Source organism: Lithobates pipiens, unplaced genomic scaffold (assembly GCF_037356315.1).
Source record: "Lithobates pipiens isolate NorthernLeopardFrog02 unplaced genomic scaffold, aLitPip1_a1.2 Scaffold_25, whole genome shotgun sequence".
Lineage (NCBI taxonomy): Eukaryota > Metazoa > Chordata > Amphibia > Anura > Ranidae > Lithobates > Lithobates pipiens.
This window is the reverse complement of record NW_027507787.1, coordinates 88331828-88476006: the sequence shown is the minus strand read 5'-3', so window position 1 is coordinate 88476006 and position 144179 is coordinate 88331828. Positions and strand designations below refer to the sequence as shown.

Sequence of the window (144179 nt, the reverse complement as noted above, 5' to 3'; positions counted from 1 at the left end):
ACACGTGGTGTGGAGTGGACATCTCTCATCTATGTTCCTATATGGACTGACCTGTATACTGTTCCATTATTGGAATCATATATATTGGACTCTGATCTTTGATAGGTGCACCTTTTCCATCACTGGGCGTATGTAGTACATCAATTAGGTGTTAGCACCACCATTTACATTTATTCTTACTGTGGTCGATATATGACCTTTATTATTATTTTTATGATTGCATGCAGTTAGTTTTCACCCTAAATAGTGGTATATTTTTATATATTCAGAAAGGTGTGTTACACAACACAAAATAATAATTTGCCTTAGGAAATCTGAAAGGATTTTTTTCCTGTCGAAGCAAAGTGGGCTTCTCTTTTAAAGGTTTTTTACATTCCTCTGGATCAGCTGTGGGCTCAGAGTCCTGTGTATTTTAAGAATTTATTTATGCATTTTTTTTATTATTTGCACTTCATTGACTTATATACATTGCAGTTACATAAATAGTCACGTTTTAATCTCAAAGTACACAACTCCAATGGATATATTTATAAAGCAGTAAAATGTGACCTTCACAAAACATTCTCTACAGGTGAATCATCCTGGTGTATGTATTATGTATTTTGCTACAGTTACACAGACCGGATCCTTGATGTCACTCAAAATCATGGATCATACTGTAATTAAATAAAACTTAAAGTAGAACTATAGGCATTTTGGATAGAGTAAGGGGGGTTACAACCTCTATCAGATTTTTTTTTTTGCTATCTGTGTTCCATTGTGGAGATTTCCCTTCACTTCCTGTCCCATAGCCAAACAGGAAGTGAGATAAAGTTCTTGCAAATTAAGAGAATTCCTTTGGGCCCCTAGGTCACTGGAACCAGTACCCCCATTGGATGATTGCCCTCTATTACTTTTCTGGGAACAACCCAAAATGTGTTTTTTGCTTTCACTTTTAATGATAATGGTAAACAGGACTAATAGAGAGGGTGAATCTTCCTAATGGGGGCACATACAGTAACACAAATCCCAATCCACATTTGGGTTGCTCTCTAGAGAGCATTAGGTGGTAAGAATGTATTGTATCGTCTTCTCACCATCTGCTTTAACCCCTTGAACATTGCACTAGCTTGTCTCAACTGTGTGCATTGCATGGGTCGCATTCGCAGCCAGTAGTACCCACCCAAAAGAAGGGGTATAATTTCTTGCACAAAGCAAAATATTGTGGCAGTGGCATGTATACACCCCAGTCCACTGCCTCTGCAACTAAAGGGGGAGTTTTGCTCAAACACAGGGCTTTACGCCCCCCCCCCCCCCCAACTGCTAGTGTAAAAATGCCCTAAAAGGCATTTACAAACCTACACACAGCCTACCTTACAGGAAGACTTCAGAAGTAATGGCATATAAGGTCATAGTCAGGAGTATGATATGTAAACCACAGTTAGCAACATTTATCAAAACTAGGGATGAGCCGAACACCCCCCGGTTCGGTTCGCACCAGAACTTGCGAACGACCCCTGCGTTCGAAACGAACGTTAGAACCCCATTGAAGTCTATGGGACTCGAACGTTCGAAATGGAAAGTGCTAATTTTAATGGCTAATATGCAAGATGGTGTCCTAAAAAGGGTTTGGGGACCTGCCTCCTGCCTCAGGGGACACGGGTCACTGCAAAAAAAAGTTTTAAAAACTGCCGTTTTGGCGGGAGCACTGATTTTAATGACGATTAAAGTGAAAAAAAAGGTGAAATATTCCTTTAAATATGGTGCCTGGGGGGTGTCTGTAGTATGCCTGTGAAGTGCCACGTGTGTTTCCCGTGTTTGGAACAGTCCCTGCACAAAATGACATTAAACGGGAATAACACCATTTAAAACTGCTTGCGGTTTTAATGTTATATCTGGTTCCTGCAATATGGTTGAAAATCATTGAGAAAAATGGCATGGGTAGCCCTCCCTGCCCATTACCAGCCTATTTGGGTCTTGTACGCATATTAAGGGGAACCCCGTACCCATATTAAAAAAAGGAAATGCGTGTGGCCCCCAGGCCCTATATACTCAGAACAGCAGTATACAGGCGGTGCAAACAAGACAGGGACTGTGTAGGTTTGTTGTGTTAAGTTGAATCTGTTTGTAATTTTCAACCGGTACATTTTTAAAGTGTAGCTCCAGTCAAACAAACTATTTTTAAGCTTTTTGGAAAACATAGGGAAGGGTTATCACCCCTGTATAATTTGTTTTGTCGTCCATCTTTTTTCATCTCACTTGCTGCTGTCTCCTTGCGTTTGCAAGTAGGAGATGTTTGTAAGTTGGATGTTTGAAAGTAGGGGCCTGCCCTATATTATAGCGGTATGTACTGGGTACAGAGCACGCAGACTGCACGCACTATCTCCTAACACTACTGACTGCAAGCTCTATTATTAACCACTTGACCACTGGGCACTTAAACACCCTTAATAACCAGACCAATTTTCAGCTTTCGGTGCCCTCATATTTTGAATGACAATTACTCAGTCATGCAACACTGGACCTATAGGAAATGTTTGTCCTTTTTTTCACACAAATAGAGCTTTCTTTTGGTGGTATTTAATCACCTCTCAGTTTTTTATTTTTTGTGCTATAAAAGAAAAAAGACCGAAAATTCTGTGAAAAAATGAATTTCCTGACAGGCTCCATGGCAGCATACGTGTGGGTTAGCCCCGCCTCCATAATTACCCAATAGGACCTCTACTCCCATAAATCTTTGCTCCAAGCTGCTATCCGTGTTCCTTTTTTGTCCTCCTCCATAGGACAGGTGTTTCCTATCTGAAGAGATCTGCACTACGATCAAGTCGGCCGACTATCAAGCGTTTGTTCCTCCGATAGGCCCTGTCTGTTAAGCATGGGTATGGAGTGTATGGCAGAGTAGCGCTGAAGGCTTGGTTTGTCCGAAGATAAAGTGCGCACGGCTTATTACCTGCTATGTAAGGTGGCCATTATCTGCCCGGTGGATCGGTGGTGTGTGCTTGAACCTGTTCGGCCAGACGATCGTTGGTGGAGTGGTGAGCTGTAAAAATTCAGTTTTTCATGGCAGCAGTGTTTATGTGTTTTCTTTTTTCTACCTGTGTCTTTTTCATATGCCAACTGGTTCTTGTGCATAGGCGCTGACGCGTCCGCGTTCCAGCAGCCTTTCTCCCCCTGTTTCCGGGTCCAGCGCTGCGTTCTGCGCACGCGCGGACCCAAATCCAAAGCGAGGCTTGGTTCCCGCGCATGCGCGCGGGCATCTCGCGTCTGACGCCGCTGATGACGTCATGGGCGCCATATTTAAAACACAGTGAGAGATGTCAGAATTTGGGAATGATTGCAGGAAATTCAGCGACTTCCCGGGGCCATTCTCTGGTTGGTGTAAGGTAGGTTATGATCTGCTCTGATGTATTATTGCTCCTGTGTTTTGTATGGCTGCTTATGAGGGTCTATTGTTGTTACAGTCAGCGTTCTTAGTCATGGATGCCTCACTGCCTACTAGTGACCTGCCCGCTTGTAACAGGTATGTGCATGGCTGGATTGCTGTGTATATGTGGAGTATTTGTTAGCATTTGATACCAGCCTGGTCTGTATCTCTCTCTCTTTCTTGTATATTTCCTTATAGCCCTTCTAGGTCTGAACCGCATTACAGTGCGCATAGTCGCAGTGGATCGTCAAAATCGCACCACCGCAAATCATCATCAAAGTCTGGTTACCGCAGGTATTCCAGATCTGGACAACGCAGTGGTCACTCGCACTCAAGCAGAGGACCAGATAATTCATGTTGGGGCTGTAAGATGCCCATTTCATCAGACATATCGCTCTGTGATCATTGCTTCTCTAAAGTCGCAGATGAAAGAGATGGTGCAGATCAACGCTTGGAATCTATGGTGAGAAGAGTGGTAAAGGAATCCCTGCAGCAGAGGGAAGCTCATCACGCTATGGAATCCCCCTCAGACCCATTATGTCCTTCAGGAGGTGAAGGGCTCTTACAAGAGACTGGGGAATCTTCTCAACCAAGCCACCACTCTGTGCTCTTGTCTGACAGCGAATCGGATCCAGAGGATCCAGGAGTAGGATTTGATTATGCTTTAGTACCTGCTCTTGTCAAGGCAGTGAAAGAAGCTTTAAAATGGGAGGAACCCACTACTTCTCCCCTCCCCAAACAAAGAAAGTTTTTCAAACAACTCAAAAAGGAACGGCAACATTTTCCTTTCCTATCTGAATTGGGAGAAATCATTACTGAAGAGTGGAGCAAGATTGATAGGAAGAGCTCCATGCAATCAAAGGTGTCTAAATTGTACCCCTTTAAGGAGGATGATGTGAAGCACCTTGAATCAGCTCCTCTGGTAGACGCAGCACTTATGCGTTTAGTTAAATACGTGACTCACCCTTTGGAAGACACGGTATCTTTCAAAGATCCGTTAGAGAGAAGAATTGACTCAGATCTGAAAAGAATTTATCTAACTTCAGGGATGGCTTGTAAACCAACTTTGGCATTAGCCGCAGTCTCAAAGGCTATTGAAACATGGGCCGACAATGTTGAAGAGTTCTTGAGAGGTATCTCAGTGAATACGGCTAAAGACTCTCCTATTCAGGAGATCAGAATGGCATCAGCTTTTTTGGGGGAGGCATCTATTGACATTACCCGCCTTCTGTCTCGGGCTATGTTGGCAGCAGTCTCAGCACGCCGTGCTTTGTGGCTCCATCCCTGGTTGGCGGATCCAACATCTAAGCAGGCATGGTGTCGTATACCATTTGAGGGTACCTCCTTGTTTGGTAATAAACTAGATAGCGCCATATCCCGGGCCACGGGTGGGAGGTCTGGGTTCCTCCCTCAAGACAGACGTCTTCAAAACCAAAAACGTATTTTCTCAAGAAGGCAGACCTCGGATCGCGCTAGAGAAGCGCGCAGTTATAGGCCCGGCAGGGAGTTCTCTAGATCTTGGAGGTCCAGACAATCCTCCCTTAAGAAAACCTCAAAGGGGGCTTCCGCAGGTAATCAAGATTCTACCAAATCTTTTTGAAATTGGGCCCGCTCAAACATGTCAGGTGGGGGCTCGCCTTCTTCACTACCGACATGTTTGGGCGGCCTCAATTCAAGATTATTGGACCGTCAAGACGGTTTCCTCGGGTCACAAGTGGACTTTCATCAACACTCCGAGGTTAAGGTTCATTCCCACAACAATTCCAGGCTCAGAGGAAAAGAAACAGGTCCTATTGACCTACGTAAGTTGTTTGCTGGATCAAGGTGCAGCCGTGCCCGTGCCAGAAGACGAACGTGGCGAAGGCATGTATTCTCCTCTGTTTATGGTTCAGAAAAGAAATGGCGCATGGAGGCCGGTGATAGATTTGACCCCCCTCAATTCCTTAATTCGCAAGGAAAAGTTCAAGATGGAGTCTCTTCTTACAATCCAACAGTCAGTGCAACTAGGGGACTGGTTAATCTCAATCGATTTGAAGGACGCATACTTTCATGTGCCAGTAGCAAGGGATTTCCAGCAATTTCTCCGTTTTGCAGTTGGCGATCAACACCTCCAGTTTACCTGTCTCCCATTCGGGTTGACGACATCTCCTCGGGTCTTCTCCAAGGTACTCCTAGCGATAGTAGCTCTTTTACGAGTCAAAGGAGTTCGTCTCCATCATTATCGGGACGATTTGCTCCTATTATCTCAGGACAGAGATCAAATTCTGGAACACAAGAATTTAGTCATCTCCACTCTGCAGACCTTTGGTTGGCTCCTGAACCTAGAGAAGAGCCATCTGGTTCCAACTCAAGTGATCGTGTTTCTAGGGGCTCAGTTCGACACATTAAAAGGCACTATCTCCCTGCCGGAGGAAAAAATCAGTGTGATCCGGGACAGGATTCACAAGGCTTGGGAATCATCTCATCTTTCGGCTCTACAATGCTTGAAAGTGATCGGCACAATGACGGCCACCATCCCTATGGTGAAGTGGGCCCAGTGGCACACTCGTCCCTTCCAGAAAGGGTTTCTGCAACAGTGGGACTCGTCCAATCAAACACAGCGCATACGCCTTACACCAGCGATGAGGATGTCTCTCCTCTGGTGGCTTCAAGGGAAGAATCTACGCAACCATCATTCGATAGTCCCCATTTCCTGGATAATAGTAACCTCAGATGCCAGCAACAAAGGTTGGGGCGCCCATTGCCTTACGGAAGTAGCTCAAGGAAGGTGGTCGTTCCCGTCGCGGTATGTGGTCTCCAACATCCTGGAGTTGAGAGCAGCCTTTCGAGCACTCATAGCATTTCGCCATCTGGTGGCAGGGTCGTCAGTAGAACCGATAATGAACTGGGCTCAGAAGAATGTGGTCAACATTTCTGCTGTATACATCCCAGGAGTCCAGAATGTTCAAGCAGATTTTCTGTCAAGGGTCAAAATAGACAACAACGAGTGGTCCCTTCACAGGGATAGATGCTCTCACGGATTGTTGGAAGTTCCAGAGAGCCTATGCCTTCCCTCCAGTTCCTGTAATCCTACAGTTCCTTCGGAGGCTCAGAGGGGAGAAGGTGGAAATCATTGCGATAATACCATTCTGGTCCAACAGGCCTTGGTTTCCTCTGCTGTTGCTCCTCAGCTATCAGGACCCAGTTCCCCTGCCTCTCAGGCCAGATCTACTGTCTCAAGGCACGCTGTTACACCCGTGCCCATCCTGTCTACACCTCAGGGCATGGTTCTTGAGAGGGGAAGGCTAGAAGCTCTAGGTTGCCCAGAAGAAGCGATTCCAACCCTTCTTAGTGCCAGACGGAAGAGTACCAATAAAGTGTACGAACGTATATGGGCCAGGTTTATGGGCCACATGTCTTCAAGGTCAAATTCATATAATTCTCCGGCAGTTCAAGATATCTTGTCTTTCCTTCAGTCAGGGTTAGACTTGTCTCTGGCAGTTAGCTCTCTTAGAGTACAAGTTTCAGCCATTTCAGCCTTTACAGGAGTTTCGTGGGCGAATCACACCTTAATTCAACAATTCTTTAAAGGAGCCATCAGGCTTAGGCCTCAAAAGAGGCCCAGGTTTCCCAAATGGGACCTTCCGTTAGTATTGGACTTTCTTTCTGATCTTGGGAAAGGTTTGGATGCTCCCCTGTCTTTAGGAGATCTCACTATCAAGACGGTGTTTCTGGTGGCAATAACTTCAGCCAAAAGAGTGTCGGAAATTAGGAATCTTGGGTCAGTTGAACCATTTCTAACTTTCTTTCCGGACAGAGTGGTCCTGATCCCTATGCTTGGATCAAATCCAAAAGTCACATCAGTATTTCACGAAAATCAGGAGATCGTGCTACCTACGTTTAAAATGTCAGACAACCAAGAGATTCATCCCCTGGATGTTGGTCGCACCTTGAAAAAATATCTGGACGCTACAGCCTCGTTCAGACGAACAGACTTTCTTTTTGTCCTTCTTCATGGCAAAAATAAAGGGATGCGAGCATCAGTAAGATCAATCTCATCTTGGGTGGTCCAAATGATTCAAAGGGCATACAAGGCAAAGGGCATGGTTCCTCCTGAGGCAGTGACGGCTCATTCAATTCGGGGCATCTCGACCTCTTGGGCAGCAGTTCGACATGTCGCACCAGAAGTTATCTGTAGAGCAGCTTCCTGGTCTTCAATTAATACCTTTGTTTCCCATTATTGTGTAGAGCCAGCTGCGCTTTCTTCTGTTAATTTTGGTTTACAAGTATTGTCAGTGGACAATGAAAAATAAAATTCTAGTTTCTTTGCTCAACATTTTTAGCCCACCCGGGTGTGTTTGGCGAGTTATTTCCCACACGTATGCTGCCATGGAGCCTGTCAGGAAAATGGAAAATTTATATCAAATACTTACCGTAATTTTCCTTTCCTGATGGGCTCCATGGCAGCAGGAGTTCCCTCCCAAATGTTGGAGTAGGCTAGTTACGGAACACGGATAGCAGCTTGGAGCAAAGATTTATGGGAGTAAAGGTCCTATTGGGTAATTATGGAGGCGGGGCTAACCCACACGTATGCTGCCATGGAGCCCATCAGGAAAGGAAAATTACGGTAAGTATTTGATATAAATTTTCCATTTTTTCTTCGTTTCTGTTATAAAATTTAGCAGATTAGTAATTTTTTCTTCATAAATTTTGGCCAAAATTCATACTACTACATATCTTTGGTAAAAATAAGTACAAATTGGTGGATATTATTTGGTCTTTGTGAAAGATATAGAGTCCACAAGCTATGGTGCCAATATCTGAAAATTGATCACACCTGAAGTACTGACGGCCTATTTCCTTTTTTTTTTTTTTTTCCACAAAATTGTCATATTATCAGGTTATTTCACACACACAGCATATGCACACCAAAAGACCCTGGAGAATACAATGGTGGTCGTTGCAAATTTTTATCTCACACGGTATTTGCACAGCAATTTTTCAAACGCGTTTTTTTGGGGGGAAAAAACTGTTTTGTGCTTAAAAAACAAACAAAAAAAACAGTAAAGTTAGCCCAATGTTTGCATAAAGTGATAGATGAAGTTATGCTGAGTAAATAGATATCAAACATGTCACTCTTCAAAATTGCACATGCCCGTGGAATGGCGCCAAACGTCGCTACTTAAAAAATCCCCATAGGCGACGCTTAAATTTTTTTTTACTGGTTACATGTTTTGAGTTGCAGAGGAGGTCTAGGACTAGAATTATTGCTCTCGCTCTAACGTTCTCGGCGATACCTCACATGTGTGGTTTGAACACCGTTTTCATATGTGGGCGGGGCTTACGCATGCGTTCGCTTCTGCATGCGAGCACATGGGGACATGGGGGCGCTTTAAAAAAATTTTTTTTTTTTTTATTGTTCATTTTACTTTATTTATTTTAGTTTGACATTTTTTTCCCCAAAAATATATTTTTGATCACTTTTATTCCTATTACAAGGAATGTAAACATCCCTTGTAATAGGAATATGGGGTGACAGGTCCTCTTTACAGTGAAATCTGGGGGTCAATATGACCCCACATCTCACCTCTAGGCTGGGAAGCCTGAAATAAAAAATAAAAAAAAGATTCTGGCTTTGATCGTACTGGCGAGTTGGTAGAAGCACCGGAGGGCGGTGAGGGGTGGGGGGCGTCTATGGCTGGGTATTTCAGGGTATCGCCGAGTATGGCTGGGTATCTCCGAGTATGGCTGGGTATGGCAATTTATGGCAGGGTATTGCAGAGTATTGGCGGGGTATTGGCGGGGTACTACAGAGTAATAGCAGGGTACTGCAGAGTATTGGGGGGTACTCCAGAGTAATGGCAGGGTACTGCAGAGTAATGGGGGTTACTGCAGAGTAATGGGGGTACTGCAGAGTAATGGCAGGGTACTCCAGAGTAATGGCAGGGTACTGCACTGCAGAGTAATGGCGGGGTACTGCAGAGTAATGGCGGGTACTGCAGAGTATTGGGGGGTACTGCAAAGTATTGGGGGGTACTGCAGAGTAATGGGGGGTACTGCAGAGTAATGGCAGGGTACTGCACTGCAGAGTAATGGCGGGGTACTGCAGAGTAATGGCGGGGTACTGCAGAGTAATGGCAGGGTACTGCAGAGTATGCACTGGTATTGCAGAGTATTGGCAGGGAATTGAGGGGTTAAATTCGGTGAGCAGCGATGTGGGCACTGCAGATGCAGCCCACATCGCTGCTGACACCGATCTCTTTCCGCTCCGCTGTATCGATCGGTACAGAGAGGGGAGGGAGGAACCGGCGTCATAACATGACGCCGGTTTGTTTACCACGTGATCACTCCGTCATTTGACGGAGCGATCACGTGGTAAACGGCCGCGACGACCCGGCGGTCACGGATGCTCTCGAGTGCGCTCCAGGGGGCGCGCGAGAGCAGAATTCTGGGAGGCCGTTAATTAACGGCCTCTCAGAGTTAAACAACCGCCCTGAAGCCGTTAATCGGCAATGGGCAGTTGTTAAGTGGTTAAAGCTAGATCACTAGCTATATAGGTGAGGTGAATATAGTGGTGTATACTGCAGTCAGGGCACAGACAACAACCACTACACAGCAGCAAGATAGGAAATCAGCCAAAAACGATCGGTGTGTACTGTGTTGAAGGTACACAGAACACCCACTGCTTCAGATGCTAACACACTACACGAGGCCGCCTCAAAGGCGGCCTTATATAGTGTGGGGCGTGCACTACACAGCCTGAGCTATGATTGGCCACAGGCAGGATGCCTGTGGCCAATCATGGCTCTCCTCGCTGCTGGCGCTACGATTGGCCAAGCATGCGGGGTCACAGTGCATGCTTGGCCAATCATGAGCCAGCAATGCACTGCGCCACCGCAGTGCATTGTGGTCCGCACGCGCGCCACTCGAATTTTGACGCGAACGGCCCAAACGTTCGGAATTCGCCGAACGGCCGAACAGCCAATGTCCGAGTCGAACGTACGTTCGACTCGAACACGAAGCTCATCCCTAATCAAAAGTAGAGCAGTGAGAATTTAGAGCAGCTGTGAATGGCTATCATCGGCTTGTTCAGTTAAGCTTTGAAAATGAAATATAGAAGCAGACTGTTTGCCATGCACAGCTGCTCCAGATTCTGGCTGCTTCAGTTTGCAATGCCCCTCCATGTCTATATTACAGGGGTCAGGAGTGTGTAACATACAGCTACTTTACAAAGTACAACCAAAATTACCCCCCTTTCCCAGTACAAACATCCCCCAAAGCCCATACCCCTCAAAATACAGATTTCCCCTAACATCCTTAAATCATGCCTTCTGGCTAGTACATATCCCCCCCCCCCCCCCCCCCAGCACAAACCTCTCAGTACAGACTCCCTATCCAGCACAGACCCCCAACACAAACTCCTTAGTAGGGATGAGCTTCGAGTTCGAGTCAAACTCATGTTCGACTCGAACATTGCCTGTTCGCCTGTTCAGCGAACAGTGAACAATTTGGGGTCTTCGTGGCAAATTCGAAAATCCGGGAACACCCTGTACAAGTCTATGGGAGAAATCTAAAGTGCTAATTTTAAAGGCTAATATGCAAGTCATTGTCCTAAAAAGTGTTTGGGGACATGGGTCCTGCCCCAGGGGACATGGATCAATGCAAAAAGAAGTTTTAAAAACTGAAGTTTTTTGGGAGCAGTGATTTTAATAATGATTAAAGTGAAACAATAAGTGTAATATTCCTTTAAATTTCGTACCTGGGGGGTGTCTATAGTATGCCTGTGAAGGGGTGCATGTTTCCCATGCTTAGAAATGTCCCTGCACAAAGTGCAATTTCTGCAGGAAAAAAAGTCATTTAAAATCACTCGCGGCTAGAATGAATTGTCGGCTCCCGTAATACAGAGAACACTCATTGAAAGTCATTGATAAAAAATAAATAAAAAAAGCGTGAGGTTCCCCCAAATTCAATTACCAGGCAACCTGGCAGGCCGCAGGAAAAGAGGGGGGATGAGAGAGCGCCCCCCCTCCTGAACTGTACGAGTCCACATGCCCTCAACATTGGGAGGATGCTTTGGGGTCTGTGACCCCTGAAAACACCATGCCCCCATGTTGATGGGGACAAGGGCCTCATCCCCACAACCTTGGCCGGTGGTTGTAGGGGTCTGCGGGCGGGGGTCTTATCAGAATCTGGAAGCCCCCTTTAACAAGGGGACCCCCAGATCCTGCCCCCCCATTTGAAATGGTAAGGGGGTACCCCCTACCATTTCACAAAGAATGTGTAAGAAATAGTTAAATAAGACAAACACACGTTTGAAAAATTCCTTTATTAACCACTTGACCACTGGGCACTTAAACACCCTTAATAACCAGACCAATTTTCAGCTTTCAGTGCTCTCACAATTTGAATGACAATTACTCGGTCATGCAACACTGTACCCATCTGAAATTTTCGTCCTTTTTTTCCCACAAATAGAGCTTTCTTTTGGTGGTATTTGATCACCTCTGCGTTTTTTATTTTTTGTGCTATTAATGAAAAAATACCGAAAATTTTGTAAAAAAAAGCATTTTTCTTCATTTCTATTAAAATTTTTTGCAAATAAGTAATTTTTCTTCATAAATTTGGCCAAAAATGTATACTGCTAAATGTCTTTAGTAAAAATAACCCAAATTAGTGGATATTATTTATTCTGCGTGAAAGTTATAGGGTCTACAAGCTATGGTGCCAATCACTGAAAATGTATCAATTTGATCACAGCTGATGTACTGACAGTCTATCTCATTTCTGGAGACCCTAACAAGCCAGTAATGTACAAAAACCCCCCAAATGACCCCTTTTTGGAAAGTAGACATTCCAAGGTATTTAGTACGTGGCACGGTTAGTTTTTTGAAGTTGTAATTTTTTCCCACAATTCTTTGCAAAATAAAGATTTTTTTTATTTTAATTTTTTTTCACACCAAATTGTCATTTTACCAGGCTATTTCTCTCACACGGCATATACATTCCACAAATGAAACCCCAAAATACATTCTGCTGCTCCTCCTGAGTACGGTGATACCACATGTGTTAGACTTTTACACAGCCTGGCCACATACACAAGTCCAACATTGAAGTAGCAACTTCAGGCGTTCTAGGAGCATAAATTACACATCTAATACCTCAACCACCTATTACACTTATGAAGGCCCTGGAGCACCAGGACAATGGAAACGCCCACAAAGTGACCCCATTTTGGAAAGCTAACACCCAGGTGGGCACTGATGGGCACAGGTGGGCACTGATGGACACAGGCGCCACTGATGGACACAGGCGGCACTGATGGACACAGGCGGCACTGATGGGGCACTGCAGTGGCACAGGTGGCACTGATGGGCGCAGGTGGCACTGATGGGCGCAGGTGGCACTGATGGGCACAGGTGGCACTGATGGGCACTATAGTGACTTTGGTGGCACTGGTGTGGCTCTGGTGGCACTGATTAGCACACAGATGGCACTGGTGGGCACAGGCGGCACTGGTGGGCACAGGCGGCACTGGTGGGCACAGGCGGCACTGGTGGGCACAGACGGCACTGATGTGGCACTGCAGTGGCGCAGATGAGCACTGATGGGCACAGATGGGCACAGGTGGCACTGATGGGCACAGGTGGCACTGATGGGCACAGGTGGCACTGATGGGCACAGGTGGCACTGGTGTGGCACTGGTGTGGCACTGGTATGGCACTGGTATGCACTGTAGTGGCACTGGTATGCACTGGTATGCACTGGGGTGGCACTGGGGTGGCTCTGCTGGCACAGAGGTGGCACAGAGGTGGCACAGAGGTGGCACAGAGGTGGCAAAGGTGGCACAGGTCGCACAGGTGGCACAGATGTGGCACAGGTGATAGATGGCACTGGTCTGTCACTGGTCTGGCACTGTTCTGGCACTGTTGTGGCACTATTTGGGCACTGCTGGGCACTGCTGGGCACTCACGGTTATCTTTTATTTTCACTGGGATGTTCTCCTCTCCTCTCACGCTGCATCGGTGTGAGGAGAGGAGACTGATGACCTTAGCTTGACCCGGCAAGCCGAATTGTTTACATTTGTGATCGCTCCGTCATTGGACGGAGCGATCACGTGGTAAAGGACCGCTGCCATTGGTCCTTTACCGCGATCCGTGTTGCGCCGGGTCCCGTGAACTCGGCGAGCACGGATGTTCCGGCGTGCGCGCCCCAGGGGGGCGCGCACGAACGATTCTCCGGGAGGCCGTTAATTAACGGCCTCTTAGAGATAGCAAACCGACCTATAGCCGTTAATCGGCTATAGGCCGGTTATTAAGTGGTTAAAAAGATTCCAGCAGTGGTAATCCACTCTTGCTATCCAGCGATGGATGATCATCTCTCCAGGGTCCAGCAATGGCTGATCTGATCTAGCGACGGGTGATTTCTCAGTCCAGCGCAGTCCATCCATGCATCCTCTGTCTCCACTGTCGGAGACACTGCGGGATGCCGGCGCCGAACGTTTCTTATATTAGGAGGGCAGGGCCACCCGTCACCTGACCCCGCCACCTCTGACGCTAGTGGGGGAAACCGGGCTTCCCCAATGACGTATAGGTGACCCCGCCCCCCTCTGATTTAACACAGGTTTCCATTACATCAGAGGGGGCGGGGTCACCGATATGTCATTGGGGAAGCCCGGCTTGCCTCACCAGCCTCAGAGGGGGGTGGGGTCAGGTGACGGGTGGCCCCTCCCTCCTCAAATAAGAAACGTCAGGCGCCGGCATCCCACAGTGTCTCTGACAGTGGAGACAGAAGATGGATGCATGGATGGACTGCTCTGGACTGAGAAATCACCCATCGTTGGATCAGAACAGCAATCGCTGGACCCCGGAGAGATGATCATAGCCTCTCCCAGAATGCACAGCAGGACGACACTCCCACTGGGCTGGGTCCGAGAAGGAATGTCACTCAATACCCCTAGCTAAACTGCTTTCTCACACTTGCCAGGGGTGACAGCAACACCTGTGGCAAGGAGAACCCAGTGCAATCCAACTAGACTGGTACTGAAACCATCATTTGGCATAATTAATCCTAAAACCCAACTGTGGTCTTAGGAAATATTAAATTGATGGTGCATATGCTCCATCAGACATTTGTTGTCGGACTTTCTGACAACACTGCATCCAAACAAAATTTCTATCATTTTTTCATACAAATGGAGTTTTCTTTTGGTGGTATTTCAACCCCACTGGGGTTTTTTTTAAATCATATAAATGATAATATGATATCATATAAAGAGACTTAAAAAAAATTTATGACAAAATGTATTCTGCTACATGTCTTTGGAAAAAAGAAAATCCCAATAAGTGTATATTAATATGTTTGTGTGAAAGTTATAGAGTTTACAAATGATAGTATATACAGTATACTGGAATTTATGCAGCTATGGACTCTATACTGGTAATGGTGGTGATTAACAACTTACAATGGGATTTTGACAGTGTGGTGGCCAATCTGGCACAAACAGACTGAGAGATACACGGGCTGACATCACAGTAACACTAATACAGTGATCAGATATAATAGTGTAAACTGTACTAATGACACTGGCTGGGAAGGCGTTAACATCTCTGGGCATTCAAAGTGTTAACTGTGTGCCTAACAAGTGTAATGTGTGTAATATATGCTGCTTTTACTAAGATATCTTGCTGTTTTTTTCTCCTTGCTTTTCAGGGAGAGAAAACAGCTAGATCATTGGCTGAAACCTGCAGCCAAAAGCGTGCTATATCCAATCACAGCGCCGGTCAGCAGGGGGTGCGTGCATGCCCACCAAACCTGGAGGAAATGTTTTTTTTTACAGTACGTTGCTGGGCCTGCAGCTACAGCTCGGTCACAGTAAATCTACAGTGACCAAGCAGCAAGTAGTTAATGTTAGGATTATTTTAATTGTATCTAAGATTTTTGGTTGTTTATATGAATATCATGGAATTTGTCTTTTTTTTTTAAACCAATTTAACATTATAAGGAATTATAATAATTTAAATAGATTAATATAATTTATAGAAACATTAGAATTTTACTAGATTGATATAATTTATAAAAACATTATAATATAATTCAATAATATAATAATTGGTATTATAAAGCTGTTATAATGTTACATAAACAAATCATTATAATATATTTATAACAATAGTTATCGTTTTCTATAAACTTTAGAATATACTACTGTGAATATACTACTTTTTAGAAGTGACTATGAAGGACTATAGAAGGGACTATTACCAAACAATACAGTATTTCATGAGCTAAAAAAAAAAAAAAAAAAACACAACACAGATAAGCAAATTGATCCATAAAACCAAAAAGTTTAACAACTCAGATGTTTTCAGTAACAATAACTGCAGCCTGAGCTTATCAGATAACTGGGCACCTGAGACCACCAAGATAATGGTGAGGATTTGTGTAACAGCTGTCATTGATGTAACTTGTAATCTTACGGTGGAACATTTTTTAACACGTTATTATTATTATTATGTTTTTTAGACTCAACAGGATCTACAATTAACCCCACTACTCAACTGATCCTACCACTCCGCCATTAGTATGTAATAAAGGTCAGAAATCGACCACAGTAAGAATAAAGGTAAATAGTGGCGCTAGCACCTAATTGATGTATTATACATACCCAGTGATGGAAAACATGCAAATATCAAAAATCAGAGTCCAATATATATGAGTCCAATAATGGAACAGTACACAGATGAGTGCATATAGGAGCATAGATGAGAGATGTCCACTCCACACCACGTGTCACTGCTCCTCCATGCAATGTAAACTCACCAGAAAAAATTGCCTCACACTCTCATGATTGGCAATTTAAAGCGGTTTTGTACAGAAAATTGCAAGTTCATCTCATTCAAATGGCTTTGGAACATAAATGCAGTTATGACCATTGAAATAAAATAATATGCAGTATTTACCTTTTATTTTTAATGTTTATGCCGACTTCCGGGCTCTCCTCCCATGGGAGTAGGCGTGTTTATCGGCTTCGCAATGGTCCCTGGGAACTTTTTTAGCTATTTCCCAGGAATCCGTGGGGGACACAGTCATGCCGAAATCTCGTGAGATTTCGGAAGGAGGACGCCGGTCACGTGACGAGGGCGTGTCCGAAATTGCCATTTTGAAAGTGGGCAGGCAGCTCTATCTGCCATTACCACTATAGCACACAAGGCAAGAGGAAGGAAAACAAAGAGGACACTCAATGAGCATGTGCGAGATGGAGCGGTGGATGCTGGGAGCTCAGCGTCATCGCATCCAGGAAGTAAATGCCTGTGGGCTTCAAACGCCCACAGTGAAAATGGAAAACGCCAGACTGCTTTTTTAAAAGTTTTCCTTAGCAATGAAATCGTCACACCGGGGGTTAAAAATATGCCGATCGTGACTGCAAAGACACCGTACGAATCGCCCACCAGTAACACAGGTAAAAAAAAAAAAAAAAAGGCAGCGGAATCCCGCTTTAAGCATTTTATCCCCTCAGGGTTTGCAGACAATCACAGCGTATCCTCCACTTTAGCAGGCAGGGGGTTCCATTGCCCCAAGAGAGTGGAGGATACACTGTGATTGTCTGTAAACCCTGAGGGGTAAAAGGCTTAAATTGACAATCATGAGAGTGTGAGGCAATTTTTTTCTGGTGAGTTTACATTGCATGGAGGAGCCGTGACACGTGGTGTGGAGTGGACATCTCTCATCTATGTTCCTATATGGACTGACCTGTATACTGTTCCATTATTGGAATCATATATATTGGACTCTGATATAGGTGCACCTCTTCCATCACTGGGCGTATGTAGTACATCAATTAGGTGCTAGCACCACCATTTACATTTATTCTTACTGTGGTCGATATATGACCTTTATTATTATTTTTATGATTGCATGCAGTTAGTTTTCACACTAAATAGTGATATATTATTATATATTCAGAAAGGTGTGTTACACAACACAAAATAATAATTTGCCTTAGGAAATCTGAAAGGATTTTTTTCCTGTCGAAGCAAAGTGGGCTTCTCTTTTAAAGGTTTTTTACATTCCTCTGGATCAGCTGTGGGCTCAGAGTCCTGTGTATTTTAAGAATTTATTTATGCATTTTTTTATTATTTGCACTTCATTGACTTATACACGTTGCAGTTACATAAATAGTCACATTTTAATCTCAAAGTACACAACTCCAATGGATATATTTATAAAGCAGTAAAATGTGACCTTCACAAAACATTCTCTACAGGTGAATCATCCTGGTGTATGTATTATGTATTTTGCTACAGTTACACAGACCAGATCCTTGATGTCACTCAAAATCATGGGTCATACTGTAATTAAATAAAACTTAAAGTAGAACTATAGGCATTTTGGATAGAGTAAGGGGGGTTACAACTTCTATCAGATTTTTTTTTTTTTGCCATCTGTGTTCCATTGTGGAGATTTCCCTTCACTTCCTGTCCCATAGCCAAACAGGAAGTGAGATAAAATTCTTGCAAATTAAGAGAATTCCTTTGGGCCCCCAGGTCACTGGAACCAGTACCCCCATTGGATGATTGCCCTCTATTACTTTTCTGGGAACAACCCAAAATGTGTTTTTTGCTTTCACTTTTAATGATAATGGTAAACAGGACTAATAGAGAGGGTGAATCTTTCTAATGGGGGCACATACAGTAACACAAATCCCAATCCACATTTGGGTTGCTCTCTAGAGAGCATTAGGTGGTAAGAAGGTATTGTATCGTCTTCTCACCATCTGCTTTAACCCCTTGAACATTGCACTAGCTTGTCTCAACTGTGTGCATTGCATGGGTCGCATTCGCAGCCAGTAGTACCCACCCAAAAGAAGGGGTATAATTTCTTGCACAAAGCAAAATATTGTGGCAGTGGCATGTATACACCCCAGTCCACTGCCTCTGCAACTAAAGGGGGAGTTTTGCGCAAACACAGGGCTTTACGCCCCCCCCCCCCACCCCGAACTGCTAGTGTAAAAATGCCCTAAAAGGCATTTGCAAACCTACACACAGCCTACCTTACAGGAAGACTCAGAAGTAATGGCATATAAGGTCATAGTCAGGAGTATGATATGTAAACCACAGTTAGCAACATTTATCAAAACTAGAGCAGTGAGAATTTAGAGCAGCTGTGAATGGCTATCATCGGCTTGTTCAGTTAAGCTTTGAAAATGAAATATAGAAGCAGATTGGTTGCCATGCACAGCTGCTCCAGATTCTGGCTGTTTCAGTTTACAGTGCCCCTCTATGTCTATATTACAGGGGTCAGGAATGTGTAACATACAGCTACTTTACAAAGTACAACCAAAATTACCCCCCTTTCCCAGTACAAACATCCCCAAAGCCCATACACCTCAAAATACAGATCTCCCCTAACATCCTTAAATCATGCCTTCTGGCTAGTACATATCCCCCCCCCCCCCCCAGCACAAACCTCTCAGTACAGACTCCCTATCCAGCATAGACCCCCAACATAAACTCCTTAGTAGGGATGAGAGTCAAACTCATGTTCGGCTCGAACATTGCCTGTTCGCCTGTTCAGCGAACAGTGAACAATTTGGGGTGTTCATGGCAAATTCGAAAAGCCGGGAACACCCTGTACAAGTCTATGGGAGAAATATAAAGTGCTAATTTTAAAGGCTAATATGCAAGTCATTGTCCTAAAAAGTGTTTTGGGGACATGGGTCCTGCCCCAGGGGACATGGATCAATGCAAAAAAAAAGTTTTAAAAACTGAAGTTTTTTGGGAGCAGTGATTTTAATAATGATTAAAGTGAAACAATAAAAGTGTAATATTCCTTTAAATTTCGTACCTGGGGATGTCTATAGTATGCCTGTGAAGGGGTGCATGTTTCCCATGCTTAGAAATGTCCCTGCACAAAGTGTAATTTCTGCAGGAAAAAAAGTCATTTAAAATCACTCGCGGCTAGAATGAATTGTCGGCTCCCGTAATACAGAGAACACTCATTGAAAGTCATTGATAAAAAATAAATAAAAAAAGCGTGAGGTTCCCCCAAATTCAATTACCAGGCAACCTGGCAGGCCACAGGAAAAGAGGGGGGGACGAGAGAGCGCCCCCCCCCTCCTGAACTGTGCGAGGTCACATGCCCTCAACATTGGGAGGATGCTTTGGGGTCTGTGACCCCTCAAAACACCATGTCCCCATATTGATGGGGACAAGGGCCTCATCCCCACAATCCTAGCCGGTGGTTGTGGGGGTCTGCGGGCGGGGGGCTTATCAGAATCTGGAAGCCCCCTTTAACAAGGGGACCCCCAGATCCTGCCCCCCCATTTGAAATGGTAAGGGGGTACAAAAGTACCCCTACCATTTCACAAAGAATGTGCAAGAAATAGTTAAATAAGACAAACACACGTTTGAAAAATTCCTTTATTAAAAATAAAAAATAAAGATTCCAGTAGTGGTATTCCACTGTGGAGACAGAAGATGGATGCATGGATGGACTGCGCTGGACTGAGAAATCACCCGTCGTTGGATCAGAACAGCCATCGCTGGACCCCGGAGAGATGATCATCCGTCGCTGGATAGCAAGAGTGGATTACCACCGCTGGAATCTTTTTTTAATTAATTTTTTTATTTTTAATAAAGGAATTTTTCAAAAGTCTGTTTGTCTTATTTATCTATTTTTTACGCTTTCTTTGTGAAATGGTAGGTGTACTTTTGTACCCCCTTACCATTTCAAATGGGGGGGCGGGATCTGGGGGTCCCCTTGTTAAAGGGGGCTTCCAGATTCTGATAAGCCCCCCGCCCGCAGACCCCCACAACCACCGGCCAGGGTTGTGGGGATGAGGCCCTTGTCCCCATCAACATGGGGACATGGTGCTTTGAGGTGTCACAGACCACCAAAGCATCCTCCCAATGTTGAGGGCATGTGGAATCTCGCTATGCTCATGGGACTTGTAGTTCTGCAACAGATGGAGGTCTGCTAATTGCATATCCATGGTGTAAAGCAATGCTAGAATACTACTTTATACTATCAAAAAGGCAACTTGATGCATTTTTGAAGGGGTCTTATGAGCAAGCATGTGGTGGGGGGGTGGTTATATATAACTGACTACTGGGCTGACCAAAGACATTATGCTGCCTGGGTTCAAGAATGGAACGCTGCCCCCCCCCCCCCCCCCAAAAAAAAAAAATCATGTCCACCAGGAGGCTCCCAGTTCCATTATTTTATATTATGATAATTACAACTAAAATTACATTTATCAGGAAGTCAGATTTACATGCAACAGCACCTTGTCTATATGCAAAATTATATGACATACCATTATGTTCAATTCTAAGGGTTGGGCAGTATAGGAGTGGGCTAGGGTAGTATATAGACAGGCTAGGGCAGTATAGGGGCAGGCTAGGCGTTAGGTTTAATTTCACCTGCTGGTGGCACCGTGCTGATCTGGGCTGTTTGCTGCAACCCCAGCAGGAGTCTCCCAGGAGCCAACAGCCTATAGTAATTAGTTAAACCAGTGTTCAGATGCCAGGTGGCTTTTTAAGGCTGCTCCTCCCTTTCCCCATTGCATCCCTATTCTGATCGCCTCCTTGTTGTCAGAGATCCTGATACCTCCTGATTCATCCTGCATCCCTCAGCCTTGCTCCTTCTCCCTGCCCTAGTACCCAGTCTCGAGCCTCTCTTCCTTGCACCCCTGCATTCCCTATTACCCTTGTCCTTAAAAATAACTACTAAACCTGACTATTTAGAATATGTCATTGGGGTTTGTTCTTGTTTGCTGGAGTTTCTTATGTTCCTTGTTTGCTGTGTATGCTTGTTTGTGTGTTTCACTGTAAATAAATCTCACTTTAAGCATATCTACATTGCTTGATCTATTTCCATGTATAGCTACATATATCTGGTCTCCCTAGCTTCTGAATCCTGACAGGTAGTTTAGGGGCAGGCTAGGGTAGTATATAGACAGGCTAGGGTAGTAAAGTGATTTTTGAGCATGACAGATTATGCAACATTTATCCCATCCCGCAGATCAGCAGCCACTACTATTAAAAATGATAGACACCCTTTGTGTCCTGTCACACAGAAGTAACTTATATTATCTCTCTGCTCTCCCAGTCCTCAGTGCCTAGCCTTACGCATGCACCAAAGCAGAAGAAGATGGGCCGGGCCAGTTTCACCCAATATAAATGCAAGCCTTGCAAGCTGTGCCCGAACACAAGTTGCTGGTGGTGCCGGTGGGAAAGGGATCTTTCACAGCTCTCTGTCTCCTGTGGGTACACCGCCTCCAGGAAGCACACACTTCAGAGCTCTTCATAATGGAAACCCAAGAAATTATATTCTAAATCAATTTATAAATCATAAATTTGCACCAAATCTAGAACTGTGTGTTTTGGGCAAGATATGGATGTATTATTATTATTATTATATTACTATTATTATTATTATTATACAGGATTTATATAGCGCCAACAGTTTAGGTAGCACCTTCCATTTTGGGGTAGACAGTACAAGTACTATACACTTTAATACAGTAGGAAGCAGAGGGCCCTGCTCCTTAGAGCTTACAATCTAAGAGGGAAGGTCAAGAGATACAAAAGGCAATAATTGTATAAGTCTGGTGTGATCCTGCACACATATTTTAACGTTGTATGCTGATAATGAATGACCAATGCGCTTTGTCAACAATTTGTGTGAAGCAGCCCTCACAAAGTTGTCCATTTCTGTTTTGTACCCTCCACATGCCCAATAATATGGATGTTAAATTTTTAGATTTTTGGTCTCATTGATCATGGCTAGAGCCTTTTGTTATTTTTAGGTTTACCTTGCACAGATCTATATGCTGTTGCATTGTATATGCTGATACATTTTTTCATTTGTAAAGACAAATCAATTACACTGGTGGGTGTTTCCATTTGTGGCAGGTGTTTGGCCAAAAAGAGTCCAAAATTAGTTTGCAGTGCTTATATTGGTTTACAAATAAATATGTTTTTTTTTTTTTTTTTTTGCGTGGGGTTGTGCATATAGCCTGATCCACGCCCCACTAAGGCTGTGGTTTTGATGTTTGCTTGTATAGTTTTGCATTAAGGCCCTCAAAAGTGTGTTTTTGTGGGCATGGTTTTTGTTTGTGTGCTGCCTTTTGTATTTTCTATAAATTTTGTCAGTTTTTTTGCTTACGATCCTGCAATTAAAGGAGTTGTAAAGGCAGAAGGTTTTTTATGCATTCTAAGCAGCCCCCCCCCCCCCCAAGCACCCCTCAACTGCCAAACTGAGCTCCTTTTCTCTCCATGTCCATTATCCCTCCCCCTCTTATCTATCTTGCCAGAAGCTGGCAATACATTACAGCTGTGAATGGACATAGATGCAGGACTCGGGAGCGTGCCTGCAGGGGTGTCCACCTTAGGAGAGCCTTCTCCAACATAGACACTTGGTGCAGGGAGAAGCCAACAGCATCACTGAGAGACCCCAGAAGAGGAGGGTCTGGGCTACTCTGTGCAAAATGAACTGCACAGTGGAGGTAAGTATGTCATGTTTGTTTTTTAAAAACAAAACAAAAAACAAGGGTTTACAGCCCCTTTAAAAGCCTTTAAAGCTCATCAATTTAGAGTCATCACGGAGCTCTTGTGCTAGAATTATTGTTCTTACTCTGAAATTTGTGCCGATATATCATATGTGTGATACGACAGCTGTTTACATATGCGTGCACACCCTGGGCTTGTGTTTTATTTACTGCAGGCATCAGCTTCTGATTAAGGCTGGGTTCACACCTTTGCGAATTGGATGCGGGAACCCGGCATCCAATTCGCAATAGCAGGAGATTTTGACCGGCTCTCTATGGAGCTGGTTCACATATCTGTACGGCGGGTACGGTGCGTCTTTTGGTCCATTTCAGGTCTGAATTCAGCCTGAGATTTGGGCTGAAATCAGGCCTGAAACAGTGAACCAGGACACACCGGACCCCTGCTATGAGTTGAATGCAGCTCATATGTGAACTGAGCCTAAAGGTTCACTCTTTTCAAGTAAATAGTAAACCCAAAGAGCTCAACTGGATATCCCTTGAATTTGTAACACAAGAAAAGGTACATCTCAAAGTACACAAACATTTTATAAGAGATAGGGACTTTAAGGAAAACAAGGTCTGATAAGGCCCAATGATTCCATCCCTAGGGACTTTAAATGATAACACGGCCTGGTAAGGTCGTGAATATCCATCCCAATTACATTAACCATCAAGGGGGGGAAATAATTTACAAAGGGGGGGGAGGGTGGGACTTTAAATGCAGCACATGGAAGCACAACAATAAAAGGGCGAATGTGGAGAAGTTTTATTGGTACATCCATCTAGATATACAAAAATACATGGTAATGATACAAATAAATAAATACAAAATAATAATGCCAAATAACATACATATAATAATACATATGATAATAAATCCATTAAAAATACACTACAATTAAGTGCATTTATAATATAAAGTAAGCAGAACCATATAAGAATAAATATAAAAATAATTATACAATTATTTTTATATTTATTCTTATATGGTTCTGTTTACTTTATATTATAAATGCACTTAATTGTAGTGTATTTTTAATGGATTTATTATCATATGTATTATTATATGTATGTTATTTGGCATTATTATTTTGTATTTATTAATCGCAGCAAAAGGTGGCTCTACAAAGTATTAACGCAAGGGGGCTGAATAATTTTGCACGCCCCACTTTTCATTTTTTTATTAGTTAAAAAAGTTTCAAAAATCCAATAGATTTCGTTCCACTTCACAATTGTGTCCCACTTGTTGGTGATTCTTCACAAAAAATTTAAATTTTATATCTTTATGCTTGAAGCCTGAAATGTGGCAAAAGGTTGAAAAGTTCAAGGGGGCCAAATACTTTCGCAAGGCACTGTAGTAATAAAAAATAACAATTATATATTTTTAAAAATTGTTCCACCATAAGCTTAAAAGTTACGGCAATGGCAGCTATTACACAAAGCATCACTTTTATCTTGGTGGACTCAAGTGCCTGGTTATCTGATAAGCTCAGGCTGCAGTTAATGTTACTCAAGATTTCTGAGTTGTTAAACTTTTTGGTTTCATTGATTAATTTGTTTATCTGGTTTTTTTTTAAAGCTCATGAAATACTGCATTGTTTGGTAAGTTCATAGTCCCTTCTATATTATAGAGCTCACACTAGTACATTCTACAATTTCTACGAATACAAAAATTCATTATAATTTTTCTTATAATGGTATTAAAATGTTATAATAACTTGATTCCTTTATTTATAATGGTATTATAAAGCTGTTATAATGTTACATAAATAAATCAAGCAATCATAATGTTACTATAAACTCATTACTATGTTAGATGGGTTAAAAAATATAGATACCATTAAAATAGCCCGTGTCTTCAGAACTCTAAATCCAGAATTGAGCCAAAGGAAGGCAAAAACCATTATGAAGCATGATCCAATTTGCTCCAACATGGAATAAAAATCTTCCCAATCCCCTACAGCAATAGGATACCTCCTGGATCAACAATTTACAGTATTATTTCTCAATCATTAATAGTCAGTTATATTTTGGCATTTAGAAAAAACATCTTGCCCCTTTTTGAAACAATCTACTGAGCTGCATAAAATTATTCCACATTTTCATGGCTCTTACTATCAAGAAGTCTCTTTGTGTACACTGTAAGGCAAAGAGTAAACCTCCTTTACCTCCAGGCATGAGTGTCATTTGTGATGGCCCTATAGTGGACAACTTTCCAATAAGTTTACTAAATTTATTACCATTTATTACTACCATTTATTCCCATATAGTCACCTTTTCTCCAAGGGATTTTTCTTTATATGCCTCTTTAGCCTGCCTGTAAATTTTGATGACAGATGAGAGTGATGGTGAACAGTTTGGCAAGGGGTACCGTAGCAGGATGTAATATCTCTTTCTCTGCCCTGGGTTGTTGGAGACGACCTTCCTTATAATTACCTTTTCAAATAATCCCAGGTGTTCAGCAGGGTTAAGGCCAGGCCAGTTACCTTCTTTCATGCCAAATTCATCTAGCCATGTCTTTATGGAGTTGACTTTGTACACAGGGGGACAGTCATGTTGGAACAGAAAAGGACCTTTTGCAAACTGCTGACATGAGGTTGGAATCAGATTTATCTAAATGTCTTTGAATCTAGGTGTTCCCCATGAAGTATACTTTTAATGCTACAGGATACAATTATTTTGAAGGAGGGCCACATGTATTTTGACATATAGGTAGGTGTGATAGTCAGGTATTCAGGTGGTATACAAACAGACGTCATCACAGCGCGACCCTGAACAATCCATCAGCTGACCTCCGTGACGCTGCAACACCGAGCCGGAGACGCTGGGAACCACCGGCACCACCGGACGGGAACCCACAGCTTAAGAGGACCGCTTCTCCCAGGGGAGCCCTGTGATGTCCCCCACAAACTTTTCTTCCACGTAAACGTGATGTGCCTGAATTACTCCAACAGAGAGTGAGTCTATTACTTTGTGAATAAATACCTGTGATTTGAAATACTGCACTTAGGTTGGCGCTGTTTTTTGTCTTCTGTTTGTATATCTCCTAAAGGTGTCTTCTACCCTTGAACATGCTGCCTACCTGCTTGTGCTAAGAAACCTTCTTTCCCCTGTTGCTACAACTTACTATTTTAATAACTGCGCAATCTACTATTGATTATTGCCTATAACTTACTATTTCAAAACCTGCACAGTTAACTATTGACTATTATCTACCATACGTATTAAGAACTGCAGAATTTTGTGGATCAGTCTGCTAAAATACCAGATTGGAAATTCAAATACTGCTGTATACCAAAAAAAAAATGTGACCAGTAGATAATATTACATATATTTTCTTAATTTATTGGTAAGTCATTTTGAAAAAAAAAAAAAAGCTTACGATTTAAGAATCAAATAGACAGTTTGTGCCTAAAAGATGAAGGAATTAGCATCTAGCTGGTAACAAATCCAAGGTGATGTGGGCTTGTGTGAAGATAACAATGGACAACTATTACTTCACAAGCAATCAAAAGAATTCTATAGACTTAGCAACTACAAAACCACCAGGAAACAAAGGCTCTGCATGTACAGGAACCACAATTCATTTTCTTAGATCAGAAGGAATATGTTTCAACTATCACAAGATATGGTCCAAAGTATTAGTTATTCCTTCAAATAAAACATAACATGAGCTTAATGATGTTAGGAACCTGTAAAACACTCTGGCTGATGTCTAAGGGGTTATATGTATCCTCCTTGTGGCAGTCATGTAGTATTTGGACTCACCAACATCAAGATGAAGATCTGGTTTCGGAAAACATAACTCTGACCCAGTCATCACAACCAGTTGGCCCTTATAACCTATGGTCAGTTCAGGAGGCAAGAACTATCCTCATAACAGAAGAGGTTATACCTTCAAAGGTGGTATGTCCATCCAAAATCTTTCCTTGATAAATTGAGTAGCATGAAAAATAAACATTGTAGTTTTGTCTGAGGCTGGCCAGAGTAGATTGCTGTACTGGGACATCATAGGGATCCCTGTGACGTCATTCACCATATGGTCATGTCTACAAATGGTCAATGAGATAATTCAGAAGAACCTGTATATATCAGCTGTCATTTGGCAGAAGTGTAGTGACAGGACTAGACATATTGGCTTTAGGCATTTTTTCTTTCTTTAGGCTGGTCAGTGATCAACTGACATCATGATTGAAGTGGATTTACACATGATACACAACATCGGATTGATGGGGGTTGTACATTGGGTGGGGGCTTCTTTTTAATAAAGGAATTGTAAAAAAAAAGGTGTTTGTGCTATTTTTACTGTTTACATTTCTTGTATGAATGAGTAGGTGAACATAGGGACAATGTACTTCACCAGGCAGTCTACTCTGTCAAGTTTTTCCAGATGGCAGTGAAAATCCAATAGGGACTATGACCTTTAACTATTTCATTCTAAACTAAGAAAACATGTTTTTCTTGGACGTACACTTTAACAGAGTGCAGCAGATACCTACCTCCCACAGGCCCTCTCTATGTTGGAAGACCGTTTCCCTAAAGGTACTTCGCTTCGCCATTCATGTGGCCCCTCACTGATGTCATTGAGTACAATGCAGGACCAGCAACTCTGCATTGTGAATGATGACTTGGAAGAGGAGAAAGGAGAGAATCAAAAGGCCAGATGTGGAACCAAGGTAGAAGATAAACATGTGTCCCTAATTTAACCCCACAGACGCAATAAGCATTATATTTATATGCAATAACTTGGAAGTGCAGTCGCTCTAAATCTAAGGGGTTGATCTGAAATGAGTGGAAGCTCTGCTGATTTTATCATCCAATCATATGCAAGCTAAAATGCTATTTTTTATTTTCCTTGCATGTCCCCCTCAGATCTACAGCGACTTTAATTCCAAGTGCACTTGCAGTGCAAAGTGGATTTTCCTTCAGTAAATAACCCCCAATATGTTTATTGAACATCATTCTCTATATGTATACCTTTGGGCTATGGCTTAGCAGAATGGGCGCCTATCTTAAGGAGCCTCGTTCATGCAATATGTAACTGCACCGACATGTTTTTTTGGATATAATTATGTCTAAGGAATTTTTGTATATTAATTATAAAAAAAAATTTTTTTAAACCAAGTATTCACTTTTTTGGATTAAGAATTGCACCTTTAAAATACATTTTTCTTTATTTTTCTCTCTTCTGATATGTCTATGGATGTGGGGCCATGGCAATAAATTGTGCTCCATGTTTTTCTATTTGTTCAGTTATGTGTATTTCCATTTTAAGAAAATGTTATGACATTTGTTTAACCACTTACAGACCGGAAGATTTGAGCAGGCCATTTTTTGCAATATGGCACTGTGTTGTTTTAACTGACAATTGCGCAGTCTTGCAACGCCCAAACAAAATTGGTGTCCTTTTTTTCTACAAATAGAGCTTTCTTTTCATGGTATTTGATCACCTCTGCAGATTTTATTTTTTGCGCTATGAACAAAAAAGAGTGGCAATTTTGAAAAAAAAACTATATTTTTTACTTTTTGCTATAATAAATATCCCTAAAAAAAAGAAAAAAAAAGAAATTTCTTCATCAGTTTAGGCCGATATATATTTGTCGACATATTTCTGTAAAAAAAAATCACAATGAGCATATATTGATTGGTTTGCACAAAAGTTATAGCGTCTACAAAATAGGGGCTAGATTTATGGCATTTTTATTTATTTAGTGGGAAGGCACGCAGTGACGCCACCACGTTGTAGGAGAGGAGGACGGGCTCCTGTTTGCCGGCCGGCTTTTTATGTTGTTCTTATACGCTGTAATTTTTCGACTTAAATGTAAGTGTGCTACCTTTTATTTTTAATAAATTGTCTCTACGATATTATGCCATGTTGGTTCCTTTCTTTCCTGTGGACCATTGAGTTCCTTATTGAGACTACAGAATAGATCACTGTCTGGGAAGTACTGTTGTGAGACGGAAAGCTGACCCACTGAAAGGAGGATAACTTTGGTGTGAACTACCGATTATATACAACGCTCCAATTTATATACTCTCTGGTAAGCGCATTCACTATATGGTGACGGGCACTTCGTGCGCTTTCAGAGTGTGTTGATCCACTGGGGTGCTGCCATTTAAGAACATTGATGTTTATTATATGGACTTATATATGAACTTTTTATGATTGGATTTTTTGCATTATCATTTTTAAGCACTTTTGTGATTTTTATGCACTTGAGGTGTTTTTTGATTGTATCAATTATCTATATATTAATTATTCATTTAATTTAATATCTTATTTTTTGTTATATAATTAATTAGAGGGTTGGCGCAGCTTTCTGTATTTTTGTATTTTTATTTATTTATTTTTTACTAGTCTGCGATTTTTAGCGGGACTGCAACATTGACACACACACAAGAAGTGCCTAGAGAGAAAAGGAAAATAACTTGCATGACTGAAATAAACTGACCTTTAGTGAATCCATCACCCAGTGTGTGTATGTGCAGCTGCCAGTCGCGAAATGCCTCACTACCTATAATTGGTGGTGTGCATTGGTGAATTTATGGAGAGCGTGATCATAACATGTCCGAGCTCATCACTACTGACCTTATGAGATGGCATTTTGTTATGACACAACAAAATGGTTGTTCCAGAACAGTTAACTCAGATAGTGGTGAAAGACCTACATAAAGATATGGGCCATTACAGGGGGTCCCCGGGTTACAAACAAGACAGGGACTGCAGGTTTGTTCTTAAGTTGAATCTGTTTGTAAGTCGGAACTGGTACATTTTTTAAGTGTAGCTCTAGCGACAAAATCTATTTTTAAGCTTTTTGGATAACATAGGGAAGGGTTATCACCCCTGTAACATTTGTTTAGCTGTCTGTGCCCCTTTACAGAAGATTTCACCTCACTTTCTGTTCCAATGATAATTGGATTTTGAAAATTTTGGGCTTTTAGGGAAACAAGGATTGGTGATAAAGCATCAGTGGAGACACGTTTTTCCCATATTAACTCTAAGTCCTTGTACACACGGTCGGACATTCCGACGGAAAATGTCAGATCAGTCCGTGTTGTCAGATAATCCGACCGTATGTGGGCTCCATCGGACTGTTTCTGTCAGAATATCTGACCGACAAAGTTTTAGAGCTGGGCTATAAAAATTTTCGACAACATGATCCGATTGGACTTTGTCCCATCGCTTGTAGAGAATTCCGATCGGACAAAATGCCACGCATGCTCAGATCAAATTCCTAGACCAAAGCTATTGGCTACTAGCCTGAACGTAGTTCCATCGTAACGAAATAACGTCATTATGTTACGAACGATCGGATTTTCCGACAACTTTGTCCGACCGTGTCTATGTAACACCAGTTTTGGACAAAATCCAACGGATTTTGTTGTCGGAATGTCCGACCGTGTGTACAAGGGCTTACATGAGAGAATTTCCCTTCCTAGAGGTAGATTTCCTCTTACTTTCTGTTATCTCCCTCCATTTGTAAGTAGGAGTCGTTTGTAAGTCGGATGTTTGTAAGTAGGGGACCCCCTGTGTTGAGCAGACAAAGTAATCCAGCTTGCAAGAGAGATTTTACTGGCCATTCTTGAAAAAGCAGATACTGTAACTAATTACATCACAAAAGGGTATAGTAGTCTGAAACAGAAACAACCAACAGTGCCAGAGTGGGCACCTTTGGAGTGCATTAACTCTTAAGCTCCTTTTGAACTGGTCTCAGTGGATTTTCTTAAAAAAGAGTGGTTATTATGAATATATATTGATTATCATTGATAATACTACACAAAACCAAGTTGAAAATCTTCTCTGCTGCAGTTTTTTCTATTACTTCATTCCCAGATTTGGATATCCTGAAAAAGTACACCATAATCTGGGCAGAGAATTTGAAAACCATTTTTGAAAAGATTGAGACAATTGTCTGGAATAACGTACTAGAACAGGCTGACATAGGAAACTTCGGGCTCTCCTCTTCTCTGTGGTAGCAGCAGACTCTTTCTCTCCAGACACACACAGCAACTCTCTGGCATGGCAGCAAGCAGTAGTTTCCATTTGTTCTTCTATTCACTGGGCTTCTCTCACTCCACCCATAGCTCATGTGATAAGGAATGTGATCTGCAGTTCATCCCTGTCTTCCTGGAGAAAGTCCCAAAGTCCAGGAAACCTCTCTTTTAGCAAAAACGTTTGACAGTTCTTATAAGCACCCACCCCTGGGGAAGAACCCAAGCAGCAAGCCAGACATTCGGCGGTATGCTTTAGTTAACAGCAGTACGCTTCTTTTATTTTTTGGGGTCCAGTGGCATCATAATTGATGATGGATCTATGTCAGGGGACACTGTCTTTTTATTTTTTAATGAAGGAATTGTCAAAAATGGTCTCAGTGTTTTTATGACTTTTTGACACTTTTTTGGTGAATGGATACTCATTCACATGGGGGGGTGGGCAGGATCTGGGGGTCCCCTTGTTAGAAGGAGGATTCCAGATTCTTATAAGCCCCCTGCCTGCAGACCCCCACAACCACAGCCCTGGGTCTACTGAAGACAGAGTGTAATCTACAGAGGCAGGGGGCGAGCTAGCATGTAACCCAGGGCTAAGTCCATGGCTATAATGGGGAGTTTAAAACAGAAATTAGCCTCCAAAAGCTCTATTTGTGATGTACTTGAGAGCAATGTTATGTCCAGTTGTTACATATTAGTGAAGAGTCGCCAAATGCTTATTAGAATGTGAATTTGTGCTATTTTTCAAACAAAAGTGCAGGGCCTAAGTGATCAAAAATGAATATAACAATATGATAATGAAAAAGCAAAGTGAAAAAGCAAAGTGTAAACAATCTACAATCTACAAAAACAACCAAACAAAAGCATGATTTTAAGGGCACTTTTACACACTCTGACCCGATCGTACCCTCCAGTCTTCACTATGGAGCGGCAGGTGTCAACAGACCTGTTGACCTGTTCGGGGTCCTCCCCAAAGCACCTTGTCCCAATGTTGATGGAGGGCTTCATCCCCACAACCTCTGCCCGGTGGTTGTGGGGGTCTGTGGGTGGGGGATTTATTGGAATTTGGGAGCCTCCTTTAACAAGGAGGCCCCCAGATCCCGCCCCCCCCCACCCATTTACCGGAAAAAAGTGTCAAAAAATGTATAATGACAGGAGACAGTTTTGGACAATTCCTTTATTAAAAAATAAAATTAAAAAAAAGTGTCCCATGATGTCCATCCATCTTCAATCACAGTGCCCATGGTCCTGAAAAAACTGAAAAACTCCCCCTCTATGGAAGGTGTCCCACCGACTGCCGTCTTTTTGCTTTGACAGCTCTTATATAGCCAAGGGCAGGATCACCCATTTACGTCACCGGGTGGCCCTGCCCTTGCCTATATAACAACTGTCACAGCCAAGAGACAGCAGTCGTCGAGAGGTCTCCCATGGAGGCGGGGCTTTTTTTTTCTATTTTTTCGGGTAAGTCGGGCGGGTGTATCCTTTCGTTTTAAATTTTTTGACACACTTTTGGTGAATGGGTAGGGGTATAATGTACCCCTACCCATTCACACAGGGGGGCGGGATCTGGGGGCCCTCTTGTTAAAGTGGGCTTTCAGATTCTGATAAGCCTCCCGCCCGCAGACCCCAACAACCATGGGACAAGGGCTGTGAGGATGAGGCCCTTGTGCTCATCAACATGGGGACAAGGTTCTTTGGGGGGCCCCAAAGCACCCTTCCCATGTTGAGGGCAGGTCGCGTGGTACAGATCAGGAGGGGGGCCCATGCTCATTACCCCCTATCCTGACCTGCCAGGTTGCATAATCGGATAAGGGTCCGGTATGGATTTTGGGAGGACCCCCACACCATTTTGTAAAAAAAAAAAAAAATTGGTGCAAGATCCCCCTTAAAATCCATACCAGACCCGAAGGGCCTTTTATGGACTGGGGAGGGACCGAATGCGTCTTTTTAATGTTTTTTTTATCTATATTGCCGGGAGCCAACAACACATTACAGTCACAAGCAATTTTAAATGACATTTATTCCTTTAGAAATGTCATTTTGCTGTGGTACTGTAATAAACTTCGGAAAGATGCACTACTTTACAGGCAGACTAAGGGGACCCTCCATGCACGATATTTAAAGGAATATTTCATTTTTATTGTTTCACTTTCAGCCTTATTAAAATCGCTGCTTCTGAAAAAACTGTTTTAAAACTTTTTTTTGCATTGATACATGTCCCCAGGTCCCCATACACTTTTTTTTGGCAATAACTTGCATACAAGCCTTTAAAATAAGCACTTTTGATTTTTCATGTTTGTATCCCATAGACTTTAATAGTGTTTGCACAATTTTTTTGCCTGTTCGCATGTTCTTGTGCGAACTGAACCGGGGGGTGTTTGGCTCATCCATAGTGTAGAACTTCATTCTTGTTTCACTTCCACAAGGATTTTATTGCCAAGGTAATCACTTAATGAGTATGCAGCTTCTTTATCTTTTAATTTTTGCCAGTGTTCTAGTTTAAGCTGGTGCCATGACTATGGCCCCATGTTTCCCATTTCAGGGTGGCATCTTTCTCTTGCAGTGCTGAACAGCCAGCCTGATGCATTGAGAAAACGAGAATTCAACTGCTCAGCACAGGTACCATTAAGAGAATGAAATCATTATGATGAAACCCATTGGGAAGAGCAAAGAGAGGCCCCTGGCGTGAGAAGGAACTGCCCTGAATGAGACTCGACCAGCTCTGATGACTGCAGCCCTGACATACATACAACCCAGCTCAATGTTCAGTTTCCTGAGGCCGCGTACACACGCGGGGACTGTTCGCCCAACTTTGCCCGCTGAACAGTGTTTCGGCGGACAGTCCGCTCGTGTGTGGGCTTTCAGCGGACAGTTTCAGCGAACAGTCCGCTGAACAAGGTTTTTCGGAATTTCCGAAAAACTGTCCGCTGAAACTTTGTTTCAGCGAACAGTCCCCTCGTGTGTAGGCTTGTTCGTCAAACTAAGTTCCGCGCATGCTCAGAAAGGATTTACAAGCCGAAAGTTATAATGCAGTGTATAGGACGTCGTATTTTTCGTCCCGTCGTACGTGCCGTTCACGTCATCGCGCACGGTTTCAGCAAACTGTTCGTTCGTCGTGTGTGGCCATGTCCGTCCATGCTAATTTTGAGCGGACTGTTTGCTGAAACTGTTTGACGGGCAAAGTTGGGCGAACAGTCCCCGCGTGTGTATGCGGCCTGAGTGTTACACCTCATAGTGAGATCCTTAAAGCGGAGGTTCACACAAAAATCCAACCCCTGCTTTTCGGAACCCTCCCCCCCTCCGGTGTCACATTTGGCACCTTTTCTAAGACAGGTATTTGCACCCACTTTCGGGCATAGACTCCCACGGGAGTCTACGTCTCTTTCCGTCCTCCTGTCCGCGCTGTCTCATGGGACACATACGGGTCCCAGAGACAGCAGGGACCATTCGGATTGTGCAGCGTAACTCTCGCATGCGCAGTAGGAAACCAGGAAGTGAAGCCGCAAGGTTTCATTTCCTGATTCCCTTACTGAAGATGGTGGTGGCAGCATCCGAGGACCGAGGGACGGTTCGGCCTCGGGTGCCGAAATCGCTGGACCCTGGGACAGGTAAGTGTCCTTATTTTAAAAGTCAGCAGCTGCAGTATTTGTAGCTGCTGACTTTAAAAAAAATGTGTGGGACTTACGCTTTAATGTGAGAGTGCCTTCTTTTACATGTAAGCAAATTTTATACAGTGAGCACCATGTTGTTGTTTTTTTTGTTAGTGTTAGTGGTTTGATCCTCGAAGCTTCGGCATCCTTACCACCATTTGAGGAGTGACCGCTTTTATCCCAGCTCTAAAATAGATATATCTGCAAGGTCTTGCTGAAAGGTAATTTTTTTCTCGGGAGAGTATGCCCATATGATTGGTGGTGGGGCTCACAGGAACACAAATATTCAAGCTTGTTTCAGTGCTTGTGGAAGACATTAAATGATTTATTATTAATGTTTTTGGAAACTATTGATTTTTTAAGTCTTTCATGGATTTATGAATATGTTTGGACACTGGCTTTTGGAGATTATATGAATTTTGTTGGACATAAACTCGTTTGAACACCAATTATTATTTGTATACACAGATGGGTCATGTTTATTATCACTATATTTGATGATTGTTTATTAAGATTAAGATTTTATATTACGCTTGTTTTATTTGTAATGTAGAATTTCTTTCTACACGTGTATGGTAAATACATACTGTGTAAACATATACCATGCCTGGGATTCATTTTTAAATAGAGGTTCGACGCTGTACCCAAACAACATTTTTGGCCTTTTTTCGCACAAATAGAGCTTTCTTTTGGTGGTATTTGATAACCTCTGCGTTTTTTATTTTTTGCGCTATAAACAAAAAAAGACAGACAATTTAAAAATAAAAACAATATTTTTAACTTTTTGCTATAATAAATATCCAAAAAAAATAAAAAATAATATGTCCTCCTCAGTTTAGGCTGATATGTAGTCTTCTACATAATTCTGGTAAAAAAAATAAATCGCAATAAGCGTATATTGCTTGGTTTGCACAAAGGTTATAGCATCTACAAAATAGGGGATAGATTTATGGCATTTTTATTATTTTGTTTACTAGTAATGGCGGTGATCTGTGATTTTTAGCAGGACTGCAACATTGTGGCGGACAGATCGGACACTTTTGACACTTTTTTGGGACCATTGATATTTATACAGCGATCATAGCTGAAAATAGCACAGATTATTGTATAAATGACACTGGAAGGCAAAGGGTTAACACTAGGGGGCGATCAAGGGGTTAAATGTGTGTCCTAGGGAGGTGTTTCTAACTGTGGGGGGATGGGACTGCCTGGGAGTAGAAAGAGATCGCTGTTCATAATCAGTATGAACAGCAGATCTGTCTCCTCTCTCCTGGCAGAACAAAGATCTGTCTGTTTACATTGACAGATCTCCGTTCTATCTCTCTCAGGAGTGATCGTGGGTACCCGGCAGACATCGCGGCCACCAGGCACTCCATTGTCGCGCCGTGGGCATGCTGGCGCCCCCTAGAGCTCTTAAAGTGGCTGATGTACAGCTACGACGGTTCGCCCAGGGGAGCCAGCCTGACACAGTATGACTGCAGCGACTGCTTCTTAACCGGTTAAAGTAGGACTATTCAGGTTTCACATTGACAATGAAAAAACATTTAGTACATTTATTATCACATAATAAAAAAATGATCATCCATAACAGAAAACCTTTCTGTTGTTTATACAGTTCACATATTTATTTGTTTATATATATATATATATATATATATATATATATATATATGAATAATTATTTTAAAGTGTTTAAATAGTTAAATCAAATAATTAACTAATCAAAGATTGAATAATATATGAAAAAATCAACAATCATAACTGGATATTCTGTTAAGGGTTATAATCTTATCCTTTAGACAGTGATGGCATCAATAGGAGTCTTCTCCAGAGGTTCAGTATCCTCTTTAGCAAGTTCCTAATAAACAAGAAGAGGTAAGAAAACAGATTTATCAGATTGTCATGTGGAAAAAAAACAGCAAATGAGATGAAAAAAAGAGTAACAAATACTGTTTATTGTTTACTGGGCAGTGTGACCGACATTGGAAATCCTAGAGTGAACCTCCATGTCACTCCAAAAGCTATAGCGAAAAAAACGGAAAATTGTATACTTACCTTTCCGTAATTTTCCTTTCCTGACGCATCTTCATGGCACCACACACTGGGTTGTGACTCCACCCCCACAACCTGACAGGATTGGTTAACTATAAATTTGAAGGGGAGACCCCCCGCTGCATTCTCTGTAAATATCATCATAAACAAAATAAAACGGGAGGGCATTATGTGGTGCCATGAAGATGCGTCAGGAAAGGAAAATTACGGTAACGTTTTCCTGACGCCTTCATGGCAGCACACACTGGGAAATAACTCGCCAGACAGGTGGGTAAATGCAAAAAATATTTAATTCCTACAAAGCCGAAGAATTGGCTCTTATAACAGATCTACCAAACTCCGCCAAGGACAAATGGGCAGAGTTCACTCTATAGTGAGAAATGAAAGTATGTTCAGAAGACCAGGTTGCTGCTCTACAAATCGTCTCTGGCGACACCCTGCAATATGCTGCCCAGGAGGTAGCCACTGCCCTAGTAGAATGAGCCCTGATGTCTTCTGGAATCGCCAAATGCTGAATGGAATATGCCTTTCTAATGCCTCTCACCAACCAGGATGCAATAGTGCGTGAGGAAGCTGCTTGTCCGCGTCTGGTTCCATGAGGAATAATCAACAGAGAGTCCGTCTTCCTAAAGGAGATGGTGGCTGACAAATAGTTGGTGATCGTGGTTTTAATGTCCAGCGGATGAGGCTCTCCCTGATCATCAGTGAAGGATGGAAGGACAATATCTTGGTTATAGTGAAAGGAAGAAGCCACTTTGGGTACCAAACGATCTGAGGGTCTAAGAAATACCCTATCCGGAAAGAAAACCAAATAAGGTTCTGAAATCACCAGAGCTTGAATTTCTGACACTCTCTTGGCTGATGTTATAGCAATTAGAAAAGTAAGTTTCAAAGTCAAGTCCCATAGTGAAATAGACTCCAAAGGAATAAACGGTGGATTGGAAAAGGCATGGAGAACTACTGACAGATCCCAAGATGGGAAAATAGGCTTCCTAGGAGGCTTTATCTTCAGGCTAGCTCTAAGGCCGCGTACACATGCGGGGACTGTTCGCTGAAACTTTGTTCGTCAAACAGTTGCCGCAACAGTCCGCTCAAAATTTGCATGAGCGGACTTGCCCACACACGGCACTTTTTGAGCGGACTGTTTCAGCGAACTGTTTGCCAAACAGTTCGCTCAACTTTTGAAATGAACGGACTCGCCCACGTAAGGCGGAGGCAAGTCCGCCCATTTCGAGCGCGTGTACAGGTAGGCGGGGCCCGCGAAGGAGACGTCGCGGGCACCGCCGCCTGGAATGGACTTAAAGGGACACCCAATGCCGAAAAAAATCGGCGTGGGGGTTCCCCCAAAGTCCACAACAGACCCTTGTCCGAGCACGCTACCCGGCCGGCCAGGAAAGGGGGGGGCGAGCGAGCGCGCCCCCCCCTGAGCCGTACCAGGCCGCGTGCCCTCAACATGGGGGTGCCTTGGGGAAGGGGGGGGCCGCGCGCCCCCCCCACCCCAAAGCACCTTGCCCCCATGTTGATGAGGACAAGGGCCTCTTCCCGACAACCCTGGCCGTTGGTTGTCGGGGTCTGCGGGCGGGGGGCTTATCGGAATCCGGGAGCCCCCTTTAATAAGGGGGCCCCCGGATACCGGCCCCCCACCCTATGTGAATGAGTATGGGGTACAATGTACCCCTACCCATTCACCTGTGAAAAAAAGTACAAAAAAAAAAACACAACACAGGGTTAAAATATTTTATTGCACAGCTTCCGTCTTCGGGGGTCTTCTCCGGACTCCTCCGCTATCTTCTTGTAGCTCTTTTGCTAACGGAGGAGTCCGGCTTTCTTCCTCCCCGCCGCCGGCCTCTTCTTCCGACTTCGGGGGTCTTGTCCCCCTCTTCGGTTCTTCTGCCGGGCCACCGCGCCTTCTTCTAGCTCTTTTAGAGGCGGTGGCCCGGTCTTCTGTCGCCGCCTTCCGTTCTTCTTCTTCTTGTTCTTCTTCTTCTTCTTCTCCAGGAGATGTTGACACGTCGCTCTCTCCGGCCGGAATGCCAGAGCCGCGCTGTGCTGCCACTTATATAGTGCCAATGGGGCGGTGTCACATGGTATATGCCACATGGGTTGGTCACATGGGTTGATGTCACATGGGGACTATGACATCGTAAGGGGGGGGGTCACCATGTGACATCAACCCATGTGACTAACCCATGTGACATATACCATGTGACACCGCCCCATTGTCACTATATAAGTGGCAGCGCAGGGCGGCTCTGGCATTCCGGCCGGAGAGAGCGTCGTGTCAACATCTCCTGGAGAAGAAGAAGAAGAACAAGAAGAAGAAGAACGGAAGGCGGCGACGGCGACAGCGGCGACAGAAGACCGGGCCACCGCCTGCAAAAGAGCTACAAGAAGGCGCGGTGGCCCGGCAGAAGAACCGAAGAGGGGGACAAGACCCCCGAAGTCGGGAGAAGAGGCCGGCGGCGGGGAGGAAGAAAGCCGGACTCCTCCGCTAGCAAAAGAGCTACACGAAGATAGCGGAGGAGTCCGGCGAGAAGACCCCCGAAGACGGAAGACCCCCGGAGCTGTGCAATAAAATATTTTTTCTCGTGTGTTGTGTTTTTTTTTTGGGTACTTTTATTTTACAGGTGAATGGGTAGGGGTACATTGTACCCCATACTCATTCACATAGGGTGGGGGGCCGGTATCCGGGGGCCCCCTTATTAAAGGGGGCTCCCGGATTCCGATAAGCCCCCCGCCCGCAGACCCCGACAACCAACGGCCAGGGTTGTCGGGAAGAGGCCCTTGTCCTCATCAACATGGGGACAAGGTGCTTTGGGGTGGGGGGGCCGCGCGGCCCCCCCTCCCCAAGGCACCCCCCATGTTGAGGGCACGCGGCCTGGTACGGCTCAGGAGGGGGGGCGCGCTCGCTCGCCCCCCTTTCCTGGCCGGCCGGGTAGCGTGCTCGGACAAGGGTCTGTTGTGGACTTTGGGGGGACCCCCACCCCGATTTTTTTCGGCGTTGGGGTTCCCCTTTAAGTCCATTCCAGGCGGCGGAGCCCGCGACGTCTCCGTCGCGGGCCCCGCCTACCTTCACACGCGCTCGAAATGAGCAGACTTTCCTCCGAGCGGGAACAGTTTGCTCATTTCGAAAGTAGCCTACACACGGGCGGACTGTTCGCTCAAACAAAGTTTCAGCGGACAGTTTTTCGGAATTTCCGAAAGACTTTGTCCGTCAAACTGTCCGCTGAAACTGTCCGCTGAAAGCCCACACACGGGCGGACTGTCCGCTGAAACACTGTTCAGCGGACAAAGTTGAGCCAACAGTCCGCCCGTGTGTACGCGGCCTAAGAAATTGTATAACCAGGGGATGGAAAGCCCATTTTGTGCCTGTTTTAGCAGAAAGAGCAGAAACCTGCACCTTGAGGGTACTTGAACTGAGGCCTTTGTTAATTCCCGAATGAAGGAATTCCAGAATTTGAGGCGTTTCTGGAGAAAGAGGATTCCAATCCCTTTCTTGGGCCATGAGGCAGAACTTTTCCCAAATCCTTGCGTAGATGGAATTAGTAGAAACCTTCCTAGCCTGCATTAAGGTAGAGATGACCTCCTGAGAACAGCCTTGTGCCCTCAGTCTATACCTCTCAATTTCCAGGCCATCAGATGCAACCTCTGGGAGCTGGATGGAGGAACTGTCCCTGTGAGAGAAGGTCTGGTTTTAGTGGAAGGGGAATTGGCGGTTGGAGACTGAGTTGCAGAAGGGTCGTAAACCACGGCCTCCTTGGCCAGAATGGAATCACTGCGATTATTGTTACTGAGGACCTCCGAAGTCTGGATAGGAACCTCGCAATCAATGGAGTAGGAGGAAATATGTACCCCAACTTGAAATTCCATGGATGGACCAGACAGTCTATTCCCTCAGCTGACGGAAACAGATTCCTTGACAGGAACCTGCGACATTTGGTGTTTATAGGTGTGGCTGCTAGGTCTATTTCTGGCGTCCCCCAGGCTTCCATCAGGAGAGAAAAAATGTGAGGATTCAAACACCACTCGTTGTTGGACAACGATCTCTGACTCAGATAGTCGGCCAATACATTCTGCGCTGCTGGTACATACACTGCTCTCAAGTCCGCCAGGTGAATCTGGGCCCATTCTAAAATGGGACAAACTTCCCTCATCAGAGTAACACTTCTGGTACCTCCCTGTCTCTGTACATAAGATACTGCCACCTTGTTGTCCATCCTGATAAGCACACTCTTTCCCCGAAAGTAGATGCGTGAATGCCGTCAGGGCGTGAAAGGCCACCCTGAGCTCCAATATATTGGAAACCACTCCTAGGGCTTGGAACTGCCATTGGATCTAGTCCTGATAGTGGGCTCCCCAGCCACCCTGGCAAGCATCCGAAGTCACCACTTCCGGGTCCGGAGGAACTATCGGCTTGTATCTTTTTAAATTGCTTTGGTGTGTCCACCACCATACTGATCGCTTCACCGACCTGGAGATGACAATGATTTGATGCATGGACACTCCATCCCACTGCTTGAGAAAGGAGTTTTGCAGGGTCCTCATGTGCCATTGGGACCATTGCACCATGGGTATGGTAGCCGACATGGATCCCAGCATACTCAGACAGACTCTAGCTGATTTGCTGACAGCAGCCTCCGCACTTTTTGAATTAGAGGCTGAATCTTTGCCTGTGGGAGTTGAACTCTGTTTAGTTCGGTGTCCAGATGTGCTCCTAGGAACACCATCCTCTGAGTGGGTTGTAAACTGCTTTTCTTCCAATTGACAATCCATCCGAAGTTGTGGAGAGTTGAAAGAAGAATTTCTCGGTGCTGAAGCAATAACTCTTGACTTTTTGCCAACAGTAGAATGTTGTCTAAGTAATGATGAATTCGAAGACCTTTTCCTCTGAGGAATGCCACTAATGGTAAAAGAACTTTGGTGAATGTCCTGGGAGCTGACGAGATGCGGAATGGAAGGCATCGAAACTGAAAATGGCAATGATTGATGGCGAATTGAAGACATTTTTGAAAAGTTGGAGGGATTGGGATGTGAAGATAGGCGTCCGACAAATCTACTGACAGCATCCAATCGCCCAGATTTATCGCTAGGAGTATGGATTGGAGACTCTCCATCTTGAAGGCTTCTACTCTGATGTTCCTGTTGAGCCTTTTGAGATCCAATACTGGACGAAAATCTCTTGTTCTTTTCTTCACCAAAAATAAAGGGGAGTAGAAACCTCTCCCTTTTTGAGCCAATGGAACCTCCACAATAGCCCCCATTTGCTTTAAATCCGCTACATATCCTACAAGGAGATTTCTCCTGAATAGTGTGGATGGTAGTCTGGTAGCCTGAAAGTGGTTTCCTGGAAACCTGTTCACGAACTCCCACTTGTGCCCATACTTGATTGTGGACAGTGCCCACATGTCCTGTATATGCCTTGTCCAGATCTGAAGAAAACCCCTTAGCCTGGCGCCCACCTGGGCTGGGTGGACGGGCAAACCTTCAAAATGATTTTGGATGCTCCCCTGCGGGTGCAGCCTTGGTCTTCTGCATTCTTAGGAAGGAGGGCTTAGTATTTTTCCAATCCCTTCTGAACTCTCTGCCGGGACGGTAGGATCTGGACTCCCTATACTTATCTGGGAGATTGCATCTAAAAGAAGGCCCTTTCTGAGCCTTGGGTCTTCTATCGGAGGGAATCAGCCCAGATTTTCCTCCCGTGACCTTGGAAATGGCCGAGTCTAGTTTGGCACCAAAAAGATTAGAGCTATCATAAGGAATTTTGCACCAATTAATTTTAGATACTGTATCGGCCATCCATGGTTTCAGCCATAAGGCCCTCCTTGCTGTCACTGATGCCAACATTGTTCTGGCCGAGGACCTTATGATGTCCACTGAGGCCTCCGCTACAAAGTCACCCGCCAAAGTCACCCGCCCGTTCATTGAAGAGTTCTTCAATGAACGGGAAGGATTCTGGGCGTCTCTTTAAATTGGGGAAATACTTGCGAGTTTCCTGAGGTTCAGCAATAACGTCTTTCCAGCCGATAGCCTCTTTGACTGATCTTGCAAATGGCTCCACTAAAGAAAAATCAAACCCTGCAGACATCTCCTGGCCGTCATTATCAGAAGATGATTCTGAAGCCTGGGAGTGATAGGGGTGCGCAGCGGATGTACTAGGGACTGCCACATCCATAGCGGGTGCTGTTGTCTCCAAAATAGATTCCCGTACTGATTCCCTTATAAGATCAGTAGCTATTCTTGCGTCCGCCTCCTTTTCTCTAGTTGCTTAGTTGAAGCAAGAACGGCAGGCGAGTTTTTCTGGCAGGGCTGGTGCGCCGCATATCCAGCAGGTGTTAGCTGCGGGTCTGGCGTGACGGCTGTGATGAGAGGAAGGAGACCTCCTGTGGTCCAACCGGCTATGCCGGGGGTGACTGTGGTGCGAATGACTGTGACGAGAGCGACCATGTCTCTGATGAGATGAGGACCTTGAGCGACTCCTGTGTGATCTTCTACTAGAAGTGCGACTTGATCCTCTTCCATGCCTGGAACTTGCTTCTCTTGCTCTGGTAGGGCTGCCAAAAAAAGCAGCATTTTAGCTGTCGGCACTCTTTTTTTCTCTCTTCTTCAATACTCACCTACGGCGGTAGAGTCTCTTACCTTTCTTGCTGTCGGTGGTCTGCGTGGGCAGTGGACTCCATGGAAAAGAGTAGACAGTATAGACTGAAGGGAAAATAAAAAAGAATTTTCTCGCAAACCAATAAACAGAAAAATAAACAATAATACATTTTTTTTTTTTTTTCCTTTTTTTTTTTTTGCCTGCCCCTTTAAGACTTAGAACCCTAAGAAACCTGCAGACTGCCATAAACAAAAAAGATAATAAATATGTAGCAGAAAGAAAACGTTCTTACCTTAACCAGCAGAAAGGAGGAGATACAGGGCAGTATTTAGCAAACAGCAGTATGCAGAAGCACACCACTGGATTTTAAAAAGGGCGCCATAGCGGCGGCCGAATGACGCTCCGCGCATGCGCAGAGCGTCTCGAGGGGACCGGCGCCATCTTGGAAGAGGGAAAAAACCTATCTTCAGAGAGAAAAACTATCCAGCTGCAAAACGGACATGCGCAGAACGGCAGGGACACTAGCAGCAGCCATGGCAGCTGCACTGGACGACAACAAGCCCCAGCAACCCTGGAAGAGGAAAAAAGAGGTAGAGCCATGAAAAAAAGTATTTAATACAGCAAGGGAGTCCACTGCAAAACGAAAGCTTATTTAAAGCTTATAAACAAAACCAGATGTCCCCTGAGACCACCAGAAGGGGGATTCCCTCCATGAAGCTCTTTTAGAGACTGTACAGGAGGGACTTCCAAACAGAAGAGGCTTGAACCTGGTGGGGTGATGCGGTAAGAGGCTTATTCATCTGTAGATATCTTGAAACCTGGATAATCCAACCTGTCAGGTGAAGATAAAAAAATAGAATGTAGCGGGGGTCTCCCCTTCAAATTTATAGTTAACCAATCCTGTCAGGTTGTGAGGGCGGAGTCACAACCTAGTGTGTGCTGCCATGAAGGCATCAGGAAAAGAAAACGAATACTTAGGGCCATATTTATAAAACAGTTAATCTGACATTCACCCAACATGCACATCAGGTGCAGGCTTTCTGGAATATGTGCTTTAAATAATAAAGATTGATTCCCTCTCAGTGAATGTTTGGTGAACATCACTACTTTATAAATATTTTTTTTCATTTAGTATTTTTTTTTATTTGTATCGCGTAGGGCAGGCTTTTTCAACCTATTTACTTTGAAGGAGCCCTTGAAATAATTTCCGGGTGTGAGAGAATCCCTGCTAAATATTATTTTTATTTTATTTTTAATATTATTATTTTGAAATTAAAAGTGTCATCCATGCAAAATTCAAAAATAGCTACCTAAAAATTATCAATACAAATGCTATATGTCTGTGTTGTCAGCTGCAGCTAAAGTGACTCCGCAATGCGGGGTGTTATAAATGTGTGTATAGATAGCCGCGCTAACTCCAATGTGAATCAGTTACTGTGAAAAATAAAATAGATATACACCAACACCACTGTGCACTTGTGCCCCAAATATTCAGACATACAATCCTAAAATCATTATTTTCTTACAAAAATGTCCATGAAAACAAATGGTGATCATTGGTGTGTATTCACTCTCTCGGCTTCTGTGGATGGAGCGTTGTGACAGCCATTGATACGAATTGCTAGATAAACTTAGTGCCAGTCAGAGGGCACTTTTAAATGTGAGTTGGCAAATTTTATACTGTGTGTTTTATGTAAATTCAATAAATATTTTGTGCAATGATAGTATTTTTCTTATTACATGACTGAGATGGTAATTTGGCGAGTGAGAAATTTGGCTGGTGGAGGATTACACACAAGGTTTGTGGTGAACAGCATGCACAGCAAGGAATTGGACACTAGCCAATTTTAGGAGTGTCCTTACATACTAGTGATCACTATTTGTTTGCATGGACATTTTTGTAACAAAATAATGATTTTAGGATTGTATGTATGAAAATTTGGGCACAAGTACACAGTGGTATTGGTGTATATCTATAATTTTTTTTTTTCATCTTTCACAGTAACTGATTCACATTGGAGTCAGTGCGGTTATCTATACACCTACATATCTATTGCTCATGACACATTAGCATGCTCAGTAAGTTGTGTAAAGTTTAAAATAAACAAAATAAGGAAAGTGACATAGCTAATGTATTTGAAACCCAGAGCAGGGCATTTTACACCACTTCCTGCTCTATACCACAATAAAAATGTTAATATAAAAATAATAATAATAATGGCCAAAAATAAAGTAGACCCTCAAAAGTGTAGTGTCCCGTGGTGGATAGGTGCCTCTTACATTGGTGGTGAGTAGAAAAGCCCCTTTACATTTACGGTCAGAGGCATTGCTTTACATTGGATGTCAGTGGGAAATCGCCCCTTACATTGGTGGTGTTTGTAGAAAGGAGATTAATTTGCCACTACCTGAGGAAGCTCTAGCTACATCTGGAGGAACTCTATGGAATTCTGCTTGAGAAAGCTTGGTGTAGAGAATAGTTAAAAACCTTGTCAGTTTGTTTACCTACTATTTGTGTCATTTGGAAGATTTCCATTTAGGTCCTATGCCAGTAACCCAGCCAGAAGTTCATAGTACCATAGTAACAGTCTTTTATCAAGCCCTAACAAAGGCCTTCTATTACATCTCATTGTGATTTTAATAATATCTACTGCTTAAGCCCTGAGGAAGGGGGAGACCTTCCCCCCCAAAACACATTGGCTGTATTTGATGCTTTAAACAAATAAACATTTCAAAAAGACCTCTAAGTGATATAAACTTTTGTACTAGGTGTTACTTTAAGTGGTAGTAAGTGCTCGTTGCTTATTTTTTCCTACAGGTAAGCTTTATTATATCTCCTAAATGTACACCGTTTAGGAGATATTCTAGTGAGCAGCAGCTGGTGACGTTACCAGCGCATGCGTTCTGAAGGACTGGCATACCGATGCTGTCCTTAATGAGCTCTGTGTTGTGACTCCCATTTGCAGCAGTGGCGTCATTGCGACAAAGCCAATTAAGTGACTACAACCTGTGATCCCAGAAGGAAGACTGGGTGAAGATGGAAACAGTGATATTGGGCTTAGTTCCAAGGTAAGTCTTTCATAATGTGCTAGAATGCATACTAGCACATTACGCCTTTACATTTCAGGGAGTGTTTTTTTGTTTTTTTTTAACTTGTCCATGTTTAATACCGCTTTAACCACTTAACGACCAGCGCACGCTGATGTATGTCCTATTTTTGAAGAGGGATATCTCGGTAACGGCAGCAGCTGCTGCCACAACCGAGATATCCATCTCTTCGGGCGCCGGTCGTCTGTACGATAACGGTGGTCTCCATGGCGGATTCGCCGTGAGATGACCGCTATCGGCGGCGGGAGAGGTGCCACCCCCCCTCCCGCCACCCTCCCGCACCTTCCACCGCTTACCGGAGCCGTCGGTAGCAGCAGAAGCGATCTGGTCCTTTTCCTAGCTGGGTATGGAGACGAGTGAGGCTAAGATGGCCCCCACTTGTCTCTATACCATAGGAGGGTGGAAGCAACGTCAAAACGTCACTTCCGCCCATACCTCTTAAAGGTATTTTTTTTTTAAATGTCTTTTTTTTTTTGCATTTTTGTCCAAATATGAGATCTGAGGACTTTTTGACCCCAGATCTCATATTTAAGAGGACCTGTCATGCTTTTTTCTATTACAAGGGATGTTTACATTCTTTGTAATAGGAATAAAAGTGATCCATTTTTTTTTCAATCAATTAAAATAAATAAGAAAAAAAAAGGTTTTTAAAAATAATTCTAGCCCTAGACCTCTGTAACGCAAAAAATGCAACCTGTAGAATTTTTTAAATGTCGCTTATGGAGATTTTTGAGGCTAAAAGTTTGACGCCATTCCACGAGCGGGCGCAATTTTGAAACGTGACATGTTGGGTATCAATTTACTCGGCGTACCATTATCTTTCACAATCTAAAAAAAATTGGGCTAATTTTACTGTTGTCTTATTTTTTTATTCAAAAAAGTGAATTTTTTCCCAAAAAAGTGCGCTTGTAAGACCGCTGCGCAAATACGGTGTGAAAAACTGAAAATTTATGTCAAAATACTTATCGTAATTTTCCTTTCCTGATGGACTCCATGGCAGCCAACGTGTGGGTTTAGTCCCGTCTCCATTACTCTATAGGGCGATACTCTCATAAATCTTTGCTCCCTGCCAGAGGCCGTGTTCGGTAACTATCCTACTCCAGCCATTTGGGAGGGAACTCCTCCTGCTGCCATGGAGTCCATCAGGAAAGGAAAATTACGGTAAGTATTTTGACATAAATTTTCAGTTTCCTGACAGACTCCATGGCAGCCAACGTGTGGGAAATAACTCGCCAAAACACACCCGGGTGGGCAAAATGCTGAATAAACAAAGATTTATTTGACACCGCCAACCGACAAAACTTTAACACCAAAGTCAACTGAGGATAGAGCCGCCGGCTCAACACAATAATGAGACATAAAGATGTGTATTGAAGGCCACATGGCGAGAGGCCGCCCACAAGGTAGAAAGACTTCTGGTTGAATGCGCCATTACCGCCTGAGGAGGAGCCAAGCCCTTTTCTCTATATGCCCACTGGATTGCTTGAACTATCCATGCCGCAATTGATCTGACTGATGCCCTGGAGCCCTTGTTATTCCCACAGAACAGAACGAACAGGAAATCTGACTGACGGCATTGAGCTGTAGCTTCCAAGTATAGCTTTAATGAGCGACCAACATCAAGCGGATGAACCTCCGAGGAACCCGAGAACCTGAATATGGGCAGAGAGATTTCCTGATTCTCGTGAAAAACCGAGGTGACCTTAGGGTTTGACCCCAACATTGGAACTAGGACCACTCTGTCCGTAAAAAATGTTAGAAAGGTTTCTTTGACTCCTAGAACCTGGATCTCTGATACCCTCTTTGCCGAGGTGACCGCCACCAGAAAGGCAGTTTTCAAGGTGAGTTCTCTGATGGAAAGAGACTTATTAAAATGAGAAAAAAAGTCCAGAACTAGTGGTAGGTCCCATTTAGGGAACCTAGGTTTCCTCTGGGGTCTCAGTCTCACTGCGCCTTTGAAGAACTGTTGGATAAGGGCATGCTTGGCCCACGAAACCCCTGTAAATGCGGAGATAGCAGAAACTTGAACTCGAAGGGAACTAACTGACAAGGGAAGGTCCAAGCCCAATTGCAGAAAACCCAAGACGTCTTGAACTGCAGGTGATGCGTAGGAATTAGCTCTGGAGAACATATAGGATACAAACTTAGCCCAGATCCGTTCATATACTTTATTAGTACTTCGTCTCCTTGCACTTAAGAGAGTAGGAATGGCCTCCTTAGGACACCCTAGTGCTTCCAGCCTTCCCCTCTCAAGAACCAGGCCCTCAAGTGTAGGTGAGCCGGACATGGATGGAGAATCGAGCCTTGCGAGAGCAGATCCCGTCTGGGTGGGAGAGGAACCGGGTCCCGGAAACTGAGGAAAGATAGGAGAGGAAACCAAGGCCTGTTGGGCCAATGCGGAATTATTGCTAATACCTCTACTTCTTCACACCTGAGTCTCCTCAGAAACTGAAAGACAATCAGAATTGGAGGGAAGGCGTATGCCTTGTGGAACCACCACTGCTCTGTTAGGGCATCTATCCCGTAGGCTTGCGGATCTTTGAACCTCAAATAGAACTTTGTTATCTTCCTGTTGTAACGGGAGGCGAAGAGATCCACTTCTGGAGAAATCCCCAGGGTTAGAACCCACTGAAAGACATCTTCGTGAAGGGCCCACTCGTTGTTGTCCAAGTGGACTCGTGAGAGAAAGTCCGCTTGGACATTGAGAACTCCAGGCACATAGGCTGCCGTTAAGTTGGCCAGATTCTTCTGGGCCCAACGCATGATTGGATCTACTTCCCGCAGCAGAGACCTACTTCTGGTACTCCCTTGTTTCCTTATGTAGGCTATAGTCGTATTGTCCAGCCTGAGGACTACGGATGTTCCCACTATCAGATGCGGCAATGCCAACAACGCTAGGAAGGCTGCACGTAATTCTAGAACATTTGACACTATCCCCCGAGAGGGAAAGTCCCAAATGCCCTGGGCCACTTCCATCAGACAATGCACCCCCCAAGCCTTGTTGCTGGCATCTGACGTCACTGTGATCCATTTGATTGGAAGAAGGGAGTGGCAATTCAGCAGGTTCTCCCGACGAAGCCACCAGAGGAGGGAACCTCTCATGGACTGAGTGATATCGATGGACTGGACTTTCTCTCCCGACCATTGGCGAAGGAAGCCCATCTGAAAGGGGCGCATCCTCCATTGCGCCCCCTTACCATCAGTATGGTGGACACCATGGTGCCTATGATCCTTAGGCAATGAAGAGCACTGAGATGAGACGAAGAGAGAGCCAGGCAAATCCTGTCCTGAACTACTGCAACCTTCTCCTCGGGCAGAGAGATGGTACCCCTTGTCGTGTCGAAAAGAGCTCCAAGGAACACGAGAGACTGCGCAGGAACTAACTGGCTTTTCTTCAAATTCAGGAGCCACCCGAATTCCTTGAGGGTTGCGATGACCTGATCCCTGTGTTCCAAGAGACAATCTCTGTCCTGAGCCAGAAGAAGCAGATCATCCAGGTAATGATGAATCCGGATTTTCCTGATTCTTAATAATGCCACGACTGCTAGCAGGACCTTCGAGAATGTACGAGGAGAAGTTGACAGACCGAAGGGAAGGCATGTAAACTGCAAATTAAGCTGGCCTATGGAGAAACGAAGAAATTGTTGGAACTCTGTTGCCACCGGGACGTGGAAATAGACGTCTTTGAGATCTATTGAGACAAGCCAGTCCCCTGGCTGCACTGACTGTTGGATCGTGGACAAAGTTTCCCCCTTGAACTTCTCCTTTCTGATGAAGCGATTTAGATGTGTCAAGTCTATTACAGGTCTCCATGCACTGTTCTTCTTCTGGACCAAGTAAAGAGGGGAATACATTCCCATGCCGCGTTGGTTGTTTGGACGGGAATAGTGGCGCCATGATTCAACAAAGATTTTATGTAGGCTAATAGAATTTGCCTTTTTTCTTCTGACCTTGGAATGGATGTGGGGACACATTTGAGTTTGGGGACACTGCTGAACGTCCAAGTGTGCCCAAAAGAGACCGTCCTGACGGTCCAAAAATCCTGGATCGAGGCCACCAAACTTGTTGAAAGTGGAATAAACGAGCTCCTACCCGGACCGTCTGGGCGGGCCCGATCTCAAAAGGACTTGGTAGGCTCCTTTTCCCCCATTGAACTGCCTTTTGCAGATTTTTTGAGAGATGTCTGTCTAGACCTCCAAGATCTGGAGAATTCCTGTGCAGGCCTGTAGCTGCGTGCCTCCCTGGCACGGTCTTGACCCTGCTTTCTCAGAAACGATCTCCTTTGACTCTGCAGACGCCTATCCTGGGGAAGAAACCCCGACTTACCCCCAGTGGCCCGAGTTATAGCACTATCCAACTTGTTGCCGAAAAGGGAAGAACCATCAAAGGGAATACGGCACCAAACCTGCTTAGAAGCGGGATCAGCTAGCCAAGGACGGAGCCACAGGGCACGCTTGGCAGTTACAGAGGAGAGCATAACTCGAGCCACCAGCCGGATGATATCAATCGAGGCCTCCCCCAAGAAAGCCAAAGCCAGCCTGAGTTCTTGAATGGGAGAACCCTTGGCAAGGTCTTCTGAGACGTTTCTAAGTGTCTCGTCAACACTATCAGACCAAACTTCCATTGCTCTCGATAGAGCCGCTAAGGCCAGAACTGGTTTACAGGCCATGCCAGCCATAAGGTAGATCCTCTTCAGGTCAGAATCAATTCTCCTATCCAGAGCATCCTTGAAAGAGACTGTATCCTCTAGAAGCAGGGTCACGTGTCTGACCAGTCTCATTACAGCTGCGTCCACCAGAGGGGAAGACTCCAAATGTTTAACTTCTTCCTCCTTGAAAGGGTAAAGCCTCTGAATCTTGGATAGAAGAGAATTATTTTTCTCTACTTTGCTCCACTCATCCGAGATCACTTCCCCCAACTCTGAGGAGAAAGGAAAGCTAATACGCTCCTTCGTTAGTTGTTTAAAAAATGTTCTTTGTTTCGCCGGAGCCACTTCCGGCTTTTCCCAGTTCAGCGTTTCCTTGATGTCTTTGACCAAAGGAGGGAGCAAGGAAAAGTCAAAACCAGAACCAGTCTCTTCTTCCTCAGATTCACTATCTGAGAGGACAGCAGACGGATGGCTAGGCAAAGAGGAATCCCATGTGTCCTGGGCCTGAACATCCCTCCCTGGAGACCTTGGAGACTCTATGGGAGACAAATGAGGGGCTTCAAATTTCTTTAAACTGTCCTTGACTAACTTCTCAACCAGAGACTTCAGTTGTTGGTCAGAGTCACTCCTTTTGCCCGTCGCCTTGACATAGCAGGCATCACAAAGGGACTTGTTAGCAGGAACATGCGTCTTACACCCCCAACATAAACCTTCAGCTGCATGACTGGAGCAAGCCGTGGAAGGGCGGGATGGTTCCCGACTACGGTGACTGGTTCTCGCAGGAGAATCATGGCGTCTGGATCTGGAAGAGGAATGCCGGCGGTGGGACTTAGACGAATCACTTCCTCGTGAGAACTCCGGCCCGGCGTTGGGTAGACCTAGAAGGGCTAAATAGAAAAAAAAAACAACTGTGTTAGCGGAACATACACTAATGCTCCACTGTCCCCCCCCCCCCCGGCAGGTAAACCCAAGAGAAACATACCTGCTATGAGAGGGCTGGCCACTAGCAGGCGGCGAGGAATCCAAAATTCTGGAAGGAGCCATCAGGGCTGGAATAAAATAGCCCCAATTAAACACAGAGAACAGCTAGGAAAGAAAAACAGGTAGTATGTCCTTTTCCCCATAGACACATACCTATTTCTGAAGTAATCAGGACTCAGGAATGGCACTGCAGGCTTTACAAGCATCCCAGAGGCTCTGCAAGCTGTTCTCTGTTTTTAAAACTGCTGCCTAAATGACGTCATCAATTATGCCATGAAAATGCTAGTGCGCATGCGCGAACCAAGCCTCGTCCTCGCGCCGGTCCCGCGACTGCGCAGAATGGCCGAGCGGGGAATAAGGAAGTAGCTGGGCAGCTGGAACGCAAGGAAACCAGCCGCCCAGCTTGCCAGACACACCGCACAAACAGTGTATGGGGGACAACACAGAAAAAACAATAACAGGCACAAAACAACATAGAAAGGCTGCCATTGAAGAAAAACATAAAGCTCACCACTCCTGTAGACGGACACCAGCTGAAGGTAGGTCCCCAAACACATGACGGACTTCTGGGGGGAGGGCGATAGTCACCTGCTAGTAGCTAGGCTCATGACTAGAACGTGGTTTAACCTGTCAGTGACCAGGAATACACCTCTTCAGTGCCTCTTCCATATGCCCCTTTCCATACTCCGCTAGTAGCTAGAGCTTATTGTAAAAATGCGACTCCAAGTCGCTCGGCCGGTCCGCATGACAGGAAAAAAAAAGTCTTCAGGGTACAAAAAGACACATGCTAGGTCCTTTGGAGGAGGACAAAAAAAGAACACAGCCTCTGGCAGGGAGCAAAGATTTATGGGAGTATCGTCCTATAGGGTAATGGAGGCGGGACTAAACCCACACGTTGGCTGCCATGGAGTCTGTCAGGAAAAAAGTATTTCAATGACCGCCATTTTATTCTCTAGGGTGTTAGAACCCCCAAACATTTTATATTTTTTTTAGTAATTTTCTAGCAAAAAAAACTGTTTTAAACATGTAAACACCAAATCTAAAAAAGAGGCCTGGTCCTTAAGTGGTTAATACCCACTCTAGAGTTTATTATCTACTGAGTGCACTGAGGGGTAGCAGCCTTGAACAATTTCCACCCATACTATTTCTTTATCACAGACCTTTGAAGGAGGATGCACTCTATTGTATCTTCATCAGAACCAAGCCTTACTTCCAATGGGCCAATGCCATCACACACACACATTAGACTTTTTCTTATCTTAGAAAGTTCAAAAATATTTTCATACTTACCTTTCTGGTTTCCTATGTCTTCAAGCTTTGCTGCTTTGCTGCTGTCTGAGCCACTGCTGGTATTTAACATTCAGAGGTTTGTCAAATACCTGCTCCTCCTGTCACATGCTGTTTGGTTTGCACTTTTGACTCATATATTCTATAGTGACGTACAATCCTGTGTAATTGCAGCATAGGGAGTGTTGGCATTTTCATATGTTTTGTACCTTATCTGAGCAACAGGATCCACACAGCCTTTTCAATCTGTAGATGACAGTAATGGTGGATGAGATTGCTCCCCAGGAACCGATGACCAGCAGCATGACCAGGACTCCATATGAAAGATTCTGCCAACAAAAATATTAGGAAGTGAAATGTAATGAAATAAATAATGAGGGTCTGTTTGTGTTGACTGGTGAGTTCACCCACTCACTGGATTTATAGAACTGCAAAGAACAGATTTTTTCACCCAATTCTGTTTTTCACTGTAACTAACCACATAGAGGAAATTAGATAAGATTTTTAGCATACAATTTTGATTCTCTCCTTGATGCTGTCTTTTCTTACTGAAATCAACGTCTGATTCCTGGATTACTGATGTGCCTGGACCAATGTGGGGCTTGACAGAGCATGATTCCTTCATAATTTGGTGCAACACCTTAACCCCCCTCCTCCCAAGAAATGATATGAATTGCACCTGCAAGTATCTATAGAAGGCTGCAAATCTTGAACCCTCTCTTCATCTAAGGAGATGTCATTTACATGTATTCCCCCGGAAATACTTAATTTGTGAAATCTTCCCTGCCAATATCTGTTATTATTCTGATAGTGCCTCTGAAGTCAATAACGGCATTCTAATTGGCCAGGTAAATGGCGAGAAGGGAAAGAGGGGAGCTCCAAGTCAAGATAGCTTAACTACATGCCCACCAGCCCATTTAAAGCAAGTCTATCCCCTATCTAAAAACCTAAATTTAGTAGCCTGCTTTAATAGAAAAGGCTGGATGCTTTCCTCTCTGGCAAGTGTAAGTGAAATTGTCACACTACCGAAGAGCTAGGAGCATCCCAAACTGTGTTAGAAGAAATGTTCAGGGGGTTTAACTCGCCAACATTTTCCAATCTCTTGGTGGCTGTACTGTATTGGCTGAGATTTCTGGGGACACCTGCTGTGTCCATTATGAGACACTATTCCAGGTCACAGGAACACCCAAATGTCCCAGATGGACATGGGCTGCGTCAGCAATTAGGCCAAGAAGATCTTACTGTTGGAGTAACCAATGCGTATAAAGTACCAATGATTGACTAAGCTCACCAGGCTCAGCCTCTGAATATAACTAAAATAACAATTTTGAATTAAATTACGGTAACCTATAAACAGCAAGCAACACTGCCACCACTAAACTACAAAGGCTGTACTGAAAGTAATGCAAAAGTGGGCATAACTGTAAATTAATTTGCATAGGTTCTTAAAATTTCACATTTCACACTTCTTCTATATAACTCTTCTTCTCTTCTGCTTTTGTATTGCAGGTGTTTGGCGGTTATTCCACCTCACTTCTTCTCTTGATAAATATATTTAAGTTACTATAACCTTTTGTCTATATAAGAATTTAGCCATTTAGCCAATGCTGATAGGACTATTAACAATTAGATACCAGTTAATAACAAATGATAACCGTGCTAAAAAATAAAGATCTGACTTATTTATAAAGAAAAAAAGCTGGCCATTATTTTAATAAAATTAAATTGTAAGTAAGTAGTAATAAAAAAAAGAATTATGTTACAATACATAGAGACAATTACAGGATAGAAAGCTACAGAAAAAAAAAAGAACAAAGAATAATGGTTATATATTACGCAGACAACCTTGCATTCCCAGACAGGGAGACCAAGAGACCAAAATAGAGGGCCAGAGGCCTGTGTTCTGATGTTATATATGCTTGCAAAGAATACAGCCCTATAGTCATTTACCCATCCAGGTAGAGACACTCCCGCTCACACATCTTAAGACTTTGCCAAATTCAGTCAATGGGGGCACGCTTAGGCCATGACAGAAATCTTAAGGTAGGTCAGCTTTAAGTCACCAGCTGGCATTTATGACAACCCAATGAGCAGCTGAGTGTACATTTTTTGGATTACAATGATCCCTGGGAGGTGCTACAAATGACGCGACTTCAGGTCCTACTTCCTTTCATCCTTACATCAGCCAGGTGGCCACATAAACCTTTTTCAGGAACCCTTCAAGGGGGCAAAGAGACAGATGGTAAATTGCCTATTCAAAGTATTGTAGACCAACAAGTGCCCTTGGAGAATACAAACGTTCATAAATACTGATGTCTTATAAGATATGGTATCCTTGGAAGTAAAAACAATTGTAGGCCTCATATTTCCATTACACAGGTAAACAATACATTTCAGGCAGGATCAACATACTGTCATTAAGTTCTTGGTTAAGGAAGGATGCAGACTGTCTGATATCCACGGATTGCTACAGAATGTTTACTGATATGACGGGATGGCTTAACTCCAATGTAAAAATTTATTTTTTGAAGGCCTTTTCCTTTGCTGATGATGATACCTCAACCTTGCATATAAAAGCATCCAGACTTTATAAAGAATGCAACAAGAAATGTAAGGGTGCAATTAGGGCAGCTAAGATAGAACACGAAAGACACATAGTGGAGGAGAGCAAATAAAAATCACAAGAAATGTTTTAAGTATGTAAACAGTAAAAAAGGGAGGACAGACCATATTGGCCCCATAAAGAATGAGGAAGGACATCTGGTTACAAAGGATTGGGAGATGGCGAAGGTATTGAATTTATTGAGATAGCTTCAGTAACCAAAACTGCAGTGTTTATCCTCATGACACATCACAGGAAGCACCTCCATGGTTAACAGAGGGCAGAATTAAAATTAGACTTGGGAATCTTAACATTAATAAATCACCGGGAGCAGATGGCTTGCACGCGAGGGTACTTAGTAGAAATTAGGAACAATGGTCTGGCAATTACTTGACTGAGTTTCCTGACAGTCTACTGACTGGAATGGTACCAGCTGATTGGAGAAAAGCCAATGTAGCACCAATATTTAAAGAGGGCCCAAAACACATCCCTGGGAATTACAGACCAGTTAGCCTAACATCAATAGTATGCAAGCTCTTGGAGGGGATGATAAGGGACTATATACAAGATTTTAGTAGTGAGAATGGTATCATTAATCAGCATGGATTAATGAAGAATCGTTCTTGCCAAACAAATCTATTAACCTTCTATGAGGAGGTGAGTTGCCACCTAGATAAAGTAAGGCCTGTAGACCTGGTGTATCTGGATTTTGCAAAAGCATTTGACACAGTTCCCCATAAACATTTACTGTACAAAATAAGGTTTGTTGGCATGAACATAGTGAGTACATGAATTGAAATACTGGCTACAACGGCAAGTTCAGAGGGTGGTGATAAATGGGGAGTACTCAGAATGATCAGAGGAGGGTAGTGGGGTCCCCCCTGGTGGTACTGTGCTGAGACCAATCCTATTTAATTTGTTCATAAACGACCTGGAGGATGGGGTAAACAGTTCAATTTCTGTATCTGCGGATGATACTAAGCTAAGCAGGGCAATATCTTCTCCGCAGGATGTAGAAACCTTGCAATAAGATCTGCACAAATACATGGCAAATGAGGTTTAATGTTGAAAAGCTCAATGTAAAATAATACATTTGGGTGGCAAAAATATGAATGCAATCTATACACTGGGGGGAGAACCTCTGGGGGAATCTAGGATGGAAAAGGGCCTGGGGGTCCTAGTAGATGATAGCAGCAGCTTGGCATTGCATGCCATTGCTGAGCCTAACAAAGCAAAAAGAATATTGGCATGCATTAAAAAGGGGATTAACTCCAGAGATAAAATGATAATTCCTGCTCTACAAGACTCTGATCCGGCCACACCTGGAGTATGCAGTACAGTTCTGGGCACCAGTCCTTAGGAAGGATGTACTGGAATTGGAGCGAGCACAAAGAAGGGCAACACAGTTAATAAAGGACAGGAGAGGGAATAGGGATTTTAACGGTGCAAATGACAAAAAATATTAAATATAATGGAATGGAATACAGAATTTATAATACAAATATTTATTAAATTTCAAGTTAAAATCAGTGGCAAATTATGCTTAAAAAATACTGGACAATACAGTGCAGTGGTTGTTCTTATCAGACACACATAATCCCGACATGTTTCGCAATAGGTTGCTTCTTCAGGGGGTGTGTGAATGTTACAACGAAATCTAAACCAAAAAACTAAATAATATAGTAACAAGGTATATCACAGAATTATATCAAAAAATTAATAGGTATGAGTGCAAGCATGAGAGGGAAAAAAAAAAGTTAGTAACAGTTAATAAAGGGTCTAGAGGATATTAGTTATGAGGAAAGGTTGTGAGCACTGAACTTATTCCCTCTGTAGAAGAGACTCATGAGAGAGGATATGATTTCAATTTACAAATACCGTACTGGTGACCCCCACAATAGGGATAAAACTTTTTATTTGAAGGGAGAGTAAAAAAACATGTGGCCACTCATTAAAATTAGAAGAAAAGAGGTTTAACCTTAAACTAAGTAGAGAGCTCTTTACTGCAAGAGCGCTAAGGATGTGGAATTCCTTTCCACAGGCAGTGGTCTCAGCAGGGGGGGGGGGGGGTGGGGCGCTTGGGGCATCAATAGTTTCAAGAAACTATTAGATAAGCACCTGAACGACCACAACATACAGCGATATACAATGTAATACTGACATATAATCACACACATAGGTTGGACTTCATGGGACTTTTGTCTTTTTTCAACCTCACCTACTATGTAACTATGTAACCATTGACAAAATAATGCTCTTGTCAATGGTGTTATCTCTGTAAACACTCTGTAGCCTTCTATGGATTTCAGACAGCATGTGCCCCGCTTTTATCAAGAACTCAGAGACAGCACATTGCCTCCTCTACTTGGAATTATTTAACTGCAATGAAAAAAAAACTATTACTATATTATAGAGGAAGAGTTATTCCACCAACATATGAAATTTGAACGACCTATGTAAGTTAATAAAAAGGTTATGCCCATTTTTGCATTGCTATCGGTACAGCCCTTGTACACTTACCACTGCTCTGGACACCTAATTACAAGCTAATCTCTTAAAGCTTCAATGACAATATGTAAGCAGTATAAATATGCAGATCCACTGCATGTCTTTTGTTTTTGACCCCTTCAAACCTCTAATATTAACCACTTAAGGGCCGCCGTATTGCCATTGTACGTCATCACAATGGCACAGGCAGGCACAAGCACGTACATGTACGTGCCTGCCTTCCAGCGGGTGGGGGGTCCGATCGGACCCCCTCCCGCTGGATACAGCGGTCCGTTTCCCTCCGGGAGCGATCCGTGATGAGGGGATGGCCGTTGGTTTCTGGCCACCCCCTCTCGATCGCTCCTGGCCAATGACGAACTTCCTTCCACTGTGTATTGTTTACACAGGAAGGAGGAAGTGATGTCATTCTCCTCGGGGCGGTCTTTTTGACCGGACTACGAGGAGAAGACTAAAAGTAAGTGCACCAAAACACTACACTGACACATAGGTACACAAACCCCCCCCGATCCCCCCCCCCCGCCCCCCCCCCCCAGTCACAGTGTCACTGATTGCATTGATCATTTCTTTACTGATCAATGCATTCAGTGTCAGTTGTAAAAGTAAAAACTGTCAGGGCAGTTAGTGTTAGGTCCAGGGTAGCCCCCTATCACCCCCCAATAAAGATTTAACCCCCTGATTGCCCCTAGAGTTAACCCTTTCACCCCCTTTTGCCAGTGTCACTAAGCGATAATTTTTCTGATCGCTGCATCAGTGTCGCTAGTGTCGCTAGGTAGCTAGTTATTTTTTTAGGTTCACCGCCAGGTTTTTATAGCGCTAGGTACCCCGATATACTACCCAATAATGGTTTTAACATCCTGATTGCCCCTAGTTAACCCTTTCACCCCCTTTTGCCACTGTCACTAAGCGATCATTTTTCTGATCGCTGCATTAGTGTCACTACTGTCGCTAGGTAGCTAGTTATTTTTTTAGGTTCACCGCCAGGTTTTTATATCGCTAGGTACCCCGATATACTACCCAATAATGGTTTTAACATCCTGATTGCCCCTAGTTAACCCTTTCACCCCCTTTTGCCTGTGTCACTAAGCGATCATTTTTCTGATCGCTGCATCAGTGTCGCTACTGTCGCTAGGTAGCTAGTTATTTTTTTAGGTTCACCGCCAGGTTTTTATAGCGCTAGGTACCCCGATATACTACCCAATAATGGTTTTAACATCCTGATTGCCCCTAGTTAACCCTTTCACCCCCTTTTGCCACTGTCACTAAGTGATCATTTTTCTGATCGCTGCATCAGTGTCGCTACTGTCGCTAGGTAGCTAGTTATTTTTTTAGGTTCACCGCCAGGTTTTTATAGCGCTAGGTACCCCGATATACTACCCAATAATGGTTTTAACATCCTGATTGCCCCTAGTTAACCCTTTCACCCCCTTTTGCCAGTGTCACTAAGCGATAATTTTTCTGATCGCTGCATCAGTGTCGCTACTGTCGCTAGGTAGCTAGTTATTTTTTTAGGTGCACCGCCAGGTTTTTATAGCGCTAGGTACCCCAATATACTACCCAAAAATGGTTTTAACCCCCTGATTGCCCCTAGTTAACCCTTTCACCAGCGATCACAGTATAAGTGTCACTGGTGACGCTGGTTAGCCAGTTAGTTATTTAGGTTCCCCGTCAGGTTTTTATATAGCGCCAGGGACCCCCATATACTACCTAATAAAAATTTGAACCCCCTGATTACCCCTAGTTAACCCTTTCACCACTGATCACCGTATAAGTGTTATGGGTGACTCTGGTTAGTTTGCTTTTTATAGCATCAGGGCACCCACCATTTATTACCCAATAAAGGTTTAACCCCCTGATCACCCGGCGGGTGATATCAATTAGGTTTTAGGGTCAGGGTCTGCGTCGCCCCAGGCAGCGCTAGGTTAGTGCCAGTACCGCTAACACCCACGCGCAAAGCATACACCTCCCGTAGTGGTATAGAATCTGAACAGATCAATATCTGATCTGATCAGATCTATACTAGCGTCCCCAGCAGTTCAGGGTTCCAAAAAAACGCATTGTTAGCGGGATCAGCCCAGATACCTGCTAGCACCTGCGTTTTGCCCCTCTGCCCAGCCCACCCAAGTGCAGTATCGATCGATCACTGTCACTTACAAAACACTAAACACATAACTGCAGCGATCGCAGAGTCAGGCCTGATCCCTGCGATCGCTAACAGTTTTTTTGGTAGCATTTTAGATTTAAATCCAGAAGGCGGTGCTTGGTTTTCGGGGTCCCGTACCTGGCTAGGCTCCCAAAAAGTCCCCCACATGTGGTATCCCCGTACTCGGGAGAAGCAGCAGAATTTATTTTGGGGTGTAATTTGACTTCTGCCCATAGCATGTGTGAGCAATATATCATTTAGTGACAACTTTGTGCAAAAAAAAAAAAGTTTGTAATATTCCCGCAACTTTTGGCAAAATATAAAATATTCCATGGACTCAACATGCCTCTCAGTAAATAGCTTGGGGTGTCTACTTTCCAAAATGGGGTCATTTTGGGGGGTTTTGTGCTTTTTTGGCATTTTATGGCCTTCGAAACTGTGATAGGTAGTGAGGAGTTAAATCAAAAATTTGCACCCTTAGAAATCCTGAAGGTGGTGATTGGTTTTTGGGGTGCCGTGCGCGACTAGACTCCCAAAAAGTCCCACACATGTGGTATCCCCATACTCGGGAGAAGTAGCGGAATATATTTTGGGGTGCAATTCCACATATAACCATGGCATGTGTGAGCAATATATCATTTAGTGACAACTTTTTGTAAAAAAAAAAATTTATTTTATTTTTGTCATTATTCAATCCCTTGGGACAAAAAAAAAATATTCAATGGTCTCAACATGGCCCTCAGCAAATAGCTTGGGGTGTCTACTTTCCAAAATGGGGTCATTTGGGGGGGGTTTGTGCCATCTTGGCATTTTATGGCCTTCAAAACTGTGATAGGTAGTGATAGGTAGTGAGGAGTAAAATAAAAAATGTATGCCCTTAGAAATCCTGAAGGCGGTGCTTGGATTTCGGGGTCCCGTACGTGGCTAGGCTCCCAAAAAGTCCCACCCATGTGGTATCCCCGTACTCAGGAGAAGCAGCAGAATGTATTTTGGGGTGTCATTTCACATATGCCCATAGCATGTGTGAGCAATATATCATTTAGTGACAACTTTGTGCAAAAAAAAGAAAGTTTGTAATATTCCCGCAACTTGTGGCAAAATATAAAATATTCCATGGACTCAACATGCCTCTCAGTAAATAGCTTGGGGTGTCTTCTTTCCAAAATGGGGTCATTTTGGGGGGTTTTGTGCTATTTTGGCATTTTATGGCCTTCGAAACTGTGATAGGTAGTGAGGAGTTAAATCAAAAATTTGCACCCTTAGAAATCCTAAAGGTGGTGATTGGTTTTCGGGGTGCCGTGCGCGACTAGACTCCCAAAAAGTCCCACACATGTGGTATCCCCATACTCGGGAGAAGTAGCGGAATATATTTTGGGGTGCAATTCCACATATAACCATGGCATGTGTGAGCAATATATCATTTAGTGACAACTTTTTGTAAAAATTTTTTATTTTTTTTGTCATTATTCAATTCCTTTAGGACAAAAAAAATAAATATTCAATGGGCTCAACATACCCATCAGCGATTTCCTTGGGGTGTCTACTTTCCAAAATGGGGTCATTTGGGGGGGGTTTGTACTGCCCTGCCATTTTAGCACCTCAAGAAATGAGATAGGCAGTCATAAATTAAAAGCTGTGTAAATTCCAGAAAATGTACTCTAGTTTGTAGACGCTATAACTTTTGCGCAAACCAAAAAATATACGCTTATTGACATTTTTTTTACTAAAGACATGTGGCTGAATAAATTTTGCCCTCAATGTATGACTAAAATTTAGTTTATTCGATTTTTCTTATAACAAAAAGAAAAAAATATCTTTTTTTTTCAAAATTTTCGCTCTTTTTCCATTTATATCGCAAAAAAAAAAATCGCAGAGGCAATCAAATACCATCAAAAGAAAGCTCTATTTGTGGGAAGAAAAGGACGCAAATTTTGTTTGGGTGCAATATTGCATGACCGCGCAATTACCAGTTAAAGCAGCGCAGTGCGAAATTGGAAAAAGACCTCTGGTCCTTAGGGTGTTTATTGGTAGTGATGGACGAACTTCCGACGGGACGTTTCGCGAAAGCGAAATGCGAACGGACCCAAACGTTCGCGAAACCGAACGTTCGCCGCGGGCCCCATTGACTTCAATGGGAGGCGAACTTTGCAAACCTTCATGTCGAATTTGCGGCCACGTGGTAATTATTAGGGGGTAAAACGTAGTCCCACCATCTGGACAATGACATAATACATGTATGAGGTGAATTTGGGATCGATAACTACAAGCATTTTTATTTTATTTGGGAAATTGTTCTAACAATTCAGGACTATGGAGCTAATGAAGGCAATGGAGGAGAGGGAAGGTCAGGGACCAGGGTAGGCAAAGAAGAGGGTGCAGGAGATGATCACCAGCAGCGTGACATACCGGAATGACACATGCACCGTGATAGAGGCATCTGACAGCAGCACCGTAATACAGAGCACTGACAGCAGCACCGTGACATACAGCGCTGACAGCAGCACCGTGACATACAGCGCTGACAGCAGCACCGTGACATACAGCGCTGACAGCAGCACCGTGACATACAGCGCTGACAGCAGCACCGTGACATACAGCGCTGACAGCAGCACCGTGACATACAGCGCTGACAGCAGCACCGTGACATACAGCGCTGACAGCAGCACCGTGACATACAGCACTGACAGCAGCACCGTAAGCAGCCCCAGGAGGAAGTCAGCACAGCACAGGGATGGTGTGATCCCCTCATAATAAGAACCCCCAGGAGGAAGTCAGCACAGCACAGGGATAGTGTGATCCCTTCATAATAAGAACCCCCAGGAGGAAGTCAGCACAGCACAGGGATATCATAAGCAGCCCCAGTAGAAATATGACACCGCTCAACCTCTTCAAAGAGGAGGGTAGGGGCATATAGTACGGTGTGCTTTTTTGGGTCAAGGAAGTGAGCCAAATGAATTAAGAAGGTCTGTGTGCTTGATTAAAAAAATAGTTTATAGACATATACATGGTCTACTGGTCACATGTGTTGAATTCCTCCGAGATCCATGCCTCATTCATTTTTAGAAATGTGAGGTAGTTAACACTGTCGTGAGCTAGGCGAGTACGCTTATCGGTCACAATCCCCCCTGCTGCGCTGAACGTCCTTTCGGACAGGACACTGGATGAGGGGCAAGCCAACAGTTCGATTGCAAATTGGGCAAGCTCTGGCCAGAGGTCAAGCCTGCCCACCCAGTAGTCTAGGGGTTCATCACTCCTCAGAGCGTCCACATCGGCCGTTAACCCAATGTAGTCGGACACCTGACGGTCTAGGCGTTCCCTGATGCTGGATCCGGATGACACCTGTCGATGGGTCGGCTGAAAGAATGACCTCATATCCGAAGTCACCAACACATCTTCAAACCGGCCTCTTCTTGCAGGCGCTGTTGGATTGGTACCCGCAAATCCTTCTCTGGGAGTGGGAATTGCTCCTCTGCCAGCGCACGCAAAAGCAGAATGCAGCATTTCTCGAAGCAAGGCCTGGAAGTGCTGCATTCTGACAGCCCTCTGCGACGGCGGTAACATTTCCGCCATTTTGTGTTTGTACCGGGGGTCTAAGTACGTTGCCACCCAGTACTGGTCCTTGACCCTCATGCTTTTTATACGGGGGTCCCTATTAAAACACTGGAGCATGAAGGCCCCCATTTGCACTAAAGTGGAAGCGGTGTGGTGGCCTGGCTCCTGCTCATCATCCAGGATAATGTCGTCCTCTTCATTCTCCTCTCCCCATCCTCGCACAACAGGGATCCCAGAAAGGTTTAAAGCATGCTCTTCTTGCTCCTGCTCATCCGCCCCGGCACCATCCTCCTCTGACTCCTCATCAGACTCCTGTTGTTGACTTGTCTCAGATAGAGTAGCCCCCCCTGGGAATTCATCCAGCATTGCGACTTCCTCATCTTCCCGCTCCTGCTCCTCCACAGCCTGATCAATGACACGACGCAATGCACGCTCCAGAAAGAAGGCATAAGGTACCATGTCACTGATGGCGCCATGGCTGCGACTGACCAGTTTGGTGATCTCCTCAAATGGCCGCAGAAGTCTGCATGTGTCGCGCATGAGCAGCCACTGGCGCGGTGAAAAAAAACCCAGCTCCCCAGAACCGTTTCTTTCGCAGAGTTCATACAGGTAGACGTTAACTGCACGTTTCTGCTGGAGCAGCCTATCAAGCATATAGAAGGTTGAGTTCCATCGCGTCGGGCAATCGCAAATAAGACGTCTGACCGGCAGATGGTGTCGCCGCTGAATGTCAGCAAGGCGAGCCATGGCCGTGTAAGATCTTCTGAAATGGGCCGAGATTTTCCTTGCCTGCCGCAAGATGTCCTGGACCCCAGGGTATTTGACAAGGAATCGCTGCACGACCAAGTTTAAGACGTGTGCCATGCACGGCACGTGCGTGATTTTGCCCTGTTTCAATGCGCTAAGCAGATTGGCACCGTTGTCACACACCACTTTACCAACTGTCAAATTGAGCGGTGTTAGCCACTCATCTGCCTGTGAACGCAAAGCTGAAAGGAGTGCCGGGCCAGTGTGGCTCTTTGCTTCCAGGCACAACAGACGCAGCACGGCATGGCAACGTCTCACCTGGCATGTGGAATAGGTTCTGGGGAGCTTGGGCGGTGCAGCGGAAGAGACGCTAGCAGCGGAAAAGGAGGAGGCAGCTGAGGAGGAGAGGGAGGAGGATGGAGTAGGAGGAGGAGAAGAAGAGTCAGGCCTGCATGCAATCCGTGGCGGTAAAACCAAATCTACACGGGTGCCACGGGTTACATGCTTGACGGCCGTCAGAAGGTTCACCCAGTGGGCAGTAAAACTGATATACCTTCCCTGCCCGTGTTTGCTAGACCACGTGTCTGTGGTCAGATGTATCTTGGCACCGACACTGTGTGCCAGAGATACATTCACTTGCCGCTGAACATGGCCATATAGCTCTGGGATGCCCTTCTCTGAGAAATACTTCCTTCCTGGGACCTTCCATTGTGGTGTTCCAATGGCCACAAATTTGCGAAAGGCCTCCGAGTCCACCAGTTTATATGGCAGTAGTTGGCGGGCTATGAGTTCTGACAAGCCAGCCGCCAACCGTTGGGCAAGAGGGTTATCCGGCGTCATCATTTTTTTACGCTCAAACATTAGGCCCACGGAAGCCTGCCTTTTTGCAGAAAAATGTGAGCTTGGCGTGATGGAAGGTGGAGTGGAGGACAATTGTGAGGAGAGAGGAGAAGGAGAAGTAGAAGACGAGGCTGGACGGTGAGAGCCTGCAGTGTGGCTTTGTGTGTTCCGTTGCTCCCACTGGGCTCGGTGATGGCTGCTCATGTGCCTTCTTAAGGCGGTCGTCCCTAGGTGAGTATTGGGCTTACCGCGACTAACGCGTTGACTGCAAAGATTGCAGATGGCAACGCTATTGTCAGCAGCGGACACGTTAAAAAAAGCCCACACTGCGGAGCCATGCGCCGGTGTCCTGGGAGCGCCAGATGTGACCGTACATGGTCGATGACTCGCTCCTGATACATTTGCAGTCTGCTTTGTCCCTCCTGTGCAATGTAAGTTATTCCTGCTTGGGGGGGGGCGTGGCTACCGCGCTGCTGGATGGACGTCTGCTAGCACAGCTCCGCTCCAGCAACGGGAACCGAGCGACATACAGCTACCACTGCTGACTTTTCAACGCCCCACTGATCACCTGAAGACCCGGGCACCTGGGTGAAATGTCCAGGAAGCGGAGAGGAGCGGTGGCTCCACAGAAACTGGACGATTTCTTCCGACGGGCAGGCCGCGACCCGAGGCAAGATGGCGCCGGCCCATGCTCACGCGCGGCCTCCTCATCAGACAGCTCAGCAGCAACCAGCCCGGAGAATGGAGAGGCAGAATATCGCCGCTCCCCGGAGGTCTCCACACCGCTGTCTCGCAGCCCAGCCAAATCCAAGCCACGAATGGCTTTGGACACCGCACAGGTGAGCAAGGGCCGGGATCCATTAGATGACACCAGGGAACTCATTGACCCCTTCACTGCCTTCCCCACCACAGATGGGCCTATATCTGACACAACGCTGAAGGACATGCTTCTCTCACTCCGCACCTCCATGCACAATGACATGCTTCTTTGCCTTAACAACTTTAAAAAGGAGGTAGGGGAGCTGGGCTCACGGGTTGACCATATTGAATCTAAAATGGGAGACTTTGCCACTTCGCATAATACCCTGATTGATGCGCACAGTGACCAAGCCGCAGAAGTCGCATGGCTCAAAGCTAAAGTCGCAGACTTGGAAGACAGGTCCCGCAGGAACAATATTAAGATACGGGGGGTTCCGGAGGATGTCCTCCCTGCACAACTCCAGCAGTATGCACAAGTCCTAATGAAGGCATTCCTCCCCTCTCTGCCCCATACAGAACTGCAAATAGACCGTATACACCGGTTGCCCAAACCTGCTTTTCTCCCTGACAATTTACCTCGTGATGTCTTAATGAGAGTCCATTTTTTTCAAACAAAGGAACAACTCATGTCTGCTTTCCGCAAACAACAGAATCCGCCTGCAGAATACGCCCGCATCCAACTGTATGCTGACCTTTCACAGTTTACTATGCAGAAGCGCAAATCCCTGTTGTCGGTAACTAAAGCTTTGCGTAACCACAATATTCAGTACAGATGGGGATACCCAGTTAAACTAACAGTCACCCACGAGGGCAAATCTACTGTGATCACCTCCATTGATGAAGGCCTTGCGCTGTTGCGGTCATTGGACATTCTCCCTGCCCCGTCTTCAGATGGCGCTTCCCCCTCCTCTAACGACCATTTACAAATGGATTGGCAAAAGGTGGTGCGCAAGAAGAAAACCAAATGAAGTCAGCCATGGTTACACATCTCATGGTGTGTACATGCTCTTCTCTCAACAATAGTGTTCCTGTTGCACTGAGATCCCCTACTCAGTGCGTTTATTCTTCCCCCCCTTGAATATGGGCAATTGTTATGCCTCTACGTGCAGGTTTGCACCTACTTTTTTACAGAACTTTGTTTGCTTGTTTTTCTTTTTATTCTTTTTTCTTCCCCCCCTTTTTACTCCCTTCCTAGAGGGCCTGCTCGGTCGGCCTGTCGTTACACTCATCGCTCTGCCAGCAACTCTCCTTTCCACAACAGAAGAGGACCTTTGGGACATTCTGGAATCGTGCATCAGGTACCCACCTTATCTTTTAATCATCCTGCTGTTTAATGATGGCTATTAATATAGTTTCGTTTAATGTTAATGGTCTGAACCACCCGGCCAAGAGGTCTTCTCTTTGGAAAGAAGCTGCTAAATTAAATGCTGATGTTCTCTGCATCCAGGAGACCCACTTTGCGGCTGACTCTGTGCCCCGGTTTCACCACAAAAACTTTCCACACATCTTCATGGCATCCAGTGCCAAAAAGCAAAAGGGAGTCCTGATTGCCATCAAAGATTCAGTCGCATTCACCATGAAAGACCTTCTAGTTGACCCGGAAGGTCGTTATCTCATACTGAGCTGTGATCTCAATAACAAACCCTACACTATAGTAAACCTGTATGCACCCAACTCCCATCAACTACGATTTTTAAAACGCCTTCACAGGAAGATTTCTGCCAACAAGTATGGTTCGGTATTGATATGTGGAGATCATAACCTGACACCGGATCACACTATGGACACTACCTCCACAGCTAGACGACAACCACCTTCGCTTCAGCCTCTCCTACATGCGGAGGACCTGTTTGATGTTTGGAGATGTCAGCACGCCAACGAGCGTGATTATTCCTATCACTCCTTACGGCACAATATGTATTCTAGAATTGACTTAATTTTAGTTGATAAGCATCTTTTGCAGGCAGTGTCCTCTTCCACCATACATGATATTACATGGTCTGATCATGCTCCCGTTTCTGTCGTGGTGGTGGAGGGGCACACTCCAGGCCCTGCGTATTTGTGGAGGGCTAACCCTCGTATTTTTCAAAAAGCGGAACACTCTGGGAAGGTGGCTGCCAGCCTCTCTGAATTTTTCTCTTTAAATGACCAGTCGGTTTCAGATCCCATGATGTTGTGGTGTGCGCACAAAGCGTATATAAGAGGTGTAATGTTACAAATATGTGCAAGGGAAAAAAGGCAGAGGACACAAAAACTTGACCAAATTCTCCATAAGATTAGATCCTTAGGCCGCGTACACACGCGCGGACTGTTCGCCCAACCTTGTTCGGCAAACAGTTTGTCAAACAGTCCGCTCAAAATTTGCATGAGCGGACTTGCCCACACACGAGCGGACTGTTTGACGAACAAGGTTGGGCAAACAGTTCGCTCAACTTTTGAAATGAACGGACTCGCCCACGTAAGGAGGAGGCAAATCCGCCCATTTCGAGCGCGTGTACAGGTAGGCGGGGCCCGCGAAGGAGACGTCGCGGGCTCCGCCGCCTGGAATGGGCTTAAAGGGGAACCCCAACGCCGAAAAAAATCGGCGTGGGGGTTCCCCCCAAGTCCACACCAGACCCTTGTCCGAGCACGCTACCCGGCCGGCCAGGAAAGGGGGGCGAGCGAGCGCGCCCCCCCCTCCTGAGCCGTACCAGGCCGCGTGCCCTCAACATGGGGGGGTGCCTTGGGGAAGGGGGGGGCCGCGCGGCCCCCCCACCCCAAAGCACCTTGTCCCCATGTTGATGAGGACAAGGGCCTCTTCCCGACAACCCTGGCCGTTGGTTGTCGGGGTCTGCGGGCGGGGGGCTTATCGGAATCCGGGAGCCCCCTTTAAGAAGGGGGCCCCCGGATACCGGCCCCCCACCCTATGTGAATGAGTATGGGGTACAATGTACCCCTACCCATTCACCTGTGAAATAAAGTACAAATAAAAACACAACACAGGGGGAAAAAATATTTTATTGCACAGCCGGGGGTCTTCCGTCTTCGGGGGTCTTCTCGCCGGACTCCTCCGCTATGTGTGTGTAGCTCTTTTGCCAGCGGAGGAGTCCGGCTTTCTTCCTCCCCGCCGCCGGCCTCTTCTCCCGACTTCGGGGGTCTTGTCCCCCTCTTCGGTTCTTCTGCCGGGCCACCGCGCCTGGTCCGGTGGCCCGGTCTTCTGTCGCCGTCTTCCGTTCTTCTGTCGCCGCCTTCGGTTCTTCTGCCGGGCCACCGCGCCTTCTTGTAGCTCTTTTACAGGCGGTGGCCCGGTCTTCTGTCGCCGTCGCCGCCTTCCGTTCGTGTTCTTCTTCTTGTTCTTCTCCAGGCGATGTTGACACGTCGCTCCCTCCGGCCGGAATGCCAGAGCCGCCCTGCGCTGTGACTTATATAGTGACAATGGGGCGGGGTCACATGGTATATGTCACATGGGTTGATGTCACATGGTGACCCCGCCCCCTTACGATGTCATAGTCCCCATGTGACATCAACCCATGTGACCAACCCATGTGACATATACCATGTGACCCCGCCCCATTGTCACTATATAAGTGACCGCACAGCGCGTCCCCGGCATTCCGGCCGGAGAGCTCGTCGAGTCAACATCGCCTGGAGAAGAACAAGAAGAAGAACACGAACGGAAGGCGGCGACGGCGACAGAAGACCGGGCCACCGCCTGTAAAAGAGCTACAAGAAGGCGCGGTGGCCCGGCAGAAGAACCGAAGGCGGCGACAGAAGAACGGAAGACGGCGACAGAAGACCGGGCCACCGGACCAGGCGCGGTGGCCCGGCAGAAGAACCGAAGAGGGGGACAAGACCCCCGAAGTCGGGAGAAGAGGCCGGCGGCGGGGAGGAAGAAAGCCGGACTCCTCCGCTGGCAAAAGAGCTACACACACATAGCGGAGGAGTCCGGCGAGAAGACCCCCGAAGACGGAAGACCCCCGGCTGTGCAATAAAATATTTTTTCCCCCTGTGTTGTGTTTTTATTTGTACTTTATTTCACAGGTGAATGGGTAGGGGTACATTGTACCCCATACTCATTCACATAGGGTGGGGGGCCGGTATCCGGGGGCCCCCTTCTTAAAGGGGGCTCCCGGATTCCGATAAGCCCCCCGCCCGCAGACCCCGACAACCAACGGCCAGGGTTGTCGGGAAGAGGCCCTTGTCCTCATCAACATGGGGACAAGGTGCTTTGGGGTGGGGGGGCCGCGCGGCCCCCCCCTTCCCCAAGGCACCCCCCCATGTTGAGGGCACGCGGCCTGGTACGGCTCAGGAGGGGGGGGCGCGCTCGCTCGCCCCCCTTTCCTGGCCGGCCGGGTAGCGTGCTCGGACAAGGGTCTGGTGTGGACTTGGGGGGAACCCCCACGCCGATTTTTTTCGGCGTTGGGGTTCCCCTTTAAGCCCATTCCAGGCGGCGGAGCCCGCGACGTCTCCTTCGCGGGCCCCGCCTACCTGTACACGCGCTCGAAATGGGCGGACTTTCCGAGCGGGAACAGTCCGCTCATTTCGAAAGTACAGCGGACAGGCCCACACACGGGCGGACTGTTCGCTCAAACACAGTTTCAGCGGACAGTTTTTCGGAATTTCCGAAAGACTTTGTCCGTCCAACTGTCCGCTGAAACTGTCCGCTGAAAGCCCACACACGAGCGGACTGTCCGCCCAAACACTGTTCAGCGGACAAGGTTGGGCGAACAGTCCGCCCGTGTGTACGCGGCCTTAGAATCACTCAATAAGATAAGCCCGACCTTACAGCTTGCGCATAGTCTCGCCCAACACCGCTCGGATCTTAGACTTCTACTGATAGAACAATTCGACAAACATGTCAGATATTTCAAACTGTCCCACTACTCCTCTGGGAATCGGGCGGGTAAGTTTCTCGCCCAGAGGCTCAGAGCAGCAAGAATTAAATCAAAAATTTCGTACCTAATTCACCCTCCAACTAAGCGGAAAATCTATAACCCCAAGGAAATAGCAAACTCATTCGCTGAGTATTATGCCTCACTCTATAACTTAAAGGACGACCCCAACACCCCTCAACCGAATGAAAATACTATACGGGAGTTCTTGACAAAAATTAACTTGCCCTCCCTTACCCCCGATCAACTTAACTCCTTGAACTCCCCTATTACGGAACCTGAGATTAGAAGGATCATTAGAACTCTCCCTCTAGGGAAGTCCCCAGGCCCGGATGGGCTCCCCAATGACTATTATAGGTCTTTCCCAGACAACCTTGTCCCAACACTTATAAGTGTCTTTTCAACAGCAATGTCCTCTGCCTCGTTTCCTGCTGAAATGCTTAAAGCATATGTGGTTACCATCCCGAAGCCAGGAAAGGAACCCACTTCACCAGCTAACTTTAGGCCGATTTCATTACTTAACTCTGATGTTAAGCTATATGCGAAAATCCTTGCACATAGACTGCTCAAGATCCTGCCGGGTCTGGTGAGTGCTGACCAGGCGGGTTTCACTCCGGGTAGGCAGGCCTCTGATGCCACAAGAAGAGTTATTAACATTATGCAATACGCTGGGGCCTGTCGGGTGCCTTCTCTGCTCCTCTCTTTGGATGCGGAGAAGGCATTCGACAGGATTCATTGGGGATACATGAGACTTACATTACAGAAATATGGCTTTACAGGCCCTATCTTATCGGCCATAATGGCCCTCTACTCATCCCCCTGTGCACAAGTCTATACGTCCAATATGTTATCGACCACGTTTTCTATATCTAATGGTACTAGACAGGGCTGTCCTCTATCTCCTACTATCTTTAACTTACTCATGGAGCCCCTGGCGGAAAGGATTAGAACCCACCCTAATATTGCTGGCTTCAACCTTCCGCACGGGTCACATGTTATTAATTTATTTGCGGATGATATCATCCTGTTTCTAACCTCACCACGAACTTCTCTTCCCTACACCCACAGCACACTTATGGAATTTAGTAATATATCCTACTATAAAGTCAACTGCACGAAATCGCTTATTTTTCCATTGGGACTTCCTTCCTCTCTTTGTGAATCCTTGCAAAACGCTTTCCCCTACACTTGGAACAAAGAGGGTATAACTTACCTGGGCATAAAAATTACTGATCTAAAGACGATAGCAGACGCTAACTATGGGCCCCTCATAGACAAGCTTACTAAAGAAGCCAAACGCTTGGCCAATACTGAACTCACCTGGTCAGGTAGACTTGCTACATTTAAAATGCTACTTCTACCTCAGGTACTGTATGTCTTCCGGACCCTACCTATCCCGTTAAAATTGAAGCATATTAAGGCTCTTAACTCTCTACTTAAATATTTCATTTGGAAGGATTCGAGGCCTAGATGCGCAAAACCTTTACTGGTCAAACATAGATCGGCCGGAGGGATGGGTCTGGTCGACATTCGGGACTACTATAGAGCCTCCATTCTCACTCAACTGCGAAAATGGTTCCACCAACCGGAAGACACCCCTTGGTGCAATGTCGAACGAGCCCTGAGCCCGACCAAGGACCTTATACACTTGCTTTGGGCTGACGTCCTACATCCAATTCCAACACATAGTCTTCCCCCCACTCTCCGTGCCTCCCTAGAGGCTTGGAGGTCCTTTTTAAACCTTCCTCTGCCATCGGACAAATTGACTTCCATCCCAATACCCTTATCGACCTTGCAACAGACCATACCCAACCTATCAATCACGAAATGGCAGGAAAAGGGACTACACTTTATTTCTGACCTATATGATGGAAACTCCCTTATCCCCTTCGACACTCTTCGTTCTCGTTTTCACTTAACTCCATCTGATCAATATAAATATAACCAAATATACCATTTTTGTAAATCAGTTACTACACCCACCATTCGCCTTTCAAGGGAAGCCTGGCAATTTTTTCACACGACCCTTTTATCTGTTAAAGGTATCTCCTTATTTTATAATTTATTTCAATGTAAAATGGACTTTGTTAAATCACCCCCCTATCTCAAATGGGAAGCCGACCTCCAGTCAACTTTCACTATTCCACAGTGGAAGGAGGCTTTTAGGTGGATATATAGAGCCTCTAAATGCGTGAACCACTGGGAACTGTCACAAAAGATTGCCCTGCGGTGGTATCTTACCCCATACAGGGTTGCCCAGTTTGGTGGGAATGGTTCTCCGCTGTGCTGGAGGAGCTGTGGGGAAGTAGGCAACTTACTCCATATGTTTTGGACTTGTAAACATCTCACTAGCTACTGGAATTCCATATTCCGCTCGATCTCCAGTATCACGGGCATTATCACCCCCCCCAGCCCGGCCCTGGCCATACTAAATCTGGGAATAGATTATTTTCCTCCAGAATTTAGAATAGTAGTCACACACGTGTTGATAATTGCCAGGTCTCTCATTACTAGGCAATGGAAGAACAATAAAGCCCCGGACGTAGCCGAGGTCTTTTCCACCACGCAGACCCATTATACCTATGAGTCACTAATAGCAGCTGCAGGGGGAAACAAAAAGTATTTTGATGATAAATGGAAATGTTGGACATCCTGGTACAAACGTAAGGACTGACTGGCATCTCCCACCAGATTGACTGAACTAGACCGACTACACCCCTCCCCATCCCCTTTTCTGCTCCCCTTTCTTGTGCCCCCTATTATAATTGCCAATGTGTACAATATTCGATAGAATAATGTTTTAACTGATATGATGATACTGTTGCAGCCCAGGGATGTCGGATGTCCACCCTACGTTCGAGCTACGATATGTCTGACTCACAGTCTGACACTCCCTGGCCTGTGTATTTGTTGAACTTTACATTGATTGGTTTACTCACATCACTGAACTCTAATCTTGTAACTGAGATTTGGGGTTTCTGTTTTCTATGTTTTTTTTTTTTGTTTTTTTGTTTTTTTTATTCTTTATTTCATTTTACTTTTCTCCTCTTTTACTTCTTGCCAGTAGGCCTAAGACAATGTGAAATTGACATATGTTAATTACTGGGCAAGCCGTTTTCTGTCTGCCCTTTGATTCATGTTTCTTGTATTCTTGTATTTTTGTACTTTGAAAAATCTTAATAAAGACTATTTACATAAAAAAAAAAGTTATTCCTGCTTCTCCTCCCTATCTGCTGGTCCATATCTCCCTCTGAACTCCCCTCCTCTTCCTCTCTTGTGGGCACCCACGTGACATCACTAGACACGTCATCATCAACGTCACCTTCCCCACCGCTATAAGTAGAGATCTCGGAGTAGGCAGCAACACCGGGGACCAACCTCCTCCTTGGGCTGATCTGGGTACTGTCGTCAGACTGCTGAGTAGCGCTTGTTGCTACCTCCTCTTCCTGATCCAATACCAAGAGTGGCTGCGCATCAGAAATGTCCTCTTGATATGGATCGGAAAATAATTCCAGTGACTCAAGCGGAAGGTATGTGGTGGTGGTGGTGGTGGTCGTGTTGTTGGTGGTAGTGTCTTTGGGGGTGCACATAGCAGAGAGTGAAGAAGAGGGTGCAGATCGAGAGGATGAGGAGGGTGCAGAAGAGTAAGGCTGAGCGAGCCACTCAACCAAGTCTGGTGCATCCTTTAAAGTAATTGAACGCACCTTCTGCAACTTCCCACTTTGGCTCAAGCCTGTTGCTCCTGCCCTACCCCTACCACCCCTGCGGAAGGGCCTGCCTCTTCCTCTGCCTGTCATTTTTTAAATGACCCTGTGACAAAACTCTTAGTCCCTATACCGATGAAGGACTGCTGCAGTATAGGGCAGCAGTCAGCAGTGGTGCACGTCAACCCTATCTATTGTGGACCGATAGCGGTCCTTACAGAACAGCAGACTGTACCGCACTCAAGCCTATGTACCGTAGCACCCTATACCAAGTTACCAGTCCTTATAAGAACTTTTGTGGACCAAGCAGGTTGTGTATTAGTGTTTAGCAGACTGTACGTCAGTCCCTATACCGCTGAAGGACTGCTGCAGTATAGGGCAGCGGTCAGCAGTGGTGCACGTCAACCCTATCTATTGTGGACCGATAGCGGTCCTTACAGAACAGCAGACTGTACCGCACTCAAGCCTATGTACCGTAGCACCCTATACCAAGTTACCAGTCCTTATAAGAACTTTTGTGGAACAAGCAGGTTGTGTGTTAGTGATTAGCAGACTGTACGTCAGTCCCTATACCGCTGAAGGACTGCTGCAGTATAGGGCAGCGGTCAGCAGTGGTGCACGTCAACCCTATCTATTGTGGACCGATAGCGGTCCTTACAGAACAGCAGACTGTACCGCACTCAAGCCTATGTACCGTAGCACCCTATACCAAGTTACCAGTCCTTATAAGAACTTTTGTGGAACAAGCAGGTTGTGTGTTAGTGATTAGCAGACTGTACGTCAGTCCCTATACCGCTGAAGGACTGCTGCAGTATAGGGCAGCGGTCAGCAGTGGTGCACGTCAACCCTATCTATTGTGGACCGATAGCGGTCCTTACAGAACAGCAGACTGTACCGCACTCAAGCCTATGTACCGTAGCACCCTATACCAAGTTACCAGTCCTTATAAGAACTTTTGTGGAACAAGCAGGTTGTGTGTTAGTGATTAGCAGACTGTACGTCAGTCCCTATACCGCTGAAGGACTGCTGCAGTATAGGGCAGCGGTCAGCAGTGGTGCACGTCAACCCTATCTATTGTGGACCGATAGCGGTCCTTACAGAACAGCAGACTGTACCGCACTCAAGCCTATGTACCGTAGCACCCTATACCAAGTTACCAGTCCTTATAAGAACTTTTGTGGAACAAGTGAGTTGTGAATGTTTAGCAGACTGCAGCAGAAGGGCAGCAGTCAAGTATAATATCCTTTCTATATTTGGAAGAAAGAATATTATACATGTACAAGCCTATTACTGTACCACTGATACCAGTCCTGAAAAGAACCTTTGTGGAACTAATAATAACAGCAAGTCTTTAAAATTACCCTCACTGCCTGACAACACTGCTTCCTTCCTGTCCCTATACAAATTGGCAAAAAAAGAGAACGATTAGTGGTTACTGGAACAGCTCTTTTGTGGACCTTGATAGTAACAGCTAATGATGATGATGATGATGATGATGATGAAAGACTAATCTGGCTGTCCCTGTAGCATACACCGTCCTTTCCCTTTCTCTAAACTAACAAAAGACACTCAGGCTGCTGCAAGAATCAGCAGCACAGCAAACCTATCAACACCTAACACCTATACCAGTCCTGAAAAGAACTTTTGTGTACCAAATAGCTAGTGGTTTATCTCTCCCTACTCCACACAGGAACCTGTCCCTATCGTAACAGAAGAAAGAATGTAAAATGGCCACCGGATCGGGTGTATTTATAGGTTAGGGGGAATGTCCAAGTGTCCATGTGCTGTCATGTCTCAATTGGCTGTCCTGTATCACATGATAAACGTGTCACCAAAGGTTAAAGTTCTTGTATACATTAAACACGTAAGTCCGCCGCGGCGAACGACGGAAAAAAGGCGTTCGAACGTGCGGACCGCGAATGTCGGAAATTCGCCGCGAAACGACCGCCGGGCGAAACGTTCGTCCATCACTATTTATTGGTCCGGGGCTGAAGTGGTTACATTTTCCAAGGTCTAAGTACATGGCCAGTCAAAGCCATGTTTACTTTAGCTACCTCAACAACCTTACTCAAATAATAATGGGTGATGAATGATGATTATGTGTGATGTTACATAATTATTTGAATTTGGTTGGAGGATGATGGATCAAGAATAAGCAATAATATTGGCAATATACTATATAACATTATAAAAACAAATGCCCAATGAAGGGTTGAATCCCCTGTTGCTGATAATGCCCAGAGTGCAAGGATAGAAGTGTAGTTACAATCATACATACATGGTTTGATAAAGGTATATTTTTTTCAGAACCCAACTCCATGCAAAACATTTTATCTAGTGTTGATAGAGCTTGTAAATGTAAGAACATCAATTAGACTTTTTGTTTTTTCACCAGTTCCATCCCCTTTGGGGAGATTTCCTCTCAATGTCTGTACTAACAAGTGACAGGAAATGTCTCTAGTAGGGGCACCCTTTTTGCTGTCTTTCCTTCCAGCCCCAATGTCCTCATTTCTTATACAGTATGAAAAGGAATGAAGAAAAATCTCCCCAATGTGGTCATGGGGGCATATACAAATTTAGAAACATGATAAAATCAAAAAATGTTTAATCGTAAACTACCGCAAAAAAATATGAAACAATCATGTGGATGAAGCAAAAAATACTGTTTTTTTTTAGGCACCATCCCACTAAAGATACATGAGAAAGTGAAATAATTTTCCCCTGACTTGTGTCCTCCATAAGTTCTCATATGTAATCATTTGTTGTACTCTAAACAGAAAGTACAATTTAAGGTATAATATCATCTTATCTACTTCAATTTTAATATATGTAGCCTTTCTGTTGCTTGTTGCTGGCATGGATTCTGACAAAGCCTTAATAGTGAAACATGTTGATCCTGTATGCTCATCTTTTGTGGACAGAAGCTGATACTGTAACATCCTTTCAATTTTTCCATCAATGCATACAGTATATTAAACTTTGTCTGTGGTTTTAAAGACCATATTTGTTTTTATTATGTCTTCAAATAAGGGATGTATACTTTTTAATAAATTCTGACTTTGAATGTGCCATAATCAAAAAGTCCCTTATCTCAATCTCCACTCCCTTGTAGTGTAATCAGGAGAGAATGATTTTATTTTCTCATACCTTGCAGGTTATAGTGCACACTTTGGGAAGCTTACAGTGTGCAATAAAATAAGAATACGCTATTTCAGTAGAGTAGCGGTGTCCGTTCAACTGTGCAAGAATAAAGGAAGGCTGGGGTTTAGCTTTATAGTGGTTGTAAACCCTTACATATATCTACTGAAGGGATTATCCTCAGCTGATACACAGAAAGGAAGCAAATCCCCTACATCATTTGTACCTATTTATCTGCAGCCTACATCCATTAAAATTCTCAAATATATAGATCATTTATGAGCATAAGAAGGCAGTGGGCAAGAATCGGATGACACATAGGTCTCAGATTACACTCAGCTACCTGGTATGAGTGGAGGGAATGGACACACCCCCTTCTACACCTGCTTATAGGGAAACATGTACAGCTGTGGCTGTCAGTCACCTTCCAGCACTTAAGAGTGTGAAAAGTGATACAGATAACATAGGAAGGAGAGCACAGCCAAAAATCACACTCGATACCTTGGATTAAAGAGGAAGTAAACCCTGATGAGTTTACTTCCTCTTTCATTCCCTGCAAAGGTAAAGCATAATGGACTACTATGCATTGCATAGTAGTCCATTATGTGTCACTTACCTGACACAAAAGCCAGCAAAGTCACCGCTGTCCCCTGTAGTCCGGCGCATCCATCTTCTCGGTGGGTCTTGCTGCTCCACTGCTGTCATTCAGCGAAGCTCCCGCACATATCACCGTTGATGGCAGCGCGCTCAGTGCGCCTGCGCGCCGCTGTCTAAGGCGCATGCGCCATAGACAGCGGTGCCTATCTTTCAGCAAATATCTCCTAAACCGTGTAGGTTTAGGAGATATTTCTTGGACCTACAGGTAAGCCTTAATCTAGGCTTACCTGTAGGTCAAAGTGTGTTGTAAGGGTTTACAACCACTTTAAGGCTAGTACTCACTATAGATGGATGGTGAAAGTGAAGCAAGCAATTTCCAAACAGTATTTAATGACTCATTTGATGTTATACATGACTTATAGTAAAGAAGATATGATTTAGATCATAACAGGTATGTACTATAAGGTTAAATAGAATACACCTTAACGGTGTTCACTCTTGAGTTTTATGGATAAGCTTGTGTATAAATTTAGATGAAACGTGTTATGGTTTTGGAAATGGAACCTCAATCTTTTTTAATACAATATTTTTTAAATGTAAATAATGTTTTAACTATATTATTGAAGACGATGTATTCTGTTTAAGCCTTTTGATTGTACTCTGTTTTTATATTTATATTTGAAGGAAATAGTTTTCACTAATTATTGGTATATTCATTTGTGACATCTGTGCGATGTCAACTCCAAAATCCACAAAAGTGAAATGATGAAATGTTTTCTGGAGTTAGGCTTTGAAAAGTATGTAAAAATGAAGGCCATTCATAAAGTGTTGTCACCATAAATAGATTGACAGTTTCCTGGCATTCATTCAGGTTCCAGTTTGAGGTGTCTTGGTTATATTGGCCATAGCTGTTCTTTGGTAGACCACCAGATTGATATCTGCTAGACTCAACACTATTTAGGAGACTTTCACATGGCTTTTTTTCAATGTCGTAACTGAACCCGTAAAGCCTTTCGTTCTCAGTGAATGCAAGACCAGAAACAGAGACACAAAAAATCAGCAGCTGGCAGATAAAGGAGAGGAACACCTAAAGGAAAAAAAATATATATATTAATACATAATTTAAAAAAAATAACATACAAAAGCCTCTAGACCAGCCATTCTATACAGGGTTCTGTGGAACCCTAGGATTCCTCCAGAGGTTTCTAGGGGATTCCTTGAGTGGTGGTTGATTGATCTCCCCTTTGATGATGTTTACATAGTTATGGGGAATGAGACCAACAATCTTTAGTGGTAGCATTCTGTCCACCACTGCTGGACTTTCTTCTGACCACCAATGTTAAATGTTAGGGACATTTTTCCCACTGACCTCTGATGGATGGATGATGGATGTTTCGGCCGAGCAAACCTCCAGATGCAGTGTGAAACAAAACATTTAAAATGGTATTATTATTATTTTATAGCTGGACCCCTTTAAGTATCACTCTCTATAGGAAAGTTTCTGTTACCCAGAGCACCATTGCAAGTTAAATCCCTTTAAATAAAATTGTGTTAGACAAGTTCATCTAAAGAACATAATAGACAGCCAATCAGTGCCCACATTGTTTGATTTGTTTTTAAATTATTATCTTATGTTATGTTTGAATCTGCTTTGTATTATGTCATTTTGTAAAACATTTCTTGTTTTGTCCTATGTTGTATTATATGCAGAGGTGCTTTTTTGTTTTTACCAAATTATACTTGCAGGTCAATGCCTAGGGCAGCAAAGATAGAGGGAGTAGCACCAAGTTTTCAAATGTGCACAAATAGGATTATGTGTGTTATTGTTTTGCTTCCCTCTTCTGAAACCATCACTTCCTTATTTATTTTTTCTTGGCACTGACAAAGTCAGCAAGTCAGGATAACTAAACCACCACCCAGGCCATCATTATGCTATATGCTGGGCGGGAAGAGGCCAGTTAGGATAACTGAACCACCACCCGGGCCATCATTATGCTATATGCTGGGCGGGAAGAGGTTAAAATGATGTGAGACATTTGAAATGTTCTTTGCATTTGGATTACAATAATGTTCTCTTATTCTTGTTTTTAAAGCACGTGTGGTGCATCCAATTTACTGCAGGTTGCAAGAAATGCAGCAGCTCTGATACACTAAATACTTGGTTTCACAATGAATATATTGCTTAATGTCAAAGCTTTCTCCAGTGGTTGCTGAATTGAAAGATTTAGTGCATAAATTAACATGACAATATCTGCACATTTTAAAGTTGCTGGATAGCAACCTGTATATGAGAACCCATGTATTTTTTTGGATGAAAATAAGCTAGGTGACATCAAGGAGCCCAAGGTTGGTGCTCGTCTTCTAGAAAAATGACAGCCTGATTTTAATACTTTGTAGAGACTTTTGTCTGAGTAGAGGATGGGAATATTTTTCTTTATTATTTAACAACTTGATGGTACTCTTTTGAGAAGGTGGTTACAAATGTTGCCAAACAATTGTTTTTCCTATCTGTCCCCATACATAAATGCTTATTTCTATTTTTTTTTTTTTTTTGTGTATTAGCTGAAACATTAGAAAGAAGATCCTCTCTACTCTTGGCCCTAGTATTATCTAGTTCTACTTGTACAACTGTTTTGGGATAGCCCCTTTGGTCTAGTCGTATAGTTATAGTCTGGCATTCTGCATTGAAAGGGGCTCAAAGGAATTGCTCTTCTGATGCCAGAGTGAATTCTCCAACTGGGATTGCATGAATGGTGTGGGATAGGTGACAGCTGGTGGCAAAAAGAGTAGTATTTCCCAAGCATGGCTTTCTGTAGGTGAAGGTGTGTATAGTATATAGATATAGTTTCTTTAGTATCTGGATCCCCACACAGGGAGATATCCAGAAAGTCAATGCTCAGAGAGTTAAGAGACTGTAAACTGAAGATTAAGTTAATTAACATTAACGAAAAAATGTAGAGTCATCCTCATCCCACACCATCAGCAGATCATCAATAAAGCGACCATATCAGACTATATTGTCTGCAAAGGAGTTGTCCAAAGAGAGGAGCCCACTATGAGCAGGACCCTGAGGCCCTTTGGTTGTGTTTCAAAAATATTAGTGTCTAGCTTGTACTATTCCTCCTGTGGCTACTGGTCCCAGTACCACCTCTTTGGGCACTGCCAACCCACCCTGGCTGCAGTTGCCCCTTTATAAGACCTCCAGACTAACTTCTCCATCATAATCCTACAGACTGACACTCTGAGCCCAACTGGTTGATTTTCAGGAGATCTCACAGTAATGCTGACCTGCTCTTGCTGCTCTCTCCCCTTGCTTCCGTGCCTAAAGAGCTTCCTCCATGTGTTATGTCAGGATCCTTTCAGCACCAGAGCCTTGGCCCAAGGTCACCCCCCTCCCCAGACTAGGGGGCATCCTTGGGGGCTGCCAACAGCCTCCTCAGCACTCCATCTCCATTTTCCACCTGACTCCCCCTGCTGTCATGACTAATGTCTTTTTATGAGGTGGCCTGCCCCCTTGCCTGTCCTTTATTGTGGATTGGCTGAGGCCCTCATAAATATGCCAAACAGTTTCTCCTAACCTCCACCCACTATGTCTAGAACATTCTCCAATGTTCTGGAAAACAAGGGGAGGCACCAGAGAGGCTGCTGGGATGAGTCATCCAGCCCTGAGTCACTGAACCCTGACCCAGATTCACAGCTCAGGCTTAGCCCTGAGCTAAAGAAATTTGCCTGCAGTCACACCTAGCACAACTAGAGGGTGCCATATATATATATATATATATATATATATATATATATATATATATATATATATATATATATATATATACACAGTATAAATGCTCCTGCCACATTTCTAGGAGGCTGAAAATGCCCCCCCCCCATAAGTGGGAAAGATTATTCTAAGGTGGCTCTCCCAGGAGTGGCGGCTGAAGATGCTCTCTTTTTTCCTTTCTACCCTGTCTCTAATTGAGCAAAGTTCAAAAATTATAACGTTTATATTTACTTTTATTTATATTATCTTGTCAACCAAAAGCCAATGGGTTTTGGGGTTTCAGAAGGCCTCTCTTCAGCAGTGCTCAGTACTGTTGAACAAAGATAACATTTAAGGGATTCTGAAGGATAATTAACGCAATTGGGTTAAAGAGGAGCTCCAAGCCCCTTCAAAAAAAATCAGCAACTACAAATGCTGCAACTACTGACTTTTAATATTAGGGCACTTACCAGTCCAGGAATCCAGGGGTGTCCTCACCCAAGCCAATTTTTTGATTGGCTATCAGGTGCTGCCACTACCATTTCCAATAAGGGAAAATGGCAGTGAGGCTTCACAGCCAGTTCCTTACTGTGCATGCATGAAATGCGCTGCACTCTATGAATGGGCTCCCTGCAGGGGAAGGAGGAGAGGGCCATACTTTCGGTTCAGTTCTCCACAGTGAACTGAGTGGGAACGGGTAACTGTCAAAACCAGTGTAGCACCTCTTGTCAGGGAAATGGCCGTGTTGTGGACAACTCCGTCAGTAACCGTCATGTTTGTGCCAGACACGCAACAGCTAGGACACGGCAGTCTGCACGCGCTGATTCGCACACACGCACGCCATGACAATTGTAGGCACACCCCCCTGGCCTATTTAAACTGATCAGTGACACTTGCAGTTTGCTGGATTATCAACAGCTTCCTGTGTTCCTGTGCTTGTTACTCTGAAGACCTCCGGCTTGATTCCTGCTTGGCTTGACCTGTGATCCAGTTATTTCCTTGCTCTTACCACAGCTTGTTGACTACCTTTTGATTCTCTACCCTCGGTGTATGACCCGGCTTGTTCCTGTATTCTTCTGGGACTGTTTCCTGGTATCTGACCCTTGGCTGGCTGCAGACACCGCTCCTGGTTTACCCTGCTACTTCTGACTTCAAACTTCTCTCTGCACGGCTGCCCAAATTGCTACCAGCACGTTCCAGCCATCTATAGCCAGCCTGCAGCATCCCTGGCAACCTGTGCACCGTTGGGCACCATATTCCCTGTGTCACATACATAGCCAAATCTCCCTAAAGACTACATTCTGCCAAGTCTTAATCCCTTCCCTGGGAGATCTCCCACAGAGTCAGCCAGGTGAGCTGGTGTGGGTCTGGGGGACTGTGGAGTAAAGTTAGCCTGGAGAGCTAGTGAAAGGGGCAGCAGCTGCAGCCAGGTGGGTTGGCAGTGTCTGAAGATGTGGTGCTGGGACCAGTAGCCACAGGAGAAAGAGTGCAAGCTGATCACTGTGTACTGCTACACGACAAGGGGCTTCAAGTTCCTGCCTGCAAAGGGCCATTGCTAAGTCCAACTGTGCCAGTCAGATTCAACTACAGTGATCCAGCTGGAATCTGCCAGAAAGTAAGGTGCAGGAGAGACAAATATATAGTATATAGACTGTATATAGGTTATGTACAGGAAGATATACCTAAAGATGTTGCTAAAGTGTTGTTGCTGAAGTGGGCATCCCATAATCTCCCATCCTCATCCAAGTTATTAACCCTCAATAAACCACAAAAACAAAGTCACAGACTCTTCTTTGTCTCTGAAGTGCCTGTGAAAATGTGGTGTACCTCGCTGTGCAGGGTGGGGGATCCCAGTTCACTGTGGCTCCTTAGGGGTGTGCTACATGAGGTACCCCCCCCCCCCCCAAAGGGGCCAAATGTGTCAGCGCAGGAGGAGAGAAGACAGACAGGCTAAAGTGGAGCTCCACCATATTATACTATTACAATGGGGGTCAATGTAAATTCCCCTGTTACATTGGTCCTTTGTGTAAATACAGCACATATGTTACATTTGTAGTCAGTGTAAATTCCCACTTACATTCCCTTCTACTTTGGTGAGCAGAGCTAATGCCTACCCAATTACATAGCGATTCCAGGAAAAAAAGGTCCTGTTATTGGTGTCACCGGGTACAGTGTCAGTGACCCCCCCCCCCTATTCATAACAAGTCAGAGGTTAGTTACATAAGGCAGAAAATTATGGTAAATAAAAAAAAAAAAAAGGACAACTTCTTGTTCTGGTAACAGATGTTTAAGAGGGGAATATCCATAAAAAAATTCTTTTAACTTTTTGAATAGGGATTAGCCGAACACCCCCCGGTTTGGTTCGCTCCAGAACTTTCAAACGAAAATTCATGCGAACTTTAGAACCCCATTGAAGTCTATGGGACTCGAACGTTCAAAATAAAAAAGTGCTAATTTTAATGGCTAATATGCAAGATATTGTCCTAAAAAGGGTTTGGGGACCTGGCCCCTGCCCCTGGGAACCTGGGTCAATGGCAAAATAGTTTTTAAAAACTTCAGTTTTTTTGGGAGCACTGATTTTAATGACGATTAAAGTGAAAAAAAAAGTGAAATATTCCTTTAAATATCGTGCCTGGGGGGTGTCTATAGTATGCCTGTGAAGTGGCACGTGCTTCCCGTGTTTAGAACAGTCCCTTCACAAATTTTACGGAAAAAGACATTTAAAACTGCTTGCGGTTTTAATGTAATATCTGGTTCGGGCAATATGGATGAAAATCAATGAGAAAAATGGCATGGGTAGCCCCCCTCTGCCCATTACCAGCCCCTTTTGGTCTTTAAGGGGAACCCCGTACACATATTAAAAAAAGGAAAGGCGTGGGGCCCCCAGGCCCTATATACTCAGAACAGCACTATCCAGGCGGTGCAAACAAGACAGGGACTGTGTAGGTTTTTTGTGTTAAGTAGAATCTGTTTAAAAATGTACCAGTTCAAAATTACAAAGTGTAGCTCCAGTCAAAAAATCTATTTTTAAGATTTTTGGAAAACATAGGGAAAGGTTATCACCCATGGATAATTTTTTTTGCCATCCATATTTTTTCATCTCACTTCCTGTTGTCTCCTTCCATTTGCAAGTAGGAGACTTTTGTAAGTTGGATGTTTGAAAGTAGAGGCCTGCCCTATATGCTCTGCAGAAATGAGGGCCTAAGGTGTTGTTGTTGCCACAACACTGTAAGCCCTCAAAGTGACTCTTGGTGGGCGCTGGAGCGGCCTGCTGTGAACGATTATATCAAGAATTGTAATTACATGCCATTGTTGAACAGTGGTAGAAAAATTGGGCCTTTGGTTGTGGTGCTGGTGGTAGTGCTGGTGCCACAACACTTTAAGTCCTCACAGTTACTCTTGGTGGGCGCAGGAACAGGCCCTGCTATGAAATATTTATATCAAGAATTGTAATTACATGCCCCTGTTAAACAGGGGCTGAAAAATTGGGCCTTAGGCACTGCTTGCTGGTGCCACGACACTGCAACCTCTCCCAGATACTCTAGTTGGAGTGCAGGAATGAGCCCTGCTTCAAAGCATTGCATCTAAAATTGTAATTACACACCCCTGTTAAATAGGGGCTGAAAATTTGGGCTGGTGGCATCACCCAGAACCAAAAATGTTCTTCCAAGATATCAGCGGGATCATTGAGGAGGAAGAGGATAGTCAGTCAACATAACAGGACAGTCACTCAGCATCAGCATAGGCAGTCTTGAAGGGATGTGACATTTCAAAAAAAAGTTTTGGTTACATCAGCTTCAGGTGCTTGGTAGCTGGTGGTGATCCAAGACTGATTCATCTTTATGAAGGTCAGTCGATCAACTGAGTCGGTGGACAGGCGCACCCTGTGATCGGTTACAAAGCCACCAGCAGCACTGAAGGTGCGTTCCGAAAGAACGCTGGATGCAGGACAGGCCAGTAGCTCAATTGCATACTGTGCAAGCTCTGGCCAGTGATCCATCCTCAAGACCCAGTAAGCCAGAGGATAGGTGAAAGGTGTCCAAGTTTGACCTTGCCCCTAGGTATTCCTGCACCATGTAAATCAGACACTGGTGATGGTAGCTGGAACCGATCATACCTTGGGACTGCGGACTAAAAAATTGTCTGAACACATCAGTCAGGTGGCCACCTTCTCCACTGCTCCTTCTGTGACTGACCGAAGCCTCAGCAATATGTTGTCCAGGACCAGGAGCTTGGAACCTCCAAGTCTCTGGGAACGCGTTGCACAGACCTTTCTGCAAGGCCTCCGGAGAGGTCTCATCCTCTGCTCCCTCGATGGCGATGGCAAGATAAGGTCCGCAAACCTTACCCTTGTACCGGAGGAGAGTGGCCAGCCAGTAATGTTCCCTCTCCTTGATCCAAAGAATACGAGGATCCTTCCGCAGGCTTTGCAGGATTAGGGAGGCCATGCGTAGGTTAGCTGAGGAATTCGGTCCAAAGACCTCTGGGTCACTAAGGACAACATGATCCGCAGCCACCTCCTCCCAGCCATGTAGAAGTCCACGGGTTTCTTGGGACTGTTTATCATCCCTAAAAGACTGCTGCTGCTGCTGATGCTGAGTGCCAGGCTCCACCTCCATGCTGACACAATCCTCCTCCTCATCCTCTTCCTGTGTGATGGGTGGGACAGCAGGAACACTGTCTGGATAAATGGGGCCTTGAGAGGCAAGGAAGTCCTCCTCTTCCTCCCTCTGTTCTGCCTCAAGTGCTCTGTCCATTATTCCATGCAGCATATGCTCCAACAGGTGCACAAGAGATACAGCGTCACTGATGCATGCACTGACACTGCTCATCATCCTTGTGACCTCCTCAAACGGTGAAAGGACAGTGCATGCATCTCTAATCATGCCCCACTGGCGTGGTGAGAAAAAACTGAGCTCCCCTGACCCTGTCCTGGTTCCGTAGTAGCACAGGTACTCATTGATGGCCCTCTGCTGTGTGTGCCAAGGTTGAGTTCCACCTGGTGGGTATGTCACATATAAGGCGGCTCTTGGGCAGGTTCAACTCCTTTTGGAGCTCAGCCAGCCGAGCACTGGCATTAAGTGATCTGCGGAAATGCACACAGACTGCCCTGGCCTGCCTCAGGACATCCTGTAAGCCCGGGTACCTGCCCAAGAACCGCTGCACCTCCAGGTTAAGGACATGAGCCACACAGGGCACATGGGTCAGTTGTCCCTGTCGGAGGGTGAAGAGGAGGTTGGTGCCATTGTCGGAAACCACCATTCCTAGCTTAACCTGGCATGGCGTTAACCACCTCTCGGCCTGCCCCTGCAGAGCTGACAAAATATCTGCCCCAGTGTGGCTCCTGTCCCCCAAACAAACCAGTGCAAGCACAGCATGGCATCTTTTTGCCTGCGTACTTGTGTAGCCCCTTGAACGCCTATGGAGCACCGCTGGTTCCAAGTACAGAGCACTAGAAGAGGCCATGGAGGAAGAAGAAGAGGAGGGGGTGGAGGAGAGAGTAGTGTCACAACCAGTAGTAGCATTTTGGAGGCGTGGTGGCGGAACAACCTCCAACACTACTGCACCTTGTCCTGCATCCTTCCCAGCTGCCAGAAGAGTGACCCAATGGGCCGTAAAGGTTAGGTAACATCCCTGTCCATGCCTGCTGGACCATGAGTCAGCAGTAATATGCACCTTACCGCTGACTGCCCTGTCCAGCGAGGCAAGGACATTGCCTTCCATATGCCGGTAGAGAGCCGGAATCGCCTTCCGTGAGAAAAATTGGGGACCTGCCACTGAGGAACCGCACATTGCACAAACTCATGGAAGGGGGCTGAGTCTACCAACTGGAAAGGCAGCAGTTTAAGTGCTAGCAATTTAGCCAAGCTAGAATTCAACCGCTGGGCATGTGGATGGCTGGGAGTGAACTTCTTTTGACAGTCCAGCAGCTGGGGCAGGAAAATTTGCCTGCTACAATCGTATGTGGGTGTACTGCTAGCAGAGTGTCCGCAAGTACTTGGCTGTGACACACCTAATTCTACACCTTCATTCCTCTCAGTGCAGGTTTCAGAGAGGACTGAAGGTATAGTGTGGTTGGAGATCCCAGCTGATGAGGAGCAAGGAGAGGTCTGCTTTGTTCTTTAGTGTGTGTCTTTAAGGTACGCTTGCCAACGAGCTGCATGGCAGGTCAACATATGTCTGGTCAAGCATGTGGTGCCCAAGCGGCTGATGTTATGGCCACGTGAGATACGCTTGAGACATATCTTGCAAATAGCAGCGGTGCGATCTGATGCACTCGTCTCAAAAGAACTTTTGGAATAACGTGCAGAGGCAGCGCCCTGCACAGGCGGAGCTCTGCGGTGTGATTCAGTCAGTGTGCTGCCCCAAAGCTGGCCCTCAGAGGGCATCCTGCCTCATTTGAGATGTGCCTCCTCCTCTCTCCTATCAGGCACCCACGTGGTGTCAGTGACCTCATCATCCCCTCCCTCTTCATCACTGGAGCAAACCTGGCAGTATGCTGAAGCTGGTGAACATGACTGCCAGATTGCTGTCCTTCTTGAGCATCTTCTCTCTCTGTGCTCATGCTACTGCCTTCCTCTTGGTATTATCATCAGAGCCTTCAAAACACTGGGCATCCTCCTGGAGCATGTACCCAACACTGTGCTCAAACAGTTTGGGGGACTCCTCAGGAGGACATGGTGGGTCTAGGGAAGGAGTCACTGATGATGACATTGAGACGAAGGAAGAGGATGCGTTGGCAGCTGCTTTGCTAGTACCCTGAGCCTGGGTGAGAGAGGATGAGGAGGATGAAGAGGGCTTGGTCATCCTCTCTACCAAGTCTTTGGCATGATGTGGTTCAACACATCCAGCTGCCGAAAATAGGGACAAGCGTGTCCCATGGCCACGTGCTGATGACGATGCACCGCGTCCACGACCAGCACTATTGTCTCTAGACACAGAGCCTGCTTTCCCTCTTTTATTGGCTCGTGAACACCAGCAATAAAGGGTAGATACAGGTGTATACTGTGCTGAAGGCACACAATACCCACTAACTCCTGCAGATGTCTGCATTAGAGAACAGCAATAAATGGTAGATACAGGTGTATACTGTGCTGTGCTGGAGGCATGCAACACCCACTAACTCCTGCAGATGCCTTTATTATAGAACACCAGCAATAAATCCTGCCTGTGGCCAATTATGGCTCTTCCCGCTGCCGGCGCTGTGATTGGCCAAGTATACAGGGTCACAGTGCATGCTTGGCCAATCATGAGCCAGCAATGCACTGCAATGGCGCAGTGCATTGTGGGTCGTGAGCGCCACACGAATTTGACGCAAATGGCCCACAGAGCTCTAGCTTCGCCGAACAGCCAGTGTTCGAGTCGAACATGCGTTCGACTCGAACACCAAGCTCATCCCTATTCTTGAATCTTTGAAAATGCATGAAACATGTCAGGACTGAGAACAGCTGCTACCCAATAAATAGGAAAAGTTGCTGTAGCCCAGACAAAAGTGGCTCCAGACAAATTTGGTGGTGCTGGACTGAAAGTATAGGGAGGAAGCTGATGCGGCACGCACTTGCCGGGGTTCGGCAAGGTCAAAAGTGGGTGTGGCCAAAAAAGATGTTTGTTCACAATCTATGACTCGTAGTTTGTGAGATTTCTCTGCAGACTATTTAAATGTCCCTAACTCCTCTCTGCCATTGCTTATTACGGTAGCTAGAAAAAGTTAAATGCAAACTCTAACTGAAGTGGATAGGACAATCTAACATATACAGCATGGCAGTCAGGACTATGTAACAAAGCAATATGGAGTGAACACTTTAAGATTTGCTGGCAAGACAAATAGTAAATTACAAGCACATATATACCACAGAACAGTTAACAAGAATATGGGGCCTACATACCCAAAAACCATGATTCTTTATGTAAGCCACAACTTCAGATAGTCCACCGAGCAAGAGCTAAAAAGTGTAAAAATAATTGAATGAAAATGATGTAAAAAATAATAATTACAGTGTCAAAGGCAAGGATGTTCCTGCCTTGAAGCAGCATTAGAATATTTTCCAATTTGGCTATCCCTAATGGTAGTATGAGAAAATCTTCTGACCTTTGGCCTCTGCCTCTGAATTATCCATGGGACAGGGGACAGCTGAGTGGCGAGGTAAAATTTATTATTCCTCTGCTTTGCTCAGACCAGACAGAAAGCCCCAAAGTTTTGGTGATCCATGTAAAAATAATTCCCACCACTACATGCTGTCCAAGCCTCTGCTTGGTTCTTCTGCTCTTTACAGGAGTAAATCAGAATAATATGACTGCACCCTTGCTATTCATTTTGCTTTAATGAAAGATGTGTAATCCTCAGCATATTGAAGATATATACACACACAGGTGGTCCCCGGGTTACAAACATCTGCCTTTCAAACAACTACTACTCTACTACTTACAAACAGAAGTGAGAGGAAATCTATCCCTAGGAAGGGAAATTCACTCCTGTATGAGCTAGCATGGGAAAAAGGTGTCTCTACTGAAAATTTACACCAATCCTTGTAACCCAAAATGTTCAAAATCCAATTGTCACAGGGACAGAATGTGAGGTGAAATCTACAGAATAAGGACACAGACTGCAAAACAAATGTTACAGGGGTGTTAACCCTTCCCTATGCCATCCAAAAAGCTTAAGAATTATTTTTTTGGCTGTAGCTACACTTAAAAAAAATGTACATGTTTCGACTTACAAACAAATTCAACTAGTAGTGAGTGTACAGCTTGTATAACAGTGTAAATGTGCTGTCCCCTCAAAATAACTCAACACACAGCCATTAATGTCTACACCACTGGCAACAAAAGTGAGTACACCCCTAAGTGAAAAAGTCCAAATTAGGCCCAATTAGCAATTTTCCCTCCCATGTGTCATGTGACTCGTTAATATTACAAGGTCTCAAGGTCTCAAAGTCAGTGCTGTGTCATGGCGTAGGCTGACAAGGCCCAGGCCTACGGTGGCACTTTGCGGGGGGTGGCAAGAAAGCGAAACCCCCCCACTCCATCCTCCCGCGCACTTGAACTCTCCTTTCACCCTCCAGGTGCGGGCACGGTATTAGGCACAGTAGAGACAAGTGGGAGTGCCACCCCCTCCTGACTCCTCTCCTCCAATCACCAGTAATTGGCCACAGGCATCCCACCCTCTTCCTCACCAGTCTGCGCCCTTCCCCACCCCATGTCAGAGATGTTTGTGCAGACTTCATCCTGTTTTACTGGAACAGGGAGAGAGCAGGCGCACTGCTATTGGCTGTGTGGTGATCTGTATGTAAATTGGGTCAACGTGTCCAACAAAAATAGTTTGGAGGAGCGGGGTTAGGGGGCGGTGATTGGGTGTGTCAGCTGTCAGTAAAGTGCATCTGTTCTATGCACGCCTGGTGGTTGAAGACATTTTGTGGGTGGGGTTAATATTAGAAGTAGAAGTGACAGGTTGTCTTAGGGATTTTTTGTACTGGAACCTTACAGGATAATGACAGGCAGAATAATTGTCAGTGAGCTATGTCTGCTTCTTATTCCAGAGCCTCAGCCCTCACCTGCAGCACACATACTATGCAAATACTGACTTCATTACAAGTCAGGCCACACCCAAGTTAAACCTGTGCAGTGGATGTTAACCACCTGCCCCGCCCATCAATTCATTTATTTTATTTCTAGGAATCCACTGGAAGTTCAACATGGCACCTCATGGCAAAGAACTCTCTGAGGATCTGAAAAAAAAGAATTGTTGCTCTACGTGAAGATGGCCTAGGCTAAACTAAGATTGCCAAGACCCAGAAACTGAGCTGCAGCGCGGTGACCAAGACCATACAGCCTTTTAACTGGACAGGTTCCACTCAGAGCAGGCTTCGCCATGGTCAACCAAAGAAGTTGAGTGCACATGCTCAGCGTTATATCCAGAGGTTGTCTTTGGGAAATAGACTTATGAATGCTGCCAGCATTGCTGCAGATGTTGAAGGGGTGGGGGGTCAGCCTGTCGTCCCAGAAGGAAGCCTTTTCTAAAGATCATGCACAAGAAAGTATGCAAACAGTTTGCTGAAGACAAGCAGACTAAGGACATGGATTACTAGAACCATGTCCTGTGGTCTGATGAGACCAAGATAAACGTATTTGGTTCAGGTGATGTTAAGTGTGTGTGGCAGCAACCAGGTGAGGAGTACAAAGGCAAGTGTGTCTCTACAGTCAAGCATGGTGGCGGAAGTGTTATGGTCTGGGGCTGCATGAGTGCTGCTGCCACTGAGGAGCTACAGTTCATTGAGGGAACCATGAATGCCAGCTTATGATCCCCCTATAGAGACTGGGTAGCGGGGCAGTATTCCAACATAACAACCCCAAACACACCTCTAAGATGACAACTGCCTTGCTAAAGAAGCTGAGGGTAAAGGTGATGGATTGGTCAAGCATGCCTCATAGATGCTCAATAGGATTTAGGTCTGGAGACATCATCAAATGGAAGGTGAAAGAGCTCAAGGTCTCTTCCACTTCCTCCATAACACGGAGCTGGTGGATGTTAGAGGACTCCAGTGGCAACCTTTAAAGCTCTAGTGAAATCCATGGTCAAGAGGATTAAGGTAGTGCTGGAAAATAATGGTGGCCACACAAAATAATTTAAAAACGTTGGGCACAATTTGGACATTCAGTTAGGGGTTTACTCACTTTTGTTGCCAGCAGTTTAGACATTAATGGCTACAGTATGTGTTATTTTGAGGGGATAGAAAATTTACTCTGCTACAATGTAAAGTAGTGACTGTACAGCTTGTATAACAAAGTGTCATTTCTTCAGTGTTGTCACATGAAAAAATATAATAAAATAGTTACAAAAATGTGAGGGGTGTACTCACTTTTGTGAGATACTGTATATGTATATATATATAACTTTTCAAAGTAGAGAAGTGCAATGCGATCTTGTCATCCCACTGACCAAAATCAAAGAAAAAGTCCAGAGGATTGCTCTATTGAACCAAAGTTCAAACAAACATTATATGATGTGCAAGTTCATTATATTTCGGGCTCACAAGCTTACGCTGTTCCTCAGACCAAACACACATCTAAAGTCAGGGCTACACACATGGTTTAAATACCAATTTGTCTCTGATTGAATATTTATGCCTTGCTATCAATATATATAGCAAGGCATAAATATTCAATCAGAGACATATTGGTACAGTTGCCTTTAGTGAGACAATTTTTGGAGAAATTACATTCGATTTCTCAATTAAAATTCATGGTGCTGGAGGGAATTAATAAAAATAGAAGGGGCGGTAACCGAGAATTTATTTGTAAAAAGCGAGAAGTATATTGGATTCATTTTCTTGATACTACCCTGTTTCCCCAAAAATAAGACCTAGCGTGGTGTCGGTGATGGCTGCAATATAAGCCCTACCCCCAAATAAGCCATATTTAAAGTCCTTGTAGGTCTTATTTTCAGGGTAGGGCTTATTTGGGGGGTAGGGCTTATATTGCAGCCATCACCGACCATCACGCTAGGTCTTATTTTTGGGGGAAACAGGGTATTGCCCCTAAGGGGTTGAATACAGATCTGGATCTATATCTGTTCATTTAGGTGATAATTCATTTGATGTGATGTCTAGATGGTGATATATTGTGTACATGTTTCTATTTGACAGATTAAACAAGTTGAAGGCTTCTGTTGAAATATGGGAGGGTTCTACGTTTGGCTAACCATTTCCCCACCTGTGATATAAGGATGAATAAGAAAAGGATGGGGTTTGCATTCGATTAATTACTAATCACATAATTGATTCCAAATGTGTAAAATTATGGTATTTAAGCATGTATGTAGCCCTGACTTTAGATGTGTGTTTGATCTGAGGAAGGGCGTAAGCTTGTGAGCCTGAAACGTAATGAACTTACACATCATGTAATGTTTGTTTAAACTTTGCTTCAAAAAATAAAATTTTAAGTGCAGCAATCCTCTGGACTTTTTCTTTATTTATATATATATATATATATATATATATATATATATATATATATTATATTAAATTATATATATAGACCCACACACAAATATTTTGCCTTGCATTTCTATTTTAGTCATTTGACTAAAATGCCCTGGTCATGAAGGTTTTATCCTCTTCATGACCAGGACATTTTTTGCTATTCAGTACTGTGTTACAGTGAGGGAAAAAAGTATTTGATCCCCCTTTCTTTTGATCCCCTCACATATTTTGTATGTTTGCACACTGACAATGAAATGATCCGTCTATGATTTTAATGGTATGTTTATTTTAACAGTGATAGACAGAATAACAAATAAATAAATCCAGAAAAACACATTTAAAAAAAGTGATACATTGATTTGCATTTTAATGAGTGAAATAAGTATTTGACCCCTTTGCCAACAAGGGTTTTGCAACCAAGCCATGTTTTGAAATCACAGAGGCCAGTTGTTTCTTAGTTGGCCACCAGGTTTGCACACATCTCAGGAGGGATTTTGTCCCACCCCCCTTTGCAGATCCTCTCCAAGTCATTAGGGTTTAGGGTTTCGAGGATGTCTTTTGGTAACGCAAACTTTCAGTACCTGCCACATATTTTCTATAAGATTAAGGTCTGGAGACTGGCTAAGCCACTCCAGGACCTTAATGTACTTCTTCTTGAGCCACTCCTTTGTTGCCTTGGCTGCGTGTTTTGGGTCGATGTCATGCTGGAATACCCATCCATGACTCGTTTTCAATGCCGTGGCTGAGGGAAGGAGGTTCTCACCCAAGATTTGACGGTACATGCCCCTGTTCCTTGTCCCTTTGATGCGGTGAAGTTGTTCTGTCCCCTTAGCAGAAAAACACCCCAAAGCATAATGTTTTCACCTCCATGTTTGGAGGAGGAATAATGCTGCCTATGACCCCAAGAACACCATCCCCACCATCAAACACAGTGAGTTGAGTTAATGCCAAAGACCTTGATTTTGGTCTCATCTGACCACAACACTTCACCCTGTTCTCCTCTGAATCATTCGGATGTTCATTGGCAAGCTTCAGACGGGCCTGTATATGTGCTTTATTGAATAGAGGGACCTTGCAGGATTTCAGTCCTTCACGGCGTAGTGTGTTACCAATTTTTTTTGGTGACTATGGTCCCAGTTGTCTTGAGATCATTGACAAGATTCTCCCATGTAGTTCTGGGCTGATTCCTCACCATTCTCATGATCAATGAAATAGCCACTCATCTGTTGCTGCATATTTTGTATATTTCATTGTCCAAACATGGATTGTATAAATACATAATCACGTGGTGTGATTGATTTTACATATATATATATATATTTTGTATCAATAATACATTTTTCTCCTTTCTTATACATGAATTATTATTATTTTTCTTTTGTTTATATTGCTTTTAAAATCCCACTTGTTTTGAGGTATCAATTTGGTCTATAATATAAAGGGATGATGGCAATAACATGCCACGGCATGGTGAGATCTTGCATGGAGCCCCAGACCAAGGGAGATTGACAGTTATTTTGTGTTTCTTCCATTGTGTTGTGACCAAGCTGCTTGCCAATGGTCTTGTGGTCCATTCCAGCCTTGTGTAGGTCTACAATCTTGTCCCTGACATCCTTGGACAGCTCTTTAGTCTTGGCCATGGTGGAGAGATTGGAATCTGATTGCTGCTGTGGACAGGTGTCTTTTATAAAGTTAACAAGCTGAGATTTAAGAGAGTGCTCCTAATCTCAGCTCGTTACCTGTATAGAAGACAGTAGATTTCTTTAAGAAAGGCCTTTATTCTTTCCCAAATGTACACAATATAACTGGGTACTAACATTCATAGGTAAAAATGATCCAGGAAAAATCTGATTGCCTCTCTGGGATCAGGATTTTTTTCCCCCTGCTGTAGCAAATTGGATTCTGCTTTCCTGGTTTTTTTTCACTTTCCTCTGGATCAACTGTGGGTATAGGATTGGGTATATGGGATTTTATGATTTTTTTTTTTTTTTTTTTATGGTTGAACTCATTGGTCTTTTTTTCAACCTGACTAACTATGTAACATCTGGGAGCCAGAAATCTTTCTGATTTATAGGGGAGCAAATATTTATTTCACCCATTAAATTGCAAATCAATTTATAACTTTTTTTGAATGCATTTTTCTGGATATTTTTGTTGTTATTGTGTCTCTCTGTTAAAATAAACCTACCATTAACCACTTAAGGACCAGGCTCATTTTACTCAGAAAAAAAAAACAATACATGTTTGGGGTTTTAACACCCTAGTGAATAACATGGCACACTTTTTTTGAAATAAAAATACTTTTTGAATAAAAAAATAGGACAGCAGTAAAATTAGCCCAATGTTTTTTTATATTGTGAAAGATAATGTTAAGCCAAGTAACTTGATACCCAACATGTCATGCTTCAAAATTGCACCCGCTGGTGGAATGGCGACAAACTTTTACCCTCAAAAATTTCCATAGGCGACATTTAAAACATTCTACAGGTTGCATGTTATTGAGGTGATACCTCACATGTGTGGTTTGAACACCATTTTCATATGTGGGCGCTACTCACATATGCGTTCGCTTCTGTGAGCAAGCTCGACAGGACATGGCGTGTTTAAAAAAAAATGTTATTATTATTTTTTTTTTCTATTACAAGGGATGTTTTAAATAAAAAATAAGACAGGACCTCTTAAATATGAGATCTGGGGTCAAAAAGTCCTCAGATCTCATATTTAGACTAAAATGCAATAGAAAAAAAAAATATATGTAATTTAAAAAAATCATTTAAAAAAAATTGGCCCTTTAAGAGCTGTGGGCGGAAGTGGCGTTTTAACGTTGAATCCACCCAGCAATTGTATAGAGACGGTTGGGGGCCATCTTCCCCTCACTTGTCTCGATACAAAGCCACTGGAAGGACTCTCCTGCCACCAATAAAAGTGATCTTGCTGTGAATCCTCCACAGGGACCACTTTTTTCTTGTAGCGGACCGCCCGCTGAAGAAGGGGATACCAGGGTTATGGCAGCTAGCTGCTGCCATAACAACGATATCCTCCTTCAAACAGCCACCGTAAAACTGCGGCGGGCAGTCCGTAAGTGGTTAAAATTATAGACTTATCATTTCTTTGTCAGTGGGCAAACGTACAAAATCACTGGGGATTAAATACTTTTTTCCCCTCACTGCACTTTAATTGTCATTTCGCGGTCATGTAACACTGTACCCAAATTCCATTTATTTCAGTCTTTTCCACACAAATAGAGCTTTCTTCTTGTGGTATTTGATCACCACTGGGTGGTAATTTTTTATTATAAAAAGGAAAGAATGAAAACGGATAATTTTGACCTTCTGTTATAGAACATAGCCAATATAAAAAAACAAATATCTAAATTAATTTAGGCTAAAAATGTATTCTGCTTCAAAATTCCAATAAGTGTTATATAAGTGATGCTAGAACTTTCACACAAACCAATTATTATACAAACTATGGTGTATGTACTGGAATACTGGTAATAGTGGTAATCAGCGACTTATAGAGGGATTATGACAGTGTGGGGGGCCATCTGGTAGTAACAGACCCTCTCTGGGAGGTACAATAAGTGACTAACTGACAGTGACATCACTAGTGACACTAATACAGTGATCAGTGATAATAATGTACACTGTCACTGTACTAATAATGACACTGGCTGGGATTGGGTTAACATCTAAGGGCAATGGAGGGGCTAACTGTGTACCTAACAAGTGTAATGTGTGTAATATATGATGCTTTACTAACAGATCTGGCTATTTTTTCTCTCCAATATTCTCAAATGGTTGAATACGGTTCTTATTATTTCTTTTTTCTCTTTTTTTTTCCTTTCTCCAGATCTATTCATTCAGGTATCAGGGGCACCTAAGCGCATAAACTACAATTTGGGTGCTACTGCAGATAAACTGCTTGATGTGAAAGATTCGACCATCTCTTCTCACAAAAGTTTTTTCCCCATGTGAAAGAAAATGACTATCCTTCAAATGTAAGAGAAGGTGTAAGGCCTATGTCCATTAAATATCCTTCACCCTACCTGGTCTGTCTTTCATACGACTAGGGGAATCACAATCTTAAAGCGGTTTTGTACAGAAAATTGCAAGTTCATCTTATTCAAATGGCTTTGGAACATAGATGCAGTTATGACCATTGAAATAAAATAATATGCAGTATTTACCTTTTATTTTTAATGTTTATACCGACTTCCGGGCTCTCCTCCCATGGGAGTAGGCGTGTTTATCGGCTTCGCAATGGTTCCTGGGAACTTTTTTAGCTATTTCCCAGGAATCAGTGGGGGACACAGTCATGACGAAATCTTGTGAGATTTCGGAAGGAGGACGGCGGTCATGTGACGAGGGCATGTCCGAAATTGCCATTTTGAAAGTGGGCAGGCAGCTCTATCTGCCATTACCACTATAGAACATGAGGCAAGAGGAAGGAAAACAAAGAGGACACTCAATGATCATGTGCGAGATGGAGCGGTGGATGCTGGGAGCTCAGCATCATCGCATCCAGGAAGTAAATGCCTGTGGGCTTCAAACGCCCACAGTGAAAATGGAAACCGCCGGACTGCTTTTTTAAAAGTTTTCCTTAGCAATGAAATCGTCACACCGGGGGTTAAAAAGACGCCGATCGTGACTGCAAAGACACCGTAGGAATCGCCCACCAGTGACACAGGTAAAAAAAAAAAAAACGGCAGCGGAATCCCGCTTTAATATTGGCAGGTCTTCTGAAAATGACCCTAGGGGCCTCCGGAAGGACTGCTTCAGGAAAGGCCAATGTTTGTGTATAGTCTTTTTGATGGCTCAGTGTTGGTCATTGAATCTGGAGATAAACATAGTTTCCCCAGGCTTATCTGACTGCTTTTTCTGCCTAGCCATACCCAAATCATTATGGCAACGATCAACTGCCTTTTGGATATGTGCCTTATCATAGCCTTTTTCTAGAAACTTGATGGTGAGTACCTCCGCCTGCTCTAGATAATCAGAAGTACTAGAGCAATTTCTACAAAGCCTAAAAAATGGCTAAAGGGAATATTATCCTTCCACCTTCACTGCTGACAACTATTCTTATGTAGGTAGGAATTCCCAACAGTTTCCTTGAAGTGTGTTTTTGAGTTTATCCTACCCCCTCTACCCCCCTCCCCCATCCCAAGACATCTCTGGGTTTAGAAAGACTATGGAGCTGGCCTCCACCACATGCATGAATTTGATTCCATACTTGTTTATCTCTGAGTTTGTTTCATACTACAATTCAGTCTCCAATGGGCAGTCCCAGATGATGAGCACATCATCAATATATTTTTTAATATATATAGATTTATTGGTTGCCATTTTATCCCATCTTGCTGTTATTAGGCAATCCTGTGCTAGCCTCTCATGGATTAGTCCCTTAAGGACTGGGGAGGTAATTAACTTTACAATCCTATTTATTGCATTGTAGGGTTTGAGTTGTAGTGACCTGAGGAAGTGACGTGTTCAACCCAGTGACGTGTTCCTCTTCCTGTGTGTCAGAGTCCCATTGTCATCTGTGCATAGGAATACATAGTAGGTCCCTGTGAATGGATCTAGCGATTCCATTGAGGGATATTGACCTGTCCATTGGAGCTTCAGGGATCATCTGTGCTGATCCAGAAGAGGGGGCTGAGAATATCTTAAAAGTGCCTGCATATTTTCTATCGTTTTAACTTAAGTGCATTGGATTTGTTGTTTTTAAATTATATATAATATATAAGTTACACTAGGGTGGATATTCGCTCTCTCTATATTTTTATCCTACTTTAACCACCTCCATTCTGGGCCAATCCAGACATTTCTCTCATACAGTACATGTAAAAATCACCCTATTTTTGCTAGAAAATTACTTAGAATCCACAAGCATTATATATGTTTAAAAAAAAAAGTGCGGGTTTACTCTCGGTGTAAAACAAAAAGACCTGCAAGGCAAAGGCATAATGAGCTAGTAAGCAGCGCATATTAGCTCATTATGAAATACTTGAGGCGCCGGTATCTCGCCCAATCTACGCCGAGGGAGTTGACATGTTGCCTCGGCGTGTCTTCCGGGTATCGTGGCTCCGGCGCTGCGAGTGGCTGAAGCCGCGTTATGTCACTCCCGCACATGTACGCAGGAGTCTTTTTCCGGACCTTCAGCTGGGTCTTAAACATGCATGCGCCGTAAATTTTGGAATCAAGTGGGTAAGGAATGTGATATGGGGACAGATGCGCTGTTAGCCTCAATAACGTTAATATTAAACGAAGGGAAAGATAAAAAAGAGAAAATAAACTGTGTTCCAGCTATAGGCCTATAACGATATTAAATGCGGATCCCAAACTCTATGCTAGTGTTCTAGCAAATAGACTGAAGGAGAGGATGAGTGCGCTGGTCCACCCAGACCAGACAGAATTCATATCAGGCGGGGAGGGCCAGGACAATGGAGTCCGGGCCTTGATGCTGATACAGGCAGTTAAGAATGAAGGAAGCCCCAGTCTATTCCTGTCAATAGATGCTGAAAAAGCTTTTGACAGGGTTGACTGGGGCTTTATGTGGAAAGTTCTGGAGATGATGGGGATTGGACCTAGGATAATTAGTTGGATTAAAGCATTGTATAGGGGCCCTCAAACAATGTTGAAGGTAAATGGGCACACATCCTCCCCTTTTAGGATGAGAAATGGAACAAGGCAGGGTTGCCCTCAGTCCCTCTTGTTGTTCATACTAACATTGGAACCTTTATTGGCTCATATAAGGAATAGTCTGGACATAAGGGGGATAAGAGTGGGACAAGATGAACATAAATTGGCAGCCTTTGCAGATGATGTGCTCCTATTCATTGCACATCCTAGGACAACGCTCCCTAACTTATTGCGAGTTCTGGAAAAGTATGGCGAGATCTCTAATCTTAAAATAAATCCCACAAAGTCGGAAGTATTGAATATTAATATAAATAAGACAGAAGAAGAGAGATTAGGAAAGGAATTCCACTTTAGCTGGAAACGGGATATAAAGTACTTGGGGATTAGACTAATGGATACCTTGAGGAAAATATATTTAATAAATGATATCCCGTTGTTAGATGAGATAAGGAGAAAAAAAAAAAATGTCAACATCCCCACTCTTGTGGTTTGGCCGTATTAATGCGATAAAAATGATAATATCTCCTAAAATCCTCTATAAATTTCAAATGCTTCCATTAAAGATCCCACAATCGTTTTTTATAACATTAAAAAGGTATCATCTCCAGATATATATGGCATAATAAAAGACCACGCATCTCAGTAAGATAAGTAAGTAAGATAAAGGAGGTTTGGCTGTCCCTGATTTAAAAAAATATTATTATGCGTTGGTAATGTCACGTTTAGTTGAATGGACAAGGGAGAATAATGAAAAAAGATGGAGGGATATAGAATTTACTATGAGTAGTACACATTTGGGTCACATGGTATGGAATCCACCACATTTTAGGGAATTAGGACCTGATACACATGAAATCACTCATATCACATTGAAAATATGGGATAGAATACATACAAAAAAATGGAAATACAATTCCCCACTAATTCATTTGAAAGATAATTTTTTTTTGCACCCGGGATGAGGGAGGTTGGGGGAAATTGGATAAAAAAACATGTCCAAGTGAAGGACATATTAGAAAAAGGAAAAATATGCACTTTTCAGACTTTGCAAGGGGATAAAGAAAGGTGGAAACTTGATACATAGAGGTACAATCATGTGAACAAATTGGTGGAAAAACTACCCAATCCAATCCGATCGGAAAAGGAATACACGGAAATGGAAAAGATGATAGTAAAGGGGAATACAAAAAACAGTATTGCTCAAATATATAAAATTGTGTTGAAGGAGGAGAATGGGGAGGATCCTCCATGTATCAAGAAATGGGAAAGGGAAATAGGCACGAGGTGTATGAGTGTTAGATCAGGTAAAATATGGAGAATGACACATGAAACGGCACCGGATACTAGGATGACAGAAATAAATTACAAATGCCTAGTGAGATGGTATCTCACCCTGGACAGATTGAGTAGATATCAATCTGAAACTTCATCAGAATGCTGGAGAGGATGTAAAATGGAAGGCACAATTTTTCATATATGGTGGGAATGTCTCACCATAAAAGAGTATTGGATAAGGATTATAGCATTGATAAAAGTGATAATGGGGGAGTCTGTACCTCTTGACCCATGGGTCTGCCTGTTCCACGGGATGGACAGACCGATGGGGCTATATAAAGCTTCATTGGTTCCAATTTTATTAAATTCAGCTAAGGGATTGATTCCAAAAAACTGGCAGAAACCAGAAAGCCCAAAGATAAGTAAGTGGATAAATGGAATAAATTATATTAAAAAAATAGAGAGGGAGCAAGATAAAGAGAGGAAGGGGGAAAAGGAAGTGGATAGGGAAGATAAATGGAAGGGATGGGATCGTTTTAAAAACTCATGGAGATATGTGTGGGAGATAACCCAAGAGAATCAGAGCTGAAAAGAGCTTATAGGGAAAGAGGAAGGATCAATTAGGTAAACTTGTAATAAAAGGGGAACGTGCATGGAGTTGGGGGGGGGGGGTGTGGGGACAGGCAAGGGTTTTCGAGGGGACTGTTGATGTATTAGTGATGTAATGTTGATGTAATATGTTAGACCCCTTTCTGTTTCTGTTTTTAAATGTGGAAAATGGAAAATTTAAATAAAGAATAAAAAAAAACATGCATGCGCCGCATGACGTCAGCGGCTGCATTAAACGTAAATATCTGCTAAACCATACAGGTTTAGGAGATATTAATTTTACCTACAGGTAAGCCTAATTATAGGCTTACCTGTAGGTAAAAGTAAAAAAATAAACTATACAACCGCTTTTAGCAGATGCCCTGGAAAATAAAATGTTGGGCGTTTACATTTTTTATGTAGCACAATATTTGCGCACTGATTTATCACACACAAAGTTTCAGGACAAAACACACTTTGGGTATCATAGTGTGTTTAATGACTTTTAGTACATGCAATTTGTGGTAAAATATAAAAGATGATGTTACGCCGAGTACCTAAAAATCTCCATAGGCGCTGCTTTAAAAGCCATTACAGTTTACCAGTTTAGATTTAGAAACTAGAGGTCTTGGTGCTAGAATTTTTCTGATTCAGAATGGTCAAAGAACCTGTCACTTTGTTCTGATCCTGAATGTTCAAATGAACTTGTCACTGTGTCCTGATCCTGAAAAGTCAAAGAACCTGTCACTTTGTCCTGAACCTGAATAGTCAAAGTGGCAGGCTCTCTATGTAAAACTGACTGTGGCAGGTTGTACTCACCGGAATTCCCATCCATAAAGTGACACCGTTAGAGAAAACATACAAACTTTTTCCATATGAAGTCGTTGTAAACAAACTCACTGCAAGACATATGACGCCCAAAGGGAACTGAGAGACCTACAGTGATAAAGAAGAGAGTATTATGGTTTAATAAATATAGTTTAAGACATTTTCATTTACAATCATTTTTATTGAAGAATTCAAAAGATACAAGGTTCAATCAATATTGCAAGGTGACATTTGAACAGTGTAAAGATAGAATTGCATAAGGTAGAAGCATAGATCTAAAAAAAAAGCACGATCCAGCTGATCCACCGCAGTGTCAGCAGGCAGGAATATCTCGGAGATATTCCAGAAACAAGCAATGGCACAGCGGGCCCCGGAGAGAGGCAAGATGGAGCCAGTCCATACGGATGGAGATTTCAGTGAGGACTCTCAATCTGCTACAGAGGATAACGGTAGGAGATCCACACGACCCGACCATCCCCTCACATATGCAGACATGTCAGGCTTTGCAGCCGTCATTAAGGCATCATTTTCGGCAGCCATCACAGACCTGAAAACGAACTTGCTGGTGCTCACTGAAAAGTTGGCCACAGCGGAAACTGCAGGGAAGCTCAGAGACAAAGCAATACTCAGGCTGGACAATGTCACCTCCACACATGCACAGCACTTTATTGAGTTAAACAGGCATATGGAGGACCTTGATAACAGGGGGAGAAGGAACAATATTAGAGTCCGAGGCATACCGGAGTCTGTAACCGCAGAGCAGATAATGCCTGCCCTCCAGAGGGGTTTTAACAGCGTGTTAGAGAGACCGGAGGAATCCGCCATTGAATTTGTTAGGGCCCACAGAGCTCTTCAAGCCAGAGGCCCTGATACTATGCCCCCTCGTGACATAATCTGCTGTCTGCAGAATTTTTCCCTGAAGGAAGAAATTATGTTCAAAGCACGCAGAAATGACCAGATTGTGTTTAATGGTGAGGTGAGAACATAAAACTTTTCCAAGATCTCTCGCAGATAACACAAAAAAATGGCAGAGCCCTGCACCCTCTATTGGATGTGCTCAGGGCAAGAGAACTCCGTTACACCTGGCGCTTCCCCTTTGCCCTCTTGGTATCACATAATGGCAAGCAATACACACTCCGCACACCAAGTGACCTCAACCCTCTTGAGGGAGCTGAAAAAAGGTAAGCCGAAGATTGTCTTCCTGCAGGAGACTCATTTTAAGACAAACCAGGTCCCTAGGCTCACCGACTCCTACTTCACAGAAGCACACCACTCAACTAATGACTCCTCTAAATCAAAGGGGGTCTCCATATTACTGAGTAGGGGAGCCTCCTTCGTGCTCAGAGACAAAATAGTGGACCCGGGCGGGAGGTTTATCTTTCTTAAAGGGACCCTCGCAGGTGTACCTACCACACTGGCAAATGTATACTTCCCCAATACCTCCCATTTAACATTCTGTAGAATGCTGGTGAGGAAGCTTGAGAGCTTTGGGGCAGGTCGTCTAATTTTGGGGGGAGACTTTAATATCCCACTTGACCCTTTACTGGACACATCCTCGGGTAGAACGTTTGTCTCCTTCCAGACCCTAAAGACAATAAAAACCCTTCTCCACTCTTTAGACCTAGTAGACACATGGTGATACCTACACCCAGCTGACAAAGATTTTTCCTTTTACTCGATCCCTCATGATCGTTACTCGAGGATCGACTACTTGTTTGTCTCCCAAAGGGACCTGCACACAGTGTTGGATTCCCACATAGGGATTCAATCCATCTCCGACCATGCCCCGGTATCGGTCAATCTTAGTTTAGAAACTAACACCACAGCAACTCCCATGTGGAGATTGAACTCCTCACTACTAACTGACCCATTATTGCTCCCAAAAATTGATGCAGCCCTGAAATAATTTGAACACAATGTAACTCCTGGCATGGATCCTTTATTGAACTGGGAAGCCCACAAATACACCGTTAGGGGGGTACGGATGACACTGAGTGCCCAAAGGAAGAGGAAGTGGGAAAAGGAAGTCCGACAGCTAACCCAAACAATTCGTCGCCTAGAAACCCTTCATAAGCAGTCCTTGTCTGAGCAATCAGCCACAGCGCTTCTAGAGGCCCGGAAGGCCCTTAAACAGCTACTTGAATCAAAAACCAAGAGAATTCTATTCTTACGGAAAAAGGTGTACTATGAGCAATGGGACAAAGCGGGACACATGCTTGCTAGAGCCCTGAGAGACCTCACGACTAAAACTAACATCCCAGGTATCCAGAATAAGGAAGGTCATATAGACAGGACGACTGATAAAATAGCTCAACACTTCCAAGAATACTACACTAAACTCTATTACCTCCCTCCACAGCACAAACCCCCTGACCTAGGGAGCGACAGACTACAAGCGATATGGGAATACCTGAGGGACTCAGACCTCCCCTCACTTACAACGGAGGATTCTACTGCTCTTGACACCCGATAGACCAAGCAGAAATCAGACTAGCTATTAAGGAACTTAAAACGGGCAAAAGTCTGGGTCCAGATGGGTACACAGCCATATATTACAAGACATTTATGGACACCTTGACCCCACACCTTCATAACGCTTTGAACTGCTTGACAGGGGGAGGGAGGGTCCCCCCTGACTTTCTATCTGCATACATCGCAGTTATCCCAAAACCGGACAAAGACCCGGCACACTGCACTAGTTATAGGCCAATCTTGCTGCTAAACTTAGATATCAAGATATTGGCGAAGATAATTGCAACAAGACTGTCGCCCCTTCTCAATAAGCTGATTGGACCAAACCAGGCGGGTTTTATGCCTGGCAGAGAAGCCAGGGACAATGTCACCAAGGCCTTGGATCTGATACATTCTGCCCATGAGCGAAAAATCGAGGGCCTTCTCCTGTCAACTGATGCAGAGAAGGCCTTCGATAGAGTAGCCTGGGATTACATGTTCGAGACTTGCAGACATATAGGAATTGTGACCCGGCATGTTAAATTGGATAGCGTCTCTGTACCAAAACCCCTCAGCCAGACTCAAGATAAACGGAACACTGTCCGGCAGGGTAAGCATAAATAATGGCACTAGACAGGGCTGTCCCCTGTCCCCTCTACTATTCATCATCTCACTTGAACCCTTCATCAGGAGAGTCATGGCCAACAGATCGGTGAGAGGTTTCGTGGTTGAGGGGAAGGAGTTCAAGGTGGCTGCTTACGCCGATGACCTCCTGTTTTTCGTAACCTACCCACACATATCTGTACCATCCCTTTTGAAGGAGTTTGCAACATACGGCTACATCTCTAACCTTAAGATAAATTATTCCAAGTCAGAAGCAATGAACATCACACGGCCAGCTCCGAAATTAAAGAACACAATGGAGAATAGCACCCTTAAGTGCGTCACACATGCCATTAAATATTTGGGGGTATGGCTGACTCCCAAGGTGGACTCCATCTTCACCCGCAATTTTGTGCCCCTCCTTCAATCCATAGAGAGAGACTTGCAACGCTGGCATGCCAGGCTCTTTTCCTGGTTTGGCAGGGCGGCAATTTGTAAAATGAATATCCTGCCTAAAGTCCTATATTTAATTTGCACTCTACCCGTTAAAATTCCCCAAAGCTTTTTCAGATCCATTCAGGCCATCCTACTGAAATTTTTATGGGCACGTAAAGTGCCTCGTATCAAGTTTTCTCTATTAATGAGGCCTAAGAACCTGGGAGGACTAGGGGTGCCAAATTTCAGGAACTACTACCATGCCACCCATATTGCGAGAATTATGGATTGGCACTGTCATTCTGACTTGAAAGACTGGGTGTTGCTAGAAAGGGACTCCGTTCCGATGCCCCTACTTTTCTCCCTATGGATTCCAAAGTCCACGTACCCTTCGCAATTAAAAAAAACATCCCCTAATAGGGACAACTTTGGAAATTTTCCACCTGTTATCTAAACAGGACAAGCTCTCCTCACCCCGGGGTCCACTCACACCACTACAAAATAACCCCGACTTTGTCCCAGGAATGGGGAACCAACTACTACGACCTACCAACAAACACCTCCCGCTCCTAGCACTTCATTGCTTCAACAATAGACTAATGAAAGACTTCACAGACCAATGACATACCCACCTTGCCCATGTGGACATATTTCCAGATACGTTCATTTGTTAATAAGCCCCCCCGCAGGGACCTCTTTACTAGAGACCTTACGGAGTTGGAGTCGGTGTGCCTTAAAAGGGATAGGGTATTGAAAACTACCTCTACAGCTTATGAGTGGCTGTAACACCTAAAAGAATTGACGAGCGATCGGTTTAGAGAGAGATGGTCGGATGATCTGAACATAGACATCACAAATGCCCACTGGAAGAGGGCCTGTATACTAGCCCATAAATGCTCCATCAGTACAAGATTGCAGGAGACAGCATATAAGGTACTTACTAGATGGTATGTAACACCTGCTAAAACTCACAAATGATACCCTCAGTCGAGTGACTTATGTTGGCGTTGTCACAAAGATAGGGGTACTCTGTTACATATTTGGTGGATGTGTGACCGAATAAGACCATACTGGAATGGTGTGACGGGGCTGGTGCTTTGGATCACAGAGACCAAGCTTACCTTAGATGCAGTGTGCTGCCTACTTCACATTTCCAACTCTTTTTTGAAGAAGTACAAAAACTCCTTATCTAGGCACCTGATAAATGCAGCCAGGTCGCTTATCCCTCTATATTGGAAAACCACGCGCACCCCCTCCTTGAAAGAATGGCTGCACAAGATCTCTTCCATTTGTGAAATGGAGGACACTAAGGCACAATCAGAAGAAAACATTGAACGCTACCATAAGACTTGGTCTCCCTGGTTCGAGTACCGGCTCTCTCAGGAGTACAAGACAATGGTCATGTGATCTAGTTACTGTTAAGTGGAAATGAACAGTCACTGTTGACTGGATGGAAGACCTAGCACTACATGCTGCACCTTACATGCTGCACAGAGCAACATTTATGCACTGGATTTCTCGCTTTCCCTCCTACTGTTTTCACCTTCCTTCTTTTCTTTTCTGTTTCTTCTTTTCTGAATTTCCCACATTATATGAAGTACGGACCCTACCCGTAGGTCGAGGTTAGCTACAATTTATACAGCATTAAAGTTGTTATGTTGTATACTTTATATCCGATCTGCGCACCTGTGCAGGGTCGGGCCGGAGGATAATTATTTCTCATTGCATAGCTAGATGTATTCACTAGCTCATGGCTCGCTACCTTTAACTACTATGTGATTTATATACCCGTCTGTACTTATCTCTTGTACTGTTATTATTCTCTAATAAATTCCTTTAAATGCAAAAAAAAAAAAAAAGCTCAAGTTTTGATAATACAAAGAAGGCCAGTTATTGGTTGGGAACATTGCCATTTAGCAGCATGGAGCACATGGAAGGGTGATGTATTTTATACAAAAACAAAGAAAAATTCCTAGCTCAACTTAGCAACCAGCCCGCAACAAACTGTATCGTCCTGTCTAACAGTACATGTTAAAAACAAGAGTTTAGTTTGCACACATATTTAAATGCAGGTACAGCACCCTGAAATCTGGGTCAAGGTTTATTAAAGTTTAGGGTTGGGTGACTCATATAATATAATAAATAACTATAAATAAAATTATAACAAATAATAATATAACAATAATAAAAATTATTTAATAATGTAATCAAATCAAAAACACTGAAATTTGCTCAGTTGCAGAATTGTCACTGTCATTACTTTTCAGTATTTGATGACGGATCTCCCCACAAATCGCTATCGCTCAATTCTGCGAGTGATTCCAATTTATTATCGCTGTATTCTAGCTGGTCTAAAATCATTGTTGATAGAAAGGGACAGTTTTGGTTGCTTTGGACAATCTCCAGTTTCCAGGCATAAAGAACAGTTTTTATAATATAAAACTGCATGCAGGACACTGGGCAGACCACTAGGGACAAAGGGGATGTGAAATAATTACATACAGCAATGTAATCTGTAAGATTACATTATACTGTATGTATACTGTGTGTTTCAATTTTTGAATTTGGCGCCGATCTCCGTCCCCGTGCGTCGCAACGCCCCGTGATGAATCGAGTGGAGGACTAGCCACTCGTATAGCGAGGGGACATCACTGGATCCAAGGGAGAAGGTAAATAAACGTCCTCCTGGATCCAGAGATGCGGTTCTGAGTCTGGCTCGGGGTTACCGCTTTTGGTATAAAACTTCCACCCCGAGCCAGACTCGGTAATACCGCTAGGGGGGTTAATGGGGCCCTAAAAACAGGATAGCTATGCAGTGTCAGGCCGCGTACACACGCGGGGATTGTTCGCTCAACTTTGTTTGTCAAACAGTTTCAGCGGACAGTCCGCTCAAACTTAGCATGGACGGACTTGCCCACACACGATGAACGAACAGTCCGCTGAAACCGTGCGCGATGACGTGAACGGCACGTACGACGGGACTAGAAAACGACGTCCTATACACTGCAATGCAACCTTCGGCGTGTAAATCCTTTCTGAGCATGCGCGGAACTTAGTTTGACGAACAAGCCTACACACGAGGGGACTGTTCGCTGAAACAAAGTTTCAGCGGACAGTTTTTCGGAAATTCCAAAAAACTTTGTTCAGCAGACTGTTCGCTGAAACTGTCCGCTGAAAGCCCACACACGAGCGGACTGTCCGCTGAAACACTGTTCAGCGGACAAAGTTGAGCGAACAGTCCCCGCGTGTGTACGCGGCCTCAGGCTTACTTTAGTTTGTTCTTTATTTTCCTCCATACAGGTGCATTGTATTCTAGAAGTGGATATTTCCTTGTTCACACAGCATTCTGACAAGTAGTGGCCATTTATAAGAAAAAAATACAAGCTATTCCAACTCCTCCCTATGACTAGGGTTATGTAAAAAAGCAAACCCGTACAACCTTATGAGCAGATTGTCATTCAACTGTATGAGAGCTTAAGGCCTGGTTCACATCTATGCATGCAGTAACACACTACAGTCCATTTAACATGGTTTTCTATGGATGTCGTTCATTTTATGGAAAGGGTCAGGTTTTTTGTCTGTTTTTTGGTTCCATAGACTTCATTAGTTTAAAGATGTTATTGAAAAACTCAAAATGCACCCTTACATGCCACATTTGGCATGTCATTTTTTTGGGGGGGGAGTGGCGGCTTTGTTAGCAGTGGGATTTCCTGTCCCACTTTCTCCTTCCCCCAGGGACTGCCAAGGCGACTACTCTTTTCGCCTTAGGCGGCCCCTCCCATTAGGCGATCTCCTGGGACATGCGACAGGTCCCTGGAGATCGCTTGTGGGGCTCCCGGAGCGCAGCGCGACTCGCACATGCGCCATACGTACCCGGCCGTGAAGCCGAAAGCTGTCACGGCCGGGTGACCAGAGTGGCAATGGAGGCGCCGGCAGAGAGGAGTGACGCTCCGTTCGGCCGCATCACTGGACCGTGGAACAGGTAAGTGTCTGTTTATTAACCACGGAAGAATTTACCCCCTTCCTGACCAGAGCACTTTTTGCGATTCACCACTGTGTCGCTTTAAGTGACAATTGCGCAGTGGTGTGACGTGTCTCCCAAACAAAATTGGCCTTTTTCCGAAGCGCGGAGTAGCTTCCACCCGGCGCTCGTAGTATCTATTACTACGGCCTGGCAGTTTGACATTTCAGTTTGATGTCACTTCCTGTTGTCTCTCTCACATTGCGCCCAGGAGAGAGGAAACAGGAAGTATGAGAGGAGCGAACCTCTCCATTGCTGCTGCCAGTGCCCACACAGTAGGAGAGGACACCACACAGCAAGCTAAGTACCGCTGTGCATCTCCCACGGAGAACGGGGGTTCGATGTGACACAGGCAAGGCTGCATTTGGTGGACACAGGCTGCATTTGGTGGGACACAGGCTGGCTGCATTTGGTGGGACACAGGCTGGCTGCATTTGGTGGGATACAGGCTGGCTGTATTTAGTGGGACACAGGCTGGCTACATTTGGTGGGACACAGACAGGCTTCATTTGTTGGGACACAAACAGGCTGCATTTGGTGGGACACAGGCTGCATGTAAGGACAGACTCCGCTGGGGACACCTGATGGCATCTGGCGATGTGGCTAGTGACACGCTCAGGGCTCCCACTGATTCTGCATTATGGTGAGTTGAATGATTTAATTTTATATTACAATGTAATAATATAAATAATGCGCTTCAATCATCCTGACACCATAACAACCATGGTGGCGGAATGATTGAAGTGATAACACCAGGTGTTTGGATTATCTTTATCTGCTTGTTAAACTTTCTAGAATACACATATTTCTATTATTGTGTAGGATCTGGGCCTGCTGTCCCTCCATCTCTCTCTCACTCTCCCTCCATCCCTCGTTCATCTCAGATGCTAACCACACCACCTTAGAGCCATACCCACTATTTTGCTGAAACCACACCCATTTTCACTAAGTGGGAGGGGTCAAAATGTAAGGGTGGGGTCTGGCACCCCCCATCCTAAAACTTCATCAGCCACCACTGGAAAGGAGTGGAAGATCTTTAGGACACAGGGATGGAAAAGTGGTGGATGCACAGCACTGAGGAATGAGGCAAGGTCAGATGGAGGGTTATTCATACTGAGCACAGAATTACAGAGCAGCCCAAGACAGATATTTAAGATGGAGTACTAACCCAAAAAAGACAGTGTTAAAAACATAGGAAGGAAACACAGAAATGCAGCAGAGAAGTACTGTAATTAAAGCAACAAAGAACACAGGAACATACAGGTTACATGTGAATTCAGAGAGGGAAATTCAAAGCAGGCCATGAATAGTGGTGATTGGCACTCTTTCTGACTAATAAGGAAGCTCAGGAGGTGAGATGGACAGGTCAAGCTTGACTTTTTACAGGGAGTGTAAAAATATGCATATACATTTACCATCCCATATCCTTGGAGCTATCTGCTTGTGCATCTTTTTTTCACCATGTGCTCAGTTCAAGCTGTTGAGATATTTGGCAAAGCCTAATTTATTTATTTTTTAACCACTTCCTTCCCTGCCTATTGTCATATGACGTCCGCAGATGGGCCCCCCATCCTGGGCGGGAGTTATATGATGTCTTCGGCTTCCCGGCGGTATAAGGGGCGCACGCGTGTGCACTCCCGCCGATTCACAGAGGAGCCAATGCGCTAGCCCAGCGGCTGTGATGTCCGCTGGGCACCTGTGATTACTCGTGACAGAGCAGAAACGTGGATCTGTGTGTGTAAACACACAAATCCACATCCTGTCAGGGGAGAGGAGAGAGATTGTGTGTTCCTTGTGTATAGGAACACTGATCGGTCTCCTCCCCTAGTCAGTCCCCTCCCCCCACAGTTAGAATCACTCCCTAGGTAACACATTTAACCATTTGATCACCTCCTAGTGTTAACACCTTCCCTGCCAGTGACATTTATACAGTAATCAGTGCATTTTATAGCACTAATCGCTGTCAATGGTCCCAAAATACTGTCAAAAGTGTCCAATCTGTCCGCCGCAATATCACAGTCATGATAAAAATCGCAGATCCCCATCATTACTAGTAAAAAAAAAATAATAAAAATGCCATAAATCTATCCCCTATTTTGCAGGCGCTATAACTTTTGCTCAAAACAATTAATATATGCTTATTGCATTTTTTTTAACCAAAAAATATGTAAAAGAATACATATCGGCCTAAACTGAGGAAAAATGTGTTTTTAAAATCTGGATATATATTATAGCAAAAAAGTAAAAAATAGTGTGTTTTTTTCAAAATTATCGCTTTTTTTGTTTATAGCGCAAAAAAAAAAACCCGCAGAGGTGATAAAATACCACCAAAAGAAAGCTCTATTTGTGGGGAAAAAAAATTCAAAAGAAAAAATTAAAATGCACTGGAAGGAAATACTGAGTTATATTAAGGAAATTACCTTTTATTATTTATTATTACCTTAAATATTAAGAAACCATGGACATGTCTATTTCATGGGGTAGATATTCCGACAAAAGAATATAGAAACTCAATGATTGCACATATGATGAAAGTTTAATACCAAGTAAATGGAAGGAAGCAGAAAGCCCAAAAATTAGAGAGTGGTTTGATAAATTAGAAGAGATATATACCCAACATGGAACATCTAATGCCCTGTACACACGGTCGGAAATTCTTACGGAAAAGGCCCGACCGGATTATGTTATCGGAAAATCCGATCGTGTGTGGGCTCTATCTGACTTTTTCAACGGGAAAAGTTTGAGAGCTGGATCTAAAATTTTCTGACAACAAAATCCAATCGGACTTTTTGCGATCGCTTGTAGAGAATTCCAACAGACAAAGTGCCTTGCATGCTCAGATTACATTATGAGACCAAAGCTAATGTAATAGCCTCTACGTAGTCCCATCGTACGCAACGAACGTCACCTCGTTCTGAACGATCAAATTTTCCAACAACTGTGTCCGACCGTGTGTATGGAACACAAGTTTCGGACAAAATCCGTCGGAAAAAATCAGACAGATTTTGTGGTCGGAATGTCCGACCGTGTGTACAGGGCATTAGATATAGCCATGAGGATACTAGAGAGGGATTCATTAAGAGATGGGAAAAGTGGAAAAAGTTTAAATTAATACAGAAATATAGTGAGATTAAGATTACTTAGGGAAGAGGAGAAAAAAGGGTCTAGGAGTGGGTTGGAGGAAGAAGGAGGGTAAGGGTAGATAAAGTTTTGGAAATAAAACTTGTTAATGTATATCCCTATTGAGTAGGGAAAATGTTTTTACTTCCTTGTGTACGATAAATTTGGATAAAAAAAATTATAATAATTTGGGTACAGTGTAGCATGGCCGCGCAAATTGTCATTCAAAATGTTACAGCGCTGAAAGCTGAAAATTGGCCTGGGCAGGAAAGGGGTGAAAATGCCCTGTATTGAAGTGGTTAAGGACCCTTTAAATTACACATTAGTTGAGGTCATGAGCACTGCTCTATGAACATTACAAGTTCACGAGTCCCTTAGCCAATCTGGGGAGCAAACAAGAGAGGGTGGATACGTTACTACATACGTTAGGGCAGGGGTGCCCAACCTTTTGATGAACGAGGGCCACTTAAGCGACTTAGTAACCAGTCGCGGGCCACAATGAGCAGATGACAGTTCTGCGTGTGCAAAGTGGACACAGACACAGCCCACTCTACTCTATAGGCCCTCTCATCTGATCAAATGGAAGGGGACGGATCCACTTTTCTTTTTTTTAGCAGATCGGATTGGAAGGAGGCAGGTGTAAACAGACACAAGTCTATTTACATCTGCCGCTCCATAGAAGTGAATGGAGGGTCTGATTGGGTCAGACAGATCATGTTAAAGGGGCCTAAGGCTACTTTTACACTGATGGTCTGCGGTCTACCCACATCTGTGGCTTTCCTGCAGGTTAGCTGTATTTTGCCATAGAATTCTATCATATCCCACAGGTAAAACCAGAAGTCTGTGGCTCAGTGCAGGTAAGCCACAGGTAAACTGCGCTACACCTGCGGATCCGTTTAAAACAGCCCAGTAACCACTACAGAACAGATATGCCCATATATACACTGTGATTTTAGTAATAAACATGCTGTCCCAGGCAGAGTGCATTTGTTATCACTCCACCTATGACAGGAGCCGGTGCTATACAGGAAGCATTGGCTTATGCGGCTCTGCTCCGCAGCTGCTTGCTTCCTCTACCGCTGGCTTCAGTCATAACACTGATGCTCCAGCATGGTGGGTAGACAACCTACAATCTGGGCTTGCAATTGGAGGGGTCGAGAGCAATAGAATAGAAGATACTTTTTAAAGTTAGCAATATACACTTAAATAGAATTGTCTTTATTTATGTATTGTTTTTAGAAAAAACTGTTACATTAATGGGCCCTAATACCAGGGTGGCTATGCAGAGCCAGGCTTACTTTAGTTTGGTTTTTATTTTCCTCCATACAGATTAAGGATGAGCCGAACACCCCCCAGTTCGGTTCGCACCAGAACCTGCAAACAGACCTAAACTTCGTGTGAACTTTAGAACCCTATTATAGTCTATCTAAAGTGCTAATTTTAAAAGCTAATATGCATGTTATTGTCTAGTGTTTGGGGACCTGGGTCCTGCCCCAGGGGACATGTATCAATGCAAAAAAAAGTTTTACAAACTGACGTTTTTTTCAGGAGCAGTGATTTTAATAATGCTTAAAGTGAAAAAATAAAAGTGTAATATTCCTTTTAGTACCTGGGGGGTGTCCATAGTATGCCTGTAAAGGGGCGCATGTTTCCCGTGCTTAGAATTGTTCCTGCACAAAGTGTAATTTCTGCAGGAAAAAAGGTAATTTAAAATCACTCGCGGCTATAATAAATTGTCGGCTCCCCGTAATACAGAGAACAGTCATTCAAAGTCATTAATAAAAAACAAAACAAAAAAAGCGTGGGGTTCCCCAAATTCAATTACCAGGCCCTTCAGGTCTGGTATGGATTTTAAGGGGAACTCCACGCCAAATTAAAAAAAAAAATGCTGTGGAGTTCCCCCTAAAAATCCATACCAGACACTTTATCTGAGCACGCAACCTGGCAGGCCGCAGGAAAAGAGGGGGGACGAGAGAGCGCCCCCCCTCCTGAACTGTACCAGGCCACATGCCCTCAACATTGGGAGGATGCTTTGGGGGTCTGCGACCCCTCAAAGCACCTTGTTCCCATGTTAATGAGGACAAGGGCCTCATCCCCACAACCCTGGCCAGTGGTTGTGGGGGTCTGCGGGTGGGGGGCTTATCGGAATCTGAAAGCCCCCTTTAACAAGGGGACCCCCAGATCCTGCCCCCCCTGTTTGAAATGGTAAGGGGGTACAAAAGTACCCCTACCATTTCACAAAGAAAGTTTAAAAGAATGATAAAAAAAGACACACAAAGCTTTGAAAAAGTCCTTTATTAAAAAAAAAAAAGATTCCAGCGGTGGTAATCCCCTCTTGCTATCCAGTGACGGATGATCATCTCTCCGGGGCCCAGTGATGGCTGATCCTATCCAGCAACGGGTGATCTCTCCCTCCCGCGCAGCTTTCCATTACATCAGAGGGGGCGGGGTCACCCACACGTCATTGGGGAAGCCAGGCTTTCCCACTTGCAACAGAGGGGGTCAGGCGACGGGTGGCCCCGCCCTCCTCATATAAGAAATGTCAGGCTGTCGGGATCCCCGCAGTGTCTCCGCCAGTGGAGACAGAGGATGGATGGATGCACTGCGCTGGAGGGAGAGATCACCCGTCTAGATCAAATCAGCCATCGCTGGATCCCGGGGAGATGATCATCCCTCGCTGGATAGCAAGAGTGGATTACCACCGCTGGAATCTTTTTTTTTTTTTTTTTAATAAAGGACTTTTTCAACAGTGGGTGTGTCTTTTTTAACATTCTTTTACACTTTCTTTGTGAAATGGTAGGGGTACTTTTGTACCCCCTTACCATTTCAAACAGGGGGGGCCGGGATCTGGGGGTCCTTTTGTTAAAGGGGGCTTCTAGATTCTGATAAGCCCCCCACCCGCAGACCCCCCACAACCACCGGCCAGGGTTGTGGGGATGAGGCCCTTGTCCTCATCAACATGGGGACAAGGTGCTTTGAGGGGGTCACAGACACCCAAAGCATCCTCCCAATGTTGAGGGCATGTGGCCTGGTACGGTTCAGGAGGGGGGGCGCACTCTCGTTCCCCCTCTTTTCCTGAGGCCTGCCAGGTTCTGTGCTCGGATAAAGGGTCTGGTATGGATTTTTAGGGGGAACTCCACGCCATCTTTTTTTTTTAATTTGGCGTGGAGTTTCCCTTAAAATCCATACCATACCTGAAGGGTCTGGTATGGATATTTAGGGGGGACTCCACGTAATTTTTTCTTTATTTGACGTGGAGTTCCCCTTAATATCCATACCAGACCTGAAGGGCCTGGTAATTAAATTGGGGGAACCCCAAACTTTTTTTCTTTTAACAATGACTTTCAATAACTGTTCTCTGTATGAAGGGGAGCCGACAATTCATTATAGCCGCGAGTGATTTTAAATGACTTTTTTTCCTGCAGAAATTACACTTGTGCAGGGACATTTCTAAGCACGGGAAACATGCGCCCCTTTACAGGCATACTATGCACACCCCCCAGGTATGAAATTTAAAGGAATATTACACTTTTATTGTTTCACTTTAAGCATTATTAAAATCACTGCGCCCGAAAAAACTGCCATTTTTAAAACTTTTTTTTGTATTGATACATGTCCCCTGGGGCAGGACCCAGGTCCCCAAGCACTTTTTAGGACAATAACTTGCATATTAGCCTTTAAAATTAGCACTTTAGATTTATCCTGTAGACTTGTACAGGGTGTTCCGTGGCTTTTCGAATTTGCCGCGAACACCCCAAATTGTTCACTGTTCGCCGAACAGGCAATGTTTGAAGCTCATCCCTAATACAGTTGCATTTTATTCTAGAAGTGGATATTTCCTGCTTCACTCAGCATTCTAAGCCCTTGTACACACGGTCGGATTTTGTCTGACGGATTTTGTCCGAAACTTGTGTTGCATAAACTCGAAGCTGTCGGAAAATCCGATCGTTCGTAATGTGATGACCTTATTTCGTTACCACGGGACTACGTTCAGGCTAGTAGCCAATAGCTTTGGTCTAGGAATTTGATCTGAGCATGCGTGGCACTTTGTCTGATCGGAATTCTCTACAAACGCTCGGACAAAGTCCGATCGGATCATGTTGTCAGAAAATTTTATAGCCCAGCTCTAAAACTTTGTCGGTCGGATATTCCGACGGAAACAGTCCGATGGAGTCCACACACGGTCGGATTATCCGACAACACGGTCCGACTGTGTGTACAAGGGCTTACAAGTGGTGGCCATTCATAAGAACAAAAATACAAGCTATTCCAACTGCTCCCTATGACTAAGCTTATGGAAAAAAAAAAAAACCTGTACAACCTGATGAGCAGATTATCATTCACCTGTATGGGAGCTTAAGGCCTGGTTCATACTCATGAATTTTTTTAGTGCATTTTCAGTTTTGCAGAAACACACTACAGTCCATTTAACATGGTTTTCTATGGATGTCGTTCATATCTGCATTTTATGGAAAGGGTCGGGTTTTTTTGTCTGGTTTTTGGTTCCATAGACTTCAATGGTTTAAAGATGTGTATTGAAAAACGCAAAATGCACCTGCAATATGCAAATTACAACCTGCCTATGCGTGAATCTTGCCTAATGCCTGATTCACACCTATGCATTTTTTGTGATTTTTGCATTTTTCAGATTTGCACTACAGTCCATTTAACATGGTTTCCTATGGAACACATTCTGTAGTGCAAATCTGCAAAATTGCAAAAAAAAGCACTTCCTCCTTTTGCCCAGGGACGGCCAAGGCGAGTTCAACTTTCGCCTTAGGCGGCCCCTCCCTTTAGTCCATCTCTTCGGGCATGTGACAGGTCCCAGGAGATCGCCTGTGGGGCTCTGGGAGCGCAGCACGATTTGCGCATGCGCCGTGCGTGCCCGGCCGTGAAGCCGAAAGTTGTCACGGCCTGGTGCCCAGAGTGGCAATGGAGGCGCCAGCGGAGAGGAGTGACGCTCCGTTCGGCCACATCGATGGACCATGGAACAGGTAAGTGTCTGTTTATTAACTACTTCAGCCCTGGAAGAATTTACCCCTTCCTGACCAGGGCACTTTTTGTGAGTCGGCACTGCGTCGCTTTAAGTGACAATTGCGCGGTCATGTGATGTGGCTCCCAAACAAAATTGTCCTTTTTTCCCCACAAATAGAGCTTTCTTTTGGTGGTATTTGATCACCTCAAACAAAAAAGTTTGAAAAAAAAATTACCTTTTGCTATAAGAAATATCCCCCAAAAATATATATAAAAAAAAAATTTTCCTCAGTTTAGCCTGATATGTTTTCTGCTACATATTTTTGTTATTGATTGGTTTGTGCAAAAGTTATAGCGTTTACAAAATAGAGGATAGTTTTATGCCATTTTTATAAAAAAAAAAAATTTAAATGGCGGCGATCAGCGATTTTTTATCGCAACTGTGCATTATGGTGGATACATCGGACATTTTTGACACATTTTTGTGTCAAATGTTTTGTGTCAACCTTTAGTTCTTTGATATAAACACTGGCATAGCAATACTGTATATTCCATTCCACTAGAAGCATACACCAGGCATACTACAGCTAAGAGACAACACCATTTTTTTTCTATAAATTATAATGAATGAGCTTGCCGAAAGTTTGGCATCTCTCAGACTCTGGGTTCAGACCTCTATTTTGTGTTATCAAGGTACTCTCATACACTGTCCTATCTCTAACTTATTTCTAATGACGATCTGGGCTGCGTTGGCCATCTACCGGCTCGGAAAGACAGCTTACTATGAGGTGAAAGGATGTCAGTTATGTAATTTAACCACTTGCCGACCGGCTCACACTGATATACATCGGCAGAAGCGCACGTAATGGCAGATTAACTACCTGTACATTGCCCTTTAAGAAGCGCTTTGCAGGTGAGTGTGATCGTGGGTCCTGCGGACTCGATGTCCGTGGGGATACCCGTGATCGTCTTGAGGAGAGGAAGAATGGGGAAATGCTAATGGAAACAAGCATTTCCCCATTCTGCCTAGTGAGAAGACACTGATCATAGTTCCCTGTAATCGGGAGCGGTGATCAGTGTCGTGTCACACATAGCCCCTCCCCCCACCGTTAGAATCACTCATTAGGACACACTTAACCCCTACAGCGCCTCCTAGTGGTTAACCCCTTCACTGCCAGTCACATTTATACAGTAATGAGTGCATTTTTAATTGCACTGATCGCTGTATAAATGTGAATGGTCCCAAAATCGCACCAAAAGTGTCTGATCTGTCCTCCATAATGTCGCAGTCATGATAAAAATCGCTGATCGCCGCCATTACTAGTTTTTTTATAAAAATGCAATAAAACGAACCCCTATTTTGTAGACGCTATAACTTATGGGCAAACCAGGCGCTTATTGCGATTTTTTTTTTAATCAAAAATATGTAGAATAATATGTATCGGCCTAAACTGAGGGAAAAAAAATATAGATTTTTTGGGGATATTTATTATAGCAAAAAAGTTAAAAATAATGCATAGTGATCAAATACCACCACAAGAAAGCTTTATTTGTGGGGAAAAAAAATACATTAATTTTGTTTAGGAGCCACGTCACACAACCGGGCAATTGTCAGTTAAAGCGACGCAGTTCCGAAACGCAAAAAATGCTCAGGTCTTTGGGCAGCCTAATGGTCCGGGGATTAAGTGGTTAAGGTGGGGGGAAAATGGGAACACTTTGATGAAAGTGCGGTGGAAATACACCATAGTAGCTGAGTTAGCAATATTTTTTTTATATTTACATCTCTAAAGTCAGAAAATTGAGCTGAGCCAGTAACACAATAGGAATGCTGGCATTGCCAGCCAAGATCTGGCATGTTCCCATTATCTTTGATGTCCATGTATTTACTGCCACTAGTTGTCTTACCCCAAGCACTACAGGCAGTGCAGTAGCCTTCACAAAGGATGTAGGTGGTGCCTCACTCCGAATCTTCCTTGTGTTATCAAGACGGTCATTAAGGGAGTCCCAGAAGGTTCGTTGTGATATGTTAATATTGATCACTGATCCCTCTGCAGTTTTGCAAGAAGCCTTCCCATCCACCGTTGTCACTACATTGACTGACATTCTGGAAACTTAGAAATGAATGTCGTGAACAAACTGAAATTGCACTTCTGAATCAGCTTGCAAGCTAAAACGGTATATACATCCCATCAATATATGTGTACTGTATGTTGTTTAAACTTTTCACATGATCACCAGCCAGTGATTTTCACATTTCTTCTATGGAGGTGGAAAAGTTAAAAAAAAATCAAAATTTGTTCAAAATTTTAGTGGAGAGTTTTTGGCAACATTTTACCATTTTATTTACTTAGAAAAATGCCTTTCATAAATTACCTTTGTGGCAATCAAAGATTTCCAAAATTAACAAGGGTGTATTGCCCTATGCATCAAATGCCTCTGGTGTAAAAAGTAAACTTTTATGAAGGATTTTTTAATAAATCGCACATAAACATCTGTGTGTGTGTTTTTTTACTTCAAGGAAGAGTTAAGGCCCGTACACACGATCTGACTTTTTGACAACAAATTGGCAAATTAGCTTTTTTGGAGCAATATCCGACCGTGTGTACACTCCATCGGACAAACTTTTTTGGTTTTCATCTGACTTTTGTTGGCTGTGCGAACGGACAAACTTTTTGACAACATAAGTTCGATGGAGCAAACTCCGATCATGTGTATGCAAAACCATCGGACTTTTGTACAAGGTACAAACACGCATGCTCAGAACCAATGCAAAAGATCAGACAACAATACAGAAGTTGACCAAAATGGCGCTGGAGTAATTGAACGTCCTCTTTTGAAGTGTCGTCAGTACGTTGAAACGTCACTACGTTCATGTTTGTTGCCTAAAAAGTCTGATTGTGTATATGCATACAAACTTACGGCCAATGCCCTTTGTACAAACTTTCCCATGGACTTTTGTACAAAGGCCGATCGTGTGTATGAGGCTTTAGATTGAACAAGTGTTGGTGTTGATGGTCAGTAATTATCACAAGCTCTGCTCTACAAACTTACACCTGTCCCCCCTAATCAGAGATGGAAAAAGAGATGGGGTGTTATACAGTAAGTGTGGGCATTGTAAGGCATACCTACAACAAAAGAATGTGTGAACCCCAAGGATGATAAAATAGTCAACGGTCATTTTTTAATTGTAGTTCAGAAGGGGTGATATATACTGTGAAATGTCCATGCCCACTTATATGTGGGGAAGACAATTCACCAGTTCAGGTGTCGTGTCCTGGAGGATATAAATGACACACTGTTAAAGAATGATAGACCTATAGCAAGACACATGTAGAAAATGCATTGATGAAAACCCAGATTGTTTGGAATTTTGGGTCACTGAACAAATTAAACTTGGGCCAAGAAAAGGACCTTTAAATAAAATTCTTTTAAAAACTGAGCCAAGGTGGATATTGCATCTCAACTCACTCTCTTCACATAGGCTGAATGAGACCCCCGAAGTCGGAAGAAGAGGGGCGGTGGTGAAGAAGAAAGCCGGGCTCCTCCGCTAGTAAAAGAGCTAGTAGAAGATAGCGGAGGAGTCCGGCGAGAAGACCCCCGAAGACGGAAGAAGACCCCTGGAGCTGTGCAATAAACTATTTTAACCCTTGTGCGTTGTGTTTTTTTTTTTTACATTTTTTTCACAGGTGAATGGGTAGGGGTACATTGTACCCCATACTCATTCACATAGGGTGGGGGGCCGGGATCCGGGGCCCCCTTATTAAAGGGGGCTCACAGATTCCGATAAGCCCCCCGCCTGCAGACCCCCCACCCCAAAGCACCTTGTCCCCATGTTGATGAGGATAAGGGCCTCTTCCCGACAACCCTGGCCGTTGGTTGTCGGGAAGAGGCCCTTGTCCTCATCAACATGGGGACAAGGTGCTTTGGGTTGGGGGGGCCGCGCGGCCCCCCCTTCCCCAAGGCACCCCCCATGTTGAGGGCACGTGGCCTGGTACGGCTCGTCCCCACCCCCTTTCCTGGTCGGCCGGCTAGCGTGCTCGGATAAGGGTCTGATATGGACCAAGGGGGGACCCCCACGCCGATTTTTCCACGTAGAGATTCCCCTTTAAGTCCATACCAAGTGACGGGGCCAGCGACGCTTCCTTCACTGTTCCCGGCTACCTGGAGCCGCGCTCAAAATGAGCGGACTTTCCTCCGTGTGTGTGGGCGAGTCCATTCATTTCAAAAGTACGGCGGATAGTCCGGTGGACTTAGTATGCCGTACTTAGTCCGCTGCAAAAGTACCGTGTGGGCAGGTAGCTCGTTCGGAAAGTCCGGCGGACACACCGCCAGACTAAGTTCGTCGGATAGTCTGATACGTGTGTACGTGCCATTAGTTGTTCAGTTAATACAATTTAGTGTTCCCAGTTTAGCAAAATTAGCAGCAAAATAATTTTTTTTTTTGTGTTTGACTTTTGCTGATAATGGTAAACAGGACAAATATAGAGGGCAAATTCTCTCTCAGACCACAAACCTTACCTAATACGTAACTAGAAAGCTCAAACCTTTCTGCGCCAAAAGATACAGCCGCCATCTTTTTAGTTTAACATTATTTATTATGATTCAAAAAACATGCAATTAAAGGAAAAAAAATTCTTTCATGAATGAGAACATTTAATGTAACATAACTCCTGCCATCCACATCAATCATATTATTTGTCTCACAGAATTCTAATAAGCTACCTAAATCTCTTTCTGTATATCTGGCGACACTCCTAAATTATATAATAGATATACTCACATTTGAAAGTGTCTTGGTTGTCGCTATGTTCTTTCAGGAAAGGTTTCGTAGCTTAGATGTACCCGTATTTATACCCTTTGTTGTCTTTCTGGAATAAAATATGCTAGGATTGCAGAGGCGGAGAAGGAAGAAAACCACCAATATCGTCTCAGGTGTCAGGTGTTTAGCTAAAATCATCTTAGTTCCTCTTCGGTTGAGATTTGCCAACCAGTGCATTTAAAAAAAAAAAATGTAAATCATAATACTGTTCATATAGCACTGTATTTTCTACAATAAAAAGGTGCAAAGCAGCAAACACCACACCTAATGTAATATGCACAAAAAAAGGGAAGTTTGGGACTTTAAATGAAGCACTTGGATAGTAAAAGACAGAGATATTTCATTGGACCATATTAATTTATTTAATTGAATGTTCAAAAGAACTACTCATTATAAATAAGTCCAATTCATGATATATATAAATATCGATACAATAAAAACATAATATATGACATAATGTATAGTATCCACATGTAATTATACATAACAGTAATAAATAGATTAATTTAAGTAATGTGGCAGAATAGTGCCCATGGCAGCATGTCCGACATCGACAAATGTATGCACATAATAGATATGCATCCCATAAATGAGGACAAAATTTAATTTTGTAATAAATGGTCAAGGACTTCTAAATAGGTAATTAAGGACTTATGGATGTGGTTCTGTATACAGGTATAACCCGAGCATCAAAATACAGAGCTCAACGCGTTTCGTGGGTGTCTCCCCACTCATCAGGAGCAGATGCTACCACAAAGTTTCTATAAAAAATAAATAAAATAAAAATTATACAAATAATATACTGACCAGTAAATTAAGATAGTAAATTCATAAAACTATATTATGAATAGATAGTACGCCTGGACCGGTGAGTCCGCTCTAACCAAACTATGTTCAAAATCTTGGATTCAGTAGGTTGTGGTTCCCAAAGGTCCTAGGGGTTGGACTGAAAAAGCGACCCATTAGAAGGCCTGAGGTATCCACCAGAAAAAGAAAGGGGGCGAGGTAGGAGATCCCTTATAATGTAGTATGTATCTAATCACATGCCGATCGCGCTATAGCAAAATTATGGCTACAGCATGGTTGGCCAGTTCTGGGAGGGCTTTATATGACGTCCTCTTGTGATCCCATCTGCTGTGGCACGTACCTGATGCTCTCTGTGATCGTAGCGTGCTTTGGACACAACTGATTATAGATCGGGGTAAAGAGCCAATCACAGCGGCCCTTTACCATGTGATCAGCTGTGTCTAATCACAGCTGATCACAATGTAAACACACTTGCCGGTTATCGGCATTCCTTTCCTCTGGCTGTCACAGCGTGCAGGGAGAGATTACTAACTGGATAGTGTGAAATGGGACATCTGTCTTGATGATCAGTGCAACCCCAACAGTACCCATTAGTGCTGCCTATCAGTGCCCAACAGTGCTGCAAATCAGTATTCATCAGTGATGCCTATCAGTGCCCAACAGTGCTCATCAGTATCCCATATCAGTGCAGCCTTAGTGCCTCCTCATCAGTGCTCAATAGTGACACCCCATCAGTGCTGCCTATTAGTGGCCATCAGTGCAGCCTCATTAGCTCACATCAGTGAAGGAGAAAAATTACCTTCTTTACATTTTTTTTTAAGCAATAATCAGCGTAGATTCATGAAGAATTGTTCTTGCCAAACCAATCTATTAACCTTCTATGAGGAGGTGAGTTGCCATCTAGCTAAAGGAAAGCCTGTATCTGGATTTTTCAAAAGCATTTGACACAGTTCCCCATAAACATTTACTGTACAAAATAAGGTCCGTTGGCATGGACCATAGGGTGAGTATATGGATTGAAAACTGGCTACAAGGGCAAGTTCAGGGGGTGGTAATAAATGGGGAATACTCAGAATGGTCAGGAGTGGGAAGTGGGGTCCCACAGGGTTCTGTGCTGGGACTAATCCTATTTAGTTTGTTCATAAACGACCCAGAGGATGGGGTAAACAGTTAAATCTCTGTATTTATGGACAATACTAAGTGAAACAGGGCCATAACCTCTTTGCAGGATATGGAGACCAATTTTCAGCTTTCGGTGCTCTTACATTTTGAATGACAATTACTCAGTCATGCAACACTGTACCCATATGAAATTTTTGTCCTTTTTTCACACAAATAAAGCTTTCTTTTGGTGGTATTTAATCACCGCTGGGTTTTTTATTTTTTGTGCTATAAAAGAAAAAAGACCAAAAATTCTGTAAAAAAATTTTTTTTTCTTTGTTTCTGTTATTTATACTACTACATATCTTTGATAAAAATAAGTACAAATTGGTGGATATTATTTGGTCTTTGTGAAAGTTACAGAGTCCACAAGCTATGGTGCCAATATCTGAAAATTGATCACACCTGAAGTACTGACGGCCTATCTCATTTCTTGTGACCCTAACATGCCAAAAAAGTACAAATACCCCCCCAAATGACCCTTTTTGGAAAGAAGACATTCCAAAGTATTTAGTAAGAGGCATGATAAGTTTTTTGAAGTTGTAATTTTTTCCCACACTTCTTTGCAAAATCAAGATTTCTTTTTTTCACAAAATTGTCATATTATCAGGTTATTTCTCACACACAGCATATGCATACCACAAATTACACCCCAAAACACATTCTGCTATTACTCCCGAGTATGGCGATACCACATGTGTGCGACTTTTACACAGCATGGCCACATACAGAGGTCTAACATGCAGGGAGCGCCATCAGGTGTTCTGGAGCACCCAGGCCAATTCTGACATTTCTCTTCTACATGTAAAAATCATCATTTATTTGCTAGAAAATTACATAGAACCCCAAAACATTATACCCTGGTAAAGAACCAATCACAGAAGCTCTTTAAATTGTGATTCGACACAGCTGATCATGTGGTAAACACACTTGCCAGGTTAACAGCATTTCTTTTTTTAGGCTGTTGCAGCATGTGGAGAGAGCTGTTAACCGGCTAGTGAGGAAGGGGGACATCTGCTCTGATAATCAGGGCACTGATTATCATCGTATCCTGATTATCAGTGCAGCCTCAACGGTGCCCATCAGTGCTGCATGCCAGTGCCAATCAGTGCCTCCGCATCAGTGCTGCCTATTCTTAGCACATCAGTGCAGCCTCATCAGCTCACATCAGTGAATGAGAAAAATTACCTTATTTTTCTACATTTTTGGTCTTTTTTTGTTTGTTTAGCAAAAAAATAAAAAAAAACCCAGTGGTGAGTAAATACCACCAAGAAAAAGCTCTATTTGTGTGAACAAAATTATAAAAATGTCATATGGGTACAATGCTGCATTACCACACAATTGAGATTAAATGTAGTTATTGTTTAATTTAAAATAAATGAGAAAAAAGAAAAGAAAAATGACTTGCATCTGGTGAAGTTGATGCAGGTGGATCCAAACAACCTTCTGTGAATGTAGGTGGAGAAAAGGCTTTGTTTCCACATAAAATCAGTCTCCCTCAATGCCATGGGGGGTCCCAATCCTGGATCCTCTATGGGTTCTTATGGGTATAGTACTGGTAGGATGGGAGGAGATAAAAAAACCATTGGTGAAATGAATGGAAGAAGCACCCAGTGTGGTGTGTCTAAGGATGTCTGTGTGTGACACACATTCTCAAGTGAAAGAGAAAACCAAGACATATTAAACATCTTTGCATCATCATAAACTGAGGAAGTTGTGATAGCCATGAAACGTGTCTTTTGGTGAAATAAAGCTGTCTGATGTTCTAAATTGATGACTCCAAACCCATCCTAAGGCCCCTTTCACACATGCGGACAGTATGTCCATATTTCATCCATCCGTTTGCGGATGAAATACAGACATACATGCATTCCTATGGGCTAGCGGGTGTCTGCGGATGAACATCCGCTGACACCGGCTATTGTACGCCTCCGCAATTGTCCGATTCTGCAGACGGAGGAAAATCCTATTTTTCTATCCGTCTGCAGAGCGGATCGGATGAACACGGACAGACGGTCCGTGCTCATCCGATCCCCCATACAGGAGAGCGGAGAGCTGACAGGGCGGTCCCTGCACAGTGTGCGGAGACCGCCCTGTTCGCCGCCGGCTCCGCGGGGACAACGGAGCGATCGCCGCTGAGCAAACGGATCATCACGGGGCGGATCATTACTGATCCGTCCCGTGTGAAAGGGGCCTTAGACACGCAGGGGGCCTCTGTCATTTGTCTCACAGATGGTCTTTTTATCTCCTCCCATCCTGGCATATGAACAAAATAATTCTTCTGATTACATTAAAGTGGTTGTAAACCCCATCCTCATCAATTGTAAGAAAAATTCACCTGTTAATACTTTGGTTTAAAGCATTCTAATCGCAATATCTGTACTTCCATTTTCCATTCCCATCGCCATTTTTCATTCTCATAGTCTCTGGTCGGTGAGCGTGTCCACGGGCTGGAGCTCGGGACATCATTGACTCCCCAACCACCTTTACAGTCCCAATGTATCTCTCTCACAATGTGTGCCTCTATATATGACTCTCTCACTCTCTTTCTAAGGCTCGGTTCACATATATGTGAATCGGGTGCATTTTGAACGGCAGCCGATTCGCAAAAGGTGAACCCAAATTTTTTCGCCAGTGTCTAAGGTGTTGGGCACGAGTAAAGATGTGCTGTGCTGTGTTGTGCTGAGCTCCACGGGCAGTAGTCCTTGATGAGAGCCAGCCATGCTGACCGGATCCGTTCTGATGTCTTTTTCGTGGGCTAAATTAATGGTACCCGGGTCTTGTGATCTGAAGAAACAAGGTTTTGCTTATGAATGCTTCTCTTTGAGAGCTGGGCCCTGGGATCCAGTACTTTTTGGTAGTAAGGCCATAAAGTTTTACTGGCAGGGTGCTCTCGCAGGTCCAGGATTGTGGGATAACCTGAGAGTTCCCCAGTTCCTGAAGGTTTCCTTTAAGATCTCATAGCCTACCGTGAAGGGTGAAGATTGGGTTTTTATCTCTGCTAAAACCCTGCTGCGAGGATAAGGTAAGGAAGATTTTCTCAGGAATTTCTCCTTCTATGTATTGTGTTGTCATGTCTATGTGTCACCACTGGGAGCTGTATTGAGCACTCACCATCCTGATGCTGGAAACAGCAGAAGCCTTCAATCTCCTCTCCTCCAGCCTGCACAGACCCTCTGGTAAGAAAAGGGGGCTCTGGTCTCTTCCTGTGCCCCCACATTTCTCTTCAGGGGACATGCCAGAGCATTTGCCATGCTTTTTTTTAAAAGAGGGCAGACTGTGGCCATTCAAAAAAGCAGAGAGTTTACACCCCCCCTGCCATGCTGCAGACCGAAAAAGGAAGAGGGGGGCCATATTCCGCACGGGGCGGGGCTAATGACATCAGACACCAGCCACATGTCCAGGAAGTCTTTAAAGCACTGTGAATGAAGCTGCTGCCTGGCAGTGGAGGGACAGAACAGAGAGGTTGGCTGGATCAGGTTTGGTGACTAGGGATGAGCTTGGTGTTTGAGTCGAAGGTACGTTCAACTCGAACATCGGCTGTTCGCACATTCGGAGAATATCGAACCTTATGGGCCGTTCGCGCCAAATTTGTGTGGCGCTCACGGCCCACAAAGCACTGCACCCTCGCAGTGCATTGCTGGCTCATGATTGGCCAAGCATGCACTGTGACCCCACATGCTTGGCCAATCACAGCGCCGGCAGAGAGAAGAGCCATGATTGGCCACAGGCAGGATGTCTGTGGCCAATCATAGCTCAGGCTGTGTAGTAAATGCCCCACACTATATAAGGCCGCCAGCGCGGCGGCCTTGTGTAGTGTGTTGGCGTCTGTAGGAGTTAGTGGGTGTTCTCTGTGTACCTTCAACGCAGTATACACCGTCCATTATCCACCAATTTAGCTTTCTTGCTCTTCTGTAATTGAGCTTTCAGCCAGCTGCAGGAGTTTGTGGGTGTTGTATGTGTTACCTGAGTGCAGTATACACCATTATCCACCTATTTTGCTCCTCTCTAATTGAGCCATCTGCCATCTGCAGGAGTTAGTTGCTGTTGTGTGCCTCCAGCACAGCACAGTAGACACCGGTATCTATGCTTTAATTCCTGTTGTTCTATAATAAAGGCATCTGCAGGAGTTAGTGGGTGTGTGTCTCCAGCACAATATACACTACCCAATTGCTGGTTTTTCCATCTCCCTTCAGGCCATTACCATGTCTGGAAGGCCAACAAGGAGAGACAGACAGGCACAAGCCGATAAAAGAGGGCAATCAGGCTCTGTGTCTATAGACAACAGTGCTGGTCGTGGACGCGGTGCATCGTCATCAGCACGTGGCCATGGGACACGCTTGTCCTTATTTTCGGCAGCTGGATGTGTTGAGCCGCATCAAGCCGAAGACTTGGTAGAGTAGATGACCAAGCCCTCTTCTTCCTCCTCATCCTCTCTCACCCTGGCTCAGGGTACTAGCAAAGCAGCTGCCAATGCATCCTCTTTCTTCGTCTCAATGTCATCATCAGTGACTCCTTCCCTAGACCCACCACGTCCTCCTGAGGAGTCCCCTGAACTCTTTGAGCACAGTGTTGGGTACATGCTCCAGGAGGATGCCCAGTGTTTTGTAGGCTCTGATGATGATACTCAGCTAGAGGAAGGCAGTAGCATGAGCACAGAGAGAGGGGATGCTCAAGAAGGACAGCAATCTGGCAGTCATGTTCCACAAGCTGCAGCATACTTCCAGGTTTGCTCCCGCGATAAAGAGGGAGGGGATGATGAGGGCACTGACACCACGTGGGTGCCTGGTAGGAGAGAGCAACGACGCAGGATGCCCTCCGGGGCCAGCTTAGGGGCAGCACACCGTCTGAATCACACCGCAGAGCTCCGCCTGTGCAGGGCGCTGCCTCTGCGCGTTATTCTAAAAGTTCTTTGGTGTGGGCCTTTTTTGAGACAAGTGCATCAGATCACACTGCTGCTATTTGCAACATATGTCTCAAGCGTATCTCACGTTGCCAAAACATCAGCCGCTTGGGCACCACATGCTTGACCAGACATATGTTGACCTGCCATGCAGCCCGTTGGCAAGCGTACCTCAAAGACCCACACCAAAGAACAAAGTGGACCTCATTAGCCGGGATCTCCAACCCCATTAGACCTTCAGTAAACTCTGAAACCTGCGCAGAGAGGAATGAAGGTGTAGAATTAGGTATGTCACAGCCAAGTGCTTCCGGGCACTCTGCTAGCAGTACACCCACGTCCAATTATAGCAGCAAATTTCCATGCCCCAGCTGCTGGACCGTCGAAAGAAGTTCACTCCCAGCCACCCACATGCCCAGCGGTTGAATGCTAGCTTGGCTAAATTGCTAGCACTTCAACTGCTGCCTTTGCAGTTGGTAGACTCGACCCCCTTCCGTGAGTTTGTGCAATGTGCGGTTCCTCAGTGGCAGGTCCCCAAACGCCACTTTTTCTCATGGAAGGCGATTCCGGCTCTCTACCGGCATGTGGAAGGCAATGTCCTTGCCTCGCTGAACAGGGCGGTCAGCGGTAAGGTGCATATTACCACTGACTCATGGTCTAGCAGGCATGGACAGGGACGTTACCTGTCTTTCACGGCCCATTGGGTCACTCTTCTGGCAGCTGGGAAGGATACAGGACAATATGCAGTAGTGTTGGAGGTTGTTCCACCACCACACCTCCAAAATGCTACTACTGGTTGTGACACACCTCTCTCCTCCACCCCCTCCTCTTCTTCTTCCTCCATGGCCTCTTCCAGTGCTCTGTCCTCAGAACCAGCGGTGCTCCGTAGGCGTTCAAGGGGCTACGCAAGTACGCAGGCAAAACGATGCCATGCCATGCTTGCGCTGGTTTGTTTGGGGGACAAGAGCCACACTGGGGCAGATATTTTGTCAGCTCTGCAGGGGCAGGCTGAGAGGTGGTTGATGCCACGCCAGCTTAAGCCAGGATTGGTGGTTTGCGACAATAGCACAACCTCCTCTCCACCCTCCGACAGGGACAACTGACCCATGTGCCCTGTGTGGCTCACGTCCTTAACCTGGTGGTGCAGCGGTTCTTGGGCAGGTACCCGGGCTTACAGGATGTCCTGAAGCAGGCCATGAAAGTCTGTGTGCATTTCCTCTGATCATTTAATGCCTGTGCTCGGCTGGCTGAGCTCCAAAAGGAGTTGAACCTGCCCAAGAACCGCCTAATCTATGACATGTCCACTGGAACTCAATGTTGGCCATTAGGGATGAGCTTCGAGTTCGAGTCGAACTCATGTTCTACTCGAACATTGCCTGTTCGCCTGTTCAGCGAACAGTGAACAATTTGGGCTGTTCGCAGCAAATTCGAAAAGCCGGAACACCCTATACAAGTCTATGGGAGAAATCTAAAGTGCTCATTTTAAAGGGTAATATGCAGGTTACTGTCCTAAAAAGTGTTTGGGGACCCGGGTCCTGCCCCAGGAGACATGGATCAATGCAAAAAAAAGTTTTAAAAACGGCCGTTTTTTCAGGATCAGTGATTTTAATAATGATTAAAGTGAAACAATAAAAGTGTAATATTCCTTTAAATTTCGTAGCTGGGGGGTATCTATAGTATGCCTGTGAAGGGGCGCATGTTTCTGGTGCTTAGAACTGTCACTGCACAAAGTGTCATTTGTGCAGGAAAAAAAGTCTTTTAAAATCACTTGCGGCTAAATTGTCGGGTCTCCGTAATACAGAGAACACTCAATGAGTGTTCTCTGTATTAGCCGACAATTCATTCATTCATTGATTAAAAAAAAAAAAAAAAAAAAAGCGTGGGGGTTCCCCTAAATTCAATCAAAAGGCCCTTCAGGTCTGACATGGATATTAAGGGGAACCCCGTGTCAAATTTAAAAAAAAAATTGACGTGGGGGTCCCCCCAAATATCCATACCAGACCCTTCAGGTCTGATATGGATATTAAGGGGAACCCCGCATCAAATTTTAAAAAAAAATTGACGTGGGGGTCCCCCTAAATATCCATACCAGACCCTTTATCCTTTATCCGAGCACGCAACCTGGCAGGCCGCAGGAAAAGAGGGGGGGACGAGAGAGCGGCCCCCCCTCCCTCCTGAACCGTACCAGGCCACATACCCTCAACATTGGGAGGATGCTTTGGGGGTCTGTGACCCCTCAAAGCACCTTGTCCCCATGTTGATAAGGACAAGGACCTCATCCTCACAACCCTGGCCGTTGGTTGTGAGGGTCTGCGGGCGGGGGGCTTATCAGAATCTGGAAGCCCCCTTTAACAAGGGGACCCCCAGATCCCGGCCCCCCCCCCCCCTGTTTGAAATGGTAAGGGGGGATTTCTCAGTCCAGCGCTGTCCATACCTCCTTCTTCTGTCTCCACTGCGGAGACACTGCAGAGAACCGAGCGCTGACATTTCTTATATTGGGAGGGCGGGGCCACCCGTCACCTGACCCCGCCCCTCTGACGCAGGAGAGGGAAGCCAGGGGTTCCCCAGTGACGTGTGGGTGACCCCGCCCCCTCTGATGTAACGCAGGTTTCCGTTACATCAGAGGGGGCGGGGTCACCCACACGTCACTGAGAGATCCCCCGTCGCTGGATATGATCATCCATCGCTGGACCCCGAGGACCCGTCGCTGGATAGCAAGAGTGGATTAGCACCGCTGGAATTTTTTTTTTATTTATTTTTTTTTTAATAAAGGAATTTTTCAAAAGTGTGTTTGTCTTATTTAACCATTTTGACACTTTCTTTGTGAAATGGTAGGGGTACTTTTGTACCCCCTTACCATTTCAAACAGGGGGGGGGCGGGATCTGGGGGTCCCCTTGTTAAAGGGGGCTTCCAGATTCTGATAAGCCCCCCGCCCGCAGACCCTCACAACCAACGGCCAGGGTTGTGAGGATGAGGCCCTTGTCCTTATCAACATGGGGACAAGGTGCTTTGAGGGGTCACAGACCCCCAAAGCATGCTCCCAATGTTGAGGGTATGTGGCCTGGTACGGTTCAGGAGGGAGGGGGGGCCGCTCTCTCGTCCCCCCCTCTTTTCCTGCGGCCTGCCAGGTTGCGTGCTCGGATAAAGGGTCTGGTATGGATATTTAGGGGGACCCCCACGTCAATTTTTTTTAAAAATTTGATGCGGGGTTCCCCTTAATATCCATATCAGACCTGAAGGGTCTGGTATGGATATTTGGGGGGACCCCCACGTCAATTTTTTTTTTTAATTTGACACGGGGTTCCCCTTAATATCCATGTCAGACCTGAAGGGCCTTTTGATTGAATTTAGGGGGACCCCCACGCTTTTTTTTTTTTTTTTTTTTTTAATCAATGAATGAATGAATTGTCGGCTAATACAGAGAACACTCATTGAGTGTTCTCTGTATTACGGAGACCCGACAATTTAGCCGCAAGTGATTTTAAAAGACTTTTTTTCCTGCACAAATGACACTTTGTGCAGCGACAGTTCTAAGCACCAGAAACATGCGCCCCTTCACAGGCATACTATAGATACCCCCCAGCTACGAAATTTAAAGGAATATTACACTTTTATTGTTTCACTTTAATCATTATTAAAATCACTGATCCTGAAAAAACGGCCGTTTTTAAAACTTTTTTTTGCATTGATCCATGTCCCCTGGGGCAGGACCCGGGTCCCCAAACACTTTTTAGGACAGTAACCTGCATATTACCCTTTAAAATGAGCACTTTAGATTGTGAACGTTCGAGTCCCATAGACTTTAATAGGGTTCTAAAGTTCACACGAAGTTTAGGTCTGTTCGCAGGTTCTGGTGCGAACCGAACAGGGGGGTGTTCGGCTCATCCCTATTGGCCATGCTGCAGCAGCTGCACACGCATCAGAGGGCCATCAATGAGTACCTGTGCGACTACGGCACCAGGACAGGGTCAGGGGGGCTCAGTTTTTTCTCACCACGCCAGTGGGGCATGATCAGGGATGCATGCACTGTCATGTCACCGTTTGAGGAGGCCACAAGGATGGTGAGCAGTGACAGTGCATGCATCAGTGACACGGTACCTCTTGTCCACCTGTTGGAGCATATGCTTCTTGGAATAATGGACAGGGCACTTGAGGCAGAACAGAGGCAGGAAGAGGAGGACTTCCTTGCCTCTCAAGGCCCCCTTTATCCAGACAGTGTTCCTGTGTGATGGATGGGACAGCAGGAAGAGGATGAGGAGGAGGAGGAGGAGGATGATTGTGTCAGCATGGAGGTGGAGGCTGGTACTCAGCATCAGCAGCTGTCTTGTAGGGATGATTTACAGTCCCAAGAAACCTATGGACTTGTATATGGCTGGGAGGAGGTAGCTGCGGATCATGTTGTCCTTAGTGATCCAGAGGACTCCGGACCGAATGCCTCAGCTAACCTAGGCTGCATGGCCTCCCTGATCCTGCAAAGCCTGCGGAAGGATCCTCGTATTCTTCGGATCAAGGAGAGGGACCATTACTGGCTGGCCACTCTCCTTGATCCATGGTAAAAGGGTAAGGTTGCCGACCTTATCTTGCCGTTGCAGAGAGAGTAGAGAATGAGACATCTCCGGGAGGCCTTGCAGAAAGGTCTGTGCAACGCGTTCCCAGAGACTGGGAGGTTACAAACTCCTGGTCCTGGACAACGTGTTGCTGAGGCATCGGTCAGAAGGAGCGGTGGAGAAGATGGCCACCTGACCGATGCGTTCAGACAATTTTTTAGTCCGCAGCCACAAGGTATGATTGGTTCCAGCAACCATCGCCAGCATCTGATTTACATGGTGCAGGAATACCTAGGGGCAAGGTCAGACTTAGACACCTTTCCCACTGAAAATCCTCTGGCTTACTGGGTCTTGAGGATGGATCACTGGCCAGAGCTTGCACAGTATGCAATTGAGCTACTGGCCTGTCCTGCATTCAGCGTTCTTTCGGAACGCACCTTCAGTGCTGCTGGTGGCTTTGTTACTGATCACAGGGTGCGCCTGTCCACCAACACGGTTGATCGACTGACCTTCATAAAGATGAATCAGTCTTGGATCACCCACAGCTACCAAGCACCTGAAACTGATGTAACCGAATATTTTTTTTTGGAAATATCGCATCCCTTCAAGACTGCCTATGCTGATGCTGAGTGACTGTCCTGTTATGTTGACTGTCTATCCTCTTCCTCCTCTGCTGATATCTTGAAAGAACATTTTTGGTTCTGGGTGATGCCACCAGCCCAATGTTTCTGCCCCTGTTTAACAGGGGCGTTTAATTAACATTTTTGATGCAATGCTTTGCAGCAGGGCTCATTCCTGCACTACAACTAGAGTATTTGGGAGAGGTTGCAGTGTCATGGCACCAGTGCCTAAGGCCCAATTTTTCAGCCCCTGTTTAACAGGGGCATGTAATTACAATTTTTGATGCAATGCTTTGCAGCAGGGCTCATTCTTGCACTACAACTAGAGTATATGGGAGAGGTTGCAGTGTCGTGGCAGCAGCACCAGTGCCTAAGGCACAATTTTTCAGCCCCTGTTTAACAGAGGCATGTAATTACAATTCTTGATATAATATTTCACAGCAGGGCCCGTTCCTGTGCCTACCGAGAGTAACTGTGAGGACTTATAGTGCTGTGGCACCACCACCACAACCACCAAAGGCCCAATTTTTCTACCACCGTTCAACAATGGCATATAATTACAATTATTGATATAATCGTTCACAGCAGGGCGCTCCAGCGCCCACCAAGAGTCACTTTGAGGGCTTACAATGTTGTGGCAACACCAACACCTTGTTCCGCCATTTCTGCAGAGCATATTGGCCAGACCCCTACTTTCAAACATCCAACTTATAAACGTCTCCTACTTGCAAACGGAAGGAGACAACAGGAAGTGAGATGAAAAAAGACAGATGGCAAAACAAATTATACAGGGGTGATAACCCTTCCCTATGTTTTTCAAAAATCTTAAAAATTTATTTTTTGTCCGGAGCTACACTTTAAAAATGTACCAGTTCAAAATTAACAACAGATTCTACTTAACACAACAAAACTTCACAGTCCCTGTCTTGTTTGCACCGCCTGTATACTGCTGTTCTGAGTATATAGGGCCTGGGGGCACCACGTCTTTCCTTTTTTTAATATGGGTACGGGGTTCCCCTTAATATCCGTATAAGACCCAAAGGGGCTGGTAATGGCCAGGGGGGGCTACCCATGCCATTTTTCTCAATGATTTCATCCATATTGCCGGAACCAGATAATACCTTAAAACCGCAAGCAGTTTTAAATGACTTTTTTTCCGTTAGATGTCATTTTGTGCAGGGACTGTTCTAAACATGGGAAACACGTGGCACTTCACAGGCATACTATAGACACCGCCCAGGCACAATATTTAAACAAATATTTCACTTTTTTTTTTTTCACTTTAATCGTCATTAAAATCAGTGCTCCCGAAAAAACGTCCGTTTTTAAAAACATTTTAGGCATTGACCCATGTACCCTGGGGCAGGAGCCAGGTCCCAAAACCCTTTTTAGGACAACATCTTGCATATTAGCCATTAAAATTAGCACTTTTTATTTCGAACGTTCGAGTCCCATAGACTTCATTGGGGTTCTAAAGTTCGCACAAATTTGCGGTCCGTTCGAAAGTTCTGGTGCGAACCGAACCGGGGGGTCTTTGGCTCATCACTATTGGTGACACAGGCATTTGCCTTTTGACACATTGTGCTGTAAGAAGCTAGGATTAATAGCAGCTATTGTGCTGTACTATAGCCTAGCGAGTTTACATTATTTTGCTGGTAGTGCCTCTGCTTTGTGCCATAAGCTATGAGTGGCAAAGGGACCAGGAACTCCTCTAAGGGTTCTAAGGGGTCAATGATTACACAACAAACTAAAAACCCTTTCCAAAAGAATTTCCTCCTCCCCTGAGAAGGATACGGCTAGTCAGATTGAGCCATCAAGGGTAGAACCTGGTGCCCACCTGGGGATGTTTTTTCCTATCCATGCATAGCTTATGTATTCTGAATGGGAACATTTCTATGAAGAAATGGGGGGTTCCAGCAATTGATGCTGCAATCACCTTCAGTGAGCAGAGTCTCACATGTCCGGTGGATAATGCACTGATGTTGAAGGATCCAGCAATTAAAGTTGGAACTTCCTTTTAAAGACAATGTTTTTTGCAGTTCTTGCTGCAATTGGTGTATCTCAGTCCATTAACCCTTTACGTCTGCTCCAATATTTTGGTGGAGCACATTTTGAGTCTCGCTAGCTCATTGAAAAATGTGGACTTCAAAGAGTCAAGGAACAGTTTGTTAAGATACCTGAAATTCTGCCTGATCAGCAGGCCTGGCAATGGGCTGGTGTATCTGATGCACTATGTCTCACAATAGATGCTATGAAAGACTCTATTGGTTAAGCCTCATGGCTTATACTTGGACTAGTGCATTCTTGCAGAGTTCCGTGCCTGAAATATTAATCAGCTGAAGCACCATGTGAAAGCTCTTAGCCAGTTTCTTTACCTTCCTGGAGTACGGCTATTTAGAGTGGATAAGTACATCCAAAAGGGTAAAGCTCTCTTTACCAGTAAAAGGATGTTCAAACATTTCTGCTTTTAGCGGTCTGCCTCTCCTATGCCTGGGGCATCTGCCTCTAGCCAGTCTTGACGGTCTCAATCGTCAGGTTCAAGGGCAGCACCAGGGTCTTGACAGCCCACAAAGCAGAATGATAAAGCCTTCTCATGAAGGAGCACTCCCGCTCGTTTGGGTGAGGGGAAAGGTCCTGCGATTCTCAAAATCTGGCAGGAACAATGTCAAGAGCAGAGGGATTTCTGCATTTTTTTCTCTAGGGTACGACTAGAGTTCAGAGAGCCTGGATGGCTCAGTCGACTTTTGATCTGAGGGTTCGGGTCCCTGTTTGGGTGCTGCCTGTGGGGTCCTTGGGCTGCTGATTGGGCAGTATTTATCTGAAATCTCTAGGTTGGATTCTAAACCTAGGAAGATTCTCCTTAAAACCATCAAGGAGATTACGGTATTTGGGGGCTGGTTATAGATACCATACAGAAGAAGGTATTCTTACCCCAGACAAGAATCAGTTCCTTCCTTTGGCTGTGCAGGAGATTTTAAGGGGAAATGGTGACTTCCATCAAGGCCGTCCCTTACGCACAGTTTTACTTAGACTGCTTCAAGCCACATCCTGTCAGTCTGGAATAAAAATTCAGGCCTTGTTTGTTTCCAATACGCTTGGCTCCCGACATAGTCAGAGCCTAAATTGGTGGTTATTATCCAGCAAAAGGGAAAATCTTTATCCTGGAAGGTGTTAACAACAGATGTCAGCCTTCTAGGCTGGGGAGCAGCCCTGGAAGAAGTTTCTGTCCAGGTTAGAGGACCTTGCCTATTAATTTAGTTTAAACATTTACGAGAAATTTCCTTTGGTTCTTTTGACAAGAAAGATAATCTTTTCTGCTTGCCATTTCTTCTGCTAGAAGAGAATCGGAACTAGTGGCTCTGTCTTGTAAGAGCTATATTCGATCAGGTGTAAGGATGAGGTGGTTTTATGTCCTCATCCTGAATTCCTACGAAAGGTGGTAACAGGTTTTCATTTAAACCAAGGTATTATTCTTCCTTCTTTCTTCCCAGAGCCTTAATCTGGGGAAGAGAAGGCACTACATTCCCTTGATGTAGTAAGAGCGATCAGAGTCTATTTAAAGGCGACCGCTCAAGTTCGCAAAACACAGGTTTTGTTTCTACTGCCAGAGGGTCCAAGATGTGGACAGGCAGTGTCAAGATCCACTATTTATAAAGTGATTATTTAAGCTTCAGCTTAAAGAAGAGAATTCTTCCTTCTCATGTTAAAGCACACTCATCCAGAACAATTAGTGCCTCTTGGGTGGTATTCATTCGCTGTTGTAACACACCTGGGTGGGATCGAAGAGCACTCTCTGCGACCCGAGACCACCCTATATTGAAGCCCATTAGAGCCTCTGGCTTTAATCGGTGCTTAAAAAAAAGCCCCCCCCCACATTGGAATCCATGCGCCGGTGTTCTGAAAGGGGTCGAACGCATGGATGGGGGGCGCGTCACCCCTGTGCCCTTAATAGACGGGCCGCCACTGAATTGGAGAGAGCGTTCATTTAAAAAGTGAAGAAAATAAAATAGTTAGAGTGAATTACTGGGATTGGTGGGTTTTCCCAGTGGGCAAGAGGGGCTGCAGGGGTCTGGTAGGTTCGGTAAACTTCCCAGAATCTGGAGAAGGCACGTGGTGGAAGATGGTTCCCGCCCACCTCTCCACTGGATCCTCTTTAGGTGGTCATGTTGGTCTGGCAGTTAGGGTCTTTGGAGGAGTTTTAAAAATTTGCTGTGATTATTATATTAGGGACCCATCTAAGGTATGGTTTCCCCTGTGGAAAGCCAGTTATTGGTTGGTTAACTGGTAGGTCAAGCTAAGGGGTATCTGCAGAACATCGAAGTTGTTCCCGAGCTGGAGTAGTTCGGCTGGGGACCGTGTAAGTAGTTACGCAGATACAAAAGTGGATATTTGATACTTGGTGCCTCCAAAGATCGGCAACCTTATGTTTATTGTATTATTACGTTTGTTCCTGTTTTATGCCCCTTTCCCACTTGTGCGACTTTGGACATCAGAGTCGCATGACGAGTAGTACCCCATGATTCCCAATGATAACCATTTATAAAGTTGGTGTGACTTGAAGTCACGCAGATAAAGTAGTCCCTGTACTACTTTGGTCTGACTTTGATGCGAGTTGAGATCAATAGACCTCAAGTTTTTTACAGGCATTCCCTGAAATTGCAGCAAAATCACACGACTTTCAAGTCACAGCAGTGTGAAAGGAGCCTTAGGCTGGGTTCACACTATTGCGAATTAGATGTGGATTTTCTCGCGTCCAATTCGCATGTCAGGAGCCTGTGACCGGCTCTCAATGGAGCCAGTTCACACAGGCCTGGGACGCTCCCGAGCTAATCTTTTACATCTTCTGGCCCATTTCAGGTCTGAATTCAGCCAAAAATTCAGACTAAAATCGGACCTGAAATGGTGAACAGTAATGCACCGGACCCCAGCTGTGAGCCGCTTCGCACTTAGGTTTGTAAACCCAGCCTTAAGGAATGTTTGTTATATTTGGTTATTGGTTAACCACTTCCCATCCTGGACTTTGAGTGGGGATATTTGAATGGTGCCATCTTTTCAGCCGGCGATTCTGTGCACCATAAGAACAATGATAGCAGCAGTTCAAAAGCTTGATCATTCTTACAGGTGGGGGGGCATCAGGTGCTTCTCCCAGCAAGACAAGCCATAGAATGAATCAATCGCCGCCGGAAGTCGAGCATAGAGATTTCCGTTGAGAAGATTGTCCCCAGTCATCTCTATGACCCTCAGAGGCCATAGCGCAACGTTGTGACGTCACTTCCAGGTCAGTGGAAGTAAACAATGCAGAGAGAAGATTTTTTTTATTTATTTTTTTAGATCTCAGCCTTTCCAGTATCAAAGGGGGGAGGATTGCAGCTGCAAAGCTTCTTTTTTTCCCTGCCATACTATGGGCACATGAGTTGTGCCGTATTGCTTAGTTATATAAAATGTTCAGTTTATATTTTCTTTTTAGGTTTACATCCACTTTCACCCCTTCACACCTAAATCTAAATGCCTCAGCACAATTTTTCAACTTTGACAATTAGTAAAAGTGTACATATCGTCGGGGGCGTGGTTTGCCTTGACTGGAAATGGCTGCCTAATCTCCCTGCTCTGTCACACTATAGCCTAAACGAAGCTACCGACGGGGATTTTGATCTTAACTTCGGTACACCGAGTATGGAGACTGCCTCCAGAACAAATTCTACCTCACGATCGAGATCTCCGAGAGGAAATAGAAGCCAAAATCCGCCCGGTATCCCAGAGCTGTTCCGGACACATAGGGCTAATATGGCGGCTTCTTCTTCAGCCCCCTCACAGGCGTGATCGTGCTGACTCCGGCCACAACACACCGCTCCGATACTCCGGCGGGTCCCGCTCCTTCTCCCTCTCAACACCCGACCCTACAGGACCTCCGTGCGGTGGCGTCCGACATAAAGGACACCTTTACCACAGTGATTGATAATCTCCGCCAGGAACTGCATGTCATGGCGGGCAGAGTACAAGAAGTTGAGAGGAAGAAGGCTTATCAGCAATCTGCACTTAGGAAAGTCTCTGTGGCTGTGGATACACACTCACTTCAATTGAGAGAAATACAGAGGCATGTCGAAGACCTCGACAACCGCGGCAGGAGACATAATCTGCGGGTGAGGGGTCTGCCGGAGAGTGTGGACAATACTCAACTTGTCTCTACAGTATCCTCACTATTCAGACAACTGCTTGATTCACAGGACACAACTCATATTGAAATGGAACGGATCCACAGAGCTCTTAGACCAAAAGGCAGGGAATCTGATCCCCCTAGGGATATTATTTGCTATATTAACGATTATAAACTAAAGGAAGATATCTTGAAGCAGGCACGGACCAAAGGCTCCATGGAATTTGACGGCCACAGGATATCCATCTATCAAGATTTGTCGGCTATCACCTTGCAACTTAGGAAAGATTTGCACCCACTGCTGGAAGTGCTGCAGGCTAGAGGTATTCCATACTGATGGAAATACCCCTTTGCTCTTTCTGCTACTCACCATGGCCACACAGCTACACTCAGTGTCCCGGAAGATCTGGACACTTTCTGCAAATCCCTGGATATACCGTATACAGCGGTGCCTAATTGGTATGCGGACATAAACATTCCAGGTACTACTTCTAAGCTGACACCCGATGATCCCATGGAAACTCAGCACACACACTTCAGGAGACGGCGGTCTCCATCCACTACGAGATCAGGCCCGAATTCATCCTTGCACCACGATCCCTATAGTCCTACAGCTGCTCCACTTCCCAGAAGAGCTCGCAGAGATCGCTAGTTACTCTACTTACCTTCTATCCTGTGTTTGAGTTAACGATGCATTGAAGACAGTTATCATCGCCCCTTATTTCATTTTATCTCTTTAACAGTTTCTATTGTCTAGCTGGAGAGCTCATAGTTGCACATAGATATCCATTTCAGCTTAGCGGTACACATCAGTTATTCTAAGTTCCCTTCTGGATGCAAATATCTGATTCATATATATGTTTTGGCATAAATATTACTTTACTTCACCATAAAACGAGGTTCATGGTTTACATCGCTGCCTTCCCGCAATCTAGTAATTGAATTCACAGGGCCAATTGTAATTCCCTATGAAGTCTCCCATATAAAAAGCCATCACCTGCATCATCCCACTAGAGCCCCGATAACAAGCTTGTAGGGACAGGGACTGCAATTCCTGGTGTGATATTCTTGCCTCTAACATAAGTGCCCCCATACATGCAATTTGATGGTTTTTATTTTCTTCTCGATAACTAGGAATGGAGACCTCTCCCTCTGACCATGCGGACCGGTTTGGCCCACCATATCAAGATCGGGTTATCGTCTTTTCTATGGTCTATCCCATATGAGCATACTTAATAGGGTTTACAACACATTGCATCTGCTCTGGAGACGCCCACATGATAGTAGGTCTACTTACCTACTATGAAGCATTCCACATCCCATACATTCCTTGCGGACATAGAGCAATGAATATATACTTTGACATTGGGAACGGATCCTACATCGCCTTTTACTGGTGCTCATCGACTGATCCTCTTTTTATGCTTAAGGTACATGGACCTGCTTCTTCAATCATATAGGTTTCGGGGTCCTACTCCACTATTAGGGCCTCAAAACGGATCTATACGATAGCTTACTGTTGCCATTAGTGCATCACTTACATAAGATTCTGATTGTTCCCAATTACATGTTTATCTTTAGGACTTATGGGCCACAGTTCTCCAAGGTGTATAGAGACTTTTATGATATACCTCCTGTTTGCAATGCCTTAACTTAAAACTCACGTATTCACACGATACTGCATTGTTTTTAGAATTGCTGATAAGAGTTTTTTGTCGCTGTCTCTCTGATATCTTTAGCGATTTGACCGCAATTTTTTCTTTTACAGGTTTGCATTCTAACTATGAATTGTCTTCCTCATATAGA

At 44.5% G+C, this 144179-nt stretch overlaps 1 protein-coding gene across 2 annotated transcripts; it reads right to left on the bottom strand.

Moving 5' to 3' along the window:
- Positions 1 to 36264: 36264 nt before the first annotated feature.
- On the bottom strand, positions 36265 to 124235 carry LOC143930367 (uncharacterized). Of its 2 annotated transcripts, XM_077454641.1 has the most exons (7): positions 124145 to 124235; positions 121270 to 121475; positions 103752 to 103868; positions 90337 to 90393; positions 79532 to 79783; positions 53448 to 53567; positions 36265 to 36428 (listed from the first exon to the last, which is right to left on the bottom strand). In XM_077454641.1, exons 2-7 carry the CDS (start codon positions 121465 to 121467, stop codon positions 36366 to 36368), a joined length of 807 nt encoding a protein of 268 aa, XP_077310767.1. In that variant the 5' UTR covers positions 121468 to 121475; positions 124145 to 124235; the 3' UTR covers positions 36265 to 36365. The 2 variants fall into 2 exon arrangements, with proteins under 2 accessions (XP_077310767.1, XP_077310768.1); XM_077454642.1 differs by lacking the exon at positions 90337 to 90393.
- Between the last annotated feature and the right edge of the window lie 19944 nt (positions 124236 to 144179).

Bases quoted from the DNA above. Each gene is read 5' to 3' on its own strand.
- LOC143930367 (XM_077454641.1), bottom strand. From the start codon at position 121,467: ATGTCAGTCAATGTAGTGACAACGGTGGATGGGAAGGCTTCTTGCAAA. The intron at 103,869-121,269 runs GTAAGACAACTA...TTATCACTGTAG, and splicing joins CACTGCCTGTAGTGCTTGGG to GTCTCTCAGTTCCCTTTGGG. The intron at 36,429-53,447 runs GTACAAAACATA...CTTGTTTATTAG, and splicing joins GATCCTGTTGCTCAGATAAG to GAACTTGCTAAAGAGGATAC.